We start from the raw sequence: 144,179 nt of genomic DNA on the forward strand, positions 1-144,179 counted from the left end.
GCTGTCAGCTACCTCTTGGGGATGAAAAGAGTTGAGCTGTGTATCTAGCACCGCCAACTTCTCTGGGACTGTCCAACAAACTGGCATATGGCTTGTCAGTATTGGAGTGCAAATAAGTCTAGCAGAGTCTAGCCCCATAGGGGAGAATAAAGACAACATTTTGGACTGGTAGATGCTGTAGCTTTACCCACTGGCTCAGCACAGTCCAAATACACAAAAACCACAGCTACCTGATTCTCTCTGGGGAGGGAGAGAGTTGGTAGAAGTCCCTAGACTCTCTGGCTGAACTGACTGGTCAAGTTTTCTTCTGTATGAGGCCAGTTCATGAAGACCAAAAAGGTGTCTGTTTTGTCTTATGAGCAGACACCAACACAGAGAGTCAAGGAAACTAAAGAATCAAGCAAAAATGTTCCAAAGAAAGAAAGAAATCTCCAGAAACTAACCTTAATGCAATGGAGTTATATGAATTACCTGAGAAAGAATTCAAAATAACTCATAAAGGTGCTCACCAAGGTAAAGAGAAAAATTCATGAACAAATGGAGAATTTTAACATAAATAAAAACTATGAAAAATTACCAAACAGAGACCATGGACCTAAAGAATGTAATAATTGAACTGCACAATTTACTAGAGGGGTTCAACAACTGACTAGATCAAGCAGAAGAAAGGATCAATGAACACAAGACAGGGCACAGGAAATAATCCAGTCAGAGGAGTAAAAGAAAAATGAATGAAAAAGAGTTAAGAAAGCTCAAGGAACATGTTGAACACCATCAAATGGACCAATAAGTGCATTATGGGGGCCTCAGAAGGAGAAGAGAGAGAAAGAAAGAATCAGAAATGTTGTTCAAAGAAATAATGGCTGAAAATTCCCAAATCTGGGGAAGGAAATGCACTTCCAGATCTAAGAATCTTAAAATTTATCCAATAAGATGAATCTAAAGAAATGCACACTGAGACATTATAATCAAATTGTCAAAGTCAAGGGTCAAAGAAAAATAGATTTTGAAAACAACAGGAGAAAAGCCAATTTCCACATACAAGGAAACTCCCAAAAGATTATTAGCAGATTTTTTTTTAGCATAAATATTGCAGACCAGAATATTGATTTAAAGTGCTAAAAGAAAAAAACCTTCAAACTAAGAACGCTATACTTGACAAAACTGTCCTTCAAATATGAGGGAAAAATAGACTTTTCCAGACAAACAAAAGCTGAGATAGTTCCTCATCACTAGAACTGCCTTACAAGAAATGCTAAAGAGGGTTCTTCAAGTTGAAATAAAAGGACACTAAACAGCAACATGATAACATACGAAAGTATGAATTGCTTTGGTAAAGGTAAATATATAGAGAAACACTGAATACTATACTACTGTAAAGGTGAATAATTCAGTTTTAATTTTAGTATAAAAATTAAAAGTACTGAAGAAAAAAGTATTAAAAATAACTGTAACTAAAATATGCTGAAAGATACAAAATAGAAATAGAAGTAAAATGTGACAACAATGACATAAACTGGGGGTGGAGAGTGAGTTAAAGTATGGAGTTTTTATATACAATTGGACTTAAATGCTATTAGTTTACAATAAAATAGTATACCTATAAGACATTTCATGTAAGCCCTAAGGTAGCAACACAAAAAGATACTTATAGAAGTCACACAGACAAAAAAGAGCAAGAGATCAAAGCATATCAATACAAAAATACCCAATAAAGACAAATCAAGAAAGCAAGAGAGGAAAAGACAGACAAAAGAACTACAAGATCAACAGAAAAGAGCTAAGATAATGGCAATACTAAATCCTTACTTATCAATTATTAGTTTAAATGTAAGTGGATTAAAGTCCCCAGTCACATGACATAGAGTGGCTGAATGAATTAAAAAATGGGACCTAATGCTGCCTACAAAAAACTCACTTTAGATTTAAGGACAAACAGGCCAAAAATGAAAAGATGTTTCATGAAAATGGTAACCAAAAGAGAGCAGGGGTGGACATTATGTAATGATGAGAGGATTAATCCACTTGGAAGATATAATAAGTATAAACATATATGCATCCAACGTCAGAGCACCTAAATATGTAAAGGAAACACTGACAGAACTGAAGGCAGAAATAAACACCATTACAGTAAGAGTAGGAGAATTCAGTAGTCAACTTTTGATAATAGATCTTCAGACAGAAAATCAATAACGAAACAGATGTCTTGAGCAACACTATAGAGAAAATGGACTTAGACATACAAAGCATTCCACCCAACAGCAGCAGAATACACATTCTTCTCAAGTGCACACGGAACATTCTCCAGGATGGATCACATGTTAGGTCACAAAACAAGTCTTAGCAAATTTAAGAAGGTTGAATTCATACCTAGTATCTTTTCTGACCCCAATGGAATAAAACCAGAAATCAGTAGCAGTAGGAAAACTGGAGATTTTACAAATATGTGAAAATTAAACAACACACTCTTAAACAATCATTCAAAGAAAAAAATTAAAAAGGATTTAGAAAATATCTTGAGACAAATGAAAATGAAAACAACATACTTAAATTTATGAGGTGCAACAAAAGCAGTACTAAGAGGAAGTTCTTAGCAATTAATATCTGTATTACAAAAGATCTCAAACAACTTAAATTTATACCTCAAGGAGCTGTAAAAAGAAGAAAAACCTAAGTCTAAATCTAGCAGAAGAAGGGAAATGAAAAAAAGATTAGAGTAGTAATAAAGAAAGTAGAAACTAGAAAAACAAAAAATGAAAGAAACTAGCAGCTGACTTTTTGAAAAGATAAATAAAGTTAACAAACCTTTAACTAGGTAAAGGAAAATGAGGGAAGATTCAAACAAATAAAATCAGAAATAAAAGAGACATTACAACTGATGCCACAGAAGTAAAAAGGAACATAAGAGATTACTATTGACAATTATATGCCAACAAGCCAGTGACCCTGGAATGTGACTCCACCCACCAGTGGGCTGGCACTAGCCTCAGGATCAGCCTCACCCACGATTGTGCCAATACCAGCTTTGAGACATCCTGGACCCTGAACCTAGTCATGTCAGGAACCAGCTCTGCCCACCAGCAGGCCAACACTAGTTCTGGGAACCCCCGGTCCCACCACTATCCACCCTAGAATCTGACCATGCCCATCAGTGGGCCAGCTGTAGCCTGGGGACAGCTCTGGGCTCTGCAGCCAGCCACCTCATGACCCAGCCTCACCCACCACTGGCCAGCAACCTTAGCACAAGGCAAAGCCTGGCAACAAACCAGACTGGGTGCCAGCCATTCCTACAAGACTGCCCACAGTAGTTAGCCCAAAAAATCAGAAGGACTCACACAGCATACATAGGGGGCACCCCTAGAGCATATAGCTTGGTGACCAGAGGGGAATGTACTGATGGGATATCTCCTACAAAAGGCCACTTCTCCAATGACCTACATAACAACATACCAAGTATATAAAAATTAAAATGGAAAATTAGGCAAAATGAGGAGAGAGAGAAATATGTTCCAAATGAAGGAACAAGACAAAACCCCAGAAGAACAACTAAGTGAGGTGGAGATAAGCAATCTGCCTGATAAAGTGTTCAAGGTAATGATCATAAAGATGTTCAAAGAACTCTGGAAAAGACTGAATGAACAGAGTGAGAAGTTAGAAATTTTTAACAGAGTTAGAAAATATAAAGAAGAACCAAAAACATTAGAAAACTACAATAAAATATAAAATACACTAGAATGAAACAACAGTAGATTAGATGATACAGAGGAACAGATTAATGAGCTGGAAGAAAGAGTAGTAAAAATCACTGAAGCTGAACATAAAAAAGAAAAGAGAATATAAAGGAATGAGGACAGTTTAAGAGACCTCTGGGGCAACATCAAGTGTACTAACATTCACATAATAGAGGTCTCAGAAGGAGAAAAGGAGAGAAAGGAGAAGACATAATAGCTGAAAACTTCCCTAACCTGGGAAAGGAAACAGATATCCAGGTCCAGGAATCACAGAGAGTCCCCAAAAGGCTCAACCCTAAGAGGAACATACCAACACATATTGTAATTAAAATGGCAAAAATTAAAGATAAAGAGAGAACATTAAAAACAGCAAGGGAAAAGCAACAAGTTACATGCAAGGGAACTCCCATAGGCTATCAGGTGACTTTTCAGCAGAAGCTCTGCAGATCAGAAAGGAGTGGCATGATATATTTAAAGGTGTTAAAGTCCCTTATTATTATTGTGTTCCTGTCAATACATCCCTTTATGTCTTTTAATATTTGCTTTATGTATTTAGTTGCTCCTATGTTGGGTCCATGTACATTTACAACAGTTATATCTTCTTCTTGATTTGATCACTTGATCATTATGTAATGTATTTCTTTGTCTCTGTGACAGTTTTTGTCTTAAAGTCTATTTTGTCTGACAAAATATCATATAATATCACTCATATGTGGAATCTAATTCTAAAAAAAGGTACAAATGAACTTATTTACAGAACAGAAGCAAGCTTACAGATATCACAAACAAACTTATGGTTCCCAAAGGGAAAACATGGGGTGGGGGAGGGATAAATCAGGAGATTGGGTTGAACACACACACACTACTATATATAAGACAGATAACCAACAAGGACCTACTGTATAGCACAGGGAACTGTACTCAATGTTATGTGATAACCTATATGAAAAAAGAATCTAAAAAAGAATGAATGTGTATATATATATAACTGAATCACTTTGCTGTACATGTGAAACTAACACAACATTGTAAATCAACTATATTCCAATAAAATTAAAATATTAAAAAAAGAAAATATAAAGACTATTTTGTCTGATATAAGTATTGCTACCCCAGCTTTCCTTTTTTTTCCCATTTGCATGGAATACATTTTCCATCCACTCACTTTCAGTCTATGTGTGTCTTTAGATCTAAAGTGAGTCCGTTGTTGGCACCATATATTTTGCTCTTGTTTTTTATCCATTTAGTCACCCTAAATCTTTTGATTGGAACATTTGATCCATTTGCATTTAAATAATTCTTTTATGGGTGGTATCAAATTACTTTATTTGAAAGAATGGTACTAAGGAAAGAACTTAAGTAGATGTTTTGGGAATGCAAAATGGTGCAACTTCTATGGAAAACAGTATGGTAATACCTCAGAAATTTAAAAATAGAACCATCATATGTTCCAGCAATCCCAACTTTTGGGTATTTATCCAAAAGAATTTAAATTAGGATCTTGAAGAGATATTAGCACTCTTGTGTTCATTGTAGTACTATTCACAATTGCCAAGATCTGAAATCAACCTAAAAAATCTAAATGTCTACTGACAGATGAATGCATAAAGAAAATGTGGTATATACATACACTCTTTAGCCTTAAAATAAAAGGAAATCTGTAATATGTGAAAACATGGATGCACCTTGAGGACATTATGCTAAATGAAGTAACCCAGTCACAGAAAGAAAAATACTTCATGATTCTACTTAACATATGAGGTATTTAAAATACTTAAATTCATAGAATCAAAGAATGGTTTGATGCTGTGGGTGAGGAAGGGGGAAATAGGAAGTTACTAATCAACAGGCATAAACTTTCATTTAAGCCAGGTGAATGAACTCTAGAGATCGGCTGTGTGATATTGTAACTATAATCAACAATAATTTATTATACACTTATAACTTTATTAAGAGGGTAAATCTCATATTAAGTGTTCTTAATCTAAATAAAAAAATTAAAAATATTTTTAAAAGGGTCTATTGAAGAAACCAATAAACACAGTGCCTTTGGTCCCAATATTTCTGTGGAAGATGTCTTCTAGAGTTTGTATCTAAGTCCTAATAACTTCTTATAAAGCTTGAATATAAGAGGACACTAAAAATTTAAAGGACATAGAATGGCCTGGCTGTATAAAATTTAAAATTTTAAAATAAAACACAAAGCTACTCTAGCTGACACTGTGGTACTGGCATGAGGATAATAAATCTGTTAATTGAACAGAATAGACCAAGATGTAGGCTAGGTATAATTCCATTTTATGTGGTCATTTGATTTTTAATAAAGGCAGCAGAGCAATTCAATGGGGAAAAATATCTTTTCAACAAGTGTTTCTTAAACCACAGGAAATTCATATGGAAAAAAATGAACCTTGAATTACTTCACACCATATACAAAAATTAATTCAAGATGCATCCTAGACCTAAATGTGAAAGGTTAAAACTGTAAAGCTTTTAGAAAGAAACATAGGAGAATATCTTTGCAATCTGGGGTAGGCACAATTTAGAATAGGCAAAGCTTCCATAGACAAGACACAGAAAGCAATAACTATATATAAATTAATAATTAGATTTCATAAAAATGGAAAGCTGCTCATCAAAAGACATCATTAAGGAAACAACCAGTCATGTTACACATTGGAAGAAAATATTTGTAAGACATCTAACAAAGGACTGGTATCCAAAATACATAAAAAGCTCATTTAACATTATTAAATCATCAGGGAAATCAAATTAAAACAATGAGTTACTGCTATACATGGACCCAAATGGCTAAATTTAAAAAGAGTGATAATACCAAGTGTTAGCAAAGATGAAGAGCAATTGGAGGTCTCATTCATTTTGGGTGGGGGTGTAAAATGCTACAATCACTTTTGAAAAAGTTATGAAAGTTTCTTAGAAAACCAAACATACACCTGTCCTATCACCCAGCAATCCCACTACTAGGTGTGTAGTACCCAAGATAAATGGAAGCATATGTCCACAAAAAACTTGTAAAATAATGTTCATAGGAACTTTATTCATAATTGCCTAGAGTAGAAATGGCCCAGGAATCCATTAACAGGAGAACAAAAAAGCTGTAGTATATCCATACAGTGTAATACTATTCAGCAATAAAAGGGAATGAACTCCTGACACATGGAAACATGCATGAATCCGGAAAATTTTAAGTTGAGTGAAAATTATAGAATAGGCAAAACCAAACTGTTGTGGAAAAACAACAACAATTGTTTCATCTGGGGGTGGAGGCAGGGATTTACTGGGAAGGGAGATGAAGTATCTTTCTGGGTTTAATGTAATATCTTGTATCTTGAAAGGGATTTGACTATATGTAAATTTTATCTCAAAGGAAACAAATATTGAACTCTAATGATATACATGCTGAAGTGTTTGGGAGGAAGTGTACTGATATCTACAACTACCTTTGAAATGCATGAACAAAAGTGTTTGATGAATAGACAGAGGGATGGTTAGATAATAGAAATGCGATACATTACAGTAAATTATTAGTCCTAGAATCTTGGTGGAGAGCATATGGGTGTTCACTGTAAAATTCCTTCAACCATTCTATATGTTTGAAAACTGTCATAATAGAATGTCTTTGTTTTCCTAAACTTTGCCATGAGTTTCTATTGCCATCAGAAGAATGTAAAACTAATTAACATCTTCTATAAGACTGTTGTTTACTTCTTTTCCAGCTTCAAACTTTGGGCTTACCTTCCCTCTTTTCTTACTTTTATTATGGTACTTCTCACATTGTATTGTGATTGCCCCTTTACTTCCAAGACTCTCCTACCAAAAGCAGTGTGTCCTATTTACTCTTGCATCATCATTGCAAGAGTAATATAATATAATATAGTTCCTGGTACCTAGTAAGTGTTAACAAATGAAAGAGGCATAGCTATAGTTGCTGGTTTGCATAAATGTGGATGGATTTAAAACCTAGAAAATTTTGTTTTTAAATTAACCTTTCTTTTCCAATTATGTAGCATAAGTGCCTGACATTAAGCTTTTGACTGCCAAGGCATTCATTTCAAAAGACACCTGTCTTGAACATATTGCCAGTTGTATGATATGGCTACTAGCAAAACAACCAGATAAGAAACTAGGCCGGGCTTCCCTGGTGGCGCAGTGGTTGAGAGTCCACCTGCCGATGCAGGGGACATGGGTTCCTGCCCCGGTCCAGGAAGATCCCACATGCTGCGGAGCGGCTGGGCCCGTGAGCCATAGCCGCTGAGCCTGCGCGTCTGGAGCCTGTGCTCCGCAATGGGGGAGGCCACAACAGTGAGAGGCCCACGTACCGCAAAAAAAAAAAAAAAAGAAAAAAAAAAGAATGCCACCCACACCCATGAAGTTCTTTCATGAAACCTTGGGCAACCTAGTGACCCTAGTGACCTTCACTCTCCTGTGCCCTAATTCCTGCTCGGATACTTCAAATTAGTCAATAATGAAGGACCCTGCAAAACCCTAAACACCTACACCTCAGAGTCTAATAAATGTAGAACCCCAGGTCCACAGTGTCTCTCTTCCTCCACCTCACTATGAGGCTTTGGGGCATACTCTCCAGGACCTGTGAGTAATAAATTGTGTTCCTCAAAGTTCCCTAATGGTTTTTGCTGAAGTGCATCCTGCAATCATAAGAACCACAAGGACGAGCCTAGACACAACATTGGCCCCGGTGGAATAAATGTCTACGAGACTTGCTAAGAGTAATACAGCTCAGCGAGTGGCCCCAGCATTCCTAGCTGAGACTGTCACCATCAATATGCTGGGACCAGCACAACAGATTATCTCAGTGATTTTTGTTGGGAATGAGTGGTAATCAGGAAAGATGACAATCTGCCTTCATTGCTATAAGAATGGCCAAGACTATACTTTTTAACTTTCAGTGTCTGGGCAATAAAACCAACACAACCCAAAATATTCAGAATTATCCACAGAAGAGGGAAGGCCCAAATTTTGATTAAATTAGATAAAATGAACACCTTTGAGATAAAACTCTACATTACAAATTAGAGCTCTTTAAAGGACTTCATGCCCAAACCACTGCTTTCCTATAATATAGGAAATAGGAAACTGGCAATAGTCTCTAAACAATCCTCAGCTATATTCTGAGGCCATTGCCTTATCAGGTACCATGCTTTAGAAGTCTTCATTTTTGGAGTATGGAAATGAAATTTATGGCACTTCTGGCACATCCAGTTAAGAACAGACCTTATAAACAATAAATGCTGGAAAGGGTGTGGAGAAAAGGGAACACTCCTACACTGTTGGTGGGAATGTATATTGGTACAGCCACTATGGAGAGCAGTACGGAGGTTCCTTAAAAAACTAAAAATAAAATTACCATATGACCCAGCAATCCCACTACTGGGCAATTACACTGAGAAAACCATAATTCAAAAAGAAACATGTACTGCAATGTTCATCGCAGCACTATTTACAATAGCCAGGACATGGAATCAACCTAAATGTCCATCGACAGATGAATGGGTAAACAAGATGTGGCACATATATACAATGGAATATTACTCAGCCATAAAAAGAAATGAAATTGAGTTATTTGCAGTGAGGTGGAAGGACCTAGAGTCTGTCATACAGAGTGAAGTAAGTCAGAAAGAGAAAAACAAATATCATATGCTAATGCATATATATGGAATCTAAAAAAAAATGGTACTGATGAACCCAGTTAAAGGGCAGGAATAAAGATGTAGACATAGAGAATGGACTTGAGGACATGGGGTAGGAGGGGGAAGCTGGGGCGAAGTGGGAGTAGCATCGACATATATACACTACCGAATGTAAAATAGCTAGTGGGAAGCACTGGGATAAATGTCTTTTAACTTACTTCAATAACAGCTTAACAACTTAAGAGAGTTGCCCGTTGGTAACCATAATACCTCTTTTTCTTTTTTTTTTTTTTTCGGTACACGGGCCTCTCACTGTTGTGGCCTCTCCCGTTGCGGAGCACAGGCTCTGGACGCGCAGGCTCAGCAGCCATGGCTCACGGGCCCAGCCGCTCCGCGGCATGTGGGATCTTCCCGGACCGGGGCACGAACCCATGTCCCCTGCATTGGAAGGCGGACTCTCAACCACTGCACCACCAGGGAAGCCCAATACCTCTTTTTCTTATCTCCAGTGTATCCAGAGAGAAATAGTGTCATTTTGCACAACTGTCTAGGATTATCAAGTAGGAATCCCCTGAGAGTATGGTGTTGTGGCTAAATATTCTGTCTTCTCTATTAACTCTGCAAGGCCCATAACTAGAAATAAGACCCAATACTGGGCTTCCCGGGTGGCGCAGTGGTTGAGAGTCCGCCTGCCGATGCAGGGGACACGGGTTCGTGCCCCGATCCCGGAAGATCCCACATGCCGCGGAGCGGCTGGGCCCGCGAGCCATGGCCGCGGAGCCTGTGTGTCCGGAGCCTGTGCTCCGCAACGGGAGAGGCCACAGCAGTGAGAGGCCCGCGTACAGCAAAAAAAAAAAAAAAAAAAAAAAAAAAAAAAAAAAAAAGACCCAATACTTTTACTTTTTAACTAGTGTTTATTTAGCCTTACAATGAGGAGTGTATTAAAATTTTCTTTGTTTCAAAGACAACATAAGTTATAATTTAGACCAACTTATCCTCATATAATATTACCTGTCCTATTTTGTGTTATCTGTGTGGGGTGGCATGGGAGTTGATCTATTATAAATTTCAAAATATAATAGATGTCATAAAATATTCTTCTGTAAGCTTTCCATATTTTTTGGATAGTATTTCAATAATTTGCAGTATTGATTTATCCCTTATCAATCATGGGTGGAACACTACTAAGCTCTGATAAAGGTATATAGGAAAGAAAAGAAAAAGACCTTGTCCTTGGAGTTCTTAGACTAAAGAAGAAAATGTGAGAGATAAAAAAAGCTTTGCCCCATACCTTTATCTCCCTCACCCTTCCCCCAAGAACAGAGACAATCAAAACTTTCTAATATAACTTTAAGGTATCATTGTCCAGGCTAAAATAGTATGCACAGCAAGATGGCCAACTAAGACAGCTCAAATCCGCCCCCCCCCCTACTTAAAAATAACAATTTGGCATCCATCTATGGACAAAAGTGTCTCTGTGGGAGCTTTGAGATCTGTCTTCTCCTGACTTCTCTGTGCTGGTTGATTTTGGTTGAAACAGGTTCTAAATTCTCTCTCTCTTTTTAAAAAAATTTATTTGTTTATTTTTGGCTGTGTTGGGTCTTCATTACTGTGCATGGGCTTTCTCTAGTTGCGGTGAGCAGGGTCTACTCTTCCTTGCTGTGCCTGGGCTTCTCATTAGTGGCTTCTCTTATTGTGGAGCACAGGCTCTAGGCACGTGGCCTTCAGTAGTTGTGGCTCGTGGGCTCAGTAGTTGTGCCTCGTGGGCTCTAGAGTGCAGGCTCAATAGTTGTGGTGCATGGGCTTAGCTGCTCTGTGGCATGTGGAATCTTCCCAGACCAGGGCTCGAACCCATGTCCCCTGCATTGGCAGGCGGATTTTTAACCACTGTGCCGCTAAGGAAGCCCCAGATTCTAAATTCTCTTGATAGCAGTTCTTAGACATCATTGAACAGTGATATTTAAGGAAAAATAGTATTTTGCTAAAAGGTTGTAAAGAAAATTTTCCAGTTAGCTCTTTACGTTATATGTCCTCCCAGTGCTTCCAACAGGTAATACCTAGTGATCAAAAGCTTCTTCAACAAGGTGATAAAAACTTGAGAACTCTTAAATAAACCTTTTTTTTTTTCCCATATAATGCCTAAAGGGATTCCATTTACAAGCAGCACTGGTGAACTGATACAAGGAAACGTTAGGACTCTAAAAATTAAGTCTTAGCACTTGTATCAAATTTTTAGTTTTTGAATACATTTAAAAAAATTGATTGTGGTACACAACATAAAATATACCATTTTAATCATTTTCAAGTATACAATTCAGTGGCATTAAGTACATTCACAATGTTGTACAACCATCACCACTATCTATTTCCAGAACTTGTCATCATCCCAGAAACTTGACCCAAAAAGCAGTAATTCCCCATTCCCCCCTCTCCCCAGTCCTGGTAACCTCTATTCTACTTTCTGTCTCTAAGAATTTGCCTATTCTATTATATAAATGGAATCATATCATATTTGTTCTTTTATGTCTGGCTTATTTCACTTACCATAATGTTTTCACTTATCATAGTATATGTCAGAATTTCCTTCCTTTTAAAGGTTGATTAATGTTCCACTATATGCATATACCTCATTTTGTGTATCCAGTTTTCTACTGATGAACATTTGGGTTGTTTTTTCCTTTTGGCTCTCGTGAAGAATGCTGGTATAAAAATTGGTGTGCTGTTTGAGTTCCTGCTTTCAGTTTTTTTGGGCATATACCTAGGACCAAAGCGTTTTTGCATATATCACCTTTCAATTCTCTAGGGTAGACTGGTCAGATGCTATTATTCTCATTTTTCAAATATGAAAATTGAAACAAAGATATAAAGTGACTTGCCCAAGGTCATCTAGCAAGTTGGAATAGAATTAGGAGGAGGATTCAGGCCTCCTGATTCATCGAGTACAGTTCCCGCTATATCTTGCTACCATCCCATTAGACTGATTTGTTGATGAGGTCAAATCAAGAAAATGTTATAGTGTGTTGATTAGCATGGTAGCTTTCATGGGCTTTCTAAGGAACCACATCCCACATTCCAGTGATGAACCATCCTATCTAGTTGCACACTGCTCTTTATTCTGTGCATCAAGGCCACTCTAGGAGATTCAGTTTTTGTTTGTTTTTTACATGCTTCTCAGCATGTTTCAAGATGCAACTTATACCATAAAAACTGTTTCCAGGATGGACCTAGAGTCTGTCATACAGAGTGAAGTAAGTCAGAAAGAGAAAAACAAATACCATATGCTAACACACATACATGGAATCTAAAAAAATGGTACTGGTGAATCCACTAGCAGGGAAGGCATAAAGACGCAGACCTAGAAAACGGACTTGAGGACATGGCAGGGAAGGGGAAGATGGGACAAAGTGAGAGAGTAACATTGACATAAATACGCTACCAAATGTAAAATAGATGGCTAGTGGGAAGCTGCTGCATAGCACAGGGAGGTCAGCTCAGTGCTTTGTGATGACCTAGAAGGGTGGGATAGGGAGGGTGGGAGGGAGATGCAAGAGGGAGGAGATATGGGGATATATGTATATGTATAGCTGATTCACTTTGTTATACAGCAGAAACTAACAAAACATTGTAAAGCAATTAAATGCCAATAAAGATTAAAAAAACAATCATGATAAAGGTCAACTCAAATACATTGGAAAACTTGCTGAGTAAAAATTACAACATTTAAAAAATAATAGATGCTATCTTCTGATGTCAAATTGGCATATCAGACTTTATCATTTTAGAATTGAATCTCAAAGTGTCATGAATAAACTGGCATCAGAATTAAAAGGAAAAAAAAAACTGCCTCCAGGAGATCCCTCTTGACTCACATGCATCACTGTGAGCTGTCAGATGCTCAGCTTCTCTCTTCATGATCTGAAGACAACCAGTCAATTCATTCAGTCCAGAGCATGAGCCACTCAAATCTACTGTTCCGAAAGCTCATAGATCACATACATGTTAATAAGCTACTCTTGCCTTCACACAATACCTGAAACTTCTGGTTACAGCTCTTGGAAATGTGGTGGAGGAAAGATACTTAGCGACTTCCAGAATTATATATGAATGAATTGGTTGTGTGTAGGTACCACTTTTGTTTTACATCTGTTTTAGCTGCATGAAATAAAATTCGAGTTAAGCCAAGCTTTCCATTCATGTAACAGCAGACCCAGTATCCCATACTGTGGAACTGGGGGAGCATTTCCATGCTTTCTCACTGTCTTTGGAGGGCTTGTGCACTCTGGGCTCCAAGTCTTGAGCAAGGGCCCTGTTTATTCAAAGAGAATTCCCTCCCTGTCTCCCACAGGAGTTTGGCTTTCATCTAAGACTGGATCATGTTGGGAGTTATCTTTCATTTTCTGGCTACCACAGCCAGCAAACTCCATTAGCTAATTGCATTTTTTGTCTAACTACAGACCCAGAGGCACTATAAAAAGTTCAGATCTGACACACCAAGGAGGAAAAGAAGAAGAATAAACAAGCATGCTGTGAGTTTTCTACTGTGTGAGGGTACAGGCACACTAGAGTTCTCAGCATCTTTTGCATTCCATGACCATAGTTTGAGAGGTAGCCAAGTCCAGAGTTAGACTTCAGAAGTCTTGTGCTTCCCTCAAGAACATTGTCACTGATCTAAGACATGGAATGAATTTGAACCAAGTTCTCTGTTATGTTTCTAAATCCAAAGGAGGGATGGAGATAATCACTTTCCTTCTCCTCCCAACAAGCCTTTCCCTTGTAATGATGGGCTTTGTTCTAGGGAGTACATTTCTCAACTGTGCTCTCATGCTTGGGTAGTTTGGCAAGCTGTCTGATGCTTTGGGGCAATCTGAATCACACCTGAGGCTGATGGGTTGCTGACATATGGAGCTTTAATTAAACCAAGCTGAAAAAGGAGAGCATCTGGAAACCAGGGCTGGGCCTTGGAAGGGCCTGGCTAGTGCTTTTTTGATTGTGTTTTTTTTTCTTCAGAGACCATGTTTATCTTTTCTACCAAAAAAAAGTTGGAATAACACGAATAATCTGATTGAACTTTGTCAAAATTGTGTCAAGAGAGATTTGTTTTCTTTTGTGAGTGTTATAGGCAATACTTGAAAGAGTTGAACTGAGATTTGGTCATGAAAACAGCTGTTTGAAGGGCACATGACTTTTATTTCTCAAAAGAACATTCCCAAGGTTGATCACCATTGGCCTCAAGGGAAGTTATTGGGGGACCATTAAGGCAAAAGTGATCCAAAACCTCCAAAACAGGAGGACCTGTTTCAATTCAGGACCTGAAGCAGAGGACCACTGTAAAGATTTGGTGATGCAAAAGATACTTCCCCGTTCTTGAAAGTGAACTATCTACAAAATTTAGTCTGTTATTGCTTTTAATGATACGAAAAATCAATTTACCCACTGTGTGGATCAAAATTGAATTGTTACTAAATTATAAGAAGAAATCAGAGTATGTTGCCATTTATTAAGCATTTATTCTGATCTAGGCATGCACTTGATACTAGGGATTCAAGAATTCATTTATTTATTAATTCGTTTATTCAGCAAATACTGGGAGCCTATTATGCACCAGGCAGGTTTTAGACATCACGGATAAAATGGCAAAGTATTTATTCTCACAAAGTTTACTTTTTAGTGGGGAAGTCAGACAATAAAAAAGTAAGCAAAGGGCTTCCCTGGTGGCGTAGTGGTTGAGAGTCCGCCTGCTGATGCTACGGGACACGGGTTCGTGCCCTGGTCCGGGAAGATCCCATGTGCCGCGGAGCGGCTGGGTCCGTGAGCCATGGCCACTGGGCCTGCGCGTCCGGAGCCTGTGCTCCGCAACGGGAGAGGCCACAACAGTGAGAGGCCTGCGTACCGCAAAAAAAACAAAAACAAAAACAAAAAACTGTTGTTCCATGCAGGATCACATGATCATTTAAAAAAGAAAAAAAAAAAAAAGTAAGCAAAGAAACCAATAATATAATTTTAGGGTGTGATGAGAGATTTGAAGAAAAGCAAAATGAAAATAACATGCCCCATATATCTTTGTTTATTTGCCCAGCAAAATTTTACCGGGGACCCAGAATGTGAAAGGTACTGTGCCAGGCACTGAGGAACTGATGGAGATGGTACCCGTGATGAGTATTATAAAGAAAATAAAGGGCTAAGACTAAGAAGAAGCAGGAGCTTGGATGAAGTCATGTGTGGTCCCAGCAGCACTTTAGACGGGGGTCTAGAAAAGCTTCTCCAAGGACCTAAATTATGAGAAGGAGGTGGAAGAGGGAACAGTGCTGTGTGTGTGGGGTGATGGGTATGTGTGTTGGTGGGGTAGGAGTGTGGGAGGGTATCATGAAGATCATTCTAGATAGAGCACAGTAATCAAAGGTTCTGAGACAGAAAAAATTTGGTGAGAGTTGGTCAGGAAAACCAAATTTGGTCCTGGTTTAGAAGACCTGGATAAGCAGTGTGACCTAAGACCAAGTTGGGGCCAGCCATACAGTGCCTTGAAGCATCATAAGCGTTTTGAGCTTTATTCTAAGGGCAGTGTGAAGACACTGAAGAATTTTGAGCAAGGGTGTGACATGATTTGATGCATATTAATAGCGTTTGACCACTATGTGGGGGACAGATGAGAAGTCGGCAAGAGCAGAGGCTGGGAGGTCAGCACAGAGGCTTTTTAATAATCTGGGCAAGAGAGGTGGGGAAGGAATCCACCGACGGCCTTGTGTGTAGTAAGCGCCTCTTCCACCATTTTGCTCACCTCTTTCCTAACTGGATCAACAAAAATCGGTCTTCCAGCTATTCCGCACTTCAGCATGCAGGCCACCAGGTACCCAGACTAATTTGAAACCTGTGGAATTTGAGTTATCTGGAAAGACAGCTCTTATTTTAAACTTAAACCTTTCTTCAGAATGTTTCCTAAGAAGCTGAATTCCTCCTTTAGACCAGAGTCTGACCTTAAAAAACCACCATCACCACCACCACCGACATCTACAACTACTTAGTATGTCAATTGGAGTTTGAGTTGAAAGTAGAGATTGTGCAATACTAATTGGAAATAATAGTGCAGCTCCAGTATTTCTCTACCAGCATTGTCTGGCAGGATAGCACACTCAGAATGAGAGAAACCATGTGAATAATTTTCAGATCAAATTTGCTACCTCGGCAGGGGGTGAATGCTTTAGGGTAGTGGCATGGGAAGAAAGTGACTTTGAGAGAACTATAGACCTGAGTTTGCATGTCAGTTCTGCTGCTCAGCTGACAATGTGACATGCAACAGGTCACTGAGGTTCCTGAGTGTGTGTTTCTTCAGAGAGTGACATGATGTGTGTAGAATCATTGGTACGTCATCGATGTTCAGGGAGTGCAGCTTCCCAAGCTTTCTTCCTGGCTTCCCTCTTCTAAAGAGCATCTCACTTTTCCTGGCTGTGACATGCTCTGAAAGATCTTCAGCTAAATTTTCTTCCATCATCACGGAAGGAGGAAGGGGATAAACTAAACCTCCTCTCCCCTCCCCCAACCTCCTCTCCCCTTTCTCCTTTCCTTCCTCTGCTTCTCCTTCTCCCGATTTCTCTCTTCCTCTCTCCCTCTTTCCTCTTCCTTTCCTCCTTCTCCCCCACTCCTTCCCGCCTCTTCTTCCCCCTTCTTCTTCTTTTCCTTCTCCTTCTTCCTTGTAGGAATAGTGCAGGTTAACAATTATGTTCAAACTACGAAGCTTGGTATCAGGTACCATACTAGCTACTTTTAAAGGAAGTTATCTATTTATTTTTATTGAAGTATAGCTCATGTAAAATATTATATACATTACAGGTGTACAATATGCTGATTCTTAAGTTTTAAAGGTTATATTCCAATTATAGTTATTATAAAACCATACTAGTTACTTTTCAGACATTAATGCAATCTTCATAATTCCTAGAGGGAAATACTAATATTATTCCCATTTTATAGATGAAGAAGCTGTGGCTTGGAGAGGTTTAATTGCTTATCCAATATTATACATCCCATATGGGATGTACTTGAATCCAGGCAGTCTGACTCCAGAGCCCTTTTGGGGCACTGTTTTTTTTTTGTTGTATTTTTGGGTGTTTTTTTTTTTTTTTTTTTTTTTGCATTTTTTAGATTTCTCTCTCCCTTTAGACAATTTTACTGGTGTGGGGCATGGGGACATTGGTACTGCTGATGGTCTTGGTGGACAGGTGGGGAGTCTTGCCAGGAAGTAAGTAGGATTTGCTGTTTATGCAAGTGCATGGATGTGTGTGCCTTATTCATGAAAAATTGCTTTTCCTCCTTTATTTTCCACCATCTGTGTCACACCTGGAGATGCTCAGTATTTTCCAGAAATATAGATGATTCATACAATTATTTTCTTATAATATCGAACCTCCCAGAGGAGGGACCAGAGGGGAAAGTTGATTTACAAAGATCAGTTTTGCTTTTAAAGGCATCTTAATTTGGTGTGTTGGAGAACGCCAGGCTGCTAATTGATTAGTTTGTTTCTTGACCTGCTAATTGAGATTTGGTCCTTATTCACATGGCTCCTACGCAGTTTTGGCTTCAGTTGTGTGTCTTGATCTCAGCTTGCCAAAATCAGATGCTTTGGGGTGTAGAGTTAGCAATCTGGCCATGCATCTGGACATGTAATGTAGATGCCACTATGGAAAAATGAGGAACTTCCCTCCCAGTTAGAGAAGATTGTTCTGTTGCTTCTCTGTTGTTACAAGCTTGTTCGTGTAAATACTTCCACCACTGTAATCCCAAAGTATCAGACATTTTTGTTTTTGGAAAAGGAAATCTATGTATGTTTAAATGTTATTTATATTACAAAAGAAGGCTCTCTGTAAGTGCTTGGCAGTGACAAGCTGACGTAGATGAAATAGTCCATCTAGGAGTAGGTTGAGTGAGAGAGGTTTCATGTGAATTTTAACTACCCTTTTCAGAGAGGTGAGAGCTGCACTTCTGTGTGCAGAGAGGGGAGTAGGGTAAGGACAGGGATTTCTGCCAGGTTGGCAACCTTTGCTGAATTCTCCAAGTCTCTTGTGTGCGCCCATCCATGGCTAAGTCCTGCTCTGCATTTTCCTTAGTGTCTTCCTTCTGAGTCCTCTGTCTGCCGGGTGGTCAGCTGCCTCGTTCATGGCATCTACATCCACAGACCAACCATAAGCAGTAAACATTTGTTTTTTCCTTTTCAAAACTATCTTTCCGTATTCCAAAAAGAGAAGAGAAAAAAAGTTATTTGAAACTTCTGAAGTAATTAAAAAAAACTGTCAAGTTTTTTGGTTTGTAAAATGGGAAACGTCGCTTACACTTTTCTGAGGATGAATATGAGCTATTTAAAGCATAGAGGGCAGGGCCTCGCCTTCAATAAAGGCGTGTACTGTGTAATGCATCTTTTAGTGTATTTCTGCGTGTTCACCTGTTTGCCTCCACCCTGCTTCTCCTCTTCCCTCTTCTCATCCCACCCCTTCCTTCCTTCTTTCCAACATATAAACCATAGACTACATACAAATTGATAACCAACTGATCATAGATATGTTGTCTACAGGATTTAAACCTAGCAATCCTTACTGGGTAGAGCCCCATGCCCCATACCCTATTCACTAATTTTTTGGTCAATACCTGTTTGTCGTTCCATTCCTTTGCCACAGAGTCAGGAATGGAGCTGGATTTGAAAACCCTCTGGCCCTATGTCCTTCCCTCCCAACCTCATGCCTTCTTAACTTTCCACATGGCTAATAACTGGACAGAGCCAAGTTCAGGAAACATATGTGATGATTTCAAAAGATGTGTTTGACAAGGAAGCACTTACAAAGGCAGAATATTCTTGGAATCGCACACAGTGAAGCTGACTAATAAGTTGTTGAAATAAGAAGTTGTCCCAATTGGGCTTCTTCTTTTGTTCCCTTGTCTCCATTTCCCCTTCAGATTTTTTCTCATCTGGTTATGCGGTTGAGTCAGAATTTGAACTTGGGGATCATTTTGCCCAGAATCGATTTGCTTCTGACACAACTGTGTTAGAAATCCAGCTGGGGTGAGATGACCTCTTATTTCTCTTCCAACCCTGTGATTCTGTGATTTTTTATGAACAGGAGGAGGAAAGCTATGCCATCTAATGGCATTTACTCTTTTGAAAATTTCCCAAGAGCGCATGACTTGAAGTCTATTTATTCAATTCCTCTGAAAGTTGGGTAGTCTTTAAACACGTGTCAGGACAGCCTGGCTTAAAGCCTGTATATTTTATTAAGAGGTTGGTGGGCTTATTTGATTTAGCTCATGTTAGAAGTTTAATTGTTTTTTTCTTCTCCATTTTTTTTGCTGGCAGTGACTATATCTAATAGAATAAAGCTTTGTTCAAGCACCCGCTCTCATTCCTTACACACATGAGATGGGAACTGTGGATGACTGGTGTTTTTTTGAGGTTCCCAATGGACCATGTGTTTCACATCAAGCGAGCAAATACCTTTTCAGCTGAAAAACCTTTCAACGGCCTCAAGTTTCCAGACCAGACTTTACCTCTGGGCTCCAAACAGATCCAGCCTGACTTCATGTTGGTTCACCCTTAATTTTGGCATAATAGATGCTGATTCATGAGAGCAGGTTCCAAAGACCTTCTTGGGATTATGCCTGAAGTCTCATATGCATTATTTTTCCCCAACCCAAGTCTTGCCATCCTGTTACGGGAAGCCTGGTGCATATTGATAGCATAGTGATAACGATGCCCCTGGTTCTTCCTAAGAGCTCTATGAAATTGGTATGGCTATTATCCATACTTTACAGATGAGGAAAGAGAAAAGGAGGTTTAGGAAGATAAAGCTGGCTGCTCAAGATTGAAAAGTTAGCAGGCAGAGTCATGATTAGAATCTAGATTTTAACACCACAGTTCAGATTCTTAACCCACATCCCAAACTGTGCCTACAGCAGGAAGGGTAAGTATAAACACTGAGAGAGTAAGACCATTGTTTCCACATGTTTGATCAAGTTAATTTAAGGCCAAAAGGATCTTTGAGATCATCTGACCCCACCTCCTTTGTTGATGGAGTCCAGGCTTGCAATGGCAGGGACTTGGTCAAGGTCACACCACCGGCAGTGCCAGCACCCTGCAGTGCCAGCACCAGAATGAAGACACCATGTACTCTTTCCAGAACCGGGTGTGGGGCAGGGGCAGGAGTCTGAAATTACAGAGGAGTGAGAAGGTGCTGGCCAAGAATCAAGAGAACTAAGATTTTGTCCTAAATGAAAAGTGAATTTACATTTCCTTGAAATAAAAATGTATTTTAAAGCATCCAATACATGTAAGGGATCTGGAAAGCTTTCCTGGTCAAGTCCTTCAGGAAAATCCAAACTACTTCCAGGATCTACAAGGTGATGTGTGATCTCTCCCTGGCTCTCCATTCCAAGCTTTCACAGTGTGAGTCTCTTTTGAGTCCTACAATCCAAACCTTTTTTTTTTCCCCTTGGGCTTTTTGCTGCCATTTCACCTGCTCCCCAGCCTTTCCTTTGTAGGGCTGGTTCCTTCTTTTTTAAAAAATTTTTTAAAATTGAGGTATAATTGACATATAACATTATATTATTTTCAGGTGTACAGCATAATGATTTGATATTTGTCTGCATTGCAAAATGATTGACTTGGCTCCTTCTTTAAGCCTCAATTTAAATATTCATCCATATAACCAACAAGGACCTATATAGCACAGGGAACTCTGCTCAATATTATGTAACAAACTAAATGGGAAAAGAATTTGAAAAATAATAGATACATGTATATGTATAACTGAATCACTTTGCTGTACACTTGAAACTAACACAACATTGTTAATCAAATATACGCCAATATAAAATAAGAAGTTAAAAACAAATTCATCCATAGACTTAATTTAAATAAAGAGAGAGCTTTCCTGACATCACTCTATGTATGAATGCTCTCTGCCCCGTCCGTTAACATTTTACCTATTTTTTCACCATTACCACTATTTGTATCTAGTTCTTTGTTACATCACTTGAGTAATATTTGTCGCTCTTGCTAGATTGTAAGTCTAGTGAAGTCAGGGCTGTGCTTGTGTTGCTCAGTACCTATAACCTGGCATATTTGTTGAACAAATGCCTGGGTGGCTGGTCAGTTGGCTGGATAAATGAATGAATGAATTTCCATCTCCCAACCCGATATCCACTCCTTGGAGCAGTATTATCTGAAGCTCCTATAGTGGAGAGATTTTGGTATTCCAATCAAATTCAACTTTATTTTCTAAGGGCAGTAAACTGAAATTACTCATACTAAAGTGTGAATTTTTTTTCAAACTAAATAGCTAGTCACTTAGCAAAAGCCCAAGAGAACAGAAGTAAGGCATTATTTGGGGGAAAAAGGTGACAGATCCAGAACTGTCAGGACTTGGAGGTACTCAGTGTACGTAATGCATGCATGCATGGGCCTGCTTGAAGCTTCCTTTTCCAAATTTTGAACAATTAAAAAAAAACCCTCTCAGTTGTAATTAATGCCTACTTCCTCTTCCTATAAATCAAGCACATGCTATATTGGAGTTCCTTTCTCTACTGAAGAGACTGTGTCCAATGCCTCTTCCTGTCCCTGGGGCCTAGTCCAGTACCAGGCGCTCCACTAATGCTTATCAGACCATCTTCACACAGAAAACGAGTATATACATTTTGGAACAAAATTAGTCTCCAAGTATTTTATAAATATATAATTAATAACAGTAACAATATTAGTAGTTATTATTGAGTGTTTACATATGCCAGGTGATATGTGGCTTTGCTTTCACTATAATTTAATTCTTAAAATGACCTTTTGAAGTAGGCACTTTAGTTATTTCTGGGTCACAGGCGAGAACACTGAAGCGAAGGTAAAGAAACAAAATGAAAAAAACCAAAAAGACCAAACTTCCCAAGGTCATACAGCAAAAAGTGCAGAGCTAGCATTCCAAGCTGGTCTCTTTGATTCCAGAGCTAATGCACTAAACACTCTGCCATGAACACAAGTCTTTTCTCACCTTCCAATTCTCCTGACAAGGAGGACTAGACACGGAAGCCCAAGAATGATCTACCTGACAGCAGGTACTAAAGCAGCTGCAGCAAGGAGGTCCGCCTGCCTCTGGATAAGCAGGTAACCACAGGGGCTTCTCCCTCCCCTCCTGTAACAGCCCCCCACCCCCATTCCCCACTGTGTGATTCTCACGGAATTTGGCAGCACCCTTGGGGCCATGGGATTCTTCCAAGGAGGACACTGGAACTGGTTTCTAGTTAATGTTCATAGTTGAGAGGTAGTGGGAAGACACCAGGCCTAAGTGTGGCTCTTAACACCTGTGATTTGGGCACAGCATTTAACTCTTCTAGGGCAGAGTTTTCTCATGTGTCCATGAGGACAAGGCTAGTGGTGACCTAACAGCGCTGTTGTCAGGACTGAAAGAGCACACTGCATTGGAAAGTGTTTTGTATGCTGCACTGTCTTATAAACGCAAAGGTTATTTTTAGTGGTGGCTCTTTGAAAATTTTGGTGCTGTTTGGTCCAGGCATAAGTGATCTCAATCTTTGCTGATTGGCTGGCACAGTAGGTAGGGGTCCAAAGTCCTGAGTTCCATTGGCTGCTGTCCAGAATGTAGTGGCGGCGGGTAGGGGGGTGGATCCCAGTCTTCCAAAGTGATGGCCCTCACAGCTGGCTTCCCTTGTTGTGAAAGCTCAACGAGCCTTGGCCATAGGTTCCCAAACATCTGGAGTTTGCCCATAAGGACTCACTGCTGGGCAGTCATGATACTGGTAGCTAGATACTGTCCTTTACTGACAGTCAGCCAAGCCTTGCGTAGCGATCGCACAGGCAAATCACTACTGGGGGAGGAAAGGAAACACTTCTAATCATTTCTGAGTCAGCTTTCTGACTTACTGGTCTTGTTCCTTCCCACGTGAAGCATTTATAGAAATGTGCTTGGCTCGGAGAAGCATGCTTCGCTGGATGGAGAGACACATGCCTCTGTTAGGGGTGTTGAGTGGCTCAGACAAGGTTCTAAAGCGAGAGATGAATGGTTTCATGTTTTGCGGTTCTGAAAGTTGGGGATAAGACTTCCTTTGACGGAGGGTTGAGCGAACCGATGAGACTGAACACAGAGTGCTTTCCCTTAGCAAGTCCAAAGCAAACCACTTTTGACTTCCACTGGAAAGTCCAGCTACGTCCTCATGTCACTGTTTGTAAAGTGTTGCATTCCTTGGCAGGAGAATATGTAGGCAAATCGCAAAAGGAAACAGAAATCCTGCAAAATCTTCCTTTTGGTGGTGAGACCTCTACTTTTTCTTGTTGGTCCTGGAGGAGCTGACAATGGCCGCATCTTTCATCACCATTTTCATAACTCCTCTTGAAATGAAAGGGAAGTCAATGTTCCACCACTAAAAGTAATGGGAAGGCTGACAACTCTGCTTCTCTGCATATGCAGGACCACTTCTTACCCTGTCTGAAATTTGGTCTTAGCCCAAAAAGACCAAAATTCTGGAGCATCCCGGAGTTGTAAGCATATGAAGCAAGCTGTCAGTAACGGAGCAGGTCTGTGTACCACAGTTACACACGTGTCTAGTAAGAACTTGTCCTTAGATGTTGTTCTGAGTGTTTGCTCTGAACTTTGAAGTCACCACAAGCAAACTATCCTTTACACTTGAACAGTTTAGATGACATATGCTCTTGTAGTGTATTGTATATATATATATATGTATATATATATATATATACATATACATATATATATATATATTTTTTTTTCTTAAAGAGGAAAATGTTTCCTCAGCAAGTCTGGAAGCAAGAAGGGGGTTTAATTCCGGTGCTCAGAGATTTCTTTTGATGGGGTTTTCAGATTGGCTCAGGTGGGAGAACCACTTAGAAGAATCTAAAATCCCATCAGGATCAGCATTCTGTGTGTGTGTGTGTGTGTGTGTGCATCTGTAATTGGATACCTGTGACCTTGGCTGAGAGCCAAAGCTTGGAAGATGTGAGAGGTTACACAACAGATTAGAAATGTAGGGACTGTGGCCATTTGTACATATCTGCTTGTATACATAGCAGCAAAACATCTGGATAAAAAATGGAAAACCATCTCATTTGTTATCTGTGTATATAATGCTCTATAGTGCAAACTATATGGCTGAATGGTTTCTTTTTTTTTTTCAGTTTTCATTGGGTTTTTAGGCTAAGTGTAGACACAACATGTAAGTTCTGATATCATTTATGTAGAAACATGCCAGTGTTTAATAGTTCAGAGTCCAGACCTTTTATTTTTCTTCTTCTGAGGAAGTAGTTGGCAAAATCTGTGGCTTTTCTGATGCACTTGGGTCTACCTGTCAATACCCCACGTTGGGGTAAGGCATGAATGCATAGGATATCCCTTTGAGGGAGTGGAGCCTAACTTGAAAGGTGTTACCACCCTTGTAGAGCAGGATCTTTCTTCAAAGATTTGGAAAAATTTACTTATTCAAGCTGTTTGGCTGAAGGCTCTAGGTGTTTCATAAGGAAGAGTGCAATTATATACCATTCCTCAGAATGAAGCAGCTGCATAACCTTACATATTTTTTAATTGTTTGACATTACACCTAGACTAAGGGATGGGAAATATGGTTTAAGGAGTCACTAGTAATTCCTTGGGGACCACTTCATTGTCCCCAGCTCTGCTTTCTGCAATGTGGTGATGCTGAGGAGGATTTGGTTTCTGGTATGAATTAATTTAACTGTATTTATTATACTACTTATGTTTTTAAATGAAAACCAGACATAATCTCAATGGTGTTTCACCAAAACACTGCCACATTTACTTATTTATTGCTTTTTGTGGTTCATGAAGGTTTTTTCACCTCACTGATATTATTAGCCATAGGCAAAAACATAGTATCTTGGTTTATTCTACATTTTAAGCAATTCAATAAATATTTATTGATTTTATCATGCACTGTGGTAAATGCTGCTGTTACCAAGATAAAAGGATGTAATTCCTTCTCTGAAAGAATTCTCAGCCTAGTACAGGAGACAGAAAACAAATATTTTCAAGATGGTAAAACCCAATGACTTGGTGATGGGCTTTGGGTCAAGGCTGCTTGGTTCTGAATTTTTTCTTTGCCATTTATTAGCTATGTGCTCTTGGGAAAGTTTCCTAATTTCACTTTATCTCAGAGAAGTTAATCAACATGTACATGGAGATAAAAAATTCTCTTCTTATAAAGATAATTGAGGTATTTAATTGAGTTGATATTGTCATAATGAAAGAGTTAATATACATATGAAGTGCTTAGACCACTGGCTGGCACAACTTAGGTGCTTAATAAATACTAGGTGCTATTCAGAATTATGTGGGCAATAAGATAAATGTCTTTATTTATATCAGAATCACTGGGGAGAGAGTGGGAAGCTTAGTAAATGCAGATTCCTGAGCCTTTGCCTCAGTTTCTGATTTAGCAGAACTGGATGGAGCCTGTGATTCTGCAGGGTTTTTTTTTTTTTTTGCGGTACGCGGGCCTCTCACCGTTGTGGCCTCTCCCGTTGCGGAGCACAGGCTCCAGACGCGCAGGCTCAGCGGCCATGGCTCACGGGCCCAGCCGCTCTGTGGCATGTGGGATCTTCCCGGACCGGGGCACGAACCTGTGTCCCCTGCATCGGCAGGCAAACTCTCAACCACTGCGCCACCAGGGAAGCCCTTCTGCAGTTTTAACAAGCACTCTGGGTAATTCTTATGCAGGATGTTCATGGAGGACCTCTTGTATATTGGATGCAGAAACAACATTGAGGAGATGGGATAAGCCTTTGTTTAGGGGTGGAGTCAGGAGAGGCTTCACAATCACTTCATATGGTATGAACTCTGGGTTTTGAAGGATGCATAGGAGTTCAATAGCATGTGTAAAGACAGAGTTATGGATCATTGTGATATGTTTGGAACATCAGTTTTTCCATGTCACTGGAGGTGGTTAAAGGTTGGGTGGTTGAAAGAAAGCTGTGGGTGATAAAGTTAGAGAAAGAAGAGTAATTTCTGGAGAATATCTGGCCATAATTAAAGAGTTTCAGTGAATAAGTGGGTCAGAATGTTTTCTGATATCATTTGGATGAAAGTGAGGGATAGATTAGAAGTTTAATTTTGCAAATAGTCCTGGTAGTGATAAATAGAAACAGCCATCACTGGGCTAGTTAATCATGATGTCAAATTCTGTTCCAATGACCGGTGCTGAGCTGATTAGGAAGAATTCTTAGGAAGAATTCAGCTTAGACTCTGGTAGTTGGGGATATTTAGACTTAGCAACAGGTTAAAATAAGGATGTGAGGTCTCTCCCTCTTCCCCTCGTGGATACTTTCCAAATAAGGTAGGCTTTCACCCACTTGAGGTTTTTAGATGTTTTGGATATTTTAGATGTTTTAGATTTGGATATTTGGATATTTGAGGAATAATTAGGTAGTGCCACAAAACTCCTTCTACTCCATGAAATTATAAGCGATCATGGAGAACACAAATGCTCTTGTTTTCCCTTTTGGTCAGCCCCAGTACAATTATGAATATAGTAGAGGAGGCAGTGGTCCTATATTACAGATAAATAAATGAATTTCAGGCAGAATAGGTGATTTTCTTTTTGCATTGTACTAGATCAAGAGGATTTCATGAGTGAATTTGAGGAGCAAGAAGGTTCCACATGAAATGTAGCTCCACACTGCTCTATGGTAGAAGGAAATTTTATGGTAACTGGTGAATTCCATGAATCCCCTGATCCAGGGGTGGGGGAAAGGAAGGGGATTCTTTGGAAACCTGACTGGTGATGTAGGTTTTGGTGAGGCAAGGGGGAGGAACTAATAATGTAGCTGGAAACTGACTAATTGGCATAGAAATTCAGGAGTCATTTTTCCTTTTTCTTTCTTTCTTTTTAATATTCTCATGCTTCTAAAGTTCTATAGATGTCATTTATTTATTACAGTATTAGAAGAAACTTTATTTCTGCTGATTAGAAGCTGCTCTAAAAAAGAGTTACATAGTCAAACCAAATCCTCATCAGATTGCATGAGAAGACTTTCTCATCAGGTTGCAGTGAGAAGACTTTCCCCACTGTGGGCTGCTCCTTTATTATTGTATCAGCTTCTAGCATTAATCTATATCTACCGATACAAAAATGGACACTTGACAAGGGAAAAGACAGCCTGCTTTTGTGTGTGTGTGTGTTTGTGTGTGTGTGTGTGTGTGTGTGTATGGTTGTGTATGGCAAGTGGATGGGAACTTTTTAAAAACCCTTTAGGAGACACTGTGGAATATCTCTCAGCAACATTTTCCCTCTTAGGTACAGTAACCAGAAAGTAGTATCAAAAAATGTAAAAGGTTCTTGGGCATCTGGATCTATCTGAGAGAGCCTGTGTTTAGATTCATGGATGACAGACTGAATAGTGGGTCACGATGGGTGGCCAAATCCTTTGAAACACAGTAACCCTATTGTATATCTGAGAGCTACTAAATTCAAAGCAATCTATGGCTTGGATGCTTTTGTAAATATACATTAGCCTTTAAGCAAACAAGAAATTATGCCTGCTTTTTTTTTTTTTTCCTTAAGGGAAGAAAGTGAGAGAGAAAAGAGATGAAACAAACAAAAAAAGCGCCCAGAGAACTTTCTTTGCAACTCTAACTTCTTTCCCTCGTGACATTGTTTTTTAAAGTTGCAGTGGTCCTGTGTGAATGAATATGTGTTTTTATCCCTGAGAACAGAGGCCTGCTGTCTGATGCAGGCTACTCTTTCCTGTTTGATTGGCAGGGCTTTCTGTCTCACTCCCATTAGAGAAGAAATACTGTTCAGATTTCGACACAAGATATTTCCAGTGGAATAAACAGTGCCATTTTCATGATAAAGTGGATGTTTAAGGGGTTATTTAAGCCCACTGGTGAGCGAAATTCCACTTGAATTAGGAGGTACTCCTGCAGGAAACAATTTTTATCAACTTAATTTTGCTACTTTCCAAGCTTTTCCCACTGAGCATACAGAAGCACGGTGTCTGCAGAGATACTGCGGTAACATTCTGCTATTAGCAGAAGTTAACACGCAAAGCAGTAACCTCTTTCAGGTGTTGCGGTGGAATACCTAGAAAGATTAAGACAAAGAGCCATGATAGGAACGGCAGGGGGCGCTCTAAGACAGGCTGCAGCGCGTCAAGCTGGCTGCAGGGTGTGAGGCTGTCGAAACAGTACCCGACTTCCATCCCCCTTGCCCTTCCCTTTTTAAATGTAGGGAAGGAAAAAGAAAAGACTCATCATCCAGAATACAAAGGGCGCCGGAGAACCAAATATATGCAGCTGAAGAACTTAAAACATTTTTTTTTTGTCAGGGGACTCCAAAGAGAGGAAGCTTGATGTCACACGGTCCTATTCTGGATGGCAGTCATTTTGCAGCTGTCCTGGCCTAGGGCCTCCTTCTCTTCTCCAGCCACACCCCTTCCTCCCCCACACCGCCCCAGTTTGGGTCTTCTGCCATTTGATTAGCTTGGACAGCACCGTAGGTTTCCTTTAGGAAGACCCCCAGCCCGCACTGACGTCCTCACGCTCTGCAGGAACAACAATTCTGTGACTGGCCTGGGTAGGTGCTAACTTAAGCATCGCTCCCCTCTCCTGCAGAAGTGAGCCGAGGGAGCTGAAATCTTGGGAGCAGCTGAAGTCAGGACACCTAGTTCTCAGCACAGCTCTACCCCTGGGGGCCTCCCTTAACCTCCCTTGGACTCCTGTTCTTCATTTGTAAAATGAGGGAACTGGGTTAAATGGGCTCTAAGCCCTAAGGTTATGTCTGTTCATAAAATAAGTGAGAGGTAAGGCAATGAACCAAAGAAGTCAACCGCAAATCAAGATTTTTAGTGCAAAGTTTTGAGGTAATTGAGAAAAAAAAAGTTATTTTTTCTTTTTCTTCTGGAGTCAGAATGACCTGATTATAGGTCCTGGGTGCTTTCCTTCTATCTCTATGGTGGATCAATCAACAGATTTATTGACCTTTTTATTCTGTGGTCAAAACAGAGCTGAGCAGATTAGGAGATTATGTCAATTGGTAGTTATCTTTTTGCTAATGGCTTATTTATGAGCTAACAGCAATTTCTTCCTTAAGCAAAACCAACAAAAATATTGCTTAGTAAACTGACAGATTACACTGCATTTGCTGTTTTGTTCTCAGAACAAACTTTAAATATACTTTCAGGGTGGTGTTCTAATTTAATTGGCCCTAATGAAGACCGGGTTGCCCCCTAGGATGAAAAGGAAAACGTCACTCTATATCACATTAATTGGCCTCAGTGATGGGCAGGATTGTACTTTGAGTGGAGTAAGTGGACAGATGTGGCGACCAAGCGGTAGGGGGTGGGGTGGGGTGGGGTGGAGAGTGAGGGAGCTGATAAGGCAGAGATATGGAATGTAGATATTAAATTAATCTTAGAATTACACATGCACTTACGTTATGTTCAAGCAAAGGGTGCAAAGATGTTGAGAGGCAGCATCCGAGGAGAGATTTAGCAGTAGTTCTCTCAGTCGGTGACTGATGGAAACCTTTCAGCTCTAGTAGGAGCTTGCTGCACAACGGGTGTCAATTTTGTTAAATAAAAAAAAAAGTGTTTGATGATTCAGGAGAAGACCAAGACATTATTTCAATATGGATGATATTGTTCTTTCACTCAGGAAGTGGAATGCCCGATAGTCTTATTCTGGAAGGTGAGTGCAGCCCATTTTCCCGTAAATATGTGTGCCAACAATTAGATCAGTTTCTTGAGGGCACATGTTGAAATCCCTTTGTCCCTTTAATGCCTAGTTTGCATGGGGCTTTTGCCATAAGAGGTGCTCAAAGACAGTTGTTGAACTGACTGTTCTCATTCATTTTTTCCTCTTTAATGCATCATTACAGCTACAGAAACAAACCAAAAAAAAAAAAAGTCCTTGCATGAAGTCATAATTTGGCTCATAAGAGGCGCTGAGTCCATTTCCAGCTCTGATGACTGGATACTCACCACCAACTTGATCCAAGCTGCTGGGAATGGGTTGCACCAACTGGGAGCAGAGACTGTAAATTGCTTAGATGGTTAGGCATGAATGTGCAAAGCACCAAAAGTCAGATTTAGTGCAAGCCTCTGGCTGCTCCTTAGGTCTGGCTTTCTGAGTTTCAAAAGATATTGATTTATATTAATATTAATGCCACTTTCTATTCAGATCGCTTCTGAACACGCGTTCTGTGCTAGGGTATGGCAGCATATAGTTTCGTGGCACTGCTGAGTCAGGACCAGCAGCAATATTGGCAAAGTGCTTAGTTGGATCAGAACCACACAGAATCATATTTGCCATCACACATGCAGTGCTGCTTTTGGGAAGACTTGCTTTATAGTGGCGGTGGTGAAGCTGGTGGCATTGGAGTAGGTGGTCCAGTATATTACGTGGTTGGAATCTCTGTTTTTCCAATTATTGTTTAATCTCTCTGAATCTTTGGTTTTGCATCTATAAAATGGGGGCTCTTGACTTGCTTGAGAATTAAGTGAGAATATATTCATGTAGAACCCCTAGAGCATGGTAGGTATTTGATAATAGGCTATTTCTGTTTTTTAAGATATGCCTTAGAAAGCCCTCATCTTCCCGAGTATTTTTCCAAAGAGATGTTAAAAAGTATACTTAGTTTTAGATGAAGATTGAGGCTCTCTGGAATTACTGGAACAGAAATACTACTCATTAAAAAAAATGGATGAAATTCCTTTGTGCCCTCAAGCTTCTGATTCTTTACCTTTTCCTCTCTTTTCATTGCATGACTTTCCTCAGAAACCCAGTGACCAAATTATGTTTCTACTCTACTTACTTTCCTTAAGAGTCCTTACTTATACTTTTATAAATAATAGTAGTTTAATGTGCCAATCTTCCTGAGAATATTTAATTGTTAACAGATAATAAATTTCTCCATGAAGAAATAGAATGTGGAATGGGAATTTCAAGGCTTGTCCAATAGGTGGAAATGTGTATTTTCAGGGCACTAGAATCTTTTCAATTTTCTTGAAATTACATTCATTGGTGGTAGCTAATGCATGAAACATATCATCTATGAAATCCTCAGAACTTTAAGATTAAATAATTTATTACACTAGTTACTTATCTGGAAAGTCGATAAGGGAAGAAACATGTACTGTCACCACTTGTTCAATATTTTAAAGTGAGAGATTGCTATAGGCCAAGAACCTTTGGCTGGAGAGTCAAGAAGTCTTGCAGCACCATCTTTGTGGAGGGAACTCATAGTCCAGGGTTAGATAGAACAGCAAGGAATCACAGATGCAGTGATAACCTGGAGGCCAAGTGGGCATTACTAAAAGGAAGATTATGGAGGGGCCAGCACTGACTGCCAAAGTCTTCAGAAAGTGCACTGCCTCCCCCTGGGATAAGAAGGTGAGTTACACAGTCCATGGCAAGTACAGTAACTCCTGCACAGCTGAGAATTTCCTCCAGGGCCATGTATTAGTCAGTGAACAATGGACTGGGTCTATCTTTTTAAGACGTGATCTAACCAGAATAATTTTTAAGCAGGAAATTCTCTCAAACACATGCACAATTATAGAGTCAAGGAGATAATCTATGTGACCTCTGTTTAACCTTGGGACTATTTATGATTTTAAACTTTTTCATTGTCTGGGTGAACAGGGGAAAAGTCTTCTATTTCCATTCTTATATCCTCCATTATACTAATTGCAGGAAGAAGGCTTCTAAAGTCCACCATTAAAAGCAGTAAAGAAACTCTATCCCTGACATGAAACACTACACCAAGCCTATGTAAAATTGAGTTACAGGCTCACAGGATTGTGGCCGTTATTTGAAGTTGTCAGCTGTGCTATTGTGGGTTAACTTCAGAAAGCATACTTTTTTTTTTCTCCTAAGCAGTAAAGCCGTTTCTGTAGTCTTATTTTATTTGGTAACTATGCCGTGTTTAAATATAGTTTGTGGGTGAAATTCTTATAAGTTGGCATTTGTACTTTATATGGTTTTGTGCTAGGAAACCTCAGTTAAAGAAAAACACTCACAAGGAACTCTAGCAAATGTCCTTTCCTCGGGGCATATACTGCAGGCTCTCACTCTGTTCCTTTCTGACACCATAAAGAAGCAATGCAAATAAGAAGGAACACAAGAACCCAAAGCACCATGGGAACCAATTGGCTCCATGTCTTTGATAAAAGTGGATTTTAAATTCAAGCACCTCCTTGTAAGTACTGTGAAAAACATTTATTTGTTTTGACCAGGCAGATACTGAGTTGAACAGATGAAAGGGGTTATCACTCAAATAACCCTTGTATACATGGGAACTTCTGAGAATTTACATTGCAGTCATTATCAAATTTTTCTTGCTTTGTGTATTTCAGTTAATAGGTGTTAAACATAAAACTTCAACTTTGCATTTCAGTACATGATTGTGAGATATACAGTCCGGACTGGAGATGTTACAATTGCCCAAGTCTGTGAGAGCTATTGAATTGAAGAGAGCTATCATGGAAGGAAACACATACACATTGGATTACAACCTTACAGAGTATGTTCTTTGTGGTTGAATGGACTTGTTGAGTCATCAGCTTCGTGTTCAGATCACCAAATGAGAAGACAAAGGCAGTAACATTTGTACCTGGGTGACTTCTTTCTACTGCCTTCAAATAGGGCTCAAAACTGAGGACAAAGAGACATTAAGAATTTCACATTCTAAAAAGAAAAACCAACCATTGGGACCATAAACCTCCTTTAGGACTTCTAGATGCTGCTAATTCCATCTTGTGGCTCTACCATTGTGTGTTCCCTAAGGTCATCCTGGTAACACATGTCACTTCTGCTTCTATTCTATTGGTCAGAATGAGTCACATGGTTAGCCTAACTTCAAGGAGTCTGGGAAATGTAGAGCAGTACATGGAAATCTTTGGGAATCAATAGTTATTGCAATAGAGTCATTAACATATTTGGGGATGCATTGACTTCCCTCACCTTTTCAAAATCAGGTGAATGAGGGCTCTGAGATTCACTGGTAGAGACTGAGGGTCACCGAAAAAGGGAAGACTGTCCCTGATAGGTTACCAGGCTAGGCAATACTTAGTGAAGTACCCCTTGTGTATAAGCACAGAAAAGACAATTTTTGAAGAGTGATGGCAGGGCAAAGAGAGGAGACAGCATTGGAGTAGTCCACACTCACAGTGGTTGGAATGCCAAAGAGGCAGGGGAATAAAAGATGTGGGATGTTCCCATGGGCCAAATGGACTCTGAAAAAATTATTCTGAAGTTTATTACCAGTTCCCCATTCAAGAGAGTGGGCTACGAGGCATAGGGATCTGGCATCAAGAGGCTGTGGGATGCTCTGCTAGGGCTAAGAGCTGTGAGGAATTGGAAGATGTAGAGCCAGATCTGAAGCTCACTTCAGAGAATCGTGCAGTGCGGATGGCCTTGCAGAAGTCCCAGAGAAATTTCTCTTGTCTTATGAAAGAGCAATAACTGAATGCTTGATCACTGAGAGGGCATTGATGCTGATCAGCAACAGGCATATATGTGGCAGAACCCAACAGAGAGAAAATCGCAATGGAGAGAGGATTTCATTTAAGTAAGAGACAGACGTTTCTTTTTTACCCATTTACCCTTCCGACCCTCAATACCAAGTGGAGTAACCCCTTCGGGAGGGCGAAGGAGGAGAGGTGCTAAACCCAGAATATACTTCTATCTACTCTAAGGAGAAGGGGTGGAGGAGAAATAAAAGAGCAGATCATGCCTGGGAGGGAAGTTTTGAGTTTGAAATTCAACTGAGTCCTGAAAATGAAAGCAAAGGAAAATAATGGAATCTTCAGAAGACATTATTTGGGGACAAGAAAGAGAGCTTCAAGAGAGAAGCACTGGGCTTCCCTGGTGGCGCAGTGGTTAAGAATCCGCCTGCCGATGCAGGGGATACGGGTTCGTGCCCCGGTCTGGGAGGATCCCATATGCCGCGGAGCGGCTGGGCCTGTGAGCCATGGCCGCTGGGCCTGCGCGTCCGGAGCCTGTGCTCCGCAACGGGAGAGGCCACAACAGTGAGAGGCCCGCATACCGAAAAAAAAAAAAAAAAAAAAAAAAAGAGAGAAGCACTGAACACAGTAATAGGAGAATAAAGAAAAACAGAAACTCCCACTGAGATGAGCTCGTTCAATAAACCAGTTATATATCGACAAAGAGTCTACCATCTGTCTTATTAATGATGCTCCTTTTTCTGATGGGTGAGACCAAGGACTTTTTTTTTAAACATCTTTATTGGTGTATAATTGCTTTACAATGGTGTGTTAGTTTCTGCTTTATAACAAAGTGAATCAGCTCTACGTATGCTTATATCCCCAGATCTCCTCCCTCTTGCATCTCCCTCCCACCCTCCTTATGCCACCCCTCTAGTTGGTCACAAAGCACCGAGCTGATCTCCCTGTGCTATGCGGCTGCTTCCCACTAGCTATCTATTTTACATTTGGTAGTATATATAAGTCCATGCCACCCTCTCACTTCATCCCAGCTTACCCTCCCACCTCCCTGTGTCCTCAAGTCCATTCTCTACATCTGCGTCTTTATTCCTGTCCTGCCCCGAGACCAAGGACTTGAATCTGACTTAAAAATCTGAGAGACTGATGTCTTGGAATCAGAGTGAGATGGGGTTGGACCCATGACATTATGGGTTGTGAGAGCTGGAAGGGGAATGTGTGCTCTCAAGCCCATCCCCGTCATCTTTCTCATGAACAAACTTGGGACCAGAGTTGGTACACGGTTGGCTTAAGATCAAATTGCTGTTTAATAACAGTGATTGGTATCTTGACAATCTTTGAAGTATTATTAAAATTAACTCAATTCTGAAAAATTTCCGTTCTTGTTTTAAATTTGGACTATTTTATCACTTAATTTCAAAATAATGAGACTTGAAGGTGAGAAGATCATCCTTTTTATGTTGGTCCTCTGCAATTTTGAGGCTACCTGTGAAGTAGTGATTTCAATAGTTTTCAGATCATTTACAACCTAGAGCATACATGGCTTAGAACTCTGTGATCAGCATCCCCTGTAATTGTGACTAAAGAATAAAAGAGCTTTACTGTATATTTCAAATACGATTCTGCCTCCAGGATTAACTTATATCGTTGCTCCTTTCTCTCCCTTTTGAGCAGGACTTATCTCTTTGTCAAATCTCCAAAAGTCAATCCAGTTCAATGGAGTATTAGAGAATAACGTTAACTTTACTGAAGATGTCACAGGCAAGAGAAGAGATGGTAACACCATCCAGCAAAACTTAATAAAAATCTCAATCAAATAATTTGCCCCTCCAGTGCCTCTGCAGTCATAATCTACTTCTTTTCACTCTTAGATGCTCCCAAGTTACAGCCTCTACAGCCTCACTGAATCCACCTTTTCTTACCTTGCAGAACTTCCACTGCCCTCCCCCATGTAAAGCAACTGAAACTTCTCACAGTTTCTCCCATCTTCACCTTCAACCATCATCTCCAATTAGGAAGGCCCCATGTTAGAAGCAGTCTCCTTAGAAAGCAGAGAGAGTCTAAATAATAAATCATTCTTTTTCTGTGAAATAAAGTGTTTCTCTGTCATATTTGTAGCATTTCAGGCAATAGAGTCTATTCATCTATTTCAGTTCCTCAGGAACAATTGATATTTGTAGATCCCTGTTTCTTATAGAATTTTGGTTCCTGCCCTCATGAAAAGTCACTTCTAGTGTCAAATATGTCTTTCAGAGAACAAAGCCTTTAAAACTGGTGTGGGTTACCCATCTATGGGTATTTCTTCAGGCTGACTTGATGTTTGTACTAGTGTCTGCTCTTATCTCCCTCTTCTCTGCTCTAACATCAGATTTCAGCATGGCTTCTCTGCTGACCTGATGTCAGACTCTAGCCCCGGCCCACCCACCTTCTTACTGAGTTATAATTCCAGGAACTAGATTTTTTTACATCCTTTCCTATCCCCCCCAGCATCCAGCATTTTTCCTTCCTTATTTTCAGATCTGTGACTTCCGTATCAGCTCTGGTAGCTGCCTCACTTAGCTATGTGGTTGGAGATACAACTTCCAGCTCAAATAGAGGGAAGTTGGTAAGTTTCAGGGCATTATTGCTGGTGCTAGATGATATTGTGAAGAGAAACTTTCATGTACTGACTATCCCTCTGTGCCCTGTCATATGAGAGGTCTGGTATATCTTGTAAGGACAATTTTTAGCAACAGTTTGCATCCATCCAACAATTTGTAACCATCTAAAGTACCATATACGTTCTGGCAAATCTACCTTAACTTTTTTGTTTGTTCATAACATCTTTATTCATAATTGTCAAAACTTGGAAGCAACAAGTTGCCCTTCAGTTGGTAAATGGGTAAATAAACTGGCACATGCAGACAATAGAATATTATTCAGGGCTAAAAAACTATCAAGCCATGAAGTGATATGGAAGAAATGTAAATGTATATTACTATGTGAAAGAAGTCAACCTGAAAAGGCTACATGTTGTGATTCCAACTATATGACATTCTGAAAAAGACAAATCTGTAGAGAAATTAAAAATATCTGTGGTTTCCAGGGACTAGGGGAGATAGAGGGGTAAACTGGTGGAGTAGAGAGAATTTTTAGGGCAGTGAAAATATTCTGTAGGATACTATAATGGTGGATACATGCCATTATAAATTGGTCCTCACCCATAGAACGCACAACACCACTAGTGTACCCTAAGGTAAATGATGGATTTTTGGTGTTAATAATGAGTCAATGTAGGTTTATCAGTTGTGACAAATGTATGACTCTATGGGGGGATATGGGTGATGGGGGAAGCCATGCATGTGTGAGGGCAGGAAGTATTTGGGAAATGTCTGTACTTTCTTTTCAGTTTTGCTACGAACCTAAAACTGCTCTAAAAATTCTAAAAACCACACATAAATTAACATGATGTATAATTATTATGATAAAAATGCTCATGGAACAATTACTCAAATCAAGCAATGATACATAGAGCTCCAGAAATCCTCAAGATATTTTTCCAAGTGGCTTCTCTGTGACCACTATCCTGAAATATATAGCAATCTTTTTTTTTTCTTTAGAGTTTTACCACAAATGTTTCTTAATTTCACAGTTTAAATCTGTCCAGGTGTGGATTTCTTTATATTTATCCTCTTTGGGCTTCATTGGTACTTTTGAATCGATGGATCAGTAGCTTTTATCAACTCTGGCACTTTCTTAACCTTATCCCCTCAAATATGGTCTCTGCTGCATCTCACCTTGACTTTTGTTTGAAGTTTTCCAAAAGTATAAATAGGTGCAAATCCATAGAATTGTCAGTGCTTTCTAAAAATTTCCCTCAGGGTTAGTACATAAAACAGGCGGTCATTTTGACTTCATGGTCTGAAATTATGAGCTCTAGGAGATCCGTGGCATGGGGTTTTGTGAAACAGGAATGTTGGTCTCTCTGCTGTTAGCCACAGAGCTAGTGAGGGGGGCCCAGCTCACTGCTCAGCATCAGCCTCTCAGTGGACTCAACTGTACTTTGCTCATTGCCCTGGGGATTTTTTTCTGATGTAAATTATATGCTATTCTTAAGTTTGGGGATTCTTGAATATCTTGGGCATTTGTCTAGATTCTCAAGCTCTGACTGTATTTTCTTAGTCACTCCCAGCTCAGGCTACTGTTTGTCATATGTCACAAAGGAGACATCACTCCCTGTCTGGACCATACCTATCTGTCTATTCAACCCCTCCCAAAGTCTGTAATTAGCCACTTTGGAGAGCTGGGAAAGCACAGAACCTGAGGTGAGAAAACCAGATGTGTCCCGGCATCACAACTTACTCATTCTCTGAGTTTGTGAAAGACACTTTACTTCTCTGAATCTAAATTTCATTAGTAAAATCAGCACAATAATAAATACCTTCCTCATAGAGTTGCAAAAACACCTAAATGAGATAAGATAGAAAAGTGCTTTCTAAACTGTGAAATTATTACAAATGAAATGTGACATTATCTGACAATCAATTTATGACTGAGAATACAGAATTTACCTACCTTATATCCTCTTTGTAGGTAAATATTGGTTGTTTTATTCTAAAGTTTTCTTATAGCTTTCTTATAACTTTCATATCATCCTGAATGGTAACTCAGCTCTTTTTAAAATTTTTTTGGAGAATTATTGTCAACCTTTCAAAATATCACCTTGAACAGTAGAAGTTATCAATCTTCTTTATAATAATCCAAACACAATTGTGTTTTAGGACATTAATATGCAGTACATTATCTATTTCTCACTCATTTATTCCCCCTTTCCACAATAAATTATTGGAATCATGGTAGGTGTTGTGGAGGATACAGAAGAAATGAGGTGATATTCTTCAGATCTTACTGCTTGGTAGTTGGGAGGCCAGGACACATGAATCAATTAGGAGCAAAAGATGTTTACCAAGTATTAAAAGATTGTTGATTGACATGGTTATATAATGAGAACATTAGAGAGCACCTTTTTAAAAAATTGTCTTGTAACATTATATGAGTTTTGTATATACAATAGTATATTTCAAAGTCTGTCTACACTACAGTGTGCTCACCACCAAAGGTTAGTTTCCATCCATCACCATACAGTTGATCCCTTTACCCATTTCACCCTTCCACCCTCTGGTAACCACTACCCTGTTCTTTGTATCTATGTGTTTGCTTTTGGTTGGTTTGGTTTACTCATTTATTTATTTTTATATAATTCACATATGATTAAATCATGTGGTATTTGTCTTTCTCCATTTGGCTTATTTCACTTAGCATCATACCCTCCAGGTCCATCCATGTTTTTGCAAATGGCAAGATTTCACCCTTTGTCATGGCTGAATAGTATTCCAGTGTGTGTGTGTGTGTATGCACACACACATATATACATATATTTACATATATGTACACATCTGCATATATATGTAGATGTGTACATTGTGTGTGTATGTATATATATATATATATACATACACACACATATCTACATATATATCACATTTTCTTTATCCATTCGTCAGTGGGCACTTGGATTGCTTCTGTATCTTGGCTATTGTAAGTAATGCTGCAATGAACATAGGGGTGTACATATTTTTTGAATTAGTGTTTTTGCAGTTTTCAGATAAGTACACAGATGTGGAATAGCTGGATAATATGGTAGTTCTATTCTTAATTTTGTGAGAACTCTTCTAGTGGCTACACGAATTTACATTCCCACCAACAGTGTATGAAGTTTCCCTTTTCTCCCCATTCTAGAGAGCATCTTTATTTCCAAGCCCTCTGTACATTTAAAAAATAATATCACCTTAATTTTGCATCTCATCTCAGAAGTCTAAGCCACCTACAAGCACTGTTCATGATTTATTCTATGTCTTCTTGAGTTTCTGCTTCTGTTTCTCCACAGAGTTTTAATATTTGAAGAAGCAGCCAACTGTTTTCCATTACTTAAGTTCCATTTTAAAAATCTCTCCTCCACTTCCCCTTTTGATTTTTTAATTTTGGGATTTCAGTTTGAATTCTAAATTCTGTGTACAAATGTCACACAGCAGTCAAAGAGTAAGGAGTACAGTTCTAAACTTGCAGTCTTCTTGAGCTGAAGAAGATCTCTTCTTCACAGCTACCATAAGAGTGGGAAGGGTTAATGAACTATCCAGTTCCTTGTTCTTTGCTCAGTGTCCGGTGATAACCTAAACCTAGTGGAGCCACACAGACCTGCACTCATGTTTTCCATCATTTCTATTTCTGGTGCCTGAAACAATGTCCTTAAAATGAAAGGAGCATTTTTGGCAAAAACAGAAACCTGCTGTTTGGGTGAACTTGAGAATCCTCTGGTTTGCTTTACAAAATAAATATTTTTGTAGAAGAACAAATTCCAGACCTGAAGATGACTGAGGTAGGGCTGGCTCCATGGAGTATTAGCCAAGACATTCAGGATAATGGAAATAGATGGGCGCTGTAGGAGGCAAGTAGGAAAGAAGTGAGAGGGAAGCTCTGAATGAGATCATTGCTTAAAGAAAGTATGGTTTGGCCCAAGGAACAAGAGCTGTGCTCCCTAGATAGATCTAAGAATTGAGTATGTGGGTAGCTGTGGTTCTCTTTTCAGATGATAATTCTGACTGAAGTCACTGTTCAAGTTTTACTTCCAGTAAATACCAATTACACATGTTTTGAAAGTTAGGAGGCTGTCTTTGTATATAGATATAGGTGAAAAGTATTATAATAAATATTATTGCCAAAGGAGGAGAACTAAAATTTATGATATCCCTGCTATATTTCAAGTATTGTGCAAACATTATTTTATTTGTTCCTCTCAACTAACCTATGTGTTATTACTATTATCTTGTAGAGGAAGAACCTGATGTTCAGTGAGGTTGAGTAAGTTACTAAAAGTGACAGAATAAAGAAATTAAAAAAAAAAACTAAAATTTGAGTCCTGGTTTGTCTGACTCTAAAATCTAGGTTTTCCCTAGTACAGGATTTGGCCTACCAAATCCTGTCCTCTATAGGATCAAGCTCTTCATGCTTTGTCATGAGAGTTGTTATTATTTACTGAGTGCTACACTACACATTTTGCATATGTCATTCATCATCTTCACAAAAATCATGAACATAAATTTTATTATTCTTATTTTAAGAAACTGAAAAATGGACAGGTTAAGTTATATTCAAAGGCATATAGTGGGTGGAACTGATATCCAGGTCTCATCCTAGTTTGTCTCCCTCCAAAGTCCATGTTGACTTTTGTTTTCTGTTTTTTAAATAATTATTCTGTCTACAATGAAGAAAACAAATTATTCTAGATACAATGAATTTTCTGCATTAAATGAACTTGCACTTTGAGGGGCCCTATCAACCATGAGTCACTGTGTTTATATGGTTGTCAGGAAGACAAGAATGAAGAGGACATGTGTTATAACTGTCTATCTATCTATCTGTCTATGTATGTATGTATGTATGTATGTATCTGCCATCAAATTGCAATATAGCAATTAATTCCCAACAGTTCATCACTAAATTGAAAGTATAGTTGATTTTAAATACTTCTCAATAAGCTCAAAAACAGAAAAATAACCTACCAATAAATGGACTCAGGGGTAAAATGAGAGATTGGGCCAGAAGCAGAAAGGACACAAAACTTTTCTCCTTTTCCAGGTGAGTTCAGTCTCTTCCTCCCAGTTGCTAAAGTGTTATTGAGAATCAGGGCTTCAGCTCTTTTAGCACCAGATCCTACAGTATTGCAATAGAATTTAATTCAATCGTTCTGTCCTTTTAAGAAACACTTATTGGGAGCTTACCGTGTACCTGGCACTATGCTAAATGCTGTAGACATACAGCTCTGGAAGACTATATCTCTGTTCTCAAAGAGCTCACAGGCTAGTGAGAGAAATAGTTGTATAAACTTAAGTTATGAGGGATGTCTTCCTTCATAATTCAAAACTTCAAAATTCAAAGAGCTACAGTATACAGCTAATCAGAGATGTCCTGGAACATTTTCCTCTTGTCTCTGGTGCTCAACTGAATGGAAGCTCAGCTCTAGAGTTTTATTGGTCAGGAAAGAGCCCTAATCCAAATCTCCCAGTTGTTCCTGTGGGAGCAAAGATATTCTACTCTGAAGTTCATGTACAATCAAGCATGAATGCTTTCCTTCCAGTACAAAGCATATTTTAGTGTAACCAAAATACTGATGAGGGGAAAATTCTCTTTATAGATGCAATCCAGCTAAAAAATGCAGTAGGAATTATAGAATTATGTAGTGATCTTATTTGGATTTTGCTTCAAATGACTATACTATAAAAGCAAAAAATAACAGCAACAAATTAACAGCCCCAAATTGAAAACAACTCAAACGGTGAATGGATCAACAAATAGTGGTATAGCCTTACAATAGAATGGTATTCAGCAATAAAAAGAAATGAACTGTTGATTCACACACAAAAAAGTTAGGACTCTTAAAATAATTATGCTCAGTGAAATAAACCAGTCTTTCCTCCCTCCTCCTCCAAAAAATATATATTGTATTATTTTATTTATGTAAAATTTTAGAAAACACAAACTAATCTATATTAACAGAAAGCAGGTGAGTGGTTTCCTGGAGATGGGGGCATTGGTTGGGGAAGGGTCAGGGGAGGTGAAGTTTGAGGTGGAGGAACAAATGGAGAGGACATCTCAGACAGAGAGAACAGTGTAAGAAAAGGAGCAAAAGTAAAAAGTGGGATGATGTCTGTGGAAAACTGAGGGCAGCTTTGTGTTGTTGGTGGAAAGTGAGAGATAGTAAGTAGAGGGAAGTGGATGCAGAGGTCAGCACAGAGTGTCTTGTCTATGGCGTTACAAACTTAGACTTTATCCTGAAATTGAGGGGTTTATCTTCCCCTGAATGTCCCCTTGGCTCCCCTCCATCATTCTGTTTTCCCTCAATGGCCTTCCCTGAAGGACTTATATACAATGGTACTTCTTGGCAACTTCTCTTCCTTTACCTTTTTTGTTTGTTTATTTGTTTGTTGTTTTTTTCAGAGCATGTATTACTTTCTAACATAATATTACATACCGATTTAAAAAGTTATTTTACTCATGTCTTCTTCAGCAGAATGTAGTTCTGTGAAGACTAAGATGTGGTCTGTTTTGTTCACTCTTGTACCCTCAGCATTTGAGTGATGCCTGGCATATAGGAAGTGCTCAACACTCTGCAGAATAAATGAATAGGGACCCATTGCTGTTTTTTAAGCTTAGCAATGACAGTGTTGGATTTGTCGATCCTTATGCTGGTAGCTGTGCAGAGGAAGGATGTAAGGATAACAAGATTAGAAGCAGGTAAACTAGTTGGGGTATGGCTTCAGTAGTGTGGGTAAAAGATGCTGAGGACTGAAATAGGTTGTAGTGGATGGAAAGAGGGAGGTGGATTCTAACAATATTTCAAATGGAAAATCAACAGGACTCAAAGAGTGATGAATATGAGGAGTGAGGAAGAAGAAAGCATTAAGGATGACTTCCAAGTTTTTTAACTTACCTGATTATGGGTGATACTAATATAGATGATAATGAAGTAAGCAAAAATTTAAGGGAGAAGTAGTGGATCTGGTTTTCAATCCATTGAGGTTAAGACACCTTCAGTATAAACAGGTGAAAATTTCAAGTTGTAGACTGGTAGCTGTAAGTCTGAAGGCCTGGGCTAGGGAGGACTTGACTTGAGAAATGAGCTTTGGAGTCAGCATTACTGAAGTTGTCATAGCCACAGCAGGGTTGGAGAGTGGTTTTACAAATAGTCCAAATCTTATAGAAAGGTGAACTTTTACATGAGAGTAGAAGGGTAATTATTTCAAAGCAGAGATGAGAAAGCAGGAAAAATCTCAACCTTTTGACATATAATATATTCTATTGGAAAGAGTGGAGCTGAATCAAAGAGGTAGGTGTAAAATTAAATGAGATTTTTGAAGCTATTTTCAATAGTAAGAAGGTATTAGAAGGATGGTTGAAGGTGGTCTTAGTGATAAGTCAGTAGTGGGAAAACAAGTAGTGAGAAAGCCCGCAATGGCTAAGGAATGAGAAAATTGAGAACATAAGGGACAGGGATGAGCTGGAGGGAAATTGTTTTTCATTGATCAAAGGAATGAGGGGCTAGTTAGAAATGACTGGTCTTAAGTACCTGACTTTGGCACATAATATTTTGGTTCCAAAATTGACTAAGGATCCCAGGTGGCAGCATTTGGCCTAGTCTCAGGTGGGGACCCAGCTCAGGATGGGGATTGCCTGGTGTCTGTAAAGCAGCCAAGAGGGCTCAAATGAGTTTGGGTTTTATAAATGTGTTAGAAAATTGAAGCAGGTATTTCTATCCTAATGATTGCTTCTTAGTAATAAAATAGAACATCGCAAAATAATTTGGCTATCTGATGGCAGCCATCTTACTCCTACTATTAGTTTGGTATCATTTCTTCAAGATGAATCTTGTCTTTCAGTATTGTGAAAAGAGGAGATTACATTGGGTGGAGGTTGGGGGGGTGGGGAATAAGATTAAATTGGTATTTTGTAAACCAAATTACCCAGTAGTTGGAAGGCATTTTTTTCAAGCAGTTATTGTTGCTTAATGCAGTTGCGACTTGATTTTGAATTTCTCCGCCAATTTAATCCCATAAATATAATGTAATATAAAACAAATACAATGCAATGTAATAGGATGTAAATTTCCTATGAGTCTCTTATAGACTGTTATATATATGGTCCCAGTGAACTTTGCCTCCAGTATTTATGCCCTTTGGTAACATCTTCTCACAGTGAATCTGGGCTTAGTCATGTGAATCACTTTGTCCTATGGGATATTAGTAAACTTAATTCAAGCATAGACATGGAAAGGTCTTGCACAGTGAGGTTTCTCATCTTGGAGGTCTTCCTCTTGGCAGCTAATCATCATGCTGTCATGAATCTTGGGCTAAACTGCTGAATGAGAGACCACGTGTAAAGAGACTGTGAAACACAATAGGCCATCTGGACTTTCCAGCCCCAGCCGATGGCTCAGAGGAATGAAGCCACATGAGTGACCTTAGATATACCAGGTAGAAAGGAACTGTCCACCTCAGCCCCACTGACCCACAGAATCCTGAGAAATACATTTCTTGTAATCCATTGAGTTTCAGGGAAGTTTGTTATGCAGCAATAGATAACTGGTGCAGCATCTCTTCACGGATAATCTATGCCTTATGAAGCCAATATTTGGTGAATAGATATCTCATTGTGTTGTATCAGCCAATAAATGATTCCTTCAATTCCTTTGCTGTGAAGACAAATGATTTCTCCTCTTTTCTCTGAAGAAGTAGGGTCCCAAAATATTTCTCAGGATAATGTCCATATTTCCATTGTAACCAGTTCTAAGTCATCTTTATATTCAAGGTCTTACTATATTTCACATTCATGTGCCTGGATCTTATTATTTCCATGCTTGTGTCATGGGATAGTTCTTGGTCAAATGACTCTTGTTCCGAAGTGCCAAAAAGATGTTTCTAGTATTATCCTAGGGATTCCATCAGTTCTCATTTAATGGAAGTACAAAAACAACCAAATATATGTCCAATACCCATGACCCACCTACTGCAACCCACCCTCCTGCCTACCTTTAACTTCCATTGATCTTAAAAGAAGGGCAAGGAAGAAACAGGTCAGCCAACCTGTGGACTTTATCATCTGTTTTAACATTTTTAAAGACTCCTTGTAACATTGGCAAGCAAATTAGAACTCTGCAACTATCTCTTTGATTGCAAAACACATAGGAGTTTGCTCTTGACTAGATGATTATTATTCCATACACAAATGGCTTTTCTTTGCAAAATGTGCTTAGGGCAAATGTCCAACACCAACCAAATCCCCATGGTTTTGTACCCACTGTTCTTCTCTATGAAGGAGAATCATTTAATATACAAAACCAGGCAATATTAGAAGATTTCTCATGCTATCATTGCCAACCTGGTTGCAACATGTTTATTAGTAAAGTGACATTTGTTTGAGGATAAGTTGTGACTATTTTACTATGTCATAGAAACACTAAATTTCCTATGTTACAAATACATTTTATCCCTTCTTTTCCCTCAGGCTCAAGATTTTCATTTTAATAGACCTAAATGGTAATCTTTTATATAAGCCAATAATTTCTAAGTTCACCAATAGTGGAACAGTTTTTTATTTTATGTTTGGAATCATCCATTGTAATTTCTACCGTGCACAAGCAGAAGAGGCTCTTGGGAATTATCATTGGACATTGTTTAATCCTAGTGTTTAACTCCAATCCTTAGCAGGTTGTGGTAGGGATGGTGATGATATTTATACATTTCTGACCATTTTTTCAGTTTACTGTGGTCACAGCTCTGGTATATTTCAGAAAGATAGCTGAAAAATTTCATGCTGATAATCACCAAGGGTGATGTCTGCTGGGAGATAGTTCTTTTCACTATGATCCTGTGTTGTCATCTATAATTCTTTTTCTAAGAATGGAGATGAATTTACACAGAGTGATCATTCGGAGGACGATCTTATATTTAAAAACATTATATGAATAAAGACAACTTAACCTGGCACTCCTCCAAAAAGTGTTCATCTACTCTGATTTTCAACCCCAGAAAATGTCTCTCTTTGAAAGTAGTGTTCCAGGAAGAACAGAAATTCAAGTTCTAAATAAATGATTTCATTTGAAATCAAGGCATCACTGTTTTGAGTAATTCTTAAAATATTTCATTTGTATGCATCCAATCCTCACACAATCATATTGCTTGAAGAAACAATAACGGTTTTCCATTAGATGTCCTGTGGCAGTGTGATTCCTGGAAGATTCTTGGCCCCAATTTCTAAAATTCTTATATCCATAAGGAAGATGTCCTTTAAAAAAAGACCCAAACAAAAGGTGAGCACCACGGTAGGCTTCAACTAATATCTTCATGTAATTATGATCCAAGTGATGGATCAAACAGTGATCTTTCCATTTCAGTGATCTTTGATGAATAAGCCTGCCTCAATTTTGCAAAGACTATCAAATTCAGACAAAATTTTCTAAGTGGAGAATTGTATGCTCCATGATTTATCTATGATATCTTTCCAAGAACTTGATGGGTCCAGGAAGGTAATTACTAAAGGATTCATGAAGTATAGAAGGTGTTTAGGTTCACTGACTTGGAATTTACATTTGGCTTTAGTAGGTAATTATAAGTATGTTGACTTTAGAACAATCCAACTTTTCCTGGTTGATATCTTTATTTATCTAAAGGTTCCCAGAATTTAATATTTCCTCAAAGTGTTCCCAAGTCCCATTTCATCTACATATAACATAGTATGACAGGCTGGATATCAGTGTTTTGAGAATGTCTATATAATGCCAAGTGATTAATAATGAGATAATGTATATTTTCACAGCTTCTAACAGACAGGTAGACTATCAGTGTTTGGTTGCTATTGACTTGAAATTAATGCCTGTGTGTATGAGAAGGATCCTCTGTATTGCTTAATGAGTAGCTAAGAAATGGTTTAACTCACCACTAAACTGTAGTATAGATTAGACTTTTACAATAGGGGTTTATGATGGTGTTAATAACAAATTGTATGATATTCTTAAAAGAGTATGGCTAAATTCTTAAGATGAACTTGTATACTTTGTTAATAATTTAAGAGGTAAGTTAATATTGTTCTAGTCCAGTGATTCTCAGCTGGGTGATTCTGCTCTGCAGGGAATATTTGGCATTTGGCAATGTCTGGAATCATTTTTGTTTGTCACAACTGAAAGGTGCTTCTGGAATCTAGTGGGTAGAAGCCAAAGATTCTGCTAAACATCCTCCAACACACAAGACAGCTTCCCTTTCCCAACAAAGAATTGTCTTGTCCAAATATCAAGAATGAGAAACTGCTCTGGCCCTTGACATGACCACAGGAAACTCCGTAGTCTAATGGGATAAATATTGGACTGGGAATTTGGACTTCTGCATCTGGGTGTTCTTTAATAGCCCAGGAAATTTGTGGAAGGGCAGCTTCCCTTATTCAGCTTACTTATATATAAAAATAATAAGTTTTTTTGCCCCCTTTATCTTATGAAGTTGAGATCATCATATAGAAATAAAGGTGAGTGAAATTACAACCTTATATGACACTGTTGTTGATTCTGATTCTCTCTTGTGGGCAGTAGGGTATTGGAGAGAATGTATTGCTCATCTTTAGCACATACAGATTAATAATCATCTGCATCTGCTTTTGGTGATGGCTGGATTGAATGATTGGTAATTGTTCCAGCATTCTTCTTTCTGACAGCTCACTTGGTGTCCAGGGTTGCAATCATGCAGGGATTAGATCTTGTTTTTTCCATCCTTCTTTGGGGACTATGGAGAGAAAGGAGTTCCTTGTGTGTTCATGTATTGGCATACCTTGCTGATGAAGTAGTTAGTACCACACACTCTATTGTTTCGATAATTGTAACATAGTGTAAATGTCTTGCTGTGGCATTCTGATGGGAGCTGCCAAACAGCTACCAATTACAGGTAGAGCTGTAATTGGTGCTTAGCGTATGGAACAAATTGAAGAAACTATATTCCAATGATGCATATTCAAAACTGATTTTCCTTTGTAGCTGGAGTTTGAGGTTTCAGAATAGAATATCTCAGTTTTTTTCCATAAAAGTGAATACTGAATAAAGATCCAGTATCCAGATATATTTCTTTTCCACATACAATTTCCTCTTTCCCATAAATTCCCCCTTTTCTGGGTCTAGAATGAAAACACAGGCTTTTAGCCTTTTGGCTGGCTGCATGAACGCTATATGCAGCATTCTCAATTACACCCAATTTTCTATTGTCTGTACAATAGACTAGATAGAATGTTTGTTCAGAGACAAGCTCATTATTGGTTTTCAAAAGAAAATAGCAAATCACCCCAAGCCCTCATCCTCCTATGTAAAAAAAGTAAGTTTAAACTTTTGATTCAAAGGTGTAATTTTGCAAAGAAAAGTCCCCTTCTTGCCCCACACTCTCAAATGCCCTGGCCATGTACCTCTTGGGCTCCTTGCTGTCTCAGCCTCCCAAAATTCCATGTTCTCAAACAGGTTGAGCAATCATTTCCTTGAAATCGTTGCTATCTGATAATAAAAAAAATACATTTGGATTCCTTATAAATCATGCTTAAATTTTTGTCAATTTAAGCAGTATTTTCCTCTCATTTCTGTGGTCTTAGATATCCTACTCTAGTCTGCTAAATTGTCTGATTTAGCTTCCACTCTTTGGTTGATTCATTTATGTGAAATATTTTAAGCAGCAATAGAGAAAAAACCCCTACTCTGCTCTGTTCTGAGCAAATAATGATTATACCACAGTATCTCTTCCTTCTCTTATGCAGCGGCTTAGGGTATTCCAGGTCTGCATTTTTTCTTTGGAGCTTCTTTTTCATTCATCTTTCCTAAGACCTTTCCTATTAAGTACTGTTAAGTGAGCATAATTGGAAGGGAAAAAACAGTGTCTGCCAAAATTCTTACTTTATGTCCTATACATGTGGATGTGAAAAGAAAGACCCTTTCCCCCCTTTTTCCTTTCCTCCTTGGTAAGAATTTTAAACAGACTTTTCTGGAAATGGATCACTATGTCTTGGGGGGAAGCCTCCTCATCATACGGGTAACTTTTGCATAGTTTAGAAGTCCTGCAGCCCCACTTCAGCTTGGTGTTGCAATATAAGAAATGCTTGTTCTGTGTTTAAAATAATAGAAAAACAATTTAAATCTTACTGCAATTTTATGTGATTACATCATTTATAACACAAGAACACTTGGTAAAATGTTTTTCCTCACTTTTTCATTCTGAATATCTCCTACACTATCCTGCATCCCCAAATATATCTCCACAACCATGTCAAGCTTTCCCAAACTCTTACTAATCTTATTATGTTTCTTGCTTCTTTCTTCCTCTTTCTGCATCTCAACGACTTATTAGGTAAATCAACTTGGTTTCTCAGATGTCTTTTAAATTTTCTGCTTGAGTTTTTCTCCCTGCATTCTTTGTAGCAAAGGAGATTATAAAAGCTGAACACAAAAGCAAGAATCTATCTTTCTTCAAAGGCAGGTGAGGGTGGAGGAGGTGGGAAAGATGACAAGCACATAAATTTATATATATATATATATATATATATATATATATATATATATATATATATATATATATGTAGCCCCTGTCATATGCAGTAGTTATAAATTGGAACAATATGGTTCTTGATCACTGGACACAACTGAAACTCAGAGATAAGAACAAGGACTCCCTCCACTCCTAGAAATCTGTGGCTGAATTCTCAATCCCTCACCATTCTCCATTTCCCTGGATATCTCAAACTTATCTGCCACTGCCCTTCTGCCAGTGCCTTTAATGGCTGAACATTAAGGTTTAAAAACAAGAATCGTGGGAGTTCCCTGGAAATCCAGTAGTTCAGACTCCGAGCTCCCAATGCAGGGGACATAGGTTCGATCCCTGGTCGGGAAACTAAGATCTCGCATGCCCTTGGCCAAACAAAACAAAACAAAACAGAAATCATCATCATCATCTTATCATCTTTCAGGTAGACAACTTCATTCTCTAGCAAGAGTGATTTCATATATTTTAATATATTTTTTTCAAATGTAAAGGTGATCATATCACACTCCTTGCTTGAAACCCTTTGTTTTCTGTTGCTTTTGGATGATGTCCGACTGCATCAGTCTGCATTCAATACCCTCTGCCATGAGCTATTTTTCTTACCTCCATCACATTTCCCCATCGTATTCTGCTCTCCAGCCATATTAACTTTCTTTCAATCTATGGATTTCCATGATCCTTCTGATCTCTGAGACTTTCCGCATCTTGCTGCCTCTGATGAAATAACCTTCCTGCCTCACACTGCTTTATGTGGCCAATTCCTTTTCCTGCCTCAAGTCTTGGCTTAGACATTATTTCCTATAGGAAGCCCTCTCTAACCCTTCTGGACTGGATTAAGTGGCTCTGCAATACATTCCTTCAGAACCCTCCACTTATCACGGTTTGTTGTTTGGTATGTAAAATCCAAACTCTACAGTATCTTGTTCAATGTGATATTCCACATTGTGTGCCATGAATTAGGTCCTCGACACACATTTGTTGAAAGCTTACTGAATGAAGGAACTAATGTTGAGCCACTACTGTGTGCACTGTACATCAAGCTAAGAAAGTCATCTATCAACTGGTAAAATTCCTTCATTGGAGTGACTCTGCACACACTCCCTGGTGATAAGGGGTAAAGTTGTTGCTCTGTCCCTCATACCCAACTAACATTCCCATTGTGAGCTATGAATGAGGATGATGATAAAGCTAGCTCTTATCTCTTACCATCTGTCAAAACTTGTCTTAAGTGTTTTATGAGTTACCTTATTTATTGTTTAGTAGCTTGTGAAGTAGGTACTATTACTATCACTGTTGTTTGGGAAGACAAAGTTGAAGCTTCAGTAAGGCAAGTCACCACATAGTACATGGTGGAGCCAGGATCCAAACTCAGGTGTTTTGAGTGTACTCTGCTAAACTGGTTTCAATGAACTGAAATTGGTGGGATAACTTGGGCCATTATGATGAATATGATGATAATCATAAAACTTTATCATTATACACATTTTGCAAGTGTATCTCATTTGCTCCTCTGAACCATATTTTGAGTTATATAAAGTAGGTTTCATTTTGACTGCTAGTAAAACTTGAGGACAAACTAGTCAAAAGACTAAAATCAATCAGTTAATGAGAAAGAATGGATTTCCAGAACCCAGTAGTCCGGACTAGTTAAATATTTTCACTGGCTCTCTGTGGCCTTGAGAATAAGCACAAAATTGCTTACCAAGGTGATCAGGGCTTACCCTACCTTTTCTAGATTCAGCTTACAACAATTTTCCCTGGTGAACTTACATTCAACCAAACCAGACTGTCATTTTTTTCATACACTTAGTACACATTCAGAGCTTAGCCCTTGATTTACACTATGTTTTGACACTCAAACAAGGAGGGTCAGGTGGATGGCAAATTTTTAAAAACAAGGAAGCATTGCCTGGATTTATTTAGACAAGTGAGAGTTTATAAGTTGTGATTACTAAAATGGGACAACTGTAGCACTCCTGCTTTCTGATGCCCAGAATCCAAATCTTCAGAGCCTGATCATCCACATATTTCAATTTGTGATTGATTTATCCCGGTCGTTACACTCTTGCAAGTGACAAGTGGACAGTAGCTGTTGGGAAACACACAGAGTGAAAATAGCCTGTTTCCTCAGTTAATAATTGACACATCCTAGGCTCTCAGACACATTAATAGACAACATCTGCTAAAATCAAGAGAAAGAGTGAAAAACAGGATATGAGGCTTTGGGGATTAGAGTGAAGGGTATCCAGTATGGACAAAGTTCCCATGACTGGGGTAAGTGAGGCCAAGTGACTTGGTGAGGCAAAATAAAAACAACTGAAAAGAAACTATTGAACTGGAACAGAATTCACTGTATTTGTTTTTCAGCTGTCTCTTTTAGCTGAAGAGATAGTATAGAGAGACAAAATGCTTTGGAGTCAAAAAGGAGAGTCAACTAGTCATCAGGGAATTACGCTGAGAGGGCTGGGGTATAATTCTTTTTACTTTTTCTTTTGAAAGTTAAAAGGGGAGTAAAAAGGGACTGCTCGAAATTAAGAAAAAAAAAACACTGAAAACGATTATGGCCTTTCCACAATCTTCAGATGACTTCTAAATAAATGAAAATCATTTAATGAGATGTTTAAACTTAGTTCTGAAGAAAATCACACACCCATGAAAGCAAGCCACAGTGTTTTAAATATTCTTCAACCAAAAACCATTGTAGGGCAAAATTTTATTTACAATATGTGAAGATTGAGTGTCTTCATGCCTGCCCTGGCTCCAGTACAGCGAAATGGCAGGCTTCTACCAGGATGGAAGTATATAATCCGAGAATTGATTCTATTTGCAGAATAATGCACACAACTCTGGAAATATATTTTACCTATGACCATTCAGAGATTGTTTTGTCTGTTAAGGGATATCTTTCTCAGTTCCAGAATCAAGGTAATCTTGTTTAGAAGAACAATTTATGGCTTATCCGAGGGTCAGCAAAACTACTCGATTTTGCCATTGTATTGTGAATGCAGTCAGTGAATGGGCATGCCTGTTTTCCAATAAAATTTTATTTATAAATATAGGCAGTAGACCGGACCCAGGGGTCATAGATTGATGATCCCTGAATTAAGTTAAAGACTGCCTAATATTTGATGTGAGAAGCAACTGTTTTAATCTAGACTCTGAGCTAGTTTCAATAATAACTTCAGCTATTCTAGTTGAATATATCAGTTTTAGTGACTGCATATCATAAAGTGGTCAAAATAAATTGCCTTCTGATTATATATGATGGAAATTATAAAATGTTACTAGAAGTGGCCAGCTGCTTTTTTCTTTGACTTTTAAACAAATGCCAAAGCCCCACTCTAATGTCTTCATGTCTCATGGAATCCAATGTGAGGCAGGCTGCGCTTGGACACCATTCAAGAGGACTTAGGACCTAAAGGGCCAACAAGACCTCATTATAAGGTGGCATTACTTATGGGGCATGGATCTCAAGGGTGTTTTTTGAACAACACTGTTCCTAATGTAGAGGGCTATTCTCCTCAGTGGGATAAAACCCGAGGAACACAATATTTTTTTTTCAAATGTCTTGGAGTAGAAAAAGGAATAGACTCTATTGTATTTCCATGGCTGTTTCCAGCCTATAATGCTTGGATTCCACCCACACAAACAATAGAGTACTTTCCTGTCTGTAGCTGAGTGATCACCTTTTATTTTTATTTTACCCCAAGGGATGGGATTAACCCTGCCTATTGCCCTCCTCAACTCTTGCAAAGGAGCTGGGCCTCCAGATGCTTTTAGGAGATCAGGAACTCATAAAGCCACTCCTGGTGAGTTTCCTGAGCAGGTGTACTTACCTTGGTTTGCCTGCTGCCACAGAAGTCTCTTTTAAAATCAGAGGCAGCTTTCCCTAGGGAGGAGCAGAGTTTTGAAAGCCCTGGAAAGAGGGAGGTTTTTCTTTTTTTCTCTCTCTTTCATTCCCCATCTTCTCTCATGACTCTCCAGGGCCTGATAACATATGATCATTCTGCACCATTAACCACTTTTTCATTTCCAATGAAGAAACTATTATATAAAAAAAAGACAGAGAGTGCAGCAGCAACAGATCATTTGTTTTGCAACTCAGGCACTGCCATAAGCATTGTAAAAGTCTTTATTAATATTTCAATTTGGAATTTGAACTGCATGGGCTTTCTCAGTTCCTTTGAAGTGAATGTTCTGGGATCGACGCAATATTAAAGAGTATTTTCGAATACAAAGCTGCATTGCTGGCTGTGGCTCTCTCAAAGTTTTCCAAGAGGATGGTACTGTATATCTTTCCTGTCAATGGCTGCCTCACCCCAGGTAAGCACTGACATGTCTGTGTGTCATCCCTCACCATACAGCATCTGTCCAGTACCCGACTCATTTTCCCAGGCTCCGCAGTCCATGGTCAATATTCCTTTGTGGATTATAACAGCCATGAGGGATGCTGCCCCTGCTAACAGCTCTGACTAGGATACACTCATTCTTCTCATTTTATTTTTATGGCAAAGTGTTCAGATCATGAAACAATCAGATGAGATTATAAACTCTAGCGCTAAAATGCTATTTTTATCTGATTCTATTTGACTCAATTAAACCAATATTGCAGAATATATGATGTGAATATGTAGAAAATCCTGGGACATAAAGATGAACCATAATTCCTAAGGTTGCCATATTTCCCCTGGAGACCCTTAGTATCGTATTTTTTTAGATAATCTTTTCCTTTCATTCTTAGTCCCACCACTTTGACTTTACTAGTCCTTGATGGAAGGAGAGACTCAGATGTAAAGGGAAAAGGTAACTGAAGAGTCCATGAATGTTCATCACTTCCTGTCTGCAAAAGACCCAGAGAAACTTCATCTGTGAATATCTCTTTGCTCTTTAGTGGAAAATATATATCCTATAATTTGTCCATGTGTGAGTTACTCAGTCACCGGCTTCCCGGGCTGATAGCCATGCCACTGTACAGGCTTTGGGCAAGTATTTTGTGTCCCAAAATTCACTCCAATGAGTTACAGGAATGCCCTTTGGGCCTAAGAGTAATCCAGACCTCCCAGAAGGCAGTCATTTCAGTGAAAGGACAGCAAAACATTAGTTTCAGGGTTCTGGTCCCTGTCAGTAGGAGAAAGGGCTGACCGTTCCCTCCCCTGTGCTGCAGGGTGCTTTTTGGTTGGGAAAAATGCATTCTGTTTCTCTATAAAAAGAATTTACTGTAATTATCATATCTCTTATCAAGGCACATGCCAAAATCATCAAGGATTTGTTTTTGCCCAAATTAATGCCTTCTAATAACTCATATATTTTTGCATTTGTAGGAAGTGTATTTTTTTCATACACCTTGCTCTCCATTCTGTTTCAAACCCAGTGGAGATCAAAATGAAGATACCACATTTCCTGCTGAGAAAAGCAGTCACATGGAGAAATAAGATCAGCTCCAGGGGTGCTGCAGCCTTGGAATATTTAAAGATGTGCTATGTTGGGACAGTAAAAAGTGCAAACAATTGTTGGTTAACAAGTATTTATTATGGCCTTGCAGCAAACAGAGAGCTCATGAAAGCTGGTATCAATGATTTGTAAATTCCAAGGCTGGAAGGAGTAATAGAGAGACCTACTGTGCCCCAATTCTTTTTATGGAATTGAGAACGGGGGCCAGAGAAGGAATGGTCTTGACCAAGTTCCAATAGAGAGTAAAAGCTAGAATCCACTTCTTTGCTCCTCTGGTCCAGTGTTTCTTAGGTCAGTTTTGGCAAGCAAAGCCCTATTATGCAATGCTAGGGGGTAAGTAGTTGACAGGTTAATTAAGTCATTTAAAGCAGAGAATCATTAAAAGAGATGGTATGTATATTTTAACATTAAAATTTTATTTTATCATGAAAAAGTATAAGTGAACACATAATGAATGACTTAAAAACATTCATGGCCAAGGATAATTTATTTTTCTGAGTATGAGTCCAGGGATTAGAGCTCATGTTGTCTTCTTTAGATTAGCCAAGATTTCCAGTTGGATTGCTATGTAAAAACACTAAAACTAGACACTAAAAAACTAAACACTAAAAAGAAAACACAAAAAAACGATGTCAAAACAAATTCAGCTGGTATAAAATTTTCATATTTAAAAACAAGACAAGCCACCTACAAACTAAAAGTGATCTGCTGCCTTTGGGTATGGGTCAGAGTGCTTCACAGAGACAAAAGAGTATTGGTCAATCTGGGAAGTCACTTAGATGGAAAATTAGCTATGAGATGTATCGAGATTTCCAAACTTTGTCCCATCAGCTGCACGAAGATTTCCCCAGCTACCCTAGTCCACAGATGTCCTTACCACCCCTGATTTCTTATTCACTGTGTCACACTGTTGTCTAACAAAAGCTGTCTCACTCTACTTTTTATTTAATTTTTATTTTTTTCTTGAAGTATAGTTGATTTACAATGTGTTAATTTCTGTTGTACAGCAAAGTGATTCAGTTATACATAGATATACATTATTTTTTTTAAATAGTCTTTTCCATTATGGTTTATTCACTCTATTTCTTTACTATGAATATATCTCATTTTTACCTAAAATCTATGACTTGAAGCAAAAAAGACATACTTTTATTGTGTACCTGCCCAACATTTAGCTTAGAGTTGGGCAAAGGAAAGTCACTGAAAATGTCCTTATTGAGTTTAGCTGAATTTGATGTTGGTACCTTTTGAGATCACCCAACAGCACACATGCCTCTTCTATCCACGGTCAGAACAGTCATGTGTGTGCTCTTTGAAGAGCTTACCCCATGATGGGCACGTGAAAGAATAAACTAGATCGAGTACCACTATACCAGGGTACAAGTGGGCACCCCATCAGCAAGGAAATCAAGGACTGCTCAAGTGTGTGTTGTGTGTCTTCACGTGCCTGGAAAAGTCCTGAACTTAATATATGGGCTTTGAGTTCTCAGAGGAACTCCCTGAGAGGGAAGATTGCTAAGTATTAGAATAGATTACCAAGGCAAGTTCAGGGAATACTTTCCCACAGGCCTTTGTAGCAGGATGAATTCATCTCTGTCTGGCATTATGGGGCCATGAGGCCCCAGTTCTGCATTTTAGCCACAGATGTTCTTTGTTTCAACCATCCAAGACAAAGGAACAGCTCTTGTCTTATGGAAACTCTGCAGGAAGACAGGCTCTATGACCTCCCAGAGGAGATCATTTCAATGCTTTATCACTCAAACCTTGAAAAGACCTTCTTTGGTCCAATGGCAAACCCTCTGGCTATAACTTAAGTATATTTCCTTTTGTTGGTCCTCTGTGGGCATGGAGCATATTTATTTATTTATTTAATCATTTATTGCTTTTAGAAAAGAAATCTCCATGGATTGAAGGAATGTGCTCAAATCATTCTCTCTCTTCTGTAGGTAAAACACCTCTGGTTCCTTTAACCTTTCCTTGCAGGAACTCTTTCTCATCCCTTTAATCATGCCGACTGCTCTTCTTTTGCCCAGACAGGATGTGGGAGACAACAGATTAATTTATGCTGGGGCAGGAGGATTCTCTGTTGAAATGTGGGTTGTGCATGTGACACACAACCATCTGACTGCATAGACGACACACACTCTTGGACCATGCAGAGTATGGTGGGAGCTCAGACAAAGGAGAGACAGAACAGGATACAACACTTAGGAGATGTCTTACCAAAGACTGTTTAAAAGACTTTAAAAGATGCTCTTCTGTGGGATTAACTACAGTGTTTTTAAAAAATCGATCAAATGGCTTAACTATGATACTATTCCTCTACTTTGCAAAAGCTCAGACTTTCCTCTTGGGTATAAAATGTTCCCAACACTGAGCATGGTATCATAAAAATACAGTTGCAAAAAATACATGCTGACACTGTAAAAATTAATAGTTTTCTTGGAAGTGGAGTCTTTTGAATACTCACAGTGGTAAACTGAAGAGAAAAATTTGACTTTTTTTTCTCTTTCTCTTGTAAAGTTAGTTGACTTTCTTGTCTTAGTTTTCCCAAATGAAATATTTTGGATGGAGCACACAGTAAATTCTCATCACCAGACACTCTTAGTTTGTCATCCAAATGCCCAGCCTTGTACCCTGGAACTCTTTGGGTCAAAATGGTTAATGATTGTGTGGAAATAAAAAAGTGGCCAAATATTCAACCTTTAGAATCGTTATCTAGAAAGAGTTTTTCTTATTTTCCCATTCTCTTAAATGCCATAAGAAATCATGGCTGTTATTTTCTTCCATCACTGAACACATTTGCCATTTCTTGCTACTCAGTTCAATAATTAAAAATCCCCCAAAGAGTGGAGGGATTGGTTCTTAGATCTTTTAAAAAAAGACTTGGGGAATGTGCCAATGTATATAAAAGGTGGCTGATTACAAATTGATGAGATACATCAAGTTCGGGTGTAGATTTCCTTACATCTTTTAAACTTGGAGAAGGTGACTTCTCTACAGTCAGGCATCTCTTTTAGAAGAGCCCGAGAAAACAAAAAAGTCAAAAAGTTGATGTGAAAGTCAGTACCATTTTTGAAGTTGAAAACTTTATACTGGAGCTTTCCAAACCAGTTGTTAGTATTTATAAATTTCTAAACCAGCTGAGGTATTCTGAAGGAAAAGGGCTGGATAGGCCTTGGTGGGGGAAATATGCAGAATCTCAGATCTAGAAGGGTTTGGGGGATCAGCTAGTCCATTGCTATGATTCTGACTATAAAATGTATTTGTGGTTGTTTATCTGTCATCTACTTTATTTGAAGAGTGGTCTTATCCCCTCAAAGTTTTCACATCTTCAGGCTAAATGGTCCCAATTTCTATACTATCAAGCTATTTGAATTCTTTCCCATCTAGATTTTTCTCCACTGGAAACCATTTTAGTTTGCTGAGGTCCCTTTTAAACTGTGACTTCTTTAAAATGGTACCCTTTGCTATGCATTTATACATCTAAATATAGATTTTTTTTACCTAAGCACAATACTTTAATTTACTTTATAGCTTGTTGTATTATTAACTCAGGGCCAGTGTATGATGGGCTGGAACCCTACCTGCTGGCTGAGATCAGCTTCCAGTAACACCTGCAGAAAATCAACCCACCTGCCTGGGCAAGCACTATCCTTTTTTGTGGGGCTAGAAAACCTAGTCTGACATAATGAAAATCTACTAAAAGTCATGGTCTTGAAAATTTGAAGGGAATCTGAACTTTTTCTTCATGATTGAGCCGCTTGACATTTGGTAAATGCAGCTTCCTTTTTTTATGAGGAAAATGGATTACCAATGTTTCTGAAAAGTTTCAAAAAATCTTTGTGGATACTAAATTGCTCCTGGAAAACATTATTTTGATGATTATCATGTAAATGAATCAGGATCACATGGGTTACATTGCTGCTCAAGTAAACATGGTTTAAATGTGAGTGGAAAAGTGGTTATGTCTTGTGAGTTTCATAGTTTTCTCTCTTTCTGAGTCTTCGAACTTCTCCACTTACATCTGGGAAGGAAAAGGGAGAGTTTGAGAGCTTCACAAAACCTCAAGTACACCTGGCTTTCTTCTTGCCACCACTGAAGCCTTTATGGATAAATTTTTATGACATAAATAAATGTAGCTGTGGAAAACTAATAAACATTCCCAGCTTCACCAGGTGGGTCTGATGTCAAAAGAGCACAGTCTGAGGTTTTCTTGATTTCTTTCTTTTTTCTATATTTGTCCAGCTTTCAGATTTTCCTGGACATTTTAAAAATCTCTATGTCCTCACATACTCCCAAGTATAAATAAATCAACTCTGCTATTTCCTTGAATAACTTATAAGTCTAGGAAAGCACTTTCTTAGTTGAGGAGGCAGGAAGAACTCATTAACTTTAATGATCTTGTTTGCACTTGGAAGGGAGGTGAGCAGCAGATAGACATAGTTGCAGGCTCTTAGACTCTGTATCTCCTCCTAATCTTCAGAGCTGGGTTGTAAGACTCCTGTATATGCAACTATGTGTCAGACCAGCCCCATCCTGTCTTCTCAGGACCCCTCAGTAATTCATTATTAGAATGTCTTGTGGCTGGTCCCACTCAAATTTTAGCAATAAGTTCCCCAGTTATTGGGTCTCTATCTTGTTTCTAAGTCCCAGTATGGCTGTCTCTATTTTCTAGTCAACTCTCTAGTGAACAAATTTCCCTGATCATCTCCATTCTTCTTAAATGTCAAGATTTCTGCATTGTGACCTTAGTCCTTTTAGTGACCAGATACTTATCTGGCAGCTCATGCTCCAGGGCCTGGATGTGTGACTTCTGACCCCGGATCCCTATGCTCAGTCCTCCAAGATGCTGTCCCCAGTGTGGGTGACATCTATGTGTTGCCTGCCACTTGTAAGCTCTCAGCCTATCCCACCCCCCAAATTTCCTGCTCCATTCATTTGATTCACTCACTTGTTTTCTTATTTATTTGTTTGTTCATTCAATGTATATCAACTGCATATTAGGTTAATCCCATGGTACCTGTATTGTGTGAACAAAATAGGATTTAGCCAGGTGAAAAGCAGGGTGGAGGGTGAGCACTGTAGACAAAGGGAAGAGTATTTACTCAGGATGTTGGATATAACACTAGGAAAAGGGCAGATAGAGTCCTTGCCCTTGTAGAGCTTACACTAGAGTTGCTGGATGGTCATTTTCACTTGGAAGCTTTATAAATATCACAGATTCCCATATTCTTTCCCTGGAAATTCTGAACTGGTAGATCTGTACTAGGACTTGGAAATTTGCATTTTAACAAGCATTCTGGGTAATTCTTATCATCACCAAGTTTGGAAACCTCTGCAGCATGGGAAACGCGAAGGTTCTAAGGTGGGGTGTGTTTGGAAACCGTGAGCAGTTCCATCTGGCTGGATTGTGGGGCGTGGGGTGTGGGATGGGAATTAGTGAGAAATGAATTTGAAAGTGAGAGTGAGATTGTGAGAGACCTTGGATGCCAACTAAGGAAACTAGACTTTGTTAAAAGGCTTTGGAAGGCAGCAAAAGATTTTTTAGAGGGTGATGTTATGACAATTTTTACAAGTCCACTCTTTGACGTTTGGATGGTCAGGAGAGGGGAAGGGATGGGGGAAGATGGAATCAGAAGATAGACAAAGATGATGTCCATGGGTGTTGAACTTTCTATAAAGGTTTGGGATGGAGATATGAATTTGAAGTCATCCTGACACATGTGGTAACTGAACAAGCTGGTCAACTGGATATTTTCAATTTCTCTTTTCCAATACATATATTGATTTCTTGGTTTCTCAGTTAACCATGTGTGATTTTATCTCCAAGCAACCACATGTGACCTTGCTCCTCTGTTCACGTCCCCAGATCTTACCCAACATTCTGGGTCTTCCTAAGCTTCTCCTCCCAGCTTCGCTACCTTAAGTAGTCTGGCTGGGACCTTGATCCTCAGTAGGCATGCCTGTGAGGGGCGAGCTGGCTGCTCTCTTCCCATCTTATCCCATCTGTTAGGCTGGTACTTGACTCGGGGGTAGAATCTTTCTAAACCTCTGTGGTTTCCTACAGAAAAATGGAAGTAGGCTCCCTTCATGGAGGGAAGCTTCACTTAGCTCTGCATGATTAACAGCTGTAAGAGTCTGGACTAGGATGTCCTTTAGGGTTTTGGATTTAGGATAAGAACAGGTAATTCGGGGGAAAGAATACCTGCCTACTCCATCCATTTCCTGTGACTTTATCTGTAAAGCCAAATTTTTGCTTTGAAAACACAATTTCTATCAACTTCATGTTGGTTTTTAATAATAATAATAATAGGAACTAGAGCATTGGAAAAGCAGTTCTCCAGAGGATGCAAGCAGCAAACTATATTATTATTTTTTCTCACTATCCCTTTAAACCAGATCTGTGGATTAGTTTTTCCTTATTTTTTTGATTGAAATCTTGACTAGGTTCCAGAAAACTTTTCAGACACTTTTAAATAATAAAAAGTCCACTAGTCACTTTCAGCCCCAAGATGCACAACTAAACTTTTCCATCCAGTTTTATAGTCAGCATGGCAATACCAAAATATAATATTGCTTTAGTTTGGAAAGCCTTTAGGGTGAAGGGAAGTAGATTTCTCCTAGCAGATTAGTTATATTCTTTCAGGGAACAAATAGCAAGCTCCCTGTGTGGTCTCCTTAAGGCCCCTTTCGATGGGATTGAGATGCAGGTCAAGTGATCTTACTCTATAAAAACACTTTTGAGAGTCTTCAATTCTTTCAAACTTTTTATACCCTTGAGGTGGGTGATGGACCAAGGCTGACCTGTCCAGTTTCAAAACGTAGGCAGTCTGATCTCTCACTGTGTGATGTGGAAGTTCTTGGCATCTAATGCTTTGTTCTTGGTTTTTCTGCCTTGGCAAAAACCGAGTGAGAAAGAGTCACATAGAAGATTCCATTAGCAGGTTAATTTTGGCCAGCACTAAATACTTTACAAAGTGTTTTCACATATATTAATTTCATTTGTTTTGTAGCAATTCCATGAAATAAGCAGAACAAAAAAAGTGACACCCAGATAGGTTAACTGGTGTATATGAGCCTGGAAAGATATTAATAGTGGAGTCTGGATTGAAACCCAAGTCTCGCAGCTTCAGGCTGGTTTAGGATTTGGCCCAGTGGAGTGTAAATATGATGTTTTACAATGAGCCCAAAATCCAGCTTTACTCATTACTATGGTGTGACTTTTATGTAAATTTCTTAACCTATCTGATCCTAATATAAAATAAAGTTAATATCATGTATGCCCACAATTTTGATGAAGCAATGCTGAGGGTCTTCTTACGATGCAAGTCTGGACAGTGTCTAAGATTCTGAATTTCCAATAATCTCCCAGGTGAAGGCCGACCATGAGTGGCAAGGGTTTAATGCACGTCATGTGTTTGGTACACAGTAGACATTCAGTAAGTATCAGTTTCCTTCTCCTTACTGAATAGCCCATTTGATTTTAGGATCCATTATAAATTTCCTTGTTATTTGACACAGAGTCAGAGATAACATGGAATGCCTTTTAGAAAGACACCCACACACAAACCCCTCCTATGGTCCTCTTTGAGTGCAGTTGAGGGCAAAATGTACTAATGAATGAATCCTGGCTCTCAGTGACACAGTACCAGCAGCACTAATGTGAGAAAAATTACCCAGATCAGAGGGCATGTCTGATTCCAGGTTCCCAAACAATGACTTTATCTTTACTGAGCTAAGAAATAAGCAGAGGGCTTGCCAAAAAAGTGTAAAAGATGTTTTCTTGAGAGTTATTTTAAAGAAATGAGATGGTTGTAACAAGCATGAAGATGGCTCAAGACCACCACACATGATGGCCTAAAGCCATAATTCAGCTATAGTTTGGACAGTAATTTTTCCATTATAATTTATTGAGAAGGGAGGGACAAAAATATTCTCAAACCCCAAACCTAACGTCCACTCCTGAACACACCTGTTTGAGTTCTGGCATAGCAGTATACTGGCATTCATTTAAGCTCATTAATCTTTAAGAAGGTGTAAAGGGATCATGGAAAAACCTTTCTTGCCAGCAAAGGGCTACAAATTATGCTTTCAGTGTTCAGAGCCTTGGTGTGATAATCAAACACCATCTTAAATTGTCACCAGTTGCAAAAGTAACCCTAATCTGGGAGGGGGAGGTATTTCTTTTAATTGCATGCAATTCTTTACCTGTATTTTCTAAATTTATTTGTGATACTTGGTATTTCCTCCTGAGTGAAGACACCTCCTGTGCTAACACCCTGAGCATCTTAGCTACCAAAGTCGCCTGGGATGAAGCAGTATGAATTCCTTCCCTAGGTAGACAAAATCAGAAGAGACTTCTTCCACTTTCCCCAGGTGGCCGTGCGTGGTCTGTGGCTTGTGGTGTGTAGGAGGGGACATTGACGTATTGGACACATGCAGTGGAAAAAGGAACCAAGTGGGATAAAATTGTTTGTGGTATAGGAAGGCACATTTTGTTTATTAATAGAAAAGACTAGAATATGCAGCAATTTTCTTGCAAAAGTAACAGAAATTTATAGAAGCTAGAAGAGTACAACAGAACAATTTGTTGTCCCTAAAATTTTTTTTCATTACCAATAAATGCTGACCATAATGACATGTTTACTATTTTTTTCCATTACAAAAGTAATACTTATAAAACAATATTTGGAAATATAGAAAGTTAGTGGAAATAGATCCATAATTTTGGCATTTAAAGGCAACTGGGTTTAACATTGTGTAACGTTTCTTTCTTGCCTTTTCTTTGTAAAAAGAAAAAATTGGTTTCCGAAAACGTTTTTGACCAGAATTGTGTGGGTTGATGACCTCAGACCCACCAAGAAATGAGGTAATTGGCCTCTGCATAATAAGACAGTGCTACATGCCTTTAGTTACCAAGAAAGGTAAAGTCTCAACAAAGAGGTTCCTAATGTCTTACATCACTTGCCAAAGTGTGTGCTCCTTTTATAGATTCTTTGTGTTTAATGGACAAACTCTGAGCTCTCTCTAGTGTGTGTTATCTGTCCCCCTTTTATTTTTATTTATTTTTTAATTTTCAAAATTTTTATTGGAGTATAGTTGATTTACAATGTTGTGTTAGTTTCAGGTATACAGCAAAATGATTCATATATATATATATATATATATATATATATATTTTTTTTTTCAGATTCTTTTCCTTTCTAGGTTATTACAAAATATTGCATATAGTTCCCTATGCTACACAGTAGGTCCTTGTTGGTCATCTATTTTATATATAGTATATGTGTATATGTTAATCCCAAACTCCTAATTTATCCCTCTCCCTCTCTTTCCCCTTTGGTAACCATAAGTTTGTTTTTTGTGTCTGTGGGTCTGTTTCTGTTTTGTACCTCAGTTCATTTGCCTTCCTGAAGTTTTCTCTCTTGGGATTAATAAGTCTGCTCTCCCCACACCCTGCTGAGTATCATGAGATCTCCCTTCTATACCTGACTTGGGAAGAACCTCTTTCCCTCCTGACTACACTCACGAAAATTCTTGGAAGTGTCTTAATTTCAACTCTTGAATGAAAGCTAACCTGTAATTTTCAGGAATTAAAGAACTGGTAATCCCCAGACTCTGGCTGGTGAGCACCACTCCTTCCTTCCTGCAATGTGAACTTGTAAACAACAAGGTCACATTTAAAGTTTATTGTTTTATTTTCTACAGAAAAAGTCAGATGGCATTGTGCAGAGTCAGCTATATCATGCTCTTAAAATGAATCTTTAACTGCTCTGATATATGAATATTACTGAATTTCATTGGCCCTGTGACAAAAATATGTTAGTAGTGTACGTATTTGTTGGATGCTTTGGATTTTATTTTTCATCAATCTTCTTGAGGTAAAATTTGCATATAAAACATGTTCCAGTTGGATGAGTTTTGACAATTGTATGCTCCTGTGTAACCAACACCACCATGATCCAGATATGGAACATTACTGTCACCCCCAATTTCCCTCATCTCTTTGTGGTCAGACCCCACCTGTATCCCACCTTAACTCCAAGCAATTAGTGATCTTTGTCTTGTCACTATAGGTTAATTTTGCCTAGTCTAGAATTTTCTATCAATAGAATCATCCAGTATGGACTCTTTGGTGTAGGGTTTTTTTTTTTTTTTTTTTACTCAGCGTAATGTTTTTGAGATTCTCCCACGTGGTTGTATCTTATAACATGTTGTTGTGTTGTTACTTTCTGTTGCTGAGTATTGTTCCATTGTTTGGCTATGTTACAGTTTATTTATTCATTCATCTGTTTACAGGTATTTGGATTGCTTCCAGTTAGGCTATTATGATTAGAGCTGCTATGGATATTTGTGTACAAGTCTTTGCGTGGACATAGGTTTTCGTTTCTCTTGAGTAAATATGTAGGAGTGGAATTTGCCATTTGTATATTCTCTTTAGTAAAATGTGTCTTCATGTCTTTTGACATTTTCTAACACAATGATTTTTTACTGAGTTTTGAGAGTTCTTTATATATTCTAGATACTACTCCTCTGTTGGATATATGGTTTGCAAATATTTTCCTCTCAGTGTGTACCTTGCCTTTTTATTATTTTAGTGGGGTCCTTCACAGATCAAAGGTTTTTAATTCTGATGAAGTCAAATTTATCAATTTTTCTTTTATAGATCATGATTTTGGTGTTAAGTATAAGAACTCTTTGTTTAGCCCTAGGTCCTAAAGATTTTCTCCAACTTTTTTTTTTAAGTTTCATAGTTTTACTTTTAAGTCCATGATCTAGTTTTTGTATAAGATATGAGACTTAGGTCAAGGTTATTGTTTCTGGATATCCAATTACTCTGCCACCGTTTGTTGAACGGGCTGTCATTCCTCCATTGAATTGTTTTTGCACTTCAGTCAAAAATCAGTTGGGCATTGCTTCTCAGCCTTTTGGCTAAGATCAAGTGTAAAAATCAGTTGGGCATATTTGTGTGAGTCAATTTCTGGGTTCACAAGTCTATTCCATTGATTTATGTCTCTGTTCCTCTGCCAATACCACACAGTCTTGATTACTGTAGCTATATATTAAGTTTGAAATTGGATAGACTCATTCTTTCAAATTTATTCTTCTTTTTCAAAATTGTTTTTAGCAATCCTAGTTCTTTGCCTTTTCCTATAAATTTTATTTTTTTAATTTTTAAAAATATCTTTATTGGAGTATAATTGTTTTACAATTGTGTGTTAGTTTCTGCTGTATAACAGAGTAAATCAGCTCTACATATACATATATCCCCACATCTCCTCCCTCTTGTGTCTCCCTCCCACCCTCCTTATCCCACCCCTCTAGGTGGACACAAAGCACCGAGCTGATCTTCCTGTGCTATGTGGCTGCTTCCCACTAGCTATCTACTTTATATTTGGTAGTGTATATCTGTCTATGCCACTCTCTCACAGCCATTATGGAGAACAGTATGGAGGTTCCTTAAAAAACTAAAAATAGAACTACCATACGACCCAGCAATCCCACAACTGGGCATATACCCTGAGAAAACCATAATTCAAAAAGAGTCGTGTACCACAAGGTTCATTGAAGCTCTATTTACAATAGTCAGGACATGGAAGTAACCTAAGTATCCATCGACAGATGAATGGATAAAGAAGATGTGGCACATATATACAATGGAATATTACTTAGCCATAAAAAGAAATGAAACTGAGTTATTTGTAGTGAGGTGGGTGGACCTAGAGACTGTCATACAGAGTGAAGTAAGTCAGAAAGAGAAAAACAAATACCATATGCTAAAACATATATATGGAATCTAAAAAAAAAAAAAAAAAAAGGTTCTGAAGAACCTAGGGGCAGGACAGGAATAAAGATGCAGACATAGAGAATGGACATGGGGAGGGGGAAGGGTAAGCTGGAACGAAGTGAGAGTGGCATGGACATATATACACTTCCTATAAATTTTAGAATAGTCTTATCTATATCCAAAACAAATCTTGCTGGGATTTTGATAGGTACTGCATTAAACTTGTGTATCAATTTGGGGAAAATTGACATCTTTATTATTTTATTATTATATTATTATTTTCTATGAAGATGGTAAGTCATTCCATTTACTTAGATCTTCTTTGAAGTCTTTCATCAGTATTTGTAGTTTTTAGTATATAAGTCCTGTACATAATAGTTTTTTAGATTTACACTTAAATGTTTATTTTTTGACATTCTAAATGGTACTGACCTTTTAATTTTTGTGTCTGTATGTTCATTGCTGGTATATGGAAATACAATTAATTTTATATATTTATTATGTATTGTGCAGCCTTGGTGAACTCTTGATTAATTCTAAAAGCTTTTGTAGATACCTTGGGATTTTCTATGTAGACAATCATGTCATTTGCATCTAGGGTCAGTTTTATTTCTTTCTATTTGATCTGTCTGCCTTTTTTTTTCTTGCCTTATTGCACTTGCTCACATGTCTAGCATTATGTTGAATAAGAGTGGACATCCTTTCCTTATTCCAAATCTTAGAAGGAAATTATTTAGTTTTTCATCATTAGCTATTTATGACATTTTATGTTAGCTGTAGGATTTGTATAGATGCTTTTAAGCAAGTTGAGAGAGTTCCTCTATTTCTCTTTTTCTGAGTTTTTTTTTTTTATCATGAATGGGTATTGAATTTGGTCAAATGCTTTTATTCCATTGATCAATATGATCATGTGATTTTTCTTTCTCAGTCTGTTGGTGTGGTAGATTCCAGTTAGAGATTTTGTAACATTGAACTGACATTACATCCTTGGAATAAACCCCACTTGGTCATCATGTAGAATTCTTTGTATATATTGCTTAATTCTTTTGCTAATATTTTGTTAAGGATTTATGCATTTAATCATCATGAATTTATGAGGAATATCACTCTATAGTTTTCTTGTACTGTCTTTATCTGGTTTGATATCAGGATAATATTAAGTACATAAAATGAATTAGAAAGTATTTCCTTTTATTCTATTTACTGAAAGTGATTGTGGAAATTTGGTGTTAATTCTTCTTTAGGCATCTGGTAGAATCCTTCAGCAAAACCCACTGTGCCTGGGGATGTTTTCTGGTGTTGGTGGTGGTGGGGTTTAAATTACAAATTTAATTTTCTGAGAAGTATGTGACTATTCAAATTATCTCTTTCATATTGGATGAGTTGTAGTAGTTTGTGCTTTCTGAAGAATTGGTCTATTTAATCTAAATTGTCAAGTTTATGTGTGTAGAGTTTTTCATAGTATTCCCTTATTATCCTTTTGATGTCTTCAGTCTGCAGTGATATCCTCTTTTTTCCTTCCTGTTATGGTAATTTATACCTTGTCTATTTTTTTCTTTTCAGTCTTGATAAAATTTTTTCAACGTTACTGATTTTTCTCAATGAGCTATTTTTTTATTTGAGTGTGTGTGTGTGTATGTGTGTGTATTCCATTTATACCCTCATTATGTTCATATTTTTAAAAAGTCATTGTGAATATTTGTCATAGTTATTTTAAAGTCCTAGACTGCTATCCCATTATCTCTGTCATTATGCATCTGTTTGTACCGACTGACTTTTCTCTTGGTTATGGGTCATAGATCCCTGCTTCTTTGTATTTTAAATAATTTTTATTGGGATGCTGGGTATTGCAAATGCTATATTGTTGAAAAGCTGTATTTAGTAGTCTTCCTTTAGAAAGTTGAATTTTGTTTTGGCAGGGAGTTAAGTGACTTGCAGTTCAATATGACCATTGTGAGGCTTGTTTTTAAGCTTTCTTAGGGTGAATCTGGAGAATGTTTTCCTTTAGGGCTAATTTAATTATACTCTTAAAGTATGCCCCTTCAAGGGGCTCTAATAAATAGTCAGGGTATTCAGCAAGGTCTCCCCATTCTAGCTGGTCACAATTTAACTCCTGGTTCACAGATCCCAGTAGTTGCTTTATGCATGGCCTCTTAGAGTTACACCTTATGCATGTGTGGCTTCATGTTCAACAAAGGACTCAAGGTAACTTCTATATGTACTTCTGGAGCTCTTTCTCTCTGCCCCTCACATTTCAGCTCTCTCAGCCTCCTTGAACTCTGATCTCTGTTTCTTATATTCAATGCTCTGCTAGTGTTCAAACCTCTTTTTCCTGCAGTCTAGGAAGTGGCTGCCTCCAGCCAGAAAGCCATGTTGATCATAGCATTTACCTCATTTCTTTCCCTGTTTTCAGAATGCACACTCCTGTGCTCTGTTTTCAGTGTCTGAAACACCTGTTTCACATATTTTATCCAGTTTCCTATTGTTTACAGCAAGGGGACAAATTTGTTCCCAGTTATTCAATCACATTCAGAAGGGATAGTCCCTAAATTTGCTCCAAAAATGTTTAGATTTATTCAGACAATCGATGTTTCCTTCTTCAGCTTGTCTTAGTAGTTCTGAGGAGCTTCAATCCATTTCTTCTCAAATACATCCACAAATCTCTTGGAATAATGTGATTGCAAACATCATTCCTCCTCTGCTCTCCATCATCACCTCTCTTCCCTGAAATTAGACGTGTTTTTCTGAGGCTGTGGGTTTAGTAGGTAGGGCAAAAAATTCAGTTGTTCTCCCCTCACTTGCGGGGATAAAATCATAAGAATGAGGAACATTACAAGACCTGATGTTGCCCAAAAGACTCCTAGTTAACTTGGAACCTCTCTCCCCATCCCTCTCCTTCTCTCCCCTCTTCCTTTCTCTATGTCTGTCCCTCGTGTGTGTGTGTGGGGGGGAGGGTGTATTGAATAAAGAGACTTTTAGCTCATGTCTTGCCTGACATGAGCTCTTGCCAGATGTGCCATAAACAATATCTCCAAAAAGTTTCACTTAGGATATCTCAGTGGGTATTTAAAAAAGAAATACCGTATCAACAAGCTTCTTAATCACATGGCAAGATCTTGGTATTTATCAGAAAGAGATTTGAGCCAAGATGTTTGATGTTGATCAGTATCTGGGGTGAGAAAGATCTCTCTTTTCATGAGCTCTTCAGAAAAAATTTCCCCTGTTTGTCAGGAATGCCAGATTCCTCAGATTGAATAGATGCTCCAGGCATAGTTGAATGTTGTAGGAATGAATGCCAAGGGGAATGTGTTTCCCCTCCTAGTTTTGTCACCCCTATACCTTTTAATTTTCTCTGAAGGCTACTTAGAAAAACTGGAATTGATAGAGTGATACAGTTTGAATTATATTTTGTCACTGAAAGAGGCAAGTTGGAAACAAATGATTTTTTTTTTTTTGGTAAATCAGTTTAAGATAACTTGAAGAAGGGCCTTGAGTCTTAATATTACATACAGAATAAGAGGATTATATGAAGTGTGAAGAAAAATTTCTTTTGAATATTTGAGGAAGGTATTGAAAATCCAAGACTGGAATACCAGTTGAAGAATATAATAGTAATCATTGAGTTAATCGAGGCTTCTGATGTGTTGAGTTTAAATATTCTCTAGAAGGATTATTGGAAAATATATGGAATGGTGTGGCTTCTAATCATTTATAAGGAAAACAAAATCATGCCATGATTGACTGAGAATTACATTGATAATGGAAAGTATAGAGTTTTTTTTTAATTTATAAGACTAATGTTGAGTATAGTATATTTCAGATGGTAATCAAACACAGAATGTTGTAAGAGAGTTGATGAGATATTCTTCTCTTGGATTTTCTCAAATAAATAAAGGCTGTTGTTGATTCCACCAAGACAACTTTGCCTGTAAGACAATAACTAGCATGTGTTTTTATCTCCATGAACATATATTTGTAATTGCACCCATATATATTCTTAGGAAGGGGAAGTTTGCTGGTCTCTGACATGAAATCAGTACTTCCATAGCAGAATCCAAAGCCAACAACATAGGAAGCATGTATTGTCTTCTGAAAGAATCAGATTGGTGAATTAATGAGGGATGGTGGCAAATGTGGAGGCTGATAGACTTGTCATAACTTCTTACAAATGTTCTCGCCATCGAAAAGCATCAATGTGCTTTTGACTGCTGTGGCTAGATATCAGATATTACCAGAACACTCTGTCACTTATAAAGGAGCTTAAAGTTTAAAAGTGGACTTTTAAGAAAGTAAATAAATCAGTAGATTTATGTTTATCAGTCCAAAAACATTGGAACACTGGAAAGATCTGAATTTAAATCTTGGCTTTGTTAAAGTGTGAATATAAGAATGTATTTTAGACCTTCCTCCCCACGGATACACCAGAAATACAGCTACACGTGGAACAACTCCTACAGAACACCTACTGAACGCTGGCAGAAGACCCCAGACCTCCCAAAAGGCAAGAAACTCCCCACATACCTGGGTAGGGCAAAGCGGAGAGATCCCCGCACAGAGGATCAGTGCCGAGCGGCACTCACCAGCCCGAGAGGCTTGTCTGCTCACCCGCCGGGATGGGCGGTGCTGGAAGCTGAGGCTTGGGCTTTGGTCAGAGTGCAGGGAGAGGACTGGGGCTGGCGGCGAGAACTCAGCCTGAAGGGGGCTAATGTGCCACAGCTAGCCGGCAGGGCGTCCGGGAAAACTCTGGAGCTGCCGAAGAGGCAAGAGACTTTTTTTTCCCTCTTGGTTTCCTGGTGCGCGAGGAGAGGGGATTAAGAGCGCTGCTTAAAGGGGCTCCACAGATGAGCGCGAGTCGCGACTGAAAGCGCGGAGCCCAGTGATGGGCGTGGGACGCTGGGGCTGCTGCTGCCGCCGCCAAGAAGCCTGTGTGCGAGCGCAGGTCACTGTCCACACCGCCCTTCCGGGAGCCTGTGCAGCCTGCCACTGCTGGGGTCCCGGGATCCAGGGGCGGCTTCCCTGGGAGAACACACGGCGCGCCTCAGGCTGGTGCAACGTCACACCGACCTCTGCCACTGCAGGCTCGCCCCGCACTCCGTGCCCCTCCCTCCTGCCTGGCCTGAGTGATCCAGAGTCCCCGAAGAGGCTGCTCCTTTAACCCTGTCCTGTCTGAGTGAAGAACAGATGCCCTCCGGTGACCTACACGCAGAGGCGGGGCCAAATCCAAAGCTGAGACCCAGGAACTGTGAGAACAAAGAAGAGAAAGGGAAACCTCTCGCAGCAGCCTCAGAAGCAGCGGGTTAAAGCTCCACAATCAATTTGATGTACCCTGCATCTGTGGAATACATGAATAGACAACAAATCATCCCAAATTGAGGAGCCAGGAGTCAGTGCTGTGCCTCTGAGGTGGGAGAGCCAACTTCAGGACACTGGTCCACAAGAGACCTCCCAGCTCCACATAATATCAAACGGCGAAAATCTTCCAGAGATCTCCATCTCAACACCAGCACCCAGCTTCACTCAATGACCAGCAAGCTACAGTGCTGGACACCCTATGCCAAACAACTAGCAAGACAGGAACACAACACCACCCATTAGCAGAGAGGTGGCCTAAAATCATAAAAAGTCCGCAGACACCCCAAAACACACCACCAGACGTGGACCTGCCCACCAGAAAGACAAGATACAGCCTCATCCACCAGAACACAGGCACTAGTCCCCTCCACCAAGAAGCCTACACAACCCACTAAACCAACCTTAGCCAATGTGGACAGACACCAAAAACAACGGGAACTACGAACCTGCAGCCTGCAAAAAGGAGACCCCAAACACAGTAGCATAAGCAAAATGAGAAGACAGAAAAACACACAGCCGGTGAAGGAGCAAGATAAAAACCCACCAGACCTAACAAATGAAGAGGTAATAGGCAGTCTACCTGAAAAAGAATTCAGAATAATGATGGTAAAGATGATCCAAGATTCTATTTCCAAGATCCAAAATCTTGGAAATAGAATAGACAAAATGCAAGAAACATTTAACAAGGACCTAGAAGAACTAAAGATGAATCAAGCATCGATTAAAAACACAATAAATGAAATAAAAAATACTCTAGATGGGATCAATAGCAGAATAACTGAGGCAGAAGAACGGATAAGTGAGGTGGAAGATAAAATAGTGGAAATAACTGCTGCAGAGCAAAATAAAGAAAAAAGAATGAAAAGAACAGAGGACAGTCTCAGAGACCTCTGGGACAACATTAAACGCCCCAACATTCGAATTATAGGGGTTCCAGAAGAAGAAGAGAAAAAGAAAGGGACTGAGAAAATATTTGAAGAGATTATAGTTGAAAACTTCCCTAATATGGGAAAGGAAATAGTTAATCAAGTCCAGGAGGCACAGAGAGTCCCATACAGAATAAATCCAAGGAGAAATACACCAAGACACATATTAATCAAACTGTCAAAAATTAAACACAAAGAAATCATATTAAAAGCAGCAAGGCAAACACAGCAAATAACACACAAGGGAATCCCCATCAGGATAACAGCTGATCTCTCAGCAGAAACTCTACAAGCCAGAAGGGAGTGGCAGGACATAATTAAAGTGATGAAGGAGAAAAACCTGCAACCAAGATTACTCTACCCAGCAAGGATCTCATTCAGATTTGATGGAGAAATTAAAACCTTTACAGACAAGCAAAAGCAGAGAGAGTTCAGCACCACCAAACCAGCTTTACAACAAAAGCTAAAGGAACTTCTCTAGGCAAGAAACACAACAGAAGGAATATACCTACAATAATGAACCCAAAGCAATTAAGGAAATGGGAATAGGAACATACATATCGATAATTACCTTAAATGTAAACGGACTAAATGCTCCCACCCAAAGACACAGATTAGCTGAATAGATACAAACACAAGACCCATATATATGCTGTCTACAAGAGACCCACTTCAGACCTAGAGACACATACAGACTGAAAGTAAGGGGATGGAAAAAGATATTCCATGCAAATGGAAATCAAAAGAAAGCTGGAGTAGCAATTCTCATATCAGACAAAATAGACTTTAAAATAAAGACTACTAGAAGAGACAAAGAAGGACACTACATAATGATCAAGGGATCGATCCAAGAAGAAGATAAAACAATTGTAAATATTTATGCACCAAACATCGGAGCACCTCAATACATAAGGCAAATACTAACAGCCATAAAAGGAGAAATCGACAGTAACACAATCATAGTAGGGGACTTTAACACCCCACTTTCACCAAAGGACAGATCATCCAAAATGAAAATAAATAAGGAAACACAAGCTTTAAATGATACATTAAACAAGATGGACTTAATTGATATTTATAGGACATTCCATCCAAAAACAACAGAATACACATTTTTCTCAAGTGCTCATGGAACATTCTCCAGGATAGATCATATCTTGGGTCACAAATCAAGCCTTGGTAAATTTAAGAAAATTGAAATTGTATCAAGTATCTTTTCCGACCACAATGCTATGAGACTAGATATCAATTACAGGAAAAGAGTGGTAAAAAATACAAACACATGGAGGCTAAACAATACATTACTTAATAACGAAGTGATCACTGAAGAAATCAAAGAGGAAATAAAAAATACCTAGAAACAAATGACAATGGAGACACGATGACCCAAAACCTATGGGATGCAGCAAAAGCAGTTCTAAGAAGGAAGTTTATGGCAATACAATCGCACCTTAAGAAACAGGAAACATCTCGAATAAACAACGTAACCTTGCACCTAAAGCAATTAGAGAAAGAAGAACAAAAACATCCCAAAGTTAGCAGAAGGAAAGAAATCATAAAAATCAGATCAGAAATAAATGAAAAAGAAATGAAGGAAACGATAGCAAAGATCAATAAAACTAAAAGCTGGTTCTTTGAGAAGATAAACAAAATTGATAAGCCATTAGCCAGACTCATCAAGAAAAAAAGGGAGAAGACTCAAATCAATAGAATTAGAAATGAAAAAGGAGAAGTAACAACTGACACTGCAGAAATACAAAAGATCATGAGAGATTACTATAAGCAACTCTATGCCAATAAAATGGACAACCTGGAAGAATGGACAAATTCTTAGAAATGCACAAACTGCCAAGACTGAATCAGGAAGAAATAGAAAATATGAACAGACCAATCACAAGCAGTGAAATTGAAACTGTGATAAAAAATCTTCCAACAAACAAAAGCCCAGGACCAGATGGCTTCACAGGCGAATTCTATCAAGCATTTAGAGAAGAGATAACACCTATCCTTCTGAAACTCTTCCAAAATATAGCAGAGGGAGGAACACTCCCAAACTCATTCTACGAGGCCACAATCACCTTGATACCAAAACCAGACAAGGATGTCACAAAGAAAGAAAACTACAGGGTAATATCACTGATGAACATAGATGCAAAAATCCTCAACAAAATACTAGCAAACAGAATCCAACAGCACATTAAAGGGATCATACACCATGATCAAGTGGGGTTTATTCCAGGAATGCAAGGATTCTTCAATATACACAAATCAATCAACGTGATACACCATATTAACAAATTGAAGGAGAAAAACCATATGTTCATCTCAATAGATGCAGAGAAAGCTTTCGACAAAATTCAACACCCATTTATGATAAAAACCCTGCAGAAAGTAGGCATAGAGGGAACTTTCCTCAACATAATAAAGGCCATATATGACAAACCCACAGCCAGCATCGTCCTCAATGGTGAAAAACTGAAACCATTTCCACTAAGATCAGGAACAAGACAAGGTTGCCCACTCTCACCACTCTTATTCAACATAGTTTTGGAAGTTTTAGCCACAGCAATCAGAGAAGAAAAGGAAATAAAAGGAATCCAAATCGGGAAAGAAGAAGTAAAGCTGTCACTGTTTGCAGATGACATGATACTATACATAGAGAATCCTAAAGATGCTACCAGAAAACTACTAGAGCTAATCAATGAATTTGGTAAAGTTGCAGGATACAAAATTAATGCACAGAAATCTCTGGCATTCCTATATACTAATGATGAAAAATCTGAAAGTGAAATCAAGGAAACACTCCCATTTACCATTGCAACAAAAAGAATAAAATATCTAGGAATAAACCTACCTAAGGAGACAAAAGACCTGTATGCAGAAAATTATAAGACACTGATGAAAGAAAGTAAAGATGATACAAATAGATGGAGAGATGTACCATGTTCTTGGATTGGAAGAATCAACATTGTGAAAATGACTCTACGACCCAAAGCAATCTACAGATTCAATGCAATCCTTATCAAACTACCACTGGCATTTTTCACAGAACTAGAGCAAAAAATTTCACAATTTGTATGGAAACACAAAAGACCCCGAATAGCCAAAGCAATCTTGAGAACGAAAAATGGAGCTGGAGGAATCAGGTTCCCTGACTTCAGACTATACTGCAAAGCTACAGTAATCAAGACAGTATGGTACTGGCACAAAAACAGAAATATAGATAAATGGTACAGGATAGAAAGCCCAGAGATAAACCCACGCATATATGGTCACCTTATCTTTGATAAAGGAGGCAGGAATGTACAGTGGAGAAAGGACAGTCTCTTCAATAAGTGGTGCTGGGGAAACTGGACAGGGACATGTAAAAGTATGAGATTAGATCACTCCCTAACACCATACACAAAAATAAGCTCAAAATGGATTAAAGACCTAAATGTAAGGCCAGACACTATCAAACTCTTAGAGGAAAACATAGGCAGAACATTCTATGACATAAATCACAGCAAGATCCTTTTTGACCCACCTCCTAGAGAAATGGAAATAAAGACAAAAATAAACACATGGGACCTAATGAAACTTCAAAGCTTTTGCACAGCAAAGGAAACCATAAACAAGACCAAAAGATAACCCTCAGAATGGGAGAAAATATTTGCAAATGAAGCAACTGACAAAGGATTAATCTCCAAAATTTATAAGCAGCTCACGCAGCTCAATAACAAAAAACAAACAACCCAATCCAAAAATGGGCAGAAGACCTAAATAGACATTTCTCCACAGAAGATATACAGACTGCCAACAAACACATGAAAGGATGCTCAACGTCTTTACTCATTAGAGAAATGCAAATCAAAACTACAATGAGATATCATCTCACACCAGTCAGAATGGCCATCATCAAAAAATCTAGAAACAATAAATGCTGGAGAGGGTGTGGAAAAAAGGGAACACTCTTTCACTGCTGGTGGGAATGTGAATTGGTACAGCCACTATGGAGAACGGTATGGAGGTTCCTTAAAAAACTACAACTAGAACTACCATATGACCCAGCAATCCCACTACTGGGCATATACCCTGAGAAAACCATAATTCAAAAAGAGACATGTACCAAAATGTTCATAGCAGCCCTATTTACAGTAGCCCAGAGATGGAAGCAACCTAAGTGTACATCATCGGATGAATGGGTAAAGAAGATGTGGCACATATATACAATGGAATATTACTCAGCCATAAAAAGAAATGAAATTGAGCTATTTGTAATGAGGTGGATGGACCTAGAGTCTGTCATACAGAGTGAAGTAAGTCAGAAAGAGAAAGACAAATACTGTATGCTGACACATATATATATGGAATTTTAGGAAAAAATGTCATGAAGAACATAGGGGTAAGACAGGAATAAAGACACAGACCTACTAGAGAATGGACTTGAGGATATGGGGAGGGGGAAGGGTAAACTGTGACAAAGTGAAAGAGCAGCATGGACATATATACACTACCAAACGTAAGGTAGATAGCTAGTGGGAAGCAGCTGCATAGCACAGGGAGATCAGCTCGGTGCTTTGTGACCGCCTGGAGGGGTGGGACAGGGAGGGTGGGAGGGAGACGCAAAAGGGAGGGGATATGGGAACATATGTATATGTATAACTGATTAAATTTGTTATAAAGCAATAAAGAAAAAATAAAAAATTAAAAAAAAATTTTTAAAAAAGAATGTATTTTAATATTAAGGGACCTCAGTTTCCATCTCACTTACTAGCATCCAACCTTCCAGGTAAAAATCTGAAGGGTTGTCCATTGTGCTTTATTTTTCCCTCATCCCTTACCTCAAATTTAGCAGCAAGTTCTACTGGCTCTACTTTCAATATTAGCGAGATTCATCCTTTAAGTATGCATTGGGTCACAGCACTTCCCTACTCTAAACCTTCTGGTGCCTCCCCATTGCCCTGGCATACTATACTTCTCCATGCCCTTCAAGGCTCCATGTGAGCTTCATCCCCAACTTCAACCTGCCTACTTCATCCCCAACCACATCTGACCCTCTTTTCCTTCCACATCCCTACTAACTCCACTGTACCGTCCAATACCAGAAACTTGTTTAACTCATTTCTTCCCCAGGGGATGTTCTTACTCCTTTTCCACATGCCTGGGATCTTCTTATTATATAAGCTGTATGTCTGGCTCAAATGCTACCATCTCAAAAAGGCTTTTACCACCTTATCTAAATGGTAGCTGCCTTCGTCTCTCTCTACACTCCTGCCCAGTTTTATTTTCTTCATGGCAGTATTGCCATCTGAAACTTCATTAGTTTTTTTTTTTACATCTTTATTGGAGTATAATTGCTTTACAATGGTGTGTTAATTTCTGCTTTATGACAAAATGAATCAGTTATACATATACATATGTTCCCATATCTCTTCCCTCTTGCATCTCCCTCCCTCCCACCCTCCCTATCCCACCCCTCTAGGTGGTCACAAAGCACCGAGCTGATCTCCCTGTGCTATTTTTTCCATACTAGAAGGTAAGTTCCATCACAATGGATTTTGTCTTGTTCACTATTAGAAGCACATAATGAATACCCAGTAAATATCCGTTAAATAAATAAATAACTTTTAAATGAGGGTGATGATAAGATATTATCTTTTAGATTTTGTAAGGAAGGAATAAGAGAATGTATGTTTATCTATAGATATCTAAAAACTATAAAGTACTAAAATATTAGTTATTCAGAGACATTACCTAACTAAAACCGTTGTAAGGTACATAGTACTGGACATAGCACTAGTAATTCTCTCCACGAGCTGAGACTTAGGTCTTATATTTAATTCTAATTTTCTATCAAGAGAAAATGAGTGACTTTTACTTTGTTGAACAAAGTGTTTACAGAGGAGCGTATAGTTTTACTTTTCACAATCAGACTGCTTTATGCATTTTGGCTTGATATCACACTTCCAGCAATAACAAAATATTTTATCCCTCTGGGAGACCAGTGGCACAGTGGAATGTTGTATTTGCAATGATGTCGCCTATTACACAGCAGTGTTTTCATCCTTTCCATCAGGTGCATAGGAATAGCTTTTACTAGTCATCCATTCTGTGCTAACCAAATATGCACAAATGCTGCACAGTCCTTTGTTCTCTCCCTATAGATTCTGATACCACAGTGGAACATTCTATGAGTGTGGGACCAGTGTTGGAGCAATGGTGTGATCTATCAATACACAATTTGTAGCACATTCCTTAGCTTTGCTCTCTAAATTCCTATCTTGTTACGTATCCCAAAGCAGAGATCAATGTAGGTAGCATTGCCAGATGTACCAAATAAAAATGCAGAATGCACAGTTTAATCAGAATTTCTGATAAACAAGTACTTTTCTGGTATGAGTATGTTGGGACATACTTATGGTAGAAAGTTATTTATTGTTTGTTTGAAATTCAAATTTAAACGGGTATGCCGCCTTTTATCGGACAACTCCATGTGTAGGATAAAAGCCAGGGGCATCATTTCTGATGCCGTCACTGGTCCTTTGGCTCAGACCACAGTGCCCCTAGTATCAGTGAAGTGCAGCGAGATTGCTCAGACTATTGGATGTGCTAAGGGTTGTTGTTGGGATGATCCTACTCTATAAAATCCCAAGTAACAAGAATATTTACTGTATCTCCTTTCATCTATGTGACTTTAAATGTTTCCCTTTACATGAGTGGCATTGAGTGGGAAACAGACATCAAGGAGTGTTTTCCCCATGATGCCTGGATAACTCTGAATGTCTCTTGGCTTTTCTATGAACTTGATCACCGAGGATTAAGTGATCAGTTACTTCTCCCAAGGTTTCTATCATCTGGTTCCAGGGTCAGAAGTGGACTTTCTGTGAAACTTATGAAACTATAGCTTTACACCTTCACTTGTATAGGTCTCTTCCAAGACCCTGTACCTAGTTTTGTATTATTTTTCTTAAAAAAACACCCCCCCCCAAAAAAACAGTATAACCTTCAGGCTCCATACAAACATGGATTCTATTCCCCCACCCCAACCCTTGTCCGGGAATAAGAAGTATAGCACACTAGCTCTAGAGAATTGCTGCTTTGAGTGATTCCCAGAAAAAAAATGTCCAAATTGGCAAGGCAAATGTTTTGCATTTAGGCAAGTTTTGTTTACATGTCTTAGGTCCCCAATAACCTGATTCATTTCAGTTATTGGCTTCTTTCCTTTTCCAATGGTTACAGTTGTCACATTATGCTCTCAGGAAGACGGGGCAGGAATCCAATAGTCAAACAGATTCTTATATTTCCATTTCATTGGGCAGCACTTAGTTCAACATCTCTGTAACCAGTTGTAGTTTATACCAATTTCAAAGCAAAATTCTGGCTCTCTAGGAGGAAGCAATAATGCCCTTTGATTGGGATCTTTAGATTATCCCTTCATTATCATGTCCCTTATTTTAACCGCTGCTTTCTGTGCTTTGCTCCAGTTGTCAAACCCCACAGAGGACAGTAGACAACTCCCATGGCCTTGCAGGACACCAGCAACATGGACACGAGCCCTGAAGGTGGTCCCCAGGTTTCCTCAGATTTCCAAGAGTATTTTGAGCCCTACAAGTCCAGATGGCCTCGTTCTCTCTCTGGAGATATTTTCAGTTTCCTGTAGGTAGGGCTGGTGAGAGATTATGTTGGAGTCACCCATGGCCCCATCCTTTAACCTCATCTCTGTTTTTAGGTACTCTTATTCCCTTGGTGATCTCATCTTTTGTCATGGCTTTAAAAAGCATCCCAATGCTGGCAGTTCCCTAAGTTTTTATCTGAGAATTAATTGGAGGGTTTAGAGTGAAAAAATGATGGGATTCAATACATGCTAAAAGGATCAGCTCAGAATTTCTGCTCTGAATTCAAAACTTATTCAATTCCCTATCTAGATGTCCACTAGGCAACTCAGACATAATGTGTCCAAAACTGAACTCCTGTGCTTACCTCCCAATCTACTCTTTCTGCAGTTTTCCTTATCTCAGTCAATGGCAACTCCATCCTCCAGATGCTTGGACCAAAAATCTTGGAACCATTTCTGATTCCTCTCTTAATCTCATATCATGTGTTCGCAAGTTATCTAAATAAAAATCTATTAAATACTGTTTGTCTCTACCTTCCACCATATATCCAGAATCTGATCACTTCTCATCATCTTCACTGCAAATTACCTAGTCTAAGCCACCTCATCTTTCACTTGTTTGTGTCATAGCTTCCTACATGGTCTTCTTGCTTCTATCATCACCCAACTTGAGGCTGTACTTAACATACCAGCCAGGGTAGTCCTTTCAATAGATAAGTCAGAGTGTGCTATCCTTCAGTCAAAAACTAATGGGAGCTTCCCACATCACTAGGAGTAAAAGCCCAAGTCCTATAATGGCCCACAATAGGTGGTACCCCTTGCTATTTCTCTGACTTTATCTTCTAATACTTTCCCCATCACTCACTCCATTCCAGCCATGTTGACCTCCATGCTGTTTTTCACGTAAGCTAGGGACATTCCCTATTCAGTGCCTGTCCATTTTCTACTATGTCTGCCTGGATATATTTTCCTTCAGATTTTTTTTTTAAAGCATGCACTCTCAACTCCCTTAGGTATTTTCTCAAATGTCACTTTCTCAGGGATTATCCTATTTAAAATTGAAATCTCCCCCCATTCCTTGTTCTCTGCTTTAATTTTTCTACATATCATTCATTACCTGTCACATATAATGTTTATTTTAATTTTTTATTGTCTCCCCTAATTAAAATATCAGCTCCATGAAATCTGGGATTTTTATCTCTTTTGGTCGCTGTTGTGTTCCTAGCTCTTAGAATAGTGCCTGGCACAAGAGAGGCACTCAATAAGTATTAATTGAATAAATAAAACAGGATAAGAAAGCCATAAACATTTGCTTAATGTGTCTACTCAGTTAACTCTTAAAGTGTTCAAAAACACTCAACTTCTCTTTCTCTTCTATTTTTTTTTCTTGCAGCTAAAACCTGATATCTCTGAGTCAGACCATTAAAGGAATTGTAGTGAGCTCTCCACAAATCTTGAATTGTATAATATTTACTGAACTACAGGAAGATATTGTATTCAGTACCAAGGATGGGATAAAGCCAGTGGTGATGATGGAGACACTTCTAGGATCTGTGCTCACTCACATAGATTTTTGTTCACTGAATACCTTTTTAAAGGTCCATTCATCAGAGTAGAGTTTCAGTCCTTCAAATATATTGAAGAGTCAGTATTTATATTCCTCCAAAATCTGGTCAAAGGTAACTTTGACACAAAATTTTAAAAAAGAAAGAAAGAAACAAACAAAATGGCAACTTTGACCAATTTGATAAAATTGACTGAAAACTCTAGGAAAATCATACCACCAAAACACTTTTTATCCACTGCTGGACAATAGCAGAATTTGCTGAGATTCTTTCCTTACCATCTTACCAAATAGGGTCACTGAGCCTGCATAATCATCTGTCTTTTGTAGTCAAGAGAGGTATTAATACCCATGCTGCATACTCAATTGAAAATGACCAGATCCCTGGCAGGTTGTCTATTGAATGCTGAATCTGGGGTTCAATGTACTGAAATATTTGACTACTTATATTCAGAATTTGTCTAGTTCCCAAAAATTCTAACTTTATCTTTTTCCCCCCAATACTATGATGGGGTGAAAATATGAGGTTATCACAGAGGTAATTTTGTTTCTTCATATTTGATTGAATTCTAAGGTATATACAGAAATATCCACAGTATATAAGCACATACAATTCAGTGAATTATCACAAAGTAAGCATAGATATGTAACAGTACTCAAGAAAGCATATTCCCAGCACGCAGAAATCTTCTGATGCCCCCTCCCAAACACTACTCCCTCCCTCCTCCTCAAAAGTAATCACTATCCTCATTTCTAACACGGTAACTCTGTTGTCCCTCTTTTCCAGCTTTAGAGAAATGATATCACTCTGTATGAATCTTAACTCTGGCTTCTTTTTCTCCATATTTTGTTTGAGAAATTTATGCATGTTGTTGAATATAGCTGTAGTTTATTCACAGTTATTGCTTTATAGTACTCTACAGTATGAATTTACCACCATTTATTGTTTCTAGTGTTTCTACATATCATGATGCTCTGGATACTCTTGTTCATTGAATCTGAAAGTCTTCAGGTTTCATAGGGGACCTGAAAACATTTACATTTATTGTCCTGATACTTGGCCTTGTTTCTCTTGTTTTTGAAAACATTGTTACATTGTGTTTCTCTATTACAATGAAGTCCCAAACAACAGTTTTTAATTCCTTCTATGATCTTGGAACTTTCTTTGAACTGGCACATAGTAGATACTCAATAAATAACTGCTGATTAAATGACATGAATAGATGGTTGGCTGGCTGGAATGGAATGGTACTGGTCTGCTAAGGGAGGTGACTTGAGGACCCCCCAAAGAAGTCCCTTAAATAAGGAAGCAGCTGTTTGTTTTTCTGGTTGAATATCCACTCCATATATTGAGCTAGTTGTGGTCATGCACTCAAAGAGAGTTGGAATGCTTTCTTATTTGCCTCTTGGCTAGCAGGGCAGTGTTGTTCCCTCCCCAAAACATCCAGTTTTTCAAAGAAGATTCTTTACTTGCAAGATAGTTTTCCCTATTTCCTCCATTCTTTTTCCTTCTCTACCCTCTGAGGACAGGCTGTGTCTCCCAAGTGATTTTCTACAGCTCTGTGGTGCCTAATAAGAGTGTAGAGAATGAGATGGTGAAGAAATGACAGAAAGACTAGAGAAAAGAATTAACTAATGAGGCTAAGTGGAGTTACTCAATAATGCAATATAGGAAAAAGAAAAGGATTGAGAATAAAAGCTGAATGGACAGAGTGGAGAGGGAGAATTTGGGCTGAGAGTCAGCCAATGAGAGATTCCAGAAGCAATGGAGTTGAGTACTAAGAAGAGAAAAGCAGATATAAGAAGTGATGCCAGGACACATGCATTGGCTCACATTTAATATCATTTAAGAAATGTAAAGAATGTAGTTCTATTTTCTTTTCTACAATGTTCTTTGAAAAGGTCACCACTCAAATCACAAGTCTTTGCTTTTGATAAGGTAGGAATAATAGACCACTGTTATCTGCTCTGTCATTGTGAAAAGTCCTCCAGGAATAATGACAAATAGCCAGCGGCTATGCTGAGTTTCAGTGTTGCATGCTTTCATTTGTTATTTTTGCTGCATGGATGTTTTAAAGGGAATTTTTTGAAGACAGCCATCTCTAATAGGAACTACTAGCCTGATATTTTAATCAGTTTTACTTTGGAAAGGAAGAACGCTAATGGTTTGGAGGATGTAGAAGCTTAGCCCATAATGGAGAAACATCACATAGAAGCACCCAGAGGTAAGTAAATCATGAATAGAAGGCAAAAATACATCCATTGTGGTTGCAACAGAGTGAAAACTATGGTGAGTCAGTGCACTAAAGTTAGCATTTCAGTAGAGAAGGAAAATCCTGCCAAGTTGTGCTTTCCATCCCCACATTTCTGGAGGGTTAGAAGTTCTTTTCCTCCCAAGGGTGACACTTCTGCCAGGGGCACGACAAAGAGTCTCATTTCACTATATTCTATGGCTCCTGTCTGGACACTTCAGGTTTCTTGTTTTCAGAGACAATAGGCAAAAAGTGGAGTCACCATCTTGGCAGAGTAACTGGCTCTGATCAGCACTGGAGGCTCAGCTGCAGAGAGGAAGAGTGTGACATCCGAGTGATTCCACCTGGGTGTCTATTGTACCTGCCCCGCTGTGATGGTGAATGGACAAGTGCAGCACCCCTCGCCTGATAATGGCATGGTGACCAGGGACCCAGATCCCTCAGAGATGAGAATCTGGTGTATGCCACCAGATAAGCCATAATACCAGCCATAAGCTGAGAGGCTGCCTGGGGTGAGGAGATTCTAGACTGGATAATGGAGAAGAGAGATGATGAGTATCAGTTGCATCTCCAAGAACAGGTGCAGGAGCAGGGCCTGTGGTTCATCCCAATGACTTTCATCTTAGTTTTCCACAGGAAGAGATGCTTGGTTAGAACGATGGAAAAACTGTTCCCCGAACGTATTTGAAGAAGTGGATCCAAGTGACACAAGGGATAGATTGTGATGGACACGTAGATGTGCACCCCAAAACCTCCTTCTGAGAGGGACATGTCTCTGGCTACTATCCTCAGCAGACAGCCTGTGGTTCTCAGCCCCTTCAAGGACTGTCTCAGCTGCAGAGAGCTGCCTTACCTAAGGTCACCCCCTCCCTTGGGGGGCCCACGAACAATGGCTGATGGAAGTAGGGGTGTAAAAGCTCACCCATTTTAGCCCTGGGTGGGATAACTGACAGGTTCTGGAGCTCCCTGTGGGGTTGGCTAAGGCCATCCAGTCTTTCAGGTCTGTATCACAATCTGTATTTCTTCTGCTCAATCCTGCTTTTCCCTCCACTCCCTTCCACAGGTGTTGATCCCAAGGGAACACTCTGTATACTGCACACTAAGCTCTATATCAGGTCCACTGCTGGACCACCCAATCTAGAACAGTACTATACGACCAAGGGGATTTTTGTAGGGTTAAAACTAGGAAAGAGATGAAAGCTGAGAATTTTTTATTTTTTTATTTTTAGCAGATGCAGTGTTCTGAGAAAGGGATTAACATGATTAAACTTGGTGGCCAAGAAATATGATTCTTGTTGTTGTGTTGGAAGATCTGGATGTGTAAGAGGCTAAAATATAAAACAGACTGGGAATCTGTTTCAGGAGTCTAAGAATGAAATCCACAGGCTAACAGAGGGCTGTAGCTGGAGGGAAAGAATATACTTACTTTTCAGAAAAGAATTGGAAAGATTTGCTGTCGACCTGGATATGAGGAAGAAGACAAGCTGGCTAGAATAAATATTGATTCCAAAGTTGAGAGCAGAGGTGGTCTGAGCATACCACTAATAGGAACAGACAAAATGGAAAAGGGTTTGATGAAGAGGATAATATCCTCAACTTTTAACATCTCTAATTTAAAATGTCGACAAGATATTTAAGTGGAAATTTCTTCATGTTGGGAGCCATCTTAATTATCCAGTCCTATGGAAGGACTTTGTATACAGTGGTGCAGGCTGTACCAGCACTAGGGCATCATGTTCACAGGTGAACGGAAGCTGAGATCTAGCCTGAATGGGGCTGCATCTGCCCAGAGGAAGAGGAAGAGGAAGAGGAAGAGCAAGGGGTGTGTTTTCTGTCTGATTCGTGTAAAGGTGTTGTACGAACTAATCAGGGCCCTGACCATTGTCTTGAAATCAGAGAGAGATAGGTTTTGATGTCTGATGAAATGCATGCATTTGATTTAGACTAGAGATGGAAAGTTCATGAAGGAAAAAAGGCTTTAATAAGTTAGATTTCATAAGGGTCAGGGATTAGGCAAGACATTTAAACCTAGTATTATATTCCTTATTCATGTGGCAGGATAGTTAACTTCTCTGGACTACCTCACAGTTTCCTCATACCTAGATATGGTAACTGAGATATTTGGCAAGGCAGAGAAAAGGGGTGGTGGCTCTAAGCCTAATAAAGTGCGAGACTTATGCTAAGAAGTGATTGTTTAAGCAGTGACAATGCTTAACCTTATAGATATTTTACTCTGAAACTGGACAAGGCAGGTCAATTTCCTTCGTCCATCCTTGAATGCACAGGGTGTAATTTTTCTGGCATATCCACTAGATGGGGGGCAGAAGGCCCAGTAGCCTTCAGGAGGAAAAAGTGGGATTCTTGGGAGCAAAGGCATGACATGGATGGATCAAAAGTGCTGCTTTGTCACTGTGGATCTGAGGAATTACTGGGGGGTATGTACCAGCTGGTCAGCATTGTTTATTGATAACAGTAAGATTGATGATTTGGACCTGATCTCAGTCAGACCTCAAGGGCTCTGTGAATATGGTGGTTACAGAGCAGGACTATCCTTTAGTGACCAACAGGGTATATGAAGTCCAGGCTGAGAGCTCATGATTGGCTCACTGCTGTGAAGGTGTTCTATGAACACATTAGTTGTTTTGTTTTTTTTAAGATTTTTTGATGTGGACCATTTTTAAAAATCTTTATTGAATTTGTTACAATATTGCTTCTGTTTTATGTTTTGGTTTTTTGGGCCCCGAGGCATGTGGGATCTTAGTTCTCCAACCAGGGATCGAACCTCCACCCCCTGCATTGGAAGGTGAAGTCTTAACTACTGGGCTGCAAGCGAAGTCCCCTTTAGTTGTTCTTTTTAAAAAAAAAATTAAGAATTTTATTGAGGTGATGTTGGTGTATAACATTATATGTTTCATGTGTACAACATTATATTTCTACTTCTGTTTGACACCAAAAATTCAGTTTTCAACTGTAACCATATAGTTGATGCCCTTTACTTATTTTACCCTCCCCCACAGCCCTTCCCCTATGGCGACAACTACTCTGTTTTTTGTTTGTTTTTGTCAATTTATCTCTTTATTTTTAATGTAGCATTTGTTCAATTTATGGAACGAATTTTTTTAATATCGTTATTGGAGTATAATTGCTTTACAGTGGTGTGTTAGTTTCTGCTTTATAGCAAAGTGAATCAGCTATACATATACATATATCACCATATCCCCTCCCTCTTGTGTCTCCCTCCCATCCTCCCTATCCCACACCTCTAGGTGGACACAAAGCACGGAGCTGGTCTCCCTGTGCTATGCGACTGCTTCCCACTAGCTATCTATTTTACATTTGGTAGTGTATATATGTCCATGCTGCTTGCTCACTTCATCCCAGCTTACCCTTCCCCTTCCCTGTGTCCTCAAGTCCGTTCTCTACATCTGCATCTTTATTCCTGTCCTGCCCCAGTTTCATCAGAACCATTTTTTTTAAATTCCATATATATTTGTTAACATATGGTATTTGTTTTTCTCTTTCTGACTTACTTCACTCTGTATGGCAGACTCTAGGTCCTTCCACCTCACTGCAAATGACTCAATTTTATTTCTTTTTATGGCTGAGTAATATTCCATTGTATATATGTGCCACATCTTCTTTATCCATTCATCTGTCGATGGACACGTAGGTTGCTTCCATGTCCTGGCTATTGTAAATAGAGCTGCAATGAACGTTGTGGTACATGATTGTGAATTATGGTTTTCTCAGGTTATATGCCTAGTAGTGGGATTTCTAGGTCATATGGTAGCTCTATTTTTAGTTTTTTAAGGAACCTCCATACTGTTCTCCATAGTGGCTGTATCAATTTACATTCCCACCAACAGTGCAAGAGGGTTCCCTTTTCTCCACACCTTCTCCAGCATTTATTGTTTGTACATTTTTGGATGATGGCCATTCTGACCATGTGAGGTGATACCTCATTGTAGTTTTGATTTGCATTTCTCTAATGATTAATGATGTTGTGCATCCTTTAATGTGTTTGTTGGCAGTCTGCATATTTTCTTTGGAGATATGTCTGTTTAGATCTTCTGCCCATTTTTGGATTGGGTTGTTTGTTTTTTTTATATTGAGCTACATGAGCTACTTGTATATTTTGGAGATTAGTCCTTTGTCACTTGCTTTGTTTGCAAACGTTTTCTCCCATTCTGAGGGTTGTCTTATTGTCTTGTTTATGGTTTATGATTTCCTTTGATGAGCTTTTAAGTTTCATTAGGTCCCATTTGTTTATTTTTGTTTTTATTTCCATTTCTCTAGGAGGTGGGTCAAAAAGGATCTTCCTGTGATTTATGTCAAAGAGTGTTCTTCCTATGCTTTCCTCTAAGAGTTTTATGGTGTCTGGCCTTACATTTAGGTCTTTAATCCATTTTGAGTTTCTTTTTGTGTATGGTGGTAGGAAGTGTTCAAATCTCATTCTTTTACATGTAGCTGTCCAGTTTTTCCAGCACCACTTATTGAAGAGGCTGTCTTTTCTCTATTGTATATTCTTGCCTCCTTTATCAAAGATAAGGTGACCATATGTGCTTGGGTTTATCTTTGGGCTTTCTATCCTGTTCCATTGATCTATATTTCTGTTTTTGTGCCAGTACCATACTGTCTTGATTACTGTAGCTTTGTAGTGTAGTCTGGAGACAGGGAGACTGATTCCTCCAGCTCTGTTTTCTTTCTCAAGATTGCTTTGGCTATTCGGGGTCTTTTGTGCTTCCATACAAATTGTGAATTTTTTTATTCTAGTTCTGTGAAAAATGCCATTGGTAGCTTGATAGGTATTGCATTGAATCTGTCAATCGCTTTTTGTAGTATACTCATTTTCACAATGTTGATGCTTCCAATCCAAGAACATGGTATATCTCTCTATCTGTTTTTACCCTCTTTAATATCTTTCATCAGTGTCTTATAGTTTTCTGTATATAGGTCTGTTGTCTTCTTAAGTAGGTTGATTCCTAGGTATTTTATTCTTTTTGTTGCAGTGGTAAATGGGAGTGTTTCCTTAATTTCTCTTTCAGGTTTTTCATCATTAGTGTATAGGAATGCAAGAGATTTCTGTGCATTAATTTTGCATCCTGCTACTCCACCAAATTCATTGATTAACTCTAGTAGTCTTCCGGTAGCATCTTTAGGATTCTCTATGTATAGTATCATGTCATCTGCAATCAGTGACAGCTTTACTTCTTCTTTTCCAATTTGGATTCCATTTATTTCTTTTTCTTCTCTGATTTTCTTCTCTGTCCTTGTCCTTAGAGGAAATGGTTTCAGTTTTTCACCACTGAGGACTATGTTGGCTGTGGGTTTGTCATATATGGCCTTTATTATGTTGAGGTAGGTTCCCTCTATGCTTACTTTCTGGAGAATTTTTATCATAAACGGGTGTTGAATTTTGTCAAAAGCTTTTTTCTGCATCTATTGAGATTATCATATGGTTTTTATCCTTCAGTTTGTTAATGTAATGTATCACATTGATTGATTTGCATATATTAAAGAATCCTTGCATTCCTGGGATAAATCCCACTTGATCATGGTGTATGATCCTTTTAAGGTGCTGTTGGATTCTGTTTGCTCGTATTTTGTTGAGGGTTTCTGCATCTATGTTCATCAGTGTTCTTGGCCTGTAGTTTTCTTTTTTTGTGACATCTTTGTCTGGTTTTGGTATCAGGGTGATGGTGGCTTTGTAGAATGAGTTTGGGAGTGTTCCTCCCTCTGCTATATTTTGGAAGCATTTGAGAGAGATAGGTGTTATCTCTTCTCTAAATGTTTAACAGAATTCAACTGTGAAGCCATCTGGTCCTGGACTTTTGTTTGTTGGAAGATTTTTAATCACAGTTTCAATTTCAGTGTTTGTGACTGGTCTGTTTATATTTTCTATTTCTTCCTGGTTCAGTCTCGGAAGGTTGTACTTCTCTAAGAATTTGTCTATTTCTTCAAGGTTGTCCATTTTATTGGCATATAGTTTCTTGTAGTAATCTCTCATGATCCTTTGTATTTCTGCTCTGTCAGTTGTTACTTTTCCTTTTTGATTTCTAATTGTATTGATTTGCGTCTTCTCCCTTTTTTTCTTGATGTTTCTGGCTAATGGTTTATCAATTTTATCTTCTCAAAGAACCAGCTTTTAGTTTTATTGATCTTTGTTGTGGTTTCCTTCCTTTCTTTTTCATTTATTTCTGATCTGATTTTTATGATTTCTTTCCTTCTGCTAACTTTGGTTTTTTTTTTTATTATTCTTTCTATAATTGCCTTAGGTGTAAGGTTAGGTTGTTTATTTGAGATGTTTCTTGTTTCTTGAGGTAGGATTGTATTGCTATAAACTCCCTTCTTAGAACTGCTTTTGCTGCATCCCATAAGTTTTGGGTTGTCGTGTTCTCATTGTACTTTGTTTCTAGGTATTTTTTGATTTCCTCTTTGATTTCTTCAGTAATCTCTTCGTTATTTAGTAGTGTATTGTTTAGCCTCCGTGTGTTTGTATTTTTTACATTTTTTCCCTGTAATTGATATCTAGTCTCATAGTGTTGTGGTCAGAAAAGATACTTGATAAGATTTCAATTTTCTTGAATTTGCCAAGGCTTGATTTGTGACCCAAGATATGATCTATCCTGGAGAATGTTCCATGAGCATCTGAGAAGAAATTGTATTCTATTGTTTTTGGATGGAAGGTCCTATAAATATCACTTAAGTCCATCTTGTTTAATGTGTCATTTAAAGCTTGTGTTTCCTTATTTATTTTCATTTTGGATGATCTATCCATTGGTGAAAGTGGGGTGTTAAAGTCCCCTAGTATGATTGTGTTACTGTCGATTTCCCCTTTTATGGCTGTTAGCATTTTCATTATGTATTGAGGTGCTGCTATGTTATAACAATTTACAATTGTTATATCTTCTTCTTGGATTGATCTCTTGATCATTATGTAGTGTCCTTCTTTGTCCCTTGTAATAGTCTTTATTTTAAAGTCTGTTTTATCTGATATGAGAATTTTTACTCCAGCTTTCTTTGCTTTCCATTTGCATGGAATATCTTTTTCCTTCTGCTCACTTTCAGTCTGTATGTGTCCCTAAGTCTGAAGTGGGTCTCTTGTAGACAACATATACATGGGTCTTATTTTTGTATCCATTCAGCCAGTCTATATGTTGTGATTGGAGCATTTAATCCATTTACATTTAAGGTAACTATCAATATGTATGTTCCTATTACCATTTTCTTAATTGTTTTGTGTTTGTTTCTCTAGGTTTCCTTCTCTTGTGTTTCCTGCCTAGAGAAGTTCCTTTAGCATTTGTTGTAAGCATTGGTTGTAAAGCTGGTTTGGTTGTGCTGAATTCTCTTAGCTCTTGCATGTCTGTAAAGGTTTTAATCTCTCCATTAAATCTGAATGAGATCCTTGCTGGGTAGAGTAATCTTGGTTGTAGGTTTTTCCCTTTCATCACTTTAAATATGTCTTGCCACTGTCATCTGGCTTTGTAGAGTTTTTGCTGACAGATCAGCTGTTAACCTTATGGAGATTCCCTTGTATGTTATTTGTTGCTTTTCCCTTGCTGCTTTTAATATTTTTTCTTTGTATTTAATTTTTGATAGTTTAATTAATATGTGTCTTGGCATGTTTATCCTTGGATTTATCCTGTATGGGACTCTCTGCACTTCCTGGACTTGAGTGACTATTTCCTTTCCCATATTAGGGAAGTTTTCAACTATAATCTTTCCAAATATTTTCTCAGTCCCTTTCTTTTTCTCTTCTTCTTCTCTTCATTCTTCTTCCCCTATAATTCGAATGTAGGTATGTTTAATGTTGTCCCAGAGGTCTCTGAGCCTGTCCTCAATTCTTTTCATTCTTTTTTCTGTATTTTGCTCTGCTGTGGTTATTTCCAGTCCCTTATCCTCCAGGTCACTTATGCATTCTTCTGCCTCAGTTATTCTGCTGTTGATTCCTTCTAGAGAATTTTTAGTTTCATTTATTTTGTTGTTCATCATTGTTTGTTTGCTTTTTAGTTTTTCTAGGTCCTTGTTAAACAGTTCTTGTATTATCTCCATTCTATTTCCAAGAGTTTGGATCATCTTTACTATCATTACTCTGAATTCTTTTTCAGGTAGATGTCTATTTCCTCTGCATTTGTTTGGTCTCCTGGGTTTTTACCTTTCTCCTTCATCTCCTGCATATTTATCTGTCTTGTCATTTTGCTTAACTTACTGTGTTTGAGGTCTCCTTTTTGCAGGCTGCACGTTCATAGTTCCCATTGTTTTTGGTGTTTGCCCCCTGTGGCTAAAGTTTGTTCAGTGGGCTGTGTAGGCTTCCTGGTAGAGGGGACTGGTGCCTGTGTTCTGGTAGGTGGGGTTGGATCTTGTCTTTCTGGTGGGCAGGGCTGCATCCTGTGGTGCGTTTTGGGGTTCTGTGAACTTATTATGATTTTAGGCAGCCTCTCTGCTAATGGGTGTGGTTGTGTTCCTGTCTTGCTAGTTGTTTGGCAGGGGGTGTGCAGCACTGGAGCTTGCTGGTCATTGAGGGGAGCTGGGTCTTAGTGCTAAGATGGAGATCTCTGGGAGAGCTCTCACTGATTGATATTATGTGAGGCCAGGAGGTCTCTGGTGGTCCAATGTCCTGAACTCGGCTCTCCCACATCAGAGGCTCAGGACTGACACCAGGCCAGAGCACCAAGACCCTGTCAGCCACACAGCTTAGGGAAGGCTTCAGCAAAACAGAAACCTCATGAATGGAACGCTTGCCTATAGAAACCCTCTGTTACTCTGTTCTTTGTGTCTGTGTGTTTGTTTTTGTTCTGTTTGGTTTGATCCTTTATTTATTTTTTATATATTTCACATGAGTGAAATCTTTTGGAATTTTTCGCTCTCCATCTGGTTTATTTCACTTAGCATAATATCCTCAGGGTTCACCCATGTTGCAAATGGCAAGATTTCAGCTTTTTTATGGCTGAGTAATATTTCATTGTATACATACACCACATCTTCTTTATCCATCAGTGGTTCTTGATCAAGAAAGAAGCACTCCCTGGTATGGCCCTCCAAAGAGAGTACAACTGGAGCACAGGCCTGGCTCCTCCAGACCCCTTGCTCTGATGCACAGCTTTACTTGAATGCTGCTGCTATATTTTATCCTTTTCTTAAATAGTGTGATTTTGGATCCTGTCTGTTGCTATAGTTAGTGCAGGACATCAATAATTAAATTAATTTGCATAAATTAGATGGCTACTTGGTGTGTTTTGTGCATAGTTGATGCCCTCATAATGTCAATTTTTTTACCTCCCTTATAATTTCAACATACCATTTTCTTTGTTTGTCTCCCTTTTCCTCTCAGAGATTATAACTCTTCTTGCTCATTAGATATAGGAGCAAATCCCCTTACACATACCTCTTGAATTGTATTGATTTGAAAATGGTAGAAAAGAACAGAGGAAATTAAAAATGCTCTGCAATATCACTGACCAAATATAATCACTATTAAGATATTTTCACAAATATTTCCAATTTTTATTCTACAAATAAGACTCTCACGATTCCCTTCTCCCTTTATGTATTTTGATGCGCCATGGTCCTATGATGAACCATAAAAGCTGGCAGACTTATTAATAACAATCATTGTTTTCTTATTGGAAGGTGGAGATAGACACGTGTAAATAATCTTGCTTTAGATTCAAAATTGTTTTTTGCTACTCTGATCCCAAGGTTCTATATCTCACATCTTGGACACTGAGTATATATGCAGTGGGATTTTCCAAAAGGTTGCAGACTTTGCCCCAAACAACAGAGGAAACCAACCACAGGCATAGCGCATCTTATAAGTGATCCCATTTAATCCACACAGTGCTTTCATGAGATTGGTCGTGTTTTATCTTCATGTTACTGATGAGGGAACTGAAAGCAGGAGGTGCTAAATGTCTCAGTTAAAGTAGCCCAGGGCTTCCCTGGTGGTGCAGTGGTTGAGAGTTCACCTGCCGATGCAGGGGACATGGGTTCATGCCCTGGTCTGGGAAGATCCCACATGACGCAGAGTGGCTGGGCCTGTGAGCCATGGCCACTGAGCCTGCATGTCCGGAGCCTGTGCTCCACAACGGGAGAGGCCACAACAGTGAGAGGCCTGCGTACCACAAAAAAAAAAAAGTAGCCCAGCTGCTAAATGACTCTGCCTTTGAAGAATAGCCAGTCATTGACATCTTCATCGCCATCACTTCTGTGTGATCCACCATAGTCTCTTGTTTGAACTACTGTAATAGCTCCCTAACTGCTACTTTCACCTTAGCCCTTGTGTCATGGCCAAAATGAGCCTTAAAAAATATATAAGGAAGATCATGTCATTTCTCTGCTTAAATCTAACTTCCCTGACAGATCTCTCAGAGTTAAATCCAAAGTAATTACTATGGCCTGTAAGGCCCTATATGATTTGTACTCTCTCTCCGCCCATCCCCCGCCCCCCCACCTTGTTCCAAATCATCCCCATCTCCATGCCTACCTCTCTCCCTCTCACTCTCTGGACACAGTGCCATTTTCCACACATGGTTGCTGTATTTATACCTCAGGGCTCTTGCACCTGCTATATCTATTCTGCCTGAAGTCTACCACTTCATTCCCATCTCTGCTTCAACATCACCTCCTCTTCAAACCCTTCCCCCACCACCCTACATAAAATGACACCTCTCCAAGTCTGCTTTATCATTTTCATCGTATTTATTGCCACCTGACATTTATTTATCTATTTCTTCATTTGTTTATTTCCTCTCTTTTCGTGCAAGAATATGAGCTGCTTGAGAGTGAGAACTTGGCTTTATTTATTGTTCTATCTCCACGTTCAAAGGAGGGTCTGGCCCACTAAGGAAAATTTGATAATGAGTGATAGAAGGAAAGGAGCAGGAATTCCAATGCCTACCTTCATCCTGGGCCCCAGTATATCTTCTATGCATGTTGAATACCTCAGAGCTACTTAAAGGAAGGAACATATAGTAAATACCAGTGATACAGTCAACATTTCTATCAGTCTACTTTTCCTGTTGCTTGATGAGATTAGAATGACAAATGAATCAAGACCAGAGTCCTTCCTCAGACCTTTCCAGCATTTACTCTTCCCCACTCTCAGGAAATAAGGCAATGCATAGAGAAAACAGCATTTATAATAATGAATTCATAAGAAAGAGATGAAGAGATAATCTTATCTGGTGAAGTGAACTGGCCTTTGGGGTCTTAGGACCTAGTTCTGCTGTGTGGCTTAGAGCAAGTCTTTTGTACCCTTCCTTAGGCTCAGTTTTCTCATTTTTCTTTCTTTTTTTTTTTTTTTTTGCGGTATGTGGGCCTCTCACTGTTGTGGCCTCTCCTGTTGCGGAGCACAGGCTCCGGATGCGCAGGCCCAGCGGCCATGGCTCACGGGCCCAGCCGCTCCACGGCATATGGGATCCTCCCAGACCGGGGCACGAACCTGTATCCCCTGCATCGGCAGGCGGACTCTTAACCACTGCGCCACCAGGGAGGCCCCTCTCATTTTTAAAATGGGGTTATAGAGGCAGGACAGGAATAAAGATGTAGACTTAGAGAATGGACTTGAGACATGGGGAGGGGGAAGGGTAAGCTGGGACGAAGTGAGAGAGTGGCATAGACATATATCCACTACCAAATATAAAATAGATAGCCCGTGGGAAGCAGCTGCATCGCCTGAGGAGATCATCTCGGTGCTTTGTGACCACCTAGAGAGGTGGGATAGGGAGGATGGGAGGGAGATGCAAGAGGGAGGGGATAGGGGCATATATGTATACGTATAGATGATTCACTTGCTATACAGCAGAAACTAACACAACATTGTAAAACAATTATACTCCAATAAAGATGTTAATAAAATAAAATAAAATAAAATGGGGTTAATGACCTTTTCTTAGAGCTGTAGATGAGTCTGGTTCTAAGTAAAAAAAAGCCAAAGGAACTGTTTTCTCACAAAATCTTGGGGGGATTTTGAAAGAGTTGGAGACTCCATCTTTGAGACTGAAGTAACAGAATGTAGCAATGAGAAATCAAAAGTAAAAGACAATTTAGCCCAGTGGTTTAGCCACTCTACCTTAGCAGGTAGATGCATGCTTATAACTTTAGGAAGTGGTGACCCCACTGACACAGATGTTACCTCTTGATGGCTGGTCCTGGGGTGGCCACAAGGGGAATTCACACAACTTCAGAGGCAATGAAGGGAGCCATCACCACCATATCCACCTCCCCAGCCCCAACCCCCATCCAGTCCCCTCCTCTCTTACCCGCTTCTCTCTCTCTCTTCCCCTCCTCCCTTTCTTTTCTTCTTCTCCTTCATCCTCTCCTTCCCACCTCCTCCCCCTCCTCCTTTTTCATGTAGGCATGAGATTCCTTGTCTAGGACCTAGGCTGCATTGGTGGGGAGGTAGACATAATACATCAACAGTAATGTTTTATTTAAAAATTTTTTCAATGTTTTAATGTATTTTTATTGGATTCACTTTTATTGTACATAAAAGTACACTAATCATAAATACATAGCTTGATGAATCAAGAAACAGAATATTACCGGCCCCCTCCCCCCAAAAGTCCTACCTAGGTCCCTCCCCAGTAACTAGCCACTCTCCTCTCCAACAATAATATTTTTAATAACTCATTAAGCACATACGTGCCACACACTGCATGTGCTACATACAATGTCTTGCTTAACTTGCTCAGGGCCTCACAACTCATAAGTGATGGTATCAGAATTTGAACCCAGTGTCTCCAAGACACTTGTTCTAAGTCCATGCAGATTTGAAAGGTGGACTCAGTCTTCCTTCATGGTTGACTGGATGTGGCAGGCGGTGGGTGGCTGTGAGGAGGAGAATGATCTAGAAGGATTTCCCGGTTTTTGATTTGGGTGGTCTGTTGGACAGTGAGTGATGCCTTACCCAGGACACTCTGACTCCTAGAAATAATTCCAGTCTCTAATTAACATCAAGATCATTTTTAGGTTAAAAATGAGATTTTGGGCAGAGTTACAGGAATTCTTGTTTTAATCCTTTATTTGGTTTTGCTTACAACAGACTAGCTAAATGGTGAATGAGAGAACTCCTGTTAACCTGAAACTGTCTTCCACTCAAAACAGTCAAACTATTAAGCTAATGAATGAGCAGTATTCCTGTTACCTTTCTCTTTGTGCCTCCAGAGCCTTTTTTCAGATGGTCACTAGGTATCATGTTATGGCAGTGAAAGCTATTAGGCAGTGGTTACAGAAAGTCTGAAAAGTAGAAAAGTCAAGCACACTGGAGGAGCCCTGGCCGATTAAGGAGAGAGAAGTCTGGTTCTGATTACTGATAATTATAGATAAGCTGGAGCCGACAGTCATTTTCTGACCACAAACTCAAATCAATCAATTAAAAGTTGAACGTAGCTGTACCACGGCTAATCAGCCCCAGGCACGTCAAGATGATCCATTAAGTTCTACCTCCACCGTGTCGTGGTTGCTGCATTCCATCTGCTACTCCGACAGTACATCAAATACACACCTCATTTTCTACTCTCCAACTAATCAAGAATGCTGTTAGCAGCGTCAGCCTTCCATCCACTTACTGAAATCACCCTCTTTGTACAAGAAGCCTGGTGATTGAGTCATCATTTCCTTTTTCCAAGCCGGGCATGCAAACCTAAGAAAAATAGTTCCTAGCGAGGACAAGCAATCATGGCTGAAGTATTTCACTCACGGTGTTACCTGCCCATGAAAACTGATGAAGGAGAGACTTGCAGAGGGGGGTGGCTGTGACAGTGGGGGACACAGAAGCTAGGCTGTAGATGCTGCAGCTGATATTTCAGCTAACTAATCTCAAAAAAAGGGAGCTATTTGTGCTATTTACAATAGACAAGACATGGAAACAACCTAAATGTCCATGGAGAGATGAATGGATAAGGAAGATGTGGTACATATATACAATGGAATACTACTCAGCCATAAAAAAGAATGAAATAATGCCATTTGCAGCAACCTGGATGGATCTAGAGATGATCATACTAAGTGAAGTAAGTCAGAAAGAGAAAGACAGATATCATATTATATGACACAAATGAACTTATCTATGAAACAGAAACAGACTCACAGACATAGAGAACAGACTTGTGGTTGCCAACGGTGGGAGAGGGATGGACTGGGAGTTTGGGATTGGTAGATGCAAACTGTTATATATAGGATGGATAAACAACAAGATCCTACTGTATAGCACAGGGAACTATATTCAATATCCTGTGATAAACCATAATGGAAAAGAATGTATATATATGTATAACTGAATCACTTTGCTGTATAGTAGAAATTAAAAAAAAACATTGTAAATCAACTATACTTCAATAAAATAATTTTTTTAAAAAAGGGAGATATTCGGTGGAAATGAGGTTTAGCTTCAAAATAAGGCATGTTGGAAGCGGGATAGTGATTCTTGGTTACTTCAGGTGCATGGATTCCCAAGGAAACATATTTAAATACAATCTAATGAAGAAGGCTTTTATTTCTGAGGTTGCAAACTGGTAGCCCATAAGTTAAAAACTGCTAGCAGATGTGGCTTGCTGTACCCACAGAATATTTCAAACAAAATTGGAATTAGTTGCCAACATTTAAGGATCAAGGAATGGGCCAAGATTTTAGATTTTGGCTTTTTTTTTTTTTTTTTGAAAATTTGAACGATTCAGCAGCAGAGCCCAAACTCCCCCTGTTCCGCCTCCCAGCTGGAGGCTGTTTCCTTTGGAAAGGACTCGTGCTTTCCAGCTCACCACATTCTCCACCACTTTCTTTGGACCTACATCAGCCTCTTTCACTCATTTATGTTACTTCCTGGCTCTTGCAGCTTTTTTGAGTTTGTGACCCTTACTAAATATTGAAGCACCTTATGAAGTGATGATCACTCTGCCCTTTGAGGGGTTTGAACCCAGAGCTGGAAGAACACTTGCTGGAGGTTGACTGGACAAGTGTGCCCTTGGATGAAAGTGACTGTCCCCCTGCCCTGGGCACCATGCTTTTAGAAGGCCTGTGTTGGTTCTCTTCCAACTGTGCTGTACCCATGGGAAGAATGATCCACAGAGTCAAAGGGACAAGTCCTCCTAGACCCTAGTCCTCCAGACAGCCAGCGCCACCAGATGCTACCCCATGTTTGTCCTCCTGAGGATGGGGTGTGCTGCTGATGTGCATACACCTAGGTGTGAGAGGTGAGCAAGAGGGGTTTAGGAAAGATGTATTTAGTGGATCAAGATGTGGCTCATTGGGTCCATAGACATGCATGTGAGGACCCTTGCAATGCAGAACAAGATTGAGGGTGACAAAAGAAGGTGATCTAGGGGCTTCTGTACTCCTTCCCAGGGCTTATTCTGAGCTTATATTTTAAAATTGTGTGTCCCTAAAATTCTCTCATGTTCCAGGAGGGGCATGAATCCTATGCTTGGGAAAACACTGGTTAGAGGGTGTCCTCTAGAGGGGTAAGTACATAAGACTTTAAAATATGATAGCTTTTCTTGGCAAGAAGAAAGGAAAGAAGAAACACTATGTTTTAGAGCATCTCCAGGCCACTTTTATTAGTTCTTTTCCTATTTATGAAGTATTAAGTCACAGGATATGGTACTGCCCTGGCTGCTCTGAAACATATGACCTTTAAACCCAGAGAGCAGGATATTCTATCTCCTTTGAGCATGATTGCTTAATTCTCATGGCTTTTCTCTACTTGATCTGATCATGGGCACCTAGACTGAGCATGCTTTCATGGTTAGACTAACTCCCTTTTTGGGGTACCCCCACTATTAAGGTCAACTACATTTTTGTTTTAGGACGAGAAGAACCATTTGCTAAAGCAGCCTGGGGTTTGCATGGTCCCCATTGCTTCTTTAAAGAGGTAACTAGTGCCATCCTTCCAGTTGTTTGCCAGATGTGTATGGATTTCTCATCTGAAGACCATCACAAAGCTGCAATGTCACCATAGTACATGGCTCCTCAATGAGAGAACTTAGTTTTGGTGACTTTTGCATCATCCCTCAGGTTATATAACAAACAAATTATCCTTCAAGTGGGGAAAAAAAAGAAAAACCACTAAAAATCTGGTCAACTGGGCAAACAGATTTGACTAAATTTGTTTTCATCAAAATTAACTTCAAACAAATATGGGATGAATGAATTAACCAGTTACTAATTCAGTCAAATCCTGTCAAACTGGTTGGGCTTATAAACACAACCGTGGGCTATGAAGGTTACACCATCGCTTCCAGCTGCCAAAAAGGAGAGCCATGCTGCCAGTGCTTCAAAAATGCCCCATCTCAGCACTTTTCTTTTATCTGTGATCATGTTGGCTGTGCTTAAAATCACCACACCATCAAGTAAACTTCAATATTTGGCCACAAATCACAGAGTTGCAGAAACGTTAACAGCAAATGGACTCTCATCACTTTCCATAATTAGAGTAATAGAAAACAGATATCTGCGAGTCCTTTCTTTGCCAACTTATCCTTGCCATCTGAGATGACCTTAGGAAGAAAATACAATCCTGCCTATGGCGGTATTGGCTTATTCATTTGTTGAAAGGATTGAAACTTGTTATGAACATATGATTTGTGTTTGGGCGTTTACCACAAGCTGCTCCTGAAAGAGACATTTCTTTTCCACTCAAAAATTTTTAAAAAAGATATTTTGCTGTTATTTTCCTTGTTCATTAACATTCCAAAAGATGACCTATTTACAAAATATGTTAGGAATCACTCCAAGTATCTTTGCATTATTTTGCAGAGACAGGAAATGACTCTAAAAATCTCAAAAGATTGTGATTCCATCTCCCTTAGTTTATAGATTCTCAACCTGGGCTGCATGTTGCAATCATCTGGGAAGTTGTTTTTTTTTTTTTTGTTTTTTTTTTAACTATATGAATACAAATCACTTTATCCACCAAAGAAAACCGCCATTGATATTTTGTATATATCTTTCACAAAAGTTTCCTATCAGCTTATACACAAAATGGATGATGTTGTTATAACTGTATTTTCATTTAAAAATAGCTATTTGTTTCCAATAAAATAAATGTACACATCATTTTATTTGCTGCAAGTGGATGTAGCTTTTACTTAAATCAATTTCTATTGTCATATTTTTTTCCATTTGTCCATCATATGGGAAATTTTTTAAAAAGATGCTTATCTCTGGGTTTCCAACCCTGAAATTCTGATTTTATTGGTGTGGGTGTGGTGTGGGCATGAGTAGTTTTAAAAGCTCGCCAGGTGATTCTAATTTCAGCAACATTTGAGAAGTACTGATTGATTGTAGCATGGTGCATCTCAAACTTTAATGTACAGACAGCTGTCTTAGAGGGCTTCTTAAAACTCAGGTCCCTGGTCTGCATTCATGGAGATTCTGATTCTCTAGGTCTGGGCTGGACTCAGAAATTTTCTTTTCACACCAGATGCCAGGAGCTGCTGCTGATAGTCAAACTTGGAGTAACACTGGTGTAGTCCCTCATTTCTCTCTTTCTCTCCTGCATACAGAGCAGGCAAAGACCAGGGAGAAAAATGAATTGTCAGATATGTTCACCAGCGTCTTTTAAAGGACAATCCAAATCCTATAATGGAATGCATCAGACATGTTAGATTATATTGGAGGAGGCCAGTAAACAAACTCCTGAAACCCTGTGGGATTGTTCTAATATATGAGATGCCAACACAAAGCTTAATTTATGTAGGAAGAAAACTGGGAGTGCACAAAAAGAGAAAATCTGATCGCATGGACTCTAAATTTTCAAAACACTTTTGAATCCAGTGAGAACTAGAAACAGAAAGAAAATAAGACAAGATTATGAAGGACATAAGAGAGGGAAATTTTTATTATAGCAGCATGTGTGGATTTTTTCTAGGTGTATTCACACTTGGATTCTGGATCTAGAAAGATTTCAGTTTGATTTTTGTTCTGAGATTATGAGTTTTGTGACCTGATGGGGGAACAACCACCAGTTTGTCCAGGACTTTACTGATTTGTGCACTGAAAGTCCTATGTCCTGGAAAACCCACCACTCCCTTGCACACTGGGATGTTGGTCAACACTAAAATGAGCAAGTAATTTCATCCCTCTGTAGCTCATTCTCTTTACCTATAAAATATATATGAATACTTATCCCAAAGAGCCATTGACAGGATTAAAAGCAATAAGGCATAAAGCACCCAGCACATACCTGGCTCATAGGAGAAACTGAAAAATATTGGCATCGAGTAATAACTTTTTCCTGGCCATGAGACTTTGAAATGGGAGGTTCCTTAGACCATAAACTGTGACAATTGTTTTAGTAAGTAGCTATTTTGGTCTGAGGGGCTGTTTGGTGATGACAAGGAATAATGGTTTTCTAGAATGAAGGACAGTTTCGAGCATTTTCTCGTTGATTCTTAAAGTCTTCAAGGGATAAAGTTTGGGTATTTATTGAATAAGATATTGAATGGATCTAAAATTTAAGTTTATAGGAGTTCTCTGATAAGCTTCTGCACACAGTTGCCTATTTTAAGAAAACCTGGTAAGAGAATCCGGACTTAAAGCAGATGGATTTGGCTGTGTTTGTTCACATTGTGAGAATCTTTCCTTTTATTCATCACAGGGCTCCTTTCACTGATGGAGTTTCTCTAGTAGCAACTTTCTGCCTTGATGCAAATACCCTGTATCTGTGCTGTCCAATAGGGTAGCCACTAGCCGCATGTGACTATTGAGCATTTGAATGTGGCTATGGCAACCGAGGAATGTGATTTTAAATTTTATTTAATTTCAATTAATTTATATTTGGAGGGCTTTCCTGTGGTTAGTGGCTGTATTGGAGGGATGGAGCCTCTAGGACATTTGATAGTGCTTATGATAGATGATTAATGGAGAAGTTAAGGAAGAATGTAGATGGAGACACCGAAAATTATATTTTAATTAGAATGGAGAATAAGTTATTTTTGAAATTTTGTAGTTCAATTGACAAAGATTTATTGACAAAAAGAATGCTAGTAAACAAGTTTTCAGATGGCTATCATATAACCGAGTAGCCTGGGTAAAGGACATCTAGAAGAGGCTGGAAGTCTCATGGGGTCTGAGTTCCAGTGTGGATATGGTCTGACCCAAACTTCAGTGGATCCTGGTGCCAACCATTTAACTGCACAGGGCCATTTTTCTCTGGGGTCCTTTAAAATCCCAACATCTTTTGAAAAGAAGGACACCTACGGGGCTTCCCTGGTGGCGCAGTGGTTGAGAGTCTGCCTGCTAATGCAGGGGACACAGGTTTGAGCCCTGGTCTGGGAGGATCCCACATGCCACGGAGCAACTAGGCCCGTGAGCCATAACTACTGAGCCTGCGCGTCTGGAGCCTGTGCTCCGCAACAAGAGAGGCCGCGATAGTGAGAGGCCCGCGCACCGCGATGAAGAGTGGTCCCCGCTTGCCACAACTAGAGAAAGCCCTCGCACAGAAACTAAGACCCAACACAGCAAAAATAAATTAATTAATTAATTAAAAAAAAAAAAAAGAAAGACACCTACACATTGGAACTAAATTTTTCTAAAGGACATGGAGCCTTTGTTCATGATAGTGTTTTATTTTTTATCACGCTGAAACAAGTAAAAATTTACATTTCTAGAGAACAAATAGAACCACAACTTCTGCTCATTATTTACACAGCTTACTTCTTTTACTGTTGACAGTTCTAGCACATTTTTGGTGATTGTAAATTTCCCAACCACTCCTTTCCCAAACGCACCTGCATGAGAAGGGCATTCTAGGTGAGGAACCGTGGTAAGAAAGGAGAGGGAGATATGAGTGATGATTTCTAACATGTACTCATTATCATGCAATTTCACTCAACAAAACAATTTTGAGTACCTGTGGTGAAGGCTATAATGGGATTCTACCTGTACTTCATCCTGCAACCTCAAGTCAGCTGCTAATTAGACTGCGTATTTATCTTTTTCTAAGTGCCTATTGACACACCAATGCCCACACACAAAAAGTCAATGCAGACAACTTCTACCAAGGCTCCTGTGCCTTCTGGTGGCTTTCCAGACCTCCCTCACGCAATTTCCTTAATTATATCTTCCACTATCCCCAGCTGTACCACTGGAGCAGCTGCCACTAATCCTAAATAAATATTTCCTGTTCCCCTTAGATACAATTAAACCCAGCCTTTACCAAATCTTTGGCATCGAAAGCTCACACTGGTGGTGGTGCAACAGTTGCTTTTTGTCCTTGTAAATTGAGTAGAGACAAATTCTAGTCTATTCTTACTAAAGTCCTTTGTCTTGAAACAGAAGAGCCTCAGCTGATGTGTCTATAACCTTTTGGTTACGCAGAGTGAAATCGGTCCTCCTAGCAAATCACTCCCAGGAGCATTCTGCCCTCCAGGCAACATAGAAACATATGGGCTTTGTGCCAACAGATGTGTGTCAGCTTTGGGGTGCCGGGTGCTGATGGACTCGGCTAGCTACCAGGGGCCTGGAGCTGATGAGGCCACTCAAAGCTTTCTTCCAACATCTGCCTTTCCAGTGGACCCTGATGGCCTGAAGCACTCTTTTTCAAACTTGGCTTCTTTCAGGAATCACCTGGATGGTTTTTAAAAAAATGCTGGACCCACTCCAAGAGATCTGATTTAATTGGTCATGGATGTGACCGTGGGCATTAGGATGCTTAAACAGCCTCCAGGGGATTCTAATGGCAACAAAACGTGAGATCTACTGGTCAGAATGAACTCCCTTCACACACCTCCCTCCTGTCTTTTTGGCTGGGTGAATTATTTTCCATGTTGCTGTTCCCTCTGATTGTCAGCAAGACCAAGGTGGAAGAGACTGAGCTTCAAACCTTGGTTGATGACTGGCTCTGCTTCTAACTGCACAACTAGCCCAGAGGAAAGAATATGTAAATATACATCCCACCCCTCCAAGCCTAAGCTCCACTTTCCTTTGCTTTGACTACCCACAGTGCTTCATGAGAACTTAAGAAGCACGTTTAGATCAAACAGACTTCCAAGATGGCAGAGGTGGCAATGTTTCCCCAGCTCCCAAGTGCAGCTGCCACCATTTAATCTTGAACGAATCATCAGGAGAGGGTACTGCTTGGTGGCAGCATCATTTCTGTGCAGGCTGAGCTGAGCTGGGGCACTGCCTGCAGGACCAAGAAGCCTTGGTGTGATCCATCGGGGCCTTTTCTTTGCAGTCTTGCAGTCCCTTCTTGGAGGCCTTGTTGTGCTTTGAAGTCAACTTTCAGAGACCCTTTACTTTACCCTTTATTAATATGGAGGCAGCCAATCCAGTGAGGTGTGTACATCTGGACTGGGTGCAAGCACTGAGACACTGGTTTTCAGTAGCCCTGAGCAGTCTCTGTTCTACCACATTTCACAGGCCAACAGACAGCCCTTGGAAAGTTCACTGTAAGAGAGAGACGTCCAGTGGCTGCAGACTGGCAATTCTCTTAGTGGCAGCTCATCCATCATTTTGACTTTGTTCCATTTGCAATAAGCACATTCAATTTACACTTTAATTAAGAAGCTGAAAAACACATGATGAGGCAGAAATACAGCACGTGTGAGTCCTGGGTAAAATCTATGTGCCCTTGACAACAACGGCAACTTGAGTATTTGGTTTTGCTTGGCCATCCCATGTGTGGAATAAGGCAATCATTTTGGGAATCACAGGTGGTAACAGTTGGACCTGAGTGGTCCATCTCTCATGGAGCCTGAGGTATCAGTCAGTCAACAACATTTATCAAACTCCCACTCTTTGTGGAGCTGTGGAAAGCTTCAGAGTAAGTCAACAACATGTGCATTAAGGTACACCCTGATTCCTGTGAGCCACTGTGTGTGGGCGTGAGGGTGTTTGTTCTCCCTTAAACATATATGAGGTGAAACTATAAGCCTCATGAATCCACTAATTTAGCTAACAGCTTTTGAGTCTCTACTAGTGCAAGTCACTGCCAGATATGGAGGGAGAAACAGAAATGAACAAGACAGTCTTTATATCCACAGACCTTACATGATAGCAAAATAGGGGAAGGGGGAAGGTAAGTCAAATTTAAGGAAAGTGTAGTACTTACCATGCGTGTTCTGGGCACTTTACATTCTTTAGTTCATTTAAATCTCACAGTAACCCTTTGAAGTGGATATTTTCCATTCACCCCCTTCTTCCAATTGAGTGCTTGAGGAGTTTGAGGCTGAGAGGTTGAATAACTTAACCGAGGTCACCAGCTGGTAAGGGGTGGAAATGGGTCTGACCTCCCCTCTTCTGTTAGTGCTTCAATCCTGTGCTTCCTAGGGGCATCCTAAGAAAGGCAGAGAGAAAGGAAGGGCAGGAAGAGGAGGGAGCCACTGACTCTAGTTGCAGGAGTTATGGAAGGCTTTGCTATAGATCAAGGACCCCAAACTCTTTGAACTCTCATTAATTGTTGATTAGGTAATCCTAGAAATGCCTAATGTGAAACAAGAGGGATCTTACAAAAGAGAGTAGAAAAGAATGAAGAAAGAAGGTGAGGGAAAGAGAAAATAAGAAATCTGAGACAGATATGGCATGTTGAAAGCTGGCTGGCAGTATCTGCCACCTGTGTGCTCTCCCATTGAAGTTCCTTAGCATTCCCAAGTGGATTTTCCCCCTTACCCACTAACACACACTCTTAATCTTTAGATCAGTTTACCAAACACTCTAATGATAAGGCTGATGATGAAACCCCTTTCCTGAGTATCCTGGAGTAGCATGGGGGAATGTTTTGAGTGCCTGCTCCTTCTCAGATCTTTGAAGATAGAACCTAAGAATTCCCCACCAGGGAGGTCCCCCACTCTGCCTTCAGGAGCTCACAGAAATACACCAGGACAAAGAAAAACCCCTAGAGTTCTCAAGATGTATTCACTACTGTCCATAACTGCCATGTTGGAAAATGTAGAACCCCTTCTTGGTTGCGTTCTTTGGTTTGGCTTGGAGTCCTAATGTCTTTTCATGGGCCTTGCACAAGTTAAACAATAAAAATATATCTTGAATGGCAGTTTCCATTTATAATTAGCCAAGATGATCTAAACCCTCCAGCATCCCCCCTTCCCATTTTTCTTAGAGCAAAGCCAAAGCCTTCGCAATGGCTGACTTGCTCTATATGCTTTGCACCTCCTTCCTACTCTCTTGCTGCACCACACCATTCCATTTCCAGCCTCATCTTTTATTGCTTTGCTCTTTGCTCTCTGGCCTCATTTCTGTTCCATGCAGATGCCAGGCATGCTCCTGCCTTGGGGCCTCTGCACTCGCTCTTGCCTCTCCTGAAATGTTTCTACTCCAAAAATCTATGTAACTCTTTCAGTCCCCTTACCTTCCTCGGGGGGGGGGTGGGCTTCCCTGATCACTTATTTAAAATTGCAACTTCCTTCCTCCTACTCCACTTTTGGGGTTTTGTCTTCAAGGGTATTCATCACCTTGTAACAAACTAACAATCAGATTTTTTCCTTTTTTTTTCCACTTAAACTCCACCAAAATGTAAGCTTCATGAGGGAAAATCATGGGTGTCTTAATCAAGGCTGAGTGTCCAATATAGTTCCAAACAGACAGTGAATGTTCAATAAATATTTTAAAAATTCTTCAACTGACATTAAAAATAGAACCAAGTCAGCCCAGTAGCAATGACCATACCTAGCATTCAGAGTTGTTTTCTGACATTATCCCGATAATAAAAAAAAAAGAGCCAGGGCTCTTTGGAGAAATGGCTGATTCTACAGCTGGACCTTCATATCGACATCTGCACATTCAATCAGCTGCAGATTCGCAGTTAGTTGAATCCTCAGATGCGGAACCCTCCCATGTGGAGAGCTGACTGTACTAACCATTTTGTATAAAGGACTTGAACATCCATGGATTTTGACATCCAAGGGGTTGGGAGGGGGGTCCTGGACCAATATCCCACAGATACCAAGGGACGACTGTTTACAAGATGAGCCTGGAGTATCTTGTAGTGCCAGAAAGTAAGGCAGTACTAAAAACAACAGCAACAGCAGCAACAACAACAAAGCAACCAAACCGAAACCCAAAAAACCTCTACCTTGATGGGGGTGTGTCAAAGGGACACCAAAACCAGTTGGAACAATTAGAGTAACAAAATAAATACAGTAGGATTGAATTACAACACAAAGGATAAAATAAATATACATGAGTCCATATTGATATAAGTAATGATTAAGTAAATAAGAGAGAAAAGATAAACCCTTGCAGAAGAATTTCAAATAATTTATGTAGATATTCTGCCTTCAAGGAGAGAGAACATGGCTCCCCTCTCCTTAACAGTGGGCGGCACATAGTGATTTCCTTCCAAAGAGGACACTATGGAGAGAGAGAGAGAAAAAAAAGCATACAGTGGAAAAACCTGACCCAAAACCTGAAAAACACTACCTCAGGCTGGTGTTCAAGGTCAACGTCAACTGTGATAAATCATCGTGATAGCGTGTGCCCTTTTCTATGTGATGAAAATGTCACTTTATCTCTCTAGTCTTCCTCCCCCAAACTCATACCAGTCTAATCATGAGAGAAACATCAGACAAATCCTGATTGAGGGACATTCTACAAAATACTTGACCAGTACTCCTCAAAACTATCAAGGTCCTTAAAAATAAGGAAAGTCAGAGAAGCTGTCACTGCCAAGAGGAGCCTAAGAAGACACGACAACTAAATGTAATGTGGTGTCCTGGATGGGATCCTGGAATAGAAAAAGACTTTAGGGAAAACTAAGGAAATCGGAATCAACCATGGACTTAGTTAATAACACTGTATTAACATTGATCACAAATTACAACAAATGTACCATGCTATTGTATGACATTACTAATAGGGGAAATTGGGTGTGGAGTATATGGAAACTTTCTGTACTGTCTTTGCAATTCTTCTGAAAATCTAAAACTGCTCTAAAAAAAATAAAGTCTATTAAAAAAATAGAGCCAAGTTCAAATTAGTTAGGAAGCCAGAAAACCATTATTATATCTAGAATATGTCAGTTCCAGTTGGAAATTTGCCAGTTTTTTGAGAATGATTATACTGACAGCTCTATTAATCTCCTGATACCAAATGCCTTTTAAATTTAGAAATGAGATAAATGGTCATTTTTCCTACCACCACCTTTTTACCTTTGCTCTTGATATTTTAGCTTTGAGGTACCCTTTAATAGCATACTTATTTTCCAACGACTGCAATAATTAATAATTCTGCACCTTATTTCTTAAACTTACTATTGGTTACTTTCCTCCAATAATTTTTATTTTATCAATAATTTATTCTAAAACTTTTTTTTTCTGTCTCTTGGGTGTAAAATTGGAGACTGGTCTTAGTCTTTTGGAAGGACAGGTTGCCTCTAATGCAACCCACAATCTATACCTGTATATAATTTTAATCTAACGTGTTTGAAGTAATTTGTCTATAATCTCTCCCTAGATGAAATTTGTTCTTTTAGAGAATAATAAGACAATGATGTGATGTTTCACGTTTTTGCTACAATGCACATTTTCATCTGGAACAAAATTCATCAACTGAAAAAATAAAATTGAATAAAAATTAATAATTAGTTTGTTATGTTTTAGATTCTGAACAAAGTCCCATGTAAAAAAAAAGTCTTTGGCTTTGGTTTCTCAGCATGTGGCTGTGACTCAACTGTTCTCCTTTGATCTCCTACCATTTAGTACTTTGTTTCTCTGGGAGAAAAAAAAAAGTGTAACAATATTGGCTTTGGTCAGGTTGATTCTCTTTTTAACCATCTATTTTAACTACACCTGAGGATGACAGCTTTGAATTTGCTTGGCTTTTCCAGGGTGTGTAAACATTGTAAAATAAAAAATATGGGAATTCAAATGTAAAACCCAGTGTGGACCTCACACCGTGCACTCTTGAACTGTGTAACCCTAGTCAGGAGATTTCACTGCTTTAAACCTTGGTTCCTTCACTTGCAAATGGTGACTGTACTGTCTTTCTTGCCCACCTTACATATTTGGTTGGGAGGAACAAATAAGATAAAAGTTGCAAACATTTCACGTAAACCACAAGGCACAAAGTAAATATGAGAAATCATAAATAGAAATATTTTCAGTTATCAATACACTACCTTTGCTTACAGTTTTTAAAAATAACTTTTGGAGGATTTTTAGTTATTTTTAACTCTTCCAGAATACTTGTATCTGCTGTGCCCAGGCATTTATTTCAGCTTCCTCCATCACCGTTGGCCCTTCTCAGACCTCCACCTTGCCTATCCTTTCAGATCTTCTTTTCCCTAATTTTTTCCCTGCCCATCCATTCTTTCCATTCTGCAGATACACTAAGGACATTTCTATCTGGGTTTAGATATTGATTTCACCTTTGAGCTTCAGCTTCCTTATCTGTCAAGTGGAGATAATAATAATTCCCATCATGTTGGGTTGCTTGGGGGATTAATTGAGAGAATACATGTGAGATGATAGTTTCATAGGAACCTTAATAGGAACTCAGCAAATATTTGTGGAATAAATGAATGGATTTCCTTCAGTGGATTTTCAGGTGCACTTGTGAACAAGTGCCTTCTGGGCAGCTTGTTGTTCTGGTTCTGACTGTGAATCCAGCTCTTCACCAGCTCAAGAGGGGCCATGTCCAGAGCCTGCAAATGTGAGGTGCAAGGAGGCCATTTTGATGATGCTGAGAAAATAAAATTTATCATCTAGATCAGTTCTTGTTAAAATGCTTTCCTTTTTTGTTAGGCTTGGATTGGCTCAGTCAGAAGGAGCGTATTGTAAAAACTCAGTGGAATGGAAGTAAGGAGAATTGTCCATATGCCCACCTCCTCCTGGCTGTGTAGCTGTGTCATTGATCAGGCAGGGGGTGACTCAGGCTTCTGGGCTCTGCCTGTTACTGTGGATACAATGTGGGTATGTACCTCTCAGCATCATTAGAAGAAAGACTGACCTCTGGGGAACTCTGCTGTTAAAGCTTCAATCAGTGCTGCTGGATAATAATTCTCAGAAGATCTTCAATAACTGTCTGTCAAAGTAAGACTTGTGTGTGGTAGCCCAGCCCCAGAGATAAAAGTGCGTCAAAAGTCACTGTGGGGCCTCCCTGGTGGCGCAGTGGTTAAGAGTCCGCCTGCCGATGCAGGGGATACGGGTTCGTGCCCCGGTCTGGGAGGATCCCATATGCCGCGGAGCGGCTGGGCCCGTGAGCCATGGCCGCTGGGCCTACACATCCGGAGCCTGTGCTCCGCAACGGGAGAGGCCACAACAGTGAGAGGCCCGCATACCGCAAAAAAAAAAAAGAAAAAAAAAAAAGAAAAAAAAAAAGTCACTGTGACTAGGAGGAAGGAATGGAGAGAGTGGATGGAAGGAAGGAAAGAAGGAGTGAATTAACATTTTCTGAGTGTGAGATATGAACCAAGCACTAGACTAGGTCCTCCCAACCTGTTACTTTCAGGCCTGTCCTCAGCATCTCAGCACTCACTTCTATCTTGTCTGGATTGTTTCTTTGATTCTCTCATGGGTTGTTTCTGACTGCTTACCTATAGGAATACAGGAGTGGGTCTTTCATGATATTTTCCCTGAAGCACTCTATTGAGACAAAGCATAGAGCACCTACAGAAGGGACTTAGTAAACCCCTGAGGACACGGGGCAGATGCTTAGCTGTTGCTGAGATAGAGACCAGGGCTCTGTCTGTATGGAGTCCACCTATGCTCTCTCCTGGGCAATGGGACCTCAAAATGCTGTTGCTTCCTTTTAAGAAACTGTTAAGGGTGGGGGAAATCTCTGGGGCTACCAGGAAATTCTTCTGGAGGGAAGACTTTTTCAATATTGGCTCTTTTCATTAGCTCTGTCTTGTTTGGAGTGAGAGGAGGAACTCTTGTTCACTGTACTCTTTCAAAGCTCTCATTCTCTCCAGAGGACGTGAAGCCAGCAGTTTTACTCTCCATCTCACTACGGCTTGGTGACCCATGACCTTGGTCAATTCTTAGTCTCCAATATCTTTTCATATTGCCACAAATAATGGGCTATTTTTAGATTTTCTTGAGGTGGGGAGCCTCTGTGACATGCATCAGTACCTGCATGGTATTTGTGTTATGTGTATGCTTAATTTATTTCTCTGGAAGACTCCATGCTTATCCAACCAGGTACCATAAATCTCTTCCCAAATGCCACGGCTTGGATTAAGGTCAGGACTACTAGACTCTAAGGACTGTGTTAGCTCAATCAGACTCTGTATTCATTCATTCTGTGCCATCCCGGCCAGGAGTGCATTGCAATTTAAAAATGTACCCTGCCTTTCAATGTTCTCTTGGTTTTCTGGCTACATCTTTGGTACTCTGGAAGCAATAGGGAACAATAAATAGCTAACATCAACCTCTTGGGCAGTATCTGAATGGGAAGAACATGAGGAAGTCTGAAAAGACTCATTCCAAGCAGGATGAGACGCAGAGATACCTGGAAAAGGACTTTTAGAAATATTTCTGAATTAGATTGCAAAGCTCAATATTCACTAAGCCAAAAATCCTTTTTTTTCCCACAGAGAGACTGTCAAAACATCCAATAGCCAAAAGGTGGCACTCCTCATCCATTATTCATTTCCTTCCAAAGTGAGACCATCTCTACGCGTTCTTCTGTTCCTTCTATTAGTTGTTTCATAATAAAATATTATACCCCCATTCTCTCCTGATAAAACATAGCAATAAAACAGACCTTATTCTTTGTGTTGATCTGTGTTTTGATATATGCCAGTCCTTATCCCTCTGGGTGGACAATGCATAAAGTAAACTGTTTGTATTTTCAGTAGAGCTTGGCTTATAGCTCTATGTGTATCTATACACTACGCCATATAACTGAGCACCTTTATTATAAAATCATCTCCGACCAGATCCAAGATTTTAATTTGTCTCTAGAGTTTGCCTCTCTCAATTTCATAAACCATGAAAACACAGCTGGAGCAATTTACAGACTGTGGAAAAACTCTTGAGTATTTTTGCTGAAGTACTAATTCAAGGATCATGCTTTGTTATTTCCTGCTTCATTGTTGTTTGTTAAACTAGTTAATGGGCAATGGGCTGCTTCAAATTCGCCTGGCCCTGCCATACTGTTGCGTGCACCTCCTATCTGGGCATGGCATGAATTAGGTGCAAGCGTGACAGAAAAACAGCATTGATTTGAGAATGAATTTGAGAACACATCAGTGAGAATGAAATCAGAGCAATTTGCAAAGAGCTAGGCTTGTATTCTTTGAGTACGAATGTGAGGCCTGAGGCTTTTAATAAACCAAATACTACTCTGTTATAACTTTCCACCAACCCCAAATATTTTTCAGATATACTTTCAGAATCAACACTGGTTTAGCCACTCTAGAGGAAGGGAAACGTTTGCAGCCTCCTGACTTATGGGTCATTAGAAACAAAGACATAGAGCATGATGGAGAGCAACATGTCAGCATGGAGGAAAAGTATAAAGCAAGAAGATGAGCTCCACTAATGCCCCACTAACCTAGAATTTGGAAATCTAGAAACCTCGGTCATTTAGAACACAGATGTAAAATCATACATAAGTTAGAAGAGTTTCTGAGCAGCATGGAAAATCTTTATCATAAAATGCAAGCACTTTTCTCTATAGGAATATAGTCTATAAGAGTTTCAGGACCAGTATAATACAAGGTAGATGCTCAATAAATATTTATGAAATAGATAGATGGTGAGTGAAGACAGGCCTGAGGGAGGTAGGCTTAATGAACTCAAGTTATGAAAGGATGTCATGAATGGACCATCCAGTGTAGGAGAAAATTGCCTTGCACTCATCAACAATCTCTAAAGGCATCACCACAATAGCATGATTAAACAGTGGAGGCTTTCCATGTAAACTTCATTTGTTGACAAAACATGGAATTACATTTAGAATGCCCTGTTCCTTAAGATTGAAGTGTATGTAGTAAGAATGGTTAAGATTCAAAACAACTCATGCTGTTAAAAAGACAAGCTTGGGGCCTCCCTGGTGGCGCAAGTGGTTGAGAGTCCGCCTGCCGATGCAGGGGCTACGGGTTCGTGCCCCGGTCTGGGAGGATCCCATATGCCGCGGAGCGGCTGGGCCCGTGAGCCATGGCCGCTGAGCCTGTGCGTCCGGAGCCTGCGCGTCCGGAGCCTGTGCTCCGCAACAGGGGAGGCCACAGCAGTGAGAGGCCCGCATACCGCAAAAAAAAAAAAAAAAAAAAAAAAAAAAGACAAGCTTGAATTATTTATTTTGAACATTTACTACTGGTCAAGAACTGAACTTGATTCTAGAATATAGTGGTAAACAAGTTATCTGAAATGTTCACTTAGATTGCATATTTTGTACTTTTATGGTGTCCAAAAAAGAGACTTTAATACATTTTATTATGTACATATGAAGAACAAGTGCCTTTGAGCAGAACTGATCCAGAAGACTTATAGCTCTAGTTCAAGTCCTCTGTAAAACAGTGATCAGAGGAAAATATTCAGTGCTACATCAAGCTTGATTTTAACTTTTGTTGATTGTTGATTTACAATGCTGTGTTAGTTTCAGGTGGACAGCAAAGTGATTCAGTTATACACATATACATACATTCTTTTTCAGATTCTTTTCCATTATAGATTATTATAAAATATTGAATATAGTTCCCTGTGCTATACAGGGAAAACAGTAGAAACCTGTTGCTTATCTAATTTATATATAGTAGTTTATAATTAATCCCAAACTCCTAATTTACCCCTCCCCCTCCTTCTGCTTTGGTAGCCATAAGATTGTTTTCTATATCTGTGAGTTTGTTTCTGTTTTACAAAAAAATTCATTTGTATCATTTTTTTAGACTTCACAAATAAGTGATATCATGTGGTATTTGTCTTTCTCTTTCTGACTTACTTCACTTAGTATGATAATCTCTAGGTCCATCATGTTGCTGCAAATGGCATTATTTCATTCCTTTTTAATGGCTGAGTAATATTCCATTATATATATATGTATATATATATATATACAATGGAAGTGGTATATGTGTATATATATATATATATATACAATGGAAGTGGTGTGTGTGTGTGTGTATATATATATATATATATATATATATATATATATATATATTCTTTATCCATTGCTCTGCTGATGGACACTTAGTTTGCTTCCATGTCTTGGTTATTGTAAATAGTGCTTCAGGCATGATTTATTATATGGATTTTTCTATATTGACAAGCCTTCTTAGAACTTTCTTAGTGTGTGTGTTATCCACTAAGACAAGACAATGAAATTAGGCAAATTGCTAAGGAGCCATGCCCTGCATCTCTCTTACAGCATAGAAGAGCTGCATTATGAAAACGATCTTATTTTTCAGTTAGCTGTGGCTACACCAAATATTGTGGCTTCTAGTACTTTCTAGATTGGGGTGAAAAATCTCATGCAACTTGGTGTGTAGATGATGAAGTGCTATTGACAGATATAAAGAAACGAGGTGACTTTAGTCCTCCTAACCCAAAATAGTTTTCACCAAGATCTAAGATATATTTCTGGAAAGGTTTATGGGTTAGGTTGGAACTGAAGTTTACTAGTTTGTTTCACCTCTTTAAATGTAGATTTCAAATAGTGTTCCCATTTTATTCTTCAGCATGCTCAGCCATCAATTTTCCCAGTCATCGTAGCAAGACCCTTACCACATTTGTAGTGTTCTTTATTATTTCTATTGACTTTTAGAGGTAAAATTAGGTTGTAGCTCAAAGAATTTGCATGTTCAGCTTCAGGCCACATAGAGTCATAGAGCAAGCCCAGGACGATGTGTGCCTTTAGATCTTTCACCGCTAGTACCCAACCCTTCTGCAACATCTACACATTTGCTAACTCTAATTTCACATTTTCCAAACTGGGAGATGCTCTTTGGTTCATTCGGTTGGTTTTTGTTTTTGTTTTTGTTTGCTGTATGCGGGCCTCTCACTGTTGTGGCCTCTCCTGTTGCGGAGCACAGGCTCCGGACGCGCAGGCTCAGCAGCCATGGCTCACGGGCCCAGCTGCTCTGCAGCATGTGGGATCTTCCCGGACCGGGGCACGAACCCGTGTCCCCTGCATCGGCAGACAGACTCAACCACTGCGCCACCAGGGAAGCCCCATTCGGTTGGTTTTTTAAGTGTAGACTTTTTTTTTTCATCTTTTTAGGCTGATGTTGAGTTTTCAGAATGTTCTTTAAGTGGAAGAGTCTGGTTTTCTTCAACATCAACTTATTCTAGTGTTGCAGAAATGAAAGGACCAATTGCTTATCTGATTTTTCACTTTCCAATCAGTTTTCATAGTGATTTGAAGATCTAGCCTAATCTCAGGACAACCCCTATAGATAAGGGATTAGCTATTCTTGCATTGCAGCTCGAGGTCATGCCTCATTTCTAGCTGTTCCAACTCAGTGAGATTCAAGAAAGAAATGCCCCATTCATGCCACCAAACAAAACTCGTGAGTACAACTCATTTTCTCTCTACAAAGTTTTTTTTTTTTCCCATTGACTACGCTAGGTTTAGACAAACAAAAAAGTCACTCTGACTTCTATTTTGAACATATATTATTGCCCCTAAAGATGAATGAAGTGCCAAAACTAAGAGAACCCTAAGCCAAACATGGTTAAAATAAGTCTACTTCTAAAATATTCACATATTGATTTGAAAACCTAAATAGAAAACTATTTCTGGATTACTTATTCTATTGGTTGGATTTTATTGGTGGGATAATTGAGCCAACTATATGTATTTTTCTGAACCACTAGTCTGCCCACACTGTCCAGATTGTTCCTAAAACTATGGATATTTCCATCCAGGTTGCATTTTCTTTGTTTGCTTCCGTCGACATTTCTTTGCCCAAAGAGTTTCTTTTGTGGTTCAATTTTTCCATCTTTTTAACTTACAGGGTTGATCCCAGCTGTAATTGTGTATGGTTATATACTGACAACCCACATAAACAAACATCAACAAACATAGCCCTTTGATAGGATGATGTCATCACAATTGGAGTTTCAAAAGCAAATACAAGTGGGCAACAGGGGCACCTGTGTCAGCTCTCCTAAGTCCTCCCTCCCCTCGCCCTTGATGATGAAAGAATTATCTTTACTGAAGGTGGAATGCTCTGTTGACACCAGCTCCCCTAGTCCCAACCCTGGAAGATCAATTTCACGTCAACTTGTTTAGATTGATACTGAGGCCACCTGGGCCTCAGCTGTCAGGAAACCCAGCGCTTTGCTTAAACAGCAGGCAGCTATCAAAATAGGGGAGAGAGAGAGAGAAAGAGAGAGAGAGAGGCTATCAGACTTAATACTGGCACACATTAGAGGGCTAGAGAACTCTCTCAGGTTGGCTAATGTTGCCATTACCATGTGTCAGGTGTACAGTCACCTGGAGAATAGGGATAATGGGGCCTTTGTAGGATCCTGAGTCAACATCCCAAACAATTCAACCACTGTTCACAGGTTAGAGCCATAGCTCCCTGACCCTTCTTCCCTCTCTTCTCAAATAAACCCCTACTCTTCCCACCTCCCAGGAGCATTACATCAATCGGTACATTCATTTTTCCTCAATATGACAGCTGGTTAAGTGACACATGAGATTCCCTTCCTAATAGCTGCTGTATAGAAACAGCTGTGGGAATGATTTTTCATGTTGTTCAACCTTGTTTGCAGCATCAGAGGATTCAGAATTGGTGCATTCTTAGAGAAACTTCTCTCTTGTGTTTTAAATTTATTTATTTAATAGAAAAAGTGAATGCCGTTCATGGTTAAAAAAAAACAGTGAGGGGGGTATCATTTGCTCTTGTAGTTTATGAAATAGTCTTTTTCAGAATCACTTTCGTTTCAGCATTAAAAATGGCAGCCGTTGTGTGCGTCTCCATGATGAAATGCACAGAGAGCAAATTCAGCTCAGCTGTGCCATGTTACCTGGGCTGGTCTCTGCTGTGGACTTCCCCAGTGTGCTCAGTTTTGTGACATTTATCCATTCCATTCCATCTTCTACCCTGGCTCTGTCTTCTCTTTCCTTGTGCTTCTCACAAGTCCTTTTCATCCTGTGTAAACCATGACACCAGTTCTAGAACTCCCCTGAAAGGATTTATTTTCCTCTCTTTTAACCATGGGAAGAAAATGGAAAAAGCTAAAATAGTAGTATTGAATAAAGAAGTGAAAATCTATGTTCTTGCTCACTGTAGCCAAGGCTCTCACAGGGGAAGTCCAGTGATATGATTACAGATTTCCAAAGCTAAAGTATCAGAACTAACATTGGACTGACAAATGGATGGTAGACACCAAATCATGTCCTTCAGTTGTTCTGCATTGTGGCCCAGGAAGAATTTTCCAGAGCCCTCAAAAACTTGTTTTGAAAAGACATGTAATATGGTTGAAGTTCTTCCAACACCAAGAAGAACTTCTTGACAGGGCTTCATTTCCAGAACACTTAGTTTTGCCTCCCTCTGGACTGACACTTCTGTCTTTTTTGCAAAGGGGACTGGTTCATTCAAGAGAGGAAAACATGGTGTAGGTTTTCAACAGTGCTACTTCCCCAAGCCTCTCCTTAGTGCTTAGAATGTTTATAAAGAGGAAGGGTGATTGAAGTCTTTTCTTACACATTTAGACATCATTTACCAACAAATTTTATCTTAAGAAGGTAACTCATTGACTTAAACTCACATTCTGGCACATATTATATGTGTCTGGGAGAAGAGAGAAAACTTGGAGGTGCTGGATCCCATAGGGTGTGCTGTGTATATGTGTGACTTTTGCCCGAGTCTGGCACTGTTTTGGTTCAAAGACAAATACTCCTAGTGAAATAATGTTTTTGTGGTTCTAATTATTACATCATGAAAGGATACTTTGGGCTCATTTCTGGGAGGCTCAAAGCAATGTATCTCCACTGGAGCACACTTCAGCACAGCCATTTTACAGTAGTGCCCAGTAGCAAATTAAAATTTTTTTCACAAAGGCTTTGGTCATTATAGCCAGTTAGGTCCCTCCAATGCAGCCATATTGTGTAATGTGTAAATTAGGAACCTGATGCTGAACCTAGGAATAACACGTGTAAGAAACCCAGTCTGCAGTATACCCACATAGTCACTTCATGGACACAATTGTTGAATGCCAATCATATTTATTTAACAATGGGAAAAATGACTCATAGACCAGAAATCTAATTTTTATTGTTTTATAGTAAGCCCCTAGTTCTTGGGTATGGGATCATGGAATTCATTTTTTTTCAGGTATCAGTTGCCACATGAGAAAGAGGACCCAAAATATAGCAATTCTTTGGGTACTTGCTCACCATGCACATATGACTAACCAGAAGAGCAAGAGCTAGGGAGAGGCAAAGAGAGAGACTTGGGGAGGGTTGGGGAAGGGGGAGGAAGAGACTGGCTCATTATTCAGATCCTTGGGAGTCCCTTGGTGGTTTATTTGTTGTGAGAAGCCAGAGAACAAATCCATTCTAAACTTTCTTCTTCCTGGCAGATTTTTGAAAGCTGAGGTTTCTCTGCTGACTGTGCATGTCCTTTTATCATGTGTTTGGTTTTTTGACATTAAGCCATTTCACCAAGAATAGAACAGTTACTTTCAATTAATAAAGCATCCTGCAATTACCCTATGTTCATAACCATGTGAAGGCTTCCGTGTGTGCGGATGATAGCTTACCCATTAAACAACTCTCTCCATTAGCTGTCTCTACTCCTCACTGTGTTTTCCATTTTGCCTTCTCCTCTGACACTAAGGGTACACCTGCTTACTGCCAGCTCTGCAGAGAGACACCCACATGAACACACCACATTTCATGTTCATTTGCAAATTGAGAATAAAGATCTTTCCTTCCAATGCCCTGTGAAGATTTTCAACTTTGATGTCTGTAAATCGGGTGACTTATTTTCACTAGTCTTAATGGCTGTCTCCTTGTATAAAGTAGAATTATGCTCTGAAAAGAAGTATTCATAGTTTTTAGTGCAATGAGTGGTTATTCTGCAAACTGCTGGTCTTCTGCTAATTGTCTTGGCCATGTCAATCTGTGTTTGGAAGCTTCAGGACTGTGTAGACACAGAATGAATTGTAAGCTCCTGGAGGGCAGCACTGGATCTTTCTCATCTTTGTGTTTCCCATGACTGAAAACAGTCAGGAACATGCTAGGCTATACAGATACAGTGTAAATAAAGTGATAACATAGACAACCATATTTAAGCTGGGCTGCCACCACCTAAAGAGAATGTGCATGCCCTTTGCTGTTCCTTTATCAACTTCCTTTGAGTCCTTTCTATCCACTGAAACCAGCAGGCCAAGACCCAAGTTTCTTTCCTTTGTATTATCCTGAGGAAAATGATTAAAGAACTAAACTAATAGAAAACACATATAAAAGTCAACCTGGATGCTTACTGAAAGCAAGACAAACTCTGCCAATGACTTAACTGGTTTGCTAAGTTAAATATTAAATATTCCTCCAGGTTGTCCAAAGATCCTTCCTCTTAAATAGGAGGAGACAGACATTTTCCCAGCACAACTTAACCAACAAAATTCCCAACAAAAACATTTTGTGATTATTATAAAAAAGTCCAACAAAAATGTATAAATATGAAAATGAAAATTACCCATGCTCCAACCATACATGAATCACCACTGAAACAGTGTGCTGTATGTCATTCCAGGTTTATTCTGCAGATATATATGAATATCTATCCATCCCTCTTTTATCAACATCCATCTCTATTTAGAATACTATGCACATATTTTTAACTTCATTTTTTTCTCTTAAACATAATATACATTTTCCTCACTATTTTAATGGCTTTCTGAGTATTCTAGTAAATGAACATATGTAATTAACTTAACCAATCCCCTATGCGTGGACACCTGGATGGTTTCCAATACTAATACACTTTTAATACTTGTTTCAAACATTGAAAGTGACACTGGACAACACAAGCAGGGAAACAGAAAGTTATCTTGACTGAATCAGAGCCTCAAAATCTATTTATAATTTGAAATGATGCTTATATGTTAAAAAATTAAAATATTATAACTGAAAACTTATGAAGTTCTTCCATATACGTTTGTAGATTTATTACATATAAATTGAAGATTATAGACTAGTCATTTTATCTGTCACTAAATATTAAGTACTTTTATAAAACTATCATTATAAAATTTAGAAATGATGTAAGAAGGGAGCAAAAGCATTAATCGATTGGGGCCCAAGCACACAGTAAATATTTGGAAAACCAAGCTAGAAACCGTAGCCTCTGAGCCAATGTCTATATTCAGACATTTAGAACTCTGCTCTAAGGGGTTTAGGTTTATCATTGCCCTTAAAATTTATTTTAGGGGCCTATCAATATATTTTTTAATGTTCCCTATTTGGTATTTTCCAAGTTGCAAATGGTAGTTCATAAATTTTTCAGTAAATGTAATAACACAAAATGAAGGTGTAAAAGGTAAAACGAAACATCTCAGGGCCACCCTTCATGGTTGGGAGGGTTGTGCACTGCACAAGAGCACAGCAGCTAATAGGGTTCCAATCATATTGCAGACAGTGAAGAGTTTTACATTCATTGCAATGATTTTCTAGCAGATGGCAGTATATTATAAAAATATCCCAACAGATGGAAATAAAGCCTCTTGAGTAAGGGGCATCTTTCTCCAATTGACAGCATGTCTGGTTATTCCCCAAACTCATGTCCCCTTATTCCCCTCTTACATTGTTCAATCAGTACTATGTTATGAAAATTCTTGCAGTCTACGATATAGTTCTAAATCATTTTTTAATGGATAATTAATATTTCATACAACTTATATGATGACGTTGAAAGACATAATGGGATATAGTAGCTACTGATAATTGATATTTCAAACAACCACATACATGAAATCATCAGAACTTTAATTTTTGCCATATAATTCAGTTGGCTATTTCTGTAATTGATGCCTATTCATGGCAGAGAGAGACACTGCGGCTTCCTAAAATACTTTCTAAACCCTCAGAGAAAGATTAAATTGTGTTCAAGATTGTTATAGTGTTGAGTATTTTTTCCATGTTCTTTGAAACATTCATCTGTTGCTTATATATGTGATACTTCTTTATTGTAACCAATTAAACACCATCTTCATACAGGGATTTACAGCTTCCAGAACACCTTCCCATCATTTTTGTATTTTTCTTTGAAATTACAATACTGTAAGGCAGGAGGTGTTATTCTCCCAATTTTCCTGTTGAGGAAGTGGTGGCTTAGGAAGGACAGATATCTTTCCCAAGACCCTGAGGTCCTAACTACATAGAGTCATGGTGAGCACTCAGTTAGTTGTCTTTACATGGCCCCACTGCTCTAGATAGTAGGATTAATTAGAATCTACCACTTTCTGCTCACCATAGTTAAACGGGGTTTTTCTCTGCTTTGGGTACCATAAAATATATCATTACCACTTATGGGGTCAATGTTCTTTCCTTTGTTAGAATGGTTCCTTTGTTGTGCATTCCCCTGGATACATATTTTCACTTTCTTCCTCCAGGTTTCTCAGATGCTGTAGGAACACACGTTCTCACTTTCCACCCCAGGCCACCAATCTCCTTCCCTACTGCACACACACACACACACACACACACACACACACGAAAGGCTAAATGAGTCTACCTATGACGTTAGCTATCGAAATGCAACCTATCAGCACAATAGACTACTAATTCGAAATAATCAATAATGTACCTTGGTTCTTCAAATCTTTCCTTTGCGCATCTCTTGTTCTAGTCTAGACCAAGTTTATAGTTATAGTGCTTTACAGCTATGAGAATGCTAGTCTTTAAAAAAAACATTTTTTCATTAACATTTAAAAATAATTCCCTATTGTTGGATTGGGTGGACACAACTTTAGTTAAAGAAACCACATGATTTCAGTTTCCTGGGGCAGAGAGAGGGAATGTATAGAATCAAACCACTTCTTTAAGATGGCTCTTTCAGGTCACACTGTTTTGCCAACATCTCAGAGACACCACCATCAGCAAACAGCAAAGCATTTCTTCTTTTAAATGAAATAATGAACAGTTGGATCTTTTTGTCAAGAGCTGGTAGATTAGTTAACGGCACTTATTTACATTTTAGCATTACAGGCAAAAGAATAATTAACGGATGAGACCCTATGCAGTGGACCGTGGTGGTCTGCAAGGATTAACGAATTAATTAGTTATTTCCATCCATTACCATTTTATTCTTTTCCTTAGAAATGTGTGGAGTGTTTATTTCAGCCTTTGAAAGTTCCAGAGCAGGGCTGTTCACTCAGCTTTCTGAATGGTTGAATAGAACAATAAGATTGTGTAACCATTGGGACATGTCAGTGCCTCCATCAAGGGGATAATATAGAAAGCCCTTTTCATCTTTTAGCAAGGGCCCATTATTCCTATGTATCTCTCTTCTGTGCTTTATGAAAAGGTTTGTACAGTAAATAATGACTGACTATGTAGTAGTTCTTTCTTCTTTTGCCAAGCTCTTTTTAGCTTTGGCAGCAATTTTGTTTTCCCTGTCATCATCTAATGTCTATTTATTTTACATTGCTACAAAGCCAGTGAAATTCCCTTATAAATCCCAGGTCATGAAGATGAAGCAGCAACCCGATTCCTTTTATTAAATGTCTCCAGTATCCTCTGCTTTTTCTAATTAGGTTCAAAGTGGTCAGTGGCTTGAAAAGGCTCTGGGCAGGAATCGAATCTGTTTGAACAATGCATTCCTAGGGGCTGTGCCTACTAGATGTTTGGATTTAATTAGAAGACAGGTATCAAAAGTTAGATACTCTCTGGATGCACTGGGGTCACCAACACGAGGTCCTCTTCCTACCCGGGCAATCTGACCAAATTCTTCCCCTCCCTCTGGTCTTCCCTCCCACTGACGCATACAATAGGCATTAGGTATTCAAAGCCTGGGGCTATTACTCATCACTGGTTTTCCAGAGCTGCAGTTTTCTTTTGTCAGCACTGCCACAGCATGAAGGTGAGAACAAGAAACTCTGAAACTGAAGGGAGAAAGATTAAAGGAAAAGTGTGCAGAAGAAAAGAGAGGCTATTTAACTGCTCTGTCAACCCAATTTTTCTCTCTGCTCAGCTGCAGGCATGTTCTGAAGATGGACGGGCATAGGTACAGCTGGTACCAGAGAGCAGCTGTGATTTCCATCTGGGTACCATTTAGTAGCAGATAGATTTTTCAGGCCAAAGTCTCCTCCACTTGTTGTGGTTAGAGAGGGAAAGTGAGAGGCCCACTGTGTTTTCTTCCACTTCAGATGCTATCGTTCCAAACCCTTGCCTCTCCCTGTGCTGGTGCATTATCAAAGAGAGGGAAATTATTTGATTGTGGGGTGAGTGGGTGGGGGAGTTAGCTGATGAGAGCTGGTGGAGCTCAGACACAAAGCATCCCATGGAACACATTAAATTTTAGATCTATCCAACACATACTTCTCATATTGTTTGTCATTACCTTCTTTCCAAAGTATGGGGCCATCAGGAAAGACAGTGCTTCTCTGAGGAGTGATGTCAACGTTTATGTCTGCACAGTGCTAAAGCAACTGGTTGAAATGTGAAAAATTCAATACGTTCGGGTGTGCTAGGAAACCGGTTTGAATCATTTCTTTTTACCTCTATGACAGAGTTGACATGAGATGGCAGGATAACCACTTCAGCCAATAAGATTCTTCCAGACAGAATAATTTATAAAAATAGTGCATATCTGAAAAGGTTTTGTGAAGTAGATTATTTGATTAAAATGTTTTAAAAATCCAATGTTACTATTTAAAAAATTGAACACTGATGTTTTTCAACTAGTATCAGTGTGGGATGGGCACTGACTGAATTAAATTATTGTTTTGGAGTGAATTTGATCTACACTTTGCTGTTCTGCAAGTCTTCCACCCTTATGTCAGGAACTTTTACAAGAATCAAACTAGAGGCTGTTTTAATGCTTTTAGAAGATTTTAGGGGGGCTGAAAGTTGGTGATTTTTTATGGTGTGAATGCTTCTTTTCAAGGCAGCACCTATATAGCATGCTCATGGGCCCCAGTTCTTTTATGTTATTCAGATTTGAGACCAGAGATGTTTCATAAGCATTCGCAAGAATTAGCAAACGTGACCCAGGGAGAGATTGCGAGATCTTTTCTGGCAAACCACGCTTCTTTTTCCTTGCCAACATTGACATCTTCCAAAGTTGGCCCCAGTTTTTCAGCTCTCCTAATGTACTCAAGGTCAGTGTTTCTCTCCCTGAGGAGAAACCATTGCTGAGAGGCACGATCAGAGTCCATTTTATTTTGCCCCTTAGTTTATTGCCCTTTTACCTTCAAAAGCCCAGAGTAAGTTTAAGAACATGTTGATAAATATGATGAACACATACTCGATTCTCACCTTGGGTTTTGAAGGAAGAATTCAACAGGTGGGATGAGGTGTATGAGATCCATGCATAAATGAACCATCTGTAGCACTGCTGCCCAATAGAAATAAAATAAAATGTCATTTTGCATTTTTTTAGTAGCCAAGCTAAAATAGTAAAAAGAAACTGGTATAATTAATTTTAATAATTTACTTGATTTAACCTAATATATCTAAAATAATAACATTTGGACATGTAATTAATATAAAAATTATTAATGAGATGTTTTATCTTTTTTCAATGTACTAGATCTTCAAAATCTGGTGAATTTTACATTTACAGTACATCTCAACTTGAACTCACCACATTTCAAGTGCTCAGTAGCCCTGTGAGGTTAATGGCTGCTGTATTGGACAGAGTGGACCTGAAGGAAATTGCTAAAGAGGGAACTAATTTATATTGAACATTTCTATATGCAAGGCACTGTGGTAGCAAGGTATATACATTATGGCTAGCCTTCACAGCCACCCTGCGAGGTGACTATTATTTTAATTTTATGGAGGAATGAGGTGGCTATGAATTTATTGTTCAAACAGGAGCCCTTTTGGGGTGATGGGGCAGCTTTTATTAATCATCCAAGGACAATCATCGAGGACTGTCTCAGGCAAACCGACATGAATAGGCAACTAAGATGGGGAAACGAGGTAGAATAAGTTAACTAACTTGCCCAAGATCATACATGGAAGCACAAGCTAAGATTTAAAGTCAGATCTGTTTGTCTCGAAAGCCCATGACTGGAACGTGCTTCTGGTATTCCTTCTGGAATCCTCCCTTGATAGTTTGGTTAACCATTCTAAGTTGGAAGCATTGGTCTCGAAATCTGTTGGCAGCATGCTTCTCTACCAAGCAAAAAAGACTCAGCTTGTCTCTGTTCTTAGAAAGGTCCTTCTAAGGAAGCAGAACATACACAGAGGCTGACTACGTACCCATCATTGTTAGATGTATATTAATTGCTACCACAATTAGTAGTTAGATGAGCAGCCAGCTTAGACTCCCTAGCTATGTCTATGTGGTGGTAGGTAGGGGGAGAGGGGTTGCAGATCTCTAGCAATTTTCTCTGCAATGTTCTAATTTACTAAGTTGCTTTCGCTATTGGGAAACATATCATTGGAATCTGTTCACAGACATGAAAGGGGGCCAGAAATGAAAACATTTTGTTTGACTTTCTCCAGCTCCCTTTAGGTCTCCAGAAAAATGGAACTTTGTCTCTTATGTAAATGACTGGGTTCTCTGATCTTTGATTAGTGTTTTTTTTATTTGCTTGTCTGTTCCTGACATGATCTATTTCTCAGAAATGCATACATTGCTCCCTTTAAGTGACAGCTAGGACAAATGATTGCTGTAGAAAATCAGAACACAGTAGGAGAAAGGTTTGGGAACATTGCTAATAACAATAGCTAGCATTTATTGAGAGCATACTATGTGTCAGACACTGCTTGGATTGCTTTATATCTATTATTTAATCTCAACAATGAGATGGTAAGATACATACCATAATTGTCCTCTTTTTACAGATAAGGGAACCCACTCAGAGACTTGTCCAAAGTCACATGGCTATTTAGTGTCAGAGCTTGGACTCAAACCTAGGTCTGGTTGATTACAAAGCACTTACATTAAATAAAAATCAAAGCCCCCTGAATTACCAAGACCATTACTTGGAAATAATCTGTATTGTACATTTGCCATGTTGTCCTATTAAATCTCTTTTGTCCTGAGATTCCCTGAAAAATATGTTATTAGAAGATTGAATGAAAAAGGTGACTTTTGGGTTTGTATTTCCTGTAATGGCACAAGTTCTTGATAGATGTTCTGGAAATATTCTGGGCTTTGATAAACACCTTTCTCTCCTGCGGGCTGAGTAGCATTTGGCTTGCGTCTCAGCATGGCTGGCAATCTCATTTAGGAAAGATTAGCTCTTTTCTCTCTGTCTACTTCTTTCTAATTTTCCATACTTGAAAATTTTAGAGGTTGATAAGCAGTGCCATTTTTTTCTCATTTACATTCTTCTAGTGAAAAGGTAAATCATTTAAGTTGTATGATTATACATATTTACCATGGAACGCAATAAGCTGTTACCAAGTAGAATTAAAAAATGTGGCCCAACATTTAAGAACAAAAAATTCTCTTGAATTTGCTCTCATGCTGCAGGAGGATGCCCAGGTGAAGCTGAACACTAGAGCGACCTCTCTTTTCCTGTTCTGGAAGAGTACCTTATGGGACCCTCTGAAGCACAAAGGAGAGAGATTTGAGCAGAATGTCATAAACCAGGGTTATTGTTTCTATTAGACATATTTCAGAACTGCTTGTGACGTTAGTATGAGTGGTTTGGTATCAAGTTTTATATTCTAATTGGCATTTTAAAAAAATGGTCTTTCCCTAAGGCTGAAACAGCCAAGATCTTATCTGTTCTTTGTGTTAATTGTTGATAATGAGCATAAGACACAATGGCAGACACTGACCAAACTCACAGATTGTCCCCAGATACAGAAGGTCTAGGTCTTCCTTAGACTGTAAAAGTAGAAGATTGGATCCACTGACAAGCAGCAGCTAGCAGGACATTTCCAAGTTATGCTTCTAAACGGCACTAAGTGGGTCTGCAGAATGTTATTGCCGAGTACCCCCCTGGAAAATAAATGAAATAATCTTCCCCACGTTCAATCTTTGTAGGAACCTGAGGACTGGGGGGAAAATAAAATAAAAATTGCATTTATAGGCCTGGAAAAAATAGGGGAGAATTATCTCCCTCATAAAACCAACTTCCAAACCTGAAATTGTATTTCTTCCAGACTAATATTTTACTTTATCTTTGATCATTATAAATTATTTTCTTTTATTTCTTTCCTTTTAAAGTCCTGGTTGAAGAAGTAGCTTGGCAGGCTGTTCTACTGGAGCTCAAATGGAGTTACTTATTGAAAAATACTCAAAAGTAAAAATTTGAAAGTGCTTCCCACTACACTCATCTGAGCCCCCCAAGTTCACTGCATGTAACTGTCTGTGTAGAATTATGGGCAGAGTCAAGTAACCACCTCCTGGCTTCAGACTCAACTTTCCACATCTCTTAGTGCCAGATACGTTTGCTTACTAAGATTTTCGCTTGAATCATATTCTTTTTTTTTTCTTCTTTTTGGGTGATCCTAATTTGTGAGATAGTTGGAAAACTTTAGGGGAGGGGTCTGAGAAAAGCCCATGAGTATTGGGGGAGGGGGAGAAGGTGGGCAGGTCTTTAAGCCTTTCAGGTGTGGAGATGTGATCTTTTCACAGTGGAATGACTGGAGACAAATGTCAACCACAAATGTCTTCCACAATAAGAATACATGGGTGTTATTATCATTGATAAAGGAGAATCATTTCAGCAATGGAAAATTAGAGTCTGCGAGGGTCCCAGTGGGCTCTCGTAAACATGACAACTCTCCCGGAGACTGGAGCAGGGATAGATTACCTTTTCCTCCCGTTTTCCTCAGTAGCTTTTTCATGCCATACCTTTCTGAGGCATTGTAGCCTCAACTGGAACTCCAAGCAGGAAGCTTGGTGAGTCATCATTAGTAGCACCAATAGTAATAAATAAATAACTAAAAATAATAAAACAATCATTAACACTTAGGATTTTATGATTTACCAAGCATTTTCTCATTAATTATCTCATCTGAGATAATGACCATTCTGTCACACTAGGCTGCTCTGGAGACCTCTTTCAGGGCACTCCTTCTCAGATCAAAGGAGGGGCTTTCCCAGCCCCTGGGAGTGGTGGTGAAGTGAATCTCCAAGGGCATTAGCCTTGCCACCCAGGAGAACACAGGAGGGAAGAGGAAGGAATCAAAGGGTGAGCAGAGGATTTGATGCCATGATGTGGAGCCACTTTGTTTCTTCCCCCATATATTTTTAACAGACCCCTTGGGACCTGGGGAGGTGGTTGGATGATCGCATGCTCTTTGAATGCTGTATTGTGTTTGAAACATAAAGCTGCTCCATAAAAAGTTTGTATTGTGAAATGTCAAGTTTTTGGCATGTATCATATTTGTCAAATGAGGTTATGTAAGCTGAGCTTTCCAGCATGGCCTCCCCTTGTACAATGTTGGAGAAAAGTTTCACAGAGGAAAGCCCAAACCATCTGAAGCCACATTGTTCTCAGTTTCCAAAGTTGTAAAAAAGAAAACCACCCTAAAAGAAATATTTGAAAAAGAATTACTGAATCCTAGAAAACATACTAATACATATGGCAAGTTCTTATGTTTTGGGACTATCAGGAAGAGGGAGGATGAACGGTCATAAATTATAATAAGTCCAGGTAGGGAATGGTCAATCTATTCATGTGTCTTAAAGATGGAGTATCAGTTAATTAATTGCATTCTTCTTTCTAACCCCTGCCCCCCACACCCCAACCCTAAAGTCATTCAACTATTTGTTGAATAAATGAATCTCCTAGCCAAAGCTTTGGTGGTGAATTAGGGAATGGAATAACTGGTATAGAATCTTAAATTGAAAATAAAAATCCAGTAGTGATTTGGGGAGCAAGCACCTGTTGGCTGACTTGTGTTGAGCTGAATGAAAATGGGATTATTGAAAAGTGAGAAAAGTCACAGACAGGCTTCTGTAGGAGACCACCGTCTGTGTTTCCTCACCTGCCACGTGAAAATAAAATCAAGTTACTCTTGGTTGCATAGTTCCTGGAGTTGCACAGAGTAGAGATGAGTTCCTTGGGTTGTTCCCTGGGTTAACTCCACTTGCCTCCACTGGCCAAAATGATCTGGGAACCACGTAAAATGGTGAGCTGCAATAGATCTTCTCTTTTTTTGTTTGTTTTTGTTGTTTTCTTTAAATTTTTTTAAATTTTATATTGGAGTATAGTTGATTAACAATGTTGTGTTAGTTTCAGGTGTACAGCAAAGTGATTCAGTTATACATGTACATATATCTATTCTTTTTCAAATTCTTCTCCCATTTAGGTTATTACAGAATATTGAGCAGCATTCCCTGTGCTCTACAGTAGGTCCTTGTTGGTTACTTATTTTAAATATAGCAGTGTGTCCATATCAGTCGCAAACTCCCAATCTATCCCTTCCCCCACCAACTCTTCCCCACTGGTAACCATAAGCTCATTCTCTAAGTCTTTGAGACTGAAATAATGCCTTCTGCAACAACATGGATGGACCTGGAGATCACCATGCAAAGTGAAGTAAGTCAGACAGAGAAAGACAAATATCATATGATATTGCTTGTATGCGGAATCTAAAAAAAAAAGATACAAATGAACTTATTTACAAAATACATCTCTTTAATTGTGGTAACTCTTACTGCAGTTAACGCTTTCCTCAAATCTGACTCTATCTTGGGTCTGACCCTCCCAGGTACTAACCTAGCTGCTCATTCTCCTGTATTCATCCTTATTCTTTGGGCTTAACCACTGATAGGTGGCCTTCCTCCCATCTCCCATTACCATTACACTCCCACCCCCACCCCAGGCTGCCCTTTTCCTATCTCCAGCTCTGATCAAGATGAGTCCATCTCCTCCAGTGGGAACTTGAACTCCTCTATTCCAAATCCAAGAAGATTTCTGTCTCTTTGTCCCCTCCTTTCACTATAATGGAAAAGAGAGGAAAAAAAGAAGGGAATCATCAATTTCTAGGTGTTAGGTAAAGAAAGTTATAATAAAAAACATCTTTCTGGGTGCAGTTTTTCAGTCTGTTTGTTTATTGCTTGAATAATAATAAACAAGGATTGGTTAATTAGCCATGATGACAGGACCATCTCATGTTTTATGGGGCACTTAGTAAAAAATGAAGTTGGGCCCAATCTGTGAGACAGGAGAGAGTCAATATATTCAGTCAAAAATAGGCATGAGACAGATAAATACAAAAACCACAACAATGAACACTGAGAAAGGTGGATTCGGGTTACTGCTGGTGGGTTGGAGCAAGATCAATAGTGATGAAACAATGCTCCACAGCAGATGACCAACTTGAGATATGTTTTAAAAGGAGTGGTGTGATTTGGCGAGTACAAGATCTCGTGCACAACCTAAAAATCGATTCCACATTCTCAGTGCTTTTTACAGGGTGTTTGCACTCAAAGTGGTAGAGGGTATTTATTTTCGGGCAGAATTCAATTTAAAAGCAAGAATAATTGAAAACATCATTTTGAATGACGTGGTTCTAAAAACTGAATTAAAAACAATGTTGACAATCCTTTGAGCCCTCCCTACTCCTTTACTGCAAGAGTAACTTTTGAGACTAAAATTTCTTTTGTTATCTGAGACACTTTGTAATTCCTTTCAAAAGAGTGCAGATGTGTTGAGCTAAACCACAATTACCTTAAACTCCTAGGCCAATAAACCAATCGGTCAACAAGTTCCTGATTCTGCCTTCTAAATGCTTACGGTTAACTTGTACCACAATGAGGACACACCCATCAAGAAACTGACCCATGATGAACTTACTGAATATCTAGGTGCCCAGACATTCATGGTATTGGGGACACATAAGAAGACTGCCTTGTTGTAGTTCTAGAAAGGCCTTGTATTGCCCTAACCACTCTTCTTGGTGAGGGAAAATTTCTGATAAAGTTTTGCCTCAGTGGATCTAGGACATAAATTAAGTGGCTGCCTGTATTAATAATTTCTCCTCCTACTTCCTGACAAGCTTTGAGACACTCCTGAAGTCCTTACCTAAATTCTCTCCCTCTAGAAGGCCGAGAGCTGGAGTACTCATGAATCTTTCAATTGCCCATCCAGTAAAGAAACCTCAGATTCACCTATGACCTCTTTTTCTCTTAGATTCACCCTGGCCAACTGAGTCCTGCTTGTACTCCTTTCTTGTCGGCTTTTAAATTCATCCTTCTTTTCATCTGCACTGACATCTAGATCTTTTCTTACCTAGACAATCAAATTACCTTCAAAGGGGAGCCTTTCTTCTTTCAAATCCATTATCCACACTGCTGTCCAAGTTTAAAAGGTCAATCTATTTAAAAGTCATCAAGGACTTCTTATCATCTTCAGAATGAATATGAGACTCTTCAGCAAAGAGTGCAAGATCCTTCATGGTCTTTTCCCAACTCTCAAGTCTAATTTGGTCATGTATCTTCATGTTCTCATTTATGAAACCAGATGGCACTAAGGGGCTTGTCTTTCAAAGGGTCATGTCCTTGAACCTTTATGTCTTTAATCCAACCATTTCCCCTAAAATGCCTCTTCCTCAGTCCCCTGCCCGTCTCATCTATTTAATTACTCTTAATTGTCCTTTACTAATCAACTCAAGCCTGCCTTCCTCTGGGGCACCTCCCTGCACATCCCCGTGAAGAGTGAGCACTCATCTTCTATACTCTCCCCTTCGCAATGGTTTGCCTACCACCTAGTATAACATTTTCATGCCGTTATTATTTGCTCATGTCTTATCTGTGTCTTCCTAAGCACTTTAACTGGCTTAAGCAGAGACACTGGGTCTTGTCTGCCTCTTTATCCACAGTGCCTACCTGGCGCTTGACACAGTAATGTGTATTGTCAAGAATAAGTAGATCATTTGCAGGGTGAGGCTTTGCCAGTTTCCATGAAAGAGGGAGTTTTCCCATGTTTACACCTTTTTCTGGAGGAACCCAAGCCTCCTCTGGCATTTGCTTTGGAGACAGGTCATGGGAGCCAGGGTTCTCATAATCCTACCCTGGTTTGAAAGTCTGGAGCCAGAGTTTAAAATCCTGTCTTCAGCCCATAACGACCTTTGAATTTCCACAGACTTCAAAGATTTTCACTGAATATTACCAACTATTTGATTAGTGCTTTACAATTTTCAAAATAACATCTTTCCTAAATAATATCTCTCTTTCATTCTCTCTTCCAACATATGCAAGCAATTGAGCCGATATGTTTGTAATTCACATTTTGGAGATGACAAAGTGGAGGCTCAGAGAGTTATTTAACCTGCTCGAGGCCACACAGTTGGTAAATGAGGACATAGGGCCATTCAGCTGGGGCAATGTATTCATTTTCCATTGCTGTGTAATGAATTGCCACAAACTGAGAAGCTTAAAATGACATATGTTTATTATCTCATAGTTGGGTCAGAAGTCTACATATGGTTTAACTGAGTCCTCTGCTTAGGGTCTCATAAGGCTGAATTCAAGCTGTCAACTGAGCTGTGTTCTCTTTGGACCTTGGAGTTTCTTTCCAAGCTCATTCATGTTGTTGGCAGAATCCTTTTCCTTGTGGATATAGGAAATCATGTCCCATTTTTCTTGCTTGCTGTCAGCTGAAGGTGGTTGTCAACAACTAGAAGCCACCTGCAGGTCCTAGCCATAAGGCTTTCTTAGTTCAAGGCAGTGAACTTCTTCAAAGCCAACTGGAGAATCTCTCTCTAGTCTTACAATGGAATCTCACAGAATGTCATTTAATCATTGGAGTGATAATCACTTCTTTTTTTTTTTTTTTAATTTTACAAATTTAATCAGTTATACATATACATATGTTCCCATATCCCCTCCCTTTTGGGTCTCCCTCCCACCCTCCCTATCCCACCCCTCCAGGCGGTCACAAAGAACCGAGCTGATCTCCCTGTGCTATGCGGCTGCTTCCCACTAGCTATCTACCTTACGTTTGGTAGTGTATATCTGTCCATGCCGCTCTTTCACTTTGTCGCAGCTTACCCTTCCCCCTCCCCATATCCTCAAGTCCATGCTCTAGTAGGTCTGTGTCTTTATTCCTGTCTTACCCCTATGTCCTTCATGACATTTTTTTTTCTTAAATTCCATATATATGTGTCAGCATACAGTATTTGTCTTTCTCTTTCTGACTTACTTCACTCTGTATGACAGACTCTAGGTCCATCCACCTCATTACAAATAGCTCAATTTCATTTCTTTTTATGGCTGAGTAATATTCCATTGTATATATGTGCCACATCTTCTTTACCCATTCATCCGATGATGGACACTTAGGTTGTTTCCATCTCCGGGCTATTGTAAATAGGGCTGCTATGAACATTTTGGTACATGTCTCTTTTTGAATTAGGGTTTTCTCAGGGTATATGCCCAGTAGTGGGATTTCTGGGTCATATGGTAGTTCTATTTGTAGTTTTTTAAGGAACCTCCATACCGTTCTCCATAGTGGCTGTACCAATTCACATTCCCACCAGCAGTGCAAGAGTGTTCCCTTTTTTCCACACCCTCTCCAGCATTTATTGTTTCTAGATTTTTTGATGATGGCCATTCTGACTGGTGTGAGATGATATCTCATTGTAGTTTTGATTTGCATTTCTCTAATGAGTAAAGATGTTGAGCATCCTTTCATGTGTTTGTTGGCAGTCTGTATATCTTCTGTGGAGAAATGTCTATTTAGGTCTTCTGCCCATTTTTGGATTGGGTTGTTTGTTTTTTTGCTGTTGAGCTGCATGAGCTGCTTATAAATTTTGGAGATTAATCCTTTGTCAGTTGCTTCATTTGCAAATATTTTCTCCCATTCTGAGGGTTGTCTTTTGGTCTTGTTTATGGTTTCCTTTGCTGTGCAAAAGCTTTGAAGTTTCATTAGGTCCCATGTGTTTATTTTTGTCTTTATTTCCATTTCTCTAGGAGGTGGGTCAAAAAAGATCTTGCTGTGATTTATGTCATAGAGTGTTCTGCCTATGTTTTCCTCTAGGAGTTTGATAGTGTCTGGCCTTACATTTAGGTCTTTAATCCATTTTGAGCTTATTTTTGTGTATGGTGTTAGGGAGTGATCTAATCTCATACTTTTACATGTCCCTGTCCAGTTTTCCCAGCACCACTTATTGAAGAGACTGTCCTTTCTCCACTGTACATTCCTGCCTCCTTTATCAAAGATAAGGTGACCATATGTCCGTGGGTTTATCTCTGGGCTTTCTATCCTGTTCCATTGATCTATATTTCTGTTTTTTGTGCCAGTACCATACTGTCTTGATTACTGTAGCTTTGTAGTATAGTCTGAAGTCAGGGAGCCTGATTCCTCCAGCTCCATTTTTCGTTCTCAAGATTGCTTTGGCTATTCGGGGTCTTTTGTGTTTCCATACAAATTGTGAAATTTTTTGTTCTAGTTCTGTGAAAAATGCCATTGGTAGTTTGATAGGGATTGCATTGAATCTGTAGATTGCTCTGGGTAGTAGAGTCCTTTTCACAATGTTGATTCTTCCAATCCAAGAACATGGTACATCTCTCCATCTATTTGTATCATCTTTAATTTCTTTCATCAGTGTCTTATAATTTTCTGCATACAGGTCTTTTGTCTCCTTAGGTAGGTTTATTCCTAGATATTTTATTCTTTTTGTTGCAATGGTAAATGGGAGTGTTTCCTTGATTTCACTTTCAGATTTTTCATCATTAGTATATAGGAATGGAGAGATTTCTGTGCATTAATTTTGTATCCTGTAACTTTACCAAATTCATTGATTAGCTCTAGTAGTTTTCTGGTAGCATCTTTGGGATTCTCTATGTATAGTATCATGTCATCTGCAAACAGTGACAGCTTTACTTCTTCTTTTCCCATTTGGATTCCTTTTATTTCCTTTTCTTCTCTGATTGCTGTGGCTAAAACTTCCAAAACTATGTTGAATAAGAGTGGTGAGAGTGGGAACCTTGTCTTGTTCCTGATCTTAGTGGAAATGGTTTCAGTTTTTCACCATTGAGGACGATGCTGGCTGTGGGTTTGTCATATATGGCCTTTATTATGTTGAGGAAAGTTCCCTCTATGCCTACTTTCTGCAGGGTTTTTATCATAAATGGGTGTTGAATTTTGTCAAAAGCTTTCTCTGCATCTATTGAGATGATCATATGGTTTTTCTCCTTCAGTTTGTTAATATGGTGTATCACATTGATTGATTTGCGTATATTGAAGAATCCTTGCATTCCTGGAATAAACCCCACTTGATCATGGTGTATGATCCTTTTAATGTGCTGTTGGATTCTGTTTGCTAGTATTTTGTTGAGGATTTTTGCATCTATGTTCATCAGTGATATTGGCCTGTAGTTTTCTTTCTTTGTGACATCCTTGTCTGGTTTTGGTATCAAGGTGATGGTGGCCTCATAGAATGAGTTTGGGAGTGTTCCTCCCTCTGCTATATTTTGGAAGAGTTTCAGAAGGATAGGTGTTAGCTCTTCTCTAAATGCTTGATAGAATTCGCCTGTGAAGCCATCTGGTCCTGGGCTTTTCTTTGTTGGAAGATTTTTTATCACAGTTTCAATTTCAGTGCTTGTGATTGTTCTGTTCATATTTTCTATTTCTTCCTGATTCAGTCTTGGCAGGCTGTGCATTTCTAAGAATTTGTCCATTTCTTCCAGGTTGTCCATTTTATTGGCATAGAGTTGCTTATAGTAATCTCTCATGATCTTTTGTATTTCTGCAGTGTCAGTTGTTACTTCTCCTTTTTCATTTCTAATTCTATTGATTTGAGTCTTCTCCCTTTTTTTCTTGATGAGTCTGGCTAATGGTTTATCAATTTTGTTTATCTTCTCAAAGAACCAGCTTTTAGTTTTCTTGATCTTTGCTATCGTTTCCTTCATTTCTTTTTCATTTATTTCTGATCTGATTTTTATGATTTCTTTCCTTCTGCTAACTTTGGGATGTTTTTGTTCTTCTTTCTCTAATTGCTTTAGGTGCAAGGTTAGGTTGTTTATTCGAGATGTTTCCTGTTTCTTAAGGTGGGATTGTATTGCCATAAACTTCCCTCTTAGAACTGCTTTTGCTGCATCCCATAGGTTTTGGGTCGTCGTGTCTCCATTGTCATTTGTTTCTAGGTATTTTTAAATTTCCTCTTTGATTTCTTCAGTGATCACTTCGTTATTAAGTAGTGTATTGTTTAGCCTCCATGTGTTTGTTTTACAGCTCTTTTCCTGTAATTGATATCTAGTCTCATAGCATTGTGGTCGGAAAAGATACTTGATACAATTTCAATTTTCTTAAATTTACCAAGGCTTGATTTGTGACCCAAGATATGATCTATCCTGGAGAATGTTCCATGAGCACTTGAGAAAAATGTGTATTCTGTTGTTTTTGGATGGAATGTCCTATAAATATCAATTAAGTCCATCTTGTTTAATGTATCATTTAAAGCTTGTGTTTCCTTATTTATTTTCATTTTGGATGATCTGTCCATTGGTGAAAGTGGGGTGTTAAAGTCCCCTACTATGATTGTGTTACTGTCGATTTCTCCTTTTATGGCTGTTAATATTTCCCTTATGTATTGGGGTGCTCCTATGTTTGGTGCATAAATATTTACAATTGTTATATCTTCTTCTTGGATCGATCCCTTGATCATTATGTAGTGTCCTTCTTTGTCTCTTCTAGTAGTCTTTATTTTAAAGTCTATTTTGTCTGATATGAGAATTGCTACTCCAGCTTTCTTTTGGTTTCCATTTGCATAGAATATCTTTTTCCATCCCCTTACTTTCAGTCTGTATGTGTCTCTAGGTCTGAAGTGGGTCTCTTGTAGACAGCATATATATGGGTCTTGTTTTTGTATCCATTCAGCCAGTCTGTGTCTTTTGGTGGGAGCATTTAGTCCATTTACATTTAAGGTAATTATTGATATGTATGTTCCTATTCCCATTTTCTTAATTGTTTTGGGTTCGTTATTGTAGGTCTTTTCCTTCTGTTGTGTTTCTTGCCTAGAGAAGCTCCTTTAGCATTTGTTGTAAAGCTGGTTTGGTGGTGCTGAACTCTCTCAGCTTTTGCTTGTCTGTAAAGGTTTTAATTTCTCCATCAAATCTGAATGAGATCCTTGCTGGGTAGAGTAATCTTGGTTGCAGGTTTTTCTCCTTCATCACTTTAAGTATGTCCTGCCACTCCCTTCTGGCTTGTAGAGTTTCTGCTGAGAGATCAGCTGTTATCCTGATGGGGATTCCCTTGTGTGTCATTTGTTGTTTTTGCCTTGCTGCTTTTAATATGATTTCTTTGTGTTTAATTTTTGACAGTTTGATTAATATGTGTCTTGGTGTATTTCTCCTTGGATTTATTCTGTATGGGACTCTCTGTGCCTCCTGGACTTGATTAACTATTTCCTTTCCCATATTAGGGAAGTTTTCAACTATAATCTCTTCAAATATTTTCTCAGTCCCTTTCTTTTTCTCTTCTTCTTCTGGAACCCCTATAATTCGAATGTTGGTGCGTTTAATGTTGTCCCAGAGGTCTCTGAGACTGTCCTCTGTTCTTTTCATTCTTTTTTCTTTATTTTGCTCTGCAGCAGTTATTTCCACTATTTTATCTTCCACCTCACTTATCCGTTCTTCGGCCTCAGTTATTCTGCTATTGATCCCATCTAGAGTAATTTTTATTTCATTTATTGTGTTTTTAATCGATGCTTGATTCGTCTTTAGTTCTTCTAGGTCCTTGTTAACTGTTTCTTGCATTTTGTCTATTCTATTTCCAAGATTTTGGATCATCTTTACCATCATTATTCTGAATTCTTTTTCAGGTAGACTGCCTATTACCTCTTCATTTGTTAGGTCTGGTGGGTTTTTATCTTGCTCCTTCTCCTGCTGTGTGTTTTTCTGTCTTCTCATTTTGCTTATGTTACTGTGTTTGGGGTCTCCTTTTTGTAGGCTGCAGGTTCGTAGTTCCCGTTGTTTTTGGTGTCTGTCCCCAGTGGCTAAGGTTGGTTTAGTGGGTTGTGTAGGCTTCTTGGTGGAGGGGACTAGTGCCTGTGTTCTGGTGGATGAGGCTGGATCTTGTCTTTCTGGTGGGCAGGTCCACGTCTGGTGGTGTGTGTTGGGGTGTCTGCGGACTTTTTATGATTTTAGGCCACCTCTCTGCTAATGGGTGGTGTTGTGTTCCTGTCTTGCTAGTTGTTTGGCATAGGGTGTCCAGCACTGTAGCTTGCTGGTCGTTGAGTGAAGCTGGGTGCTGGTGTCGAGATGGAGATCTCTGGAAGATTTTCGCCGTTTGATATTATGTGGAGCTGGGAGGTCTCTTGTGGACCAGTGTCCTGAAGTTGGCTCTCCCACCTCAGAGGCACAGCACTGACTCCTGGCTCCTCAATTTGGGATGATTTGTTGTCTATTCATGTATTCCACAGATGCAGGGTACATCAAGTTGATTGTGGAGCTTTAATCCGCTGCTTCTGAGGCTGCTGGGAGAGGTTTCCCTTTCTCTTCTTTGTTCTCACAGCTCCTGGGTCTCAGCTTTGGATTTGGCCCCGCCTCTGCATGTAGGTCGCCGGAGGGCGTCTGTTCTTCGCTCAGACAGGACAGGTTTAAAGGAGCAGCCTCTTTGGGGGCTCTGGCTCACTCAGGCCGGGCGGGAGGAAGGGGCACGGAGTGCGGGGCGAGCCTGCAGCGGCAGAGGTCGGCGTGACGTTGCACCAGCCCGAGGCGCGCCGTGCGTTCTCTCAGGGAAGCCGCCCCTGGATCCCGGGACCCCGGCTGTGGCAGGCTGCACAGGCTCCCGGAAGGGCGGTGTGGACAGTGACCTGCGCTCGCACACAGGCTTCTTGGCGGCGGCAGCAGCAGCCCCAGCGTCCCACGCCCGTCTCTGGGCTCCGCGCTTTCAGCCGCGACTCGCGCCCGTCTCTGGAGCTCCTTTACGCGGCGCTCTTAATCCCCTCTCCTCGCGCACCAGGAAACCAAGAGGGAAGAAAAAGTCTCCTGCCTCTTCGGCAGCTCCAGAGTTTTCCCGGACTCCCTCCCGGCTAGCTGTGGCACATTAGCCCCCTTCAGGCTGAGTTCTCGCCGCCAGCCCCAGTCCTCTCGCTGCGCTCTGACCGAAGCCCGAGCCTCAGCTCCAGCGCCGCCTGCCCCGGCGGGGGAGCAGACAAGCCTCTCGGGCTGGTGAGTGCCGCTCGGCACTGCTCCTCTGTGCAGGAATCTCTCCGCTTTGCCCTACCCAGGTATGTGGGGAGTTTCTTGCCTTTTGGGAGGTCTGGGGTCTTCTGCCAGCGTTCAGTAGGTGTTCTGTAGGAGTTGTTCCACGTGTAGCTGTATTTCTGGTGTATCTGTGGGGAGGAAGGTGATCTCCGCGTCTTACTCTTCCGCCATCTTACCCGGAAGTCCCGATAATCACTTCTTATTCATAGGTCCTGCCTACACTCATGGAAAGGGATTATAGTACACTGAATATGTATACTGAGGGACAGGAAACTTGGGGGTCCATCTTAAGACCTCTGCTTACTGCACACCCCATTTCATCATTACATTAAAATGTCAAGACTCCAAGGAACTGTCAGTATCCTAGTCATAGGGTATGCCACTAAAAGAATGCCATCTGCTCTGTGGTTTCAGTTTGGATAATTTACACTGAAAGAAGAATCATTGTGTGTGCTGTAGGCAGTTTTTTCTTTTCTTTCTTTCTTTTTTTTTTTTTTTCTGGGTAAAGTGGAATTCATGACCTGTCAAATGGACATAGCCAAAGACCATTTTAACTCTTCTGTGTCTAAGAATACCTCAACTGGATGTCCCAGACATCCAGTAAGAATTGATGTCCAGGAACAGGCTAAGATAGAACCTCATCTTTTCAGTTTTCTTTGTGCAGACTTTAGTTGAGGAAACTCAGGCGGTCACTGCAAGGCTGGTCCCTGGAATGGAGAACTCTGCTAGATTTTCAGTTAAGGGTGTTGACCCTAAATTGGGTGGTATCATCCAATGACTCCGAGTTGGTCCCAAAGTCCTCTAAGTATGTAAGCTTTCCAGTTCTTTGGTCTTGTGTTCTGGATGGGAGCTAGCTGGGCATTTACCCATTTGCCTCTGGACAATTTGTACCTTCACTTTGTGGGTAAAAAGTGTCTATAGCTTGCTTTTCAGAGGTCACTTTTTAAGAGTCCCTCTCAGTGTATGTTGCTGCTTTTGTTCTGGCCTGGTGAAGGGAAAGAGCAGTCACATGGAACTTTGGGTGTGTTCACCTTGGTCTGACCCTATAGAGATCCATGAATATGGAATAGAATGAGAGCTGTTTCTCTTTCTGGAGTTCAACTATAACACATCTTTGCTTACAAAAAGCCAGAGCAGCTATTGTTTAATTTCTTTCATTAGGAAACTCACCAAATGTTTGGCCCTAAATTCTCTACTCCTCTGAGCCAGCTGGAAAACACCACAAGTTGCAAGGCAACACTAGCCCACTAAATTAGTCACACAAGAAAATCTGTGTATGAAGTCTCTCTTGACCCAGTTCTTTCTATTTGTCCCTTTGATTCCACCTTGCTGGGGTTTTATTTACTTTCTTAGAAAAATGGAACCTTTTGAGAATCTGTTTTAGTTTATACCCACTGGGTCACACCAAGAGACACTGATACTAACATGCCACATGCCCAAGCATCCAATATCTATATTATACTGTGTCCAGTATGAAGGTTCCTCAGTACAATGAAGACCACGTAGTGCAACTCTGGAAATCTGGGATTGGGCTACTTCTGACCTAGTGTGTGTTATCAACGTAAGCACCATCGACCAAGAAACAGCTTATTGAGAAAATCAAATGTGATTGTAAATAAGATAAGCAGCTAATATTTATTATTTACTAACTCTGCTAGGGGATCTGTCCTGTGGTTTTTACACATTAATTCGTTTAAACCTCACAGCCTTTATGAAGTAAGGACTAATGTTTCCCAAATTTTTTGTTAAAAGTTGCTATTTGTATGACCTAAGGGAATAAGCTTTTGAAGTATGCACATGTACTGGAAAAGTCAAATACATTTCTGGTGTTTTATTTATAAAATATTCTTATCTACTCATTATAGAAGGTCTCTGAAGGTTTTATTAACTCCAGTGTTCACTGTGAGCTATAGAATCACTCCATAGTTGGCTGGAACATTCTGCTAATGAGTCCATTTTTAATTCCTATATCAATCAGTTAGTCTGGTTCTTTCCAAACCCATATAATGTTGTCCTGTTCTCAACCAAACATCAGAAGGATTTCCATAGTCACAGGTATGGAGAGTAGGGACAAATTCAGAGTCTCTGGCTCATCATTTCTCAGAAGAATTCCTGCCAGGAATATCCGAACAGATGATCAAAGGACAACCTCCACTGAAATAATAGCATATAATAATCTATTTCATTAGAAAGTCCTTCTTTGTCTCGAACTGAAGTTTCCCCTTCTATAAAGCAGTCATGAATGTCTTTATAATCCTGGGTTTGCTTTTTGCTCTTCTATTATGAAATATTCTAAGGATAGACAGCATTCCACCTGGGGCCCACCATGCTACCCATCTAGTTTCAATTGTCCAATGCATCCTTATCACTAAGAAAACATCTCAAAGCTCAAGTTCTTCTGATGGCTTGCCAATGACAACAGTGTTCATATGAAGATGTGCACACTGCATCACGTAAGCCACTTTAAAAAAATTTACAATAAAGGGATTTTTTACCATTTCACTTCGGTCATTTGCAGTAAGTGACTGGGATTTGTCTTGAAGCAAAATCCCACTCACTTACTGCAAAATCCCACTCACTTACTGTGGAAACAAGGAGTGGAGTGTGTGTAGGGTGATGGGATCAGAGGTAGGGACATGAGTGGGGCATAACAGTGCCCAGTAGGGGAAGTGTTGGAATCCAAGAGTTTAGGTATCTGTTACATGGTTTGGAGGAAGTCTACTGAATCCCCACATTTTCACAAAACAAATGGCTATTTCCCAGTCACTGGGACAACAGCAAGATTGCTTCAACACATGAACCTACTGGGAAGTGCCTTCTGCCCCAGGGCTTCTTGCTTCCCTACAGAAGAGAGAAGAAAACTGTTGAATTCCATCAGGAGTTTCCCAAAGGTCACATTCAGGCATATGTAGTAGCTGGGAGTGCCATATGGTCATTTACATGGTATTTGTATTTAGTTTGCAAGCATTGGGTTGTCAAAATATATTCTGTGTTAATTCTTGCCAACCCATCCTAACTGAGGAAGAACTCATATTTCACAAGCATATAGCAGATGTGCAAGTGTGTGTGTGTGTGTGTGTGTGTGT

Source organism: Mesoplodon densirostris, chromosome 2 (genome assembly GCF_025265405.1).
Source record: "Mesoplodon densirostris isolate mMesDen1 chromosome 2, mMesDen1 primary haplotype, whole genome shotgun sequence".
Classification (NCBI taxonomy): domain Eukaryota; kingdom Metazoa; phylum Chordata; class Mammalia; order Artiodactyla; family Ziphiidae; genus Mesoplodon; species Mesoplodon densirostris.